Source organism: Moschus berezovskii, chromosome 6 (assembly GCF_049115385.1).
Source record: "Moschus berezovskii isolate FMDL1 chromosome 6, NW_MosBer_1.0, whole genome shotgun sequence".
Classification (NCBI taxonomy): domain Eukaryota; kingdom Metazoa; phylum Chordata; class Mammalia; order Artiodactyla; family Moschidae; genus Moschus; species Moschus berezovskii.
This window is the reverse complement of record NC_142465.1, coordinates 1,059,327-1,200,108: the sequence shown is the minus strand read 5'-3', so window position 1 is coordinate 1,200,108 and position 140,782 is coordinate 1,059,327.

The following is a 140,782-nucleotide window of genomic DNA, read 5'->3' as shown; positions in this document are numbered from 1 at the left end:
GAGATGCTGCATCGCCAAATTTCCTCATCTCGCATGGAGGGGATAATTTTGGGGTGCTTCTCGAGTTGCGACGGGGACCTCAGGAACTCGCTGGGGTTGCTTCAGGGAAGTCAGGTCCCCTGTGGTGTTGAAAGGGGAACTTCCGGTTTTCTCTCGAGCCCTTCAATGTGCACACGGGCTCCTCTAGAAGTGAGTCCGTAAAGTGTGTTTTCCTCTCCAAAGGGGACGGCTGTGTGAGGGAACTTTCTGAGTCGAATATATGGTGTCAAGTACCTTTTTGCTTTTCCAGAGGGAATGTGGGATTTCTCTTGAGATCCTGCATCGATCAATTTCCTCATCTCGCATGGAGGGGATAATTTTGGGGTGTTTCTCGAGTTCCGGCGGGAAGCTGGGGGTGCTTCTCGAGTTGCGACGGGGACTTCAGGAACTCGCTTGGGTTGCTTCAGGGAAGTCAGGTCCCCTTTGTTGTCGAAAGGGGAACTTCCGGTTTCCTCTCGAGCCCTTCAATGTGCACAGGAGCTCCTCTCGAATTGATTCCGTAAAGTGTGGTCTCCTCTCCAAAGCGGACGGCTGTGTGAGGGAACTTTCTGAGTCGAATAAAGGGTGTCAAGTACCTTTTTGCCTTTCCAGAGGGAATGTGGTATTTCTCCTGAGATGCTGCATCGCCAAATTTCCTCATCTCGCATGGCGGGATCATTTGGGGTGTTTCTCGAGTTGCGGCGGGAAGCAGGGGTTGCTTCTCGAGTTAAGACGGGGACCTCAGGAACTCCCTGGTGTTGCTTCAAGGAATTCAGGTCCCCTTTGGTGTTGGAAGGGGAACTTCCGGTTTCCTCTCGAGCCCTTCAATGTGCACAGGGGCTCCTCTCGAATTGAGTCCGTGAAGTGTGTTCTCCTCTCCAAAGGGGACAGTTGTGTGAGGGAACTTTGTGAGTCGAATAAAGGGTGTCAAGTACCTTGTTGCCTTTGAAGACGGAATGTGGTATTTCTCTTGAGATGTTGCATCGCAAAATTTCCTCATCTCGCATTGAGGGGATAATTTTGGGGTGTTTCTGGAGTTGCGGCAGGAAGCTGGGGGTGTTTCTCGAGATGGCTGGGGACCTCAGGAACTCGCAGGTGTTGTTTCAGGGAAGTCAGGTCCCCTTTGTTGTTGGAAGGGGAAATTCTGGGTTCCTCTCCAGCCCTTAAATATGCACAGGGGCTCATCTCGAATTGAGTCCATAAAGTGTGTTTTCCTCTAAAAGGCGACGGCTCTGTGAGGGACCTTTCTGAGTCGAATAAAGGGTGTCAAGTACCTTTATGCCTTTCAAGAGGGAATGTGGCATTTCTCTTGAGATGCTGCATTGGAAAATTTCCTCATCTCGCATTGAGGGGATACTTTTGGTTTGTTTTTCGAGTTGCGGCGGGAAGCTGGGGGTGCTTCCCGAGTTGCGACGGTGACCTCAGGAACTCGCTGTGGTTGCTTCAGGGAAGTCAGGTCCCCTTTGCTCTAGGAAGGGGAATTTCCGGGATCCTCTCGAGCCCTTAAATGTGCACAGGGGCTCATCCCTATTCGGTCCATAAAGACTGTTCTCCTCTAGAAATGGGACGGCTGTGTTAGGGAATTTTCTGAATCGAATAAAGGGTGTGAAGTACCTTTTTGCCTTTCAATCGGGAATGTGGTATTTATCTTGAGATGCTGCATCGCTAAATTTCCTCATCTCGCATTGAGGGAATAATTTTGGGGTGTGTTCGAGTAGGGCTGGATGCTGGGGGTGCTTCTCGAGTTGCGACGCGGACCTCAGGAACTCGCTGGGGTTGCGTCAGGGAAGTCAGGTCCCCTTTGGTGTTGGAAGGGGAACTCCGGGGTCCTCTGGAGCCCTTAAATGTGCACAGCGGCTCATCTCGAATTGAGTCCATAAAGTGTGTTCTCTCCAAAGGGGAGTGCTGAGTGAGGGAACTTTCTGAGTAGAGTAAAGGGTGTCAAGTACCTTTTTGCCTTTCAAGACAGAATGTGGTATTTTTTTGAGATGCTACATCGACAAATTTCCTCATCTCGCATGGAGGAGATAATTTTGGGGTGTTTTTCGAGTTTCGGCGGGATGCTGGTGGTGCTTCTCGAGTTGCGACGGGGACCTCAGGAACTCGCTGGGGTTGCTTCAGGAAAGTCAGGTCCCCTTTGGTGTTGGAAGGGTAACTTCCGGTTTCCTCTCGAGCCCTTCAATGTGCACAGGGGCTCCTCCCGAATTGAGTCCGTAAAGTGTGTTCTCCTCTCCAAAGGGGACGGCTGTGTGAGGGAACTTTCTGAGTCGAATAAAGGATGTCAAGTACCTTTTTGCCTTTCCAGACGGAATGTGGTATTTCTCTTGAGATGCTGCATCGCCAAATTTCCTCATCTCTCATGGAGGGGATAATTTTGGCGTGTTTATCGAGTTGCGGCGGGAAGCTGGGGGTGTTTCTCGAGTTGCGACGGGGACCTCAGGACCTCGCTGGGGTTGCTTCAGGGAAGTCAGATCCCCATTGGTGTTGGAAGGGGAACTTCCGGTTTCCTCTCGAGCCCTTCAATGTGCACAGCGGCTTGTCTCGTATTGTGTCCGTAAAGTGTGTTCTCCTCTCCAAAGGGGACTGCTGTGTGAGGGAACTTGCTGAGTCGAATAAAGGGTGTCAAGTAACTTTCTGCCTTTCCAGAGGGAATGTGGTATTTCTCTTGAGATGCTGCATCGCCAAATTTTCTCATCTCGCATGGAGGGGATAATTTTGGGGTGTTTCTCGAGTTGCGGGGGAAGCTGGGGATGCTTCTCGAGTTGCGACGGGGACATCAGGAACTCGCTGGGTTTGCTTCAGAGAAGTCAGGTGACCTTTGGTGTTGGAAGGGAAACTTCCGGTTTCCTGTCGAGCACTTTGATGTCCACAGGGGCTCATCTCGAATTGAGTCCATGACCTGTGTTCTTCTCTCCAAAGTGGAGGGCTGTGTGAGGGAATTTTCTAAGTCGAATAAAGGGTTTCAAGTACATTTTTGCCTTTCAAGAGGGAATGTGGTATTTCTCTTGAGATGCTGCGTCGCGAAATTTCCTCTTCTCACATGGAGGGGATAATTTTTTGGTGTTGCTTGAGTTGCGCCGGGAAGTTGGGGGTGCTTCTCGAGTTGCGACGGGGACCTCAGGAACTCGCTGGGGTTGCTTCAGGGAAGTCAGGTCCCCTTTGGTGTTGGAAGGGGAACTTCCGGTTTCCTCTCGAGCCCTTCAATGTGCACAGGGGCTCCTCTCGAATTGAGTCCGTAACGTGTGTTTTCCACTTCAAAGGGGACGGCTGTGTGAGGGAACTTTCTGAGTCGAATAAAGGGTGTCAACTGCCTTTTTGCCTTTCCAGAGGGAATGTGGTTTTTCTCTTGAGATGCTGCATCGCCAAATATCCTCATCTCGCATGGAGGGGATAATTTTGGTGTGTTTCTCGAGTTTCGGCGTGAAGCTGGGCTGCTTCTCGAGTTGCGACGTTGAACTCAGGACCTCGCTGGGGTGGCTACAGGGAAGTCAGGTCCCGTTTGGTGTTCGAAGGGGAACTTCCGGTTTCCTCTCGAGCCCTTCAATGTGCACAGGGGCTACTCCCGAATTGAGTCCGTAAAGTATGTTCTCCTCTCCAAAGGGGACGGCTGTATGAGGGAACTTTCTGAGTCGAATAAACAGTTTCAAGTAACTTTCTGCCTTTCAAGAGGGAATGTGGCATTTCTCTTGAGATGTTGCATCGCGAAATTTCCTCATCTCGCATGGAGGGGATAATTTTGGGGTGTTTGTCGAGATGCGGCGGGAAGCTGGGGGTGCTTCTCGAGTTTCGACGGGGACCTCAGGAACTCGCTCGGGTTGCTTCAGGGAAGTCAGGTCCCCTTTGTTGTTGGAAGGGGAACTTCCGGTTTCCTCTCGAGCCCTTTAATGTGCACAGCGCTCCTCCCGAATTGCGTCCCTAAAGTGTGTTCTCCTCTCCAAAGGGGACGGCTGTGTGAGACAACTTTCTGAGTCGAATAAAGGGTGTAAAGTACCTTTTTGCCTTCCCAGAGTGAATGTGGTATTTCTCTTGAGATGCTACATCGCCAAATTTCCTCATCTCTCATGGAGGGGATAATTTTTGGGTGTTTCTCGAGTTGCGGCGGGAAGCTGCGTGTGCTTCTCGAGTTGAGACGACGACCTCAGGAACTCGCTGGGGTTGCTTCAGGGAAGTCAGATCCCCTTTGGTGTTGGAAGGGGAACTTCCGGTTTCCTCTCGAGCCCTTCAATATGCACAGGGGCTCCTCTCGACTTGAGTCCATAAAGTGTGTTCTCCTCTCCAAAGGAGACGGCTGTGTGAGGGAACGTTTTGAGTCGAATAAAGGGTGTCAAGTAACTTTTTGCCTTTCCAGAGGGAATGTGGTATTTCTCTTGAGATGCTGAATCGCCAAATTTCCACATCTCTCACGGAGGGCCAAATTTTGGGGTGTTTCTCGACTTGCAGCGGGAAGCTGGGGGTGATTCTGGGTTGCGACAGGGAATTCAGGAACTCGCTGGGGTTGCTTCAGGGAAGTAAGGACCCCTTTGGTTTTGGAAGGGGAACTTCCGGTTTCCTCTCGAGCCCTTCAATGTGCACAGGGGCTCCTCTCGAATTGAGTCTGTAAAGTGTGTTCTCCTCTCCAAAGGGGATGGCTGTGTGAGGGAACTTTCTAAGTCGAATAAAGGGTGTCAAGTACCTTTTTGCCTTTCCAGAGGGAATGTGGTATTTCTCTTGATGTGCTGAATCGCCAAATTTCCACATCTCTCACGGAGGGGTAATTTTCGGGTGTTTTTCGCGTTGCAGCGGGAAGCTGGGGGTGCTTCTGGGTTGCGACAGGGAATTCAGGAACTCGCTGGGGTTGCTTCAGTGAAGTAAGGACACCTTTGGTGTTGGAAGGGGAACTTCCGGTTTCCTCTCGAGCCCTTCAATTAAAAAGTGGCTCCTCTCGAATTGAGTCCGTAAAGTGTGTTCTCCTCTCCAAGGGGAACGTCTGTGTGAGGGAAGTTTATGAGTCGAATAAAGGGTGTCAAGTACCTTTTTGCCTTTCCAGAGGGAATGTGGTGTTTATCTTGAGATGCTGCACCTCAAAATTTCCTCATCTCGCATGGAAGGGATAATTTTGGGGTGTTTCTCGAGTTGCGGCGCGAGGCTGGGGGTGCATCTCGAGTTGCGACGGGGACATCAGGAACTCGCTGGGGTTGCCTCAGGGAAGTCAGTTCCCCTTTGGTATAGGGACGGGAACTTCCGGTTTCCTCTCGAGCCCAAAATGTGCACAGGGGCTCCTGTCGAATTCAGTCCGTAAAGTGTGTTCTCCTCTCCAAAGGGGACGGCTGTGAGAGGGAACTTTCTGAGTCGAATAAATGGTGTCAAGTAGCTTTTTGCCTTTCCAGAGGGATTGTGGTATTTCTCTTGAGATGCTGCATCGCCAAATTTCCTCATCTCGCTTGGAGGGGAAAATTTTGGGGTGTTTCTCGAGTTGCGGCGGGAAGTTGGGGTTGCTTCCCGAGCTGCGACGGGGACCTCAGGAACTCGCTGTGGTTGCTTCAGGGAAGTCAGGTACCCTTTGGTGTTGGAAGGGGTAATTCCGGTTTACTCTCAAGCCCTTCAGTGTGCACAGGGGCTCCTCTCGAATTGAGTCCCTAAAGTGTGTTCTCCTCTCCAAAGGGGATGGCTGTGTGAGGGAACTTTCTGAGTGGAATAACGGGTGTCAAGTAACTTTTTGCCTTTCAAGAGGGAATGTGGTATTTCTCTTGAGATGCTGCTTCACAATATTTCCTCATCTCCCATGGGGGAATAATTTTGGGGTGTTTCTCGAGTTGCGGCGCGATACTGGGTGTGCTCCTCGAGTTGGACGGGGACCTCAGGAACTCGCTGGGGTTGCTTCAGGGAAGTCAGGTCCACTTTGGTGTTGGAAGGGGAACTTCCGGTTTCCTCTCGAGTCCTTCAATGTGCACAGGGGCTCATCTCCAATTGAGTCCCTGAAGTGTGTTCTCTTCTCCAAAGTAGACGGCTGTGTGAAGGAACTTTCCATGTCGAGTAAAGGATGTCAAGTAACTTTTTGCATTTCCAGAGGGAATGTGTTATTTCTCTTGAGATGCTGCATCGCAAAATTTCCTCATCTCGCATGGAGGGGATAATTTTGGGGTGTTTCTTGCGTTGCGGCGGGAAGCTGGTGGTGCTTTTCGAGTTGCGATGGGAACCTCAGGAACTCGCTGGGGTTGCTTCAGTGAAGTCAGGTCCACTTTGGTGTTGGAAGGGGAACTTCCGGTTTCTTCTCGAGCCCTTAAATGTGCACAGGGGCTCATCTCGAATTGAGTCCATAAAGTGTGTTCTCCTCTCCAAAGGGGACGGCTGTGTGAGGGAAGATTCTGAGTCGAATAAATGGTGTCAAGTACCTTTTTGCCTTTCCAGAGGGAATGTGGTATTTGCTTGAGATGCTGCATCGCAAAATTTCCTCATCTCGCATGGAGGGGATAATTTTGGGGTGCTTCTTGAGTTGCGACGGGGACCTCAGGAACTCCTTGGGGTTGCTTCAGGGAAGTCAGGTCCCCTTTGCTGTTGGAAGGGGATCTTTCGCGTTCCTCTCGAGCCATTAAATGTGCACAGGGGCTTATCTCGAATTGAGTCCATAAAGTGTGTTCTCCTCTAAAAGGGGACGGCTGTGTGAGGGAACTTTCTGAGTCGAATAAAGGGTGTCAAGTGCCTTTTTGCCTTTCAAGAAGGAATGTGGTATTTCTCTTGAGATGCTGCATCGCAAAATTTCGTTATCTCGCATTGAGGTGATAATTTTGGGGTGTTTCTCGAGTTGCAGCGGGAAGCTGGGGGTGCTTCTCGAGTTGCGACGGGGAGCTCAGGAACTCGCTGGGGTTGCTTCAGGGAAGTCAGGTCCCCTTTGCTATTGGAAGGGGAACTTCCGGGTTCCTCCTCAGCCCTTAAATATGCACAGGGGCTCATGTGGAATTGAGTCCATAAAGTGTGTTCTCCTCTAAAATGGGACGGCTGTGAGAGGGAACTTTCTGAGTCGAATAAAGGGTGTCAAGTACCTTTTTGCCTTTCAAGAGGGAATGTGGTATTTCACTTGTGATGCTGCATCGCAAAATTTCCTCATCTCGCATTGAGGGGATAATTTTGGGCTGTTTCTCGAGTTGCGGCAGGAAGCTGGGGGTGCTTCTCGAGTTGCGAGGGTGAAATCAGGAACTCCCTGGGGTTGCTTCAGGAAAGTCGGGTCCCCTTTGCTATTGGAAGGGGAACTTCCGGGTTCCTATCGAGCCCTTAAATGTGCACAAGAGCTCATCTCGAATTGAGTCCATAAAGTGTGTTGTCCTCTAAAAGGGGACGGCTGTGAAAGGGAACTTTCTGAGTAGAATAAAGGTTGTCCAGTACCTTTTTGTCTCTCAGGAGGAAATATGGTATTTCTCTTGAGATGCTGCATCGAAAAATTTCCTCATCTCGCATTGAGGGGATAATTTTGGGGTGTTTCTCGAGTTGCGGCGGGAAGCTGGGAGTGCTTTTCAAAGTGCGACGGGGACCTCAGGAACTCTCTGAGGTTGCTTCAGGGAAGTCAGGTCCCCTTTGCTGTTGGAAGGGGAACTTCCGGGTTCCTCTAGCCCTTCAATGTGCACAGGGGCTCATCTCGAATTCAGTCCATAAAGTTTGTTCTCCTCTAAAAGTGGACGGCTGTGTGAGGGAACTTTCTGAGTCGAATAAAGGGTGTCAATTACCTTTTTGCCTTTTCAGAGGGAATGTGGTATTTCTCTTGAGATGCTGCATCGGAAAATTTCCTCATCTCGCATTAATGGGATAATTTTGGGGTGTTTCTTGAGTTGCGTTGGGAAGCTGGGGGTGCTTCTCGGGTTGCGACGGGGACTCAGCAACTCGCTGGGGTTGCTTCAGGGAAGTCAGGTCCCCTTTGCTGTTGGAAGGGGAACTTCCGGGTTCCTCTCTAGCCGTTAAATGTGCACAGGGGCTCATCTCGAATTGAGTCAATGAAGTGTATACTCCTCTCAAATGGCACGGTTGTGTGAGCGAACTTTCTGAGTCGAATAAATAGTGTTAAGTAACTTTTTGCCTTTCAAGAGGAAATGTGGTATTTCTCTTGAGATGCTGCATCTAAAAATTTCCTCAACTCGCATTGAGGGGACAATTTTTGGGTGTTTCTCGAGTTGCGTGTAGAGCTTGGGGTGCTTCTCGAGTTGCGACGGGGACCTCAGGAACTCGCTGCGGTTGCTTCAGGGAAGTCAGGTCCCCTTTGCTGTTGGAAGGGGAACTTCCGGGTTACTCTCGAGCCCTTAAATGTGCACAGGGGCTCATCTCGAATTGAGTCCATAAAGTGTGTTCTCTCCAAAGGGGACGGCTGTGTGAGGGAACTTTCTGAGTCGAATACAGGGTGTCAAGTACCTTTTTGCCTTGCAAGAGGGAATGTGGTATTTCTCTTGAGATGCTGCATCGGAAAATTTCCTCATCTCTCATTAATGGGATAATTTTGGGGTGTTTCTTGAGTTGCGTTGGGAAGCTGGGGGTGCTTCTCGGGTTGCGACGGGGACTCAGGAACTCGCTGGGGTTGCTTCAGGGAAGTCAGGTCCCCTTTGCTGTTGGAAGGGGAACTTCCGGGTTCCTCTCTAGCCGTTAAATGTGCACAGGGGCTCATCTCGAATTGAGTCAATGAAGTGTATACTACTCTCAAATGGCACGGTTGTGTGAGTGAACTTTCTGAGTCGAATAAATAGTGTCAAGTAACTTTTTGCCTTTCAAGAGGAAATGTGGTATTTCTCTTGAGATGCTGCATCTAAAAATTTCCTCAAATCGCATTGAGGGGACAATTTTGGGGTGTTGCTCGAGTTGCGGGGAGAGCTTGGGGTGCTTCTCGAGTTGCAACGGGGACCTCAGGAACTCGCTGTGGTTGCTTCAGGGAAGTCAAGTCCCCTTTGCTATTGGAAGGGGAACTTCCGGGTTCCTCTCGAGCCCTTAAATGTGCACAGGGGCTCATCTCGATTTGATTCCATAAAGTGTGTTCTCTTCTAAAATGGGACGGCTGTGTGAGGGAACTTTCTGAGTTGAATAAATGGTGTCAAGTACATTTTTGCCTTTCAAGAGGGAATGTGGTATTTCTCTTGAGATGCTGCATCGGAAAATTTCCTAATCTCGCATTGAGGGGATAATTTTGGGGTGTTTCTCGAGTTGCGACGGGAAGCTGGGGGTGCTTCTCGAGTTGCGACGGGGACCTCAGAACCTCGCTGGGGTTGCTTCTGGGAAGTCAGGTCCCCTTTTCTGTTGGAAGGGGAACTTCCGGGTTCCTTTCCAACCCTTAAATATGCACCGGGGCTCATCTCGAATTGAGTCCATAAAGTGTGTTCTCTCCAAAGGGGACGGCGGTGTGAGGGAACTTTCTGAGTCGAATAAAGGGTGTCAAGTAACTTTTTGCCTTTCAAGAGGTAATGTGGTTTTTCTCTTGAGATGCTGCATCGCAAAATTTCCTCATCTCGCATCAAGGAGATAATTTTTGTGTGTTTCTCGAGTTTCGGCAGGAAGCTGGGGGTGCTTCTCCAGTTCCGACGGGGAACTCAGGAACTCGCTGGGGTTGCTTCAGGGAAGTCAGGTCCCCTTTGCTGTTGGAAGGGGAACCTCCGGGTTCCTCCTCGGCCCTTAAATTTGCACAGGGGCTCATCTCGAATTGAGTCCATAAAGTGTGTTCTCCTCTCAAAGGGGTCGGCTGTGTGAGGGAACTTTCTTAGTCTAACAATGGTTGTCAATTTACTTTTTGCCCTTCAAAAGGAAATGTGGTATTTCTCTTGAGATTCTGCATCGCAAAATTTCCTCATCTCGCATTGAGGGTATGATTTTGGGGTGTTTCTCGAGTTGCAGAGGGAAGATTTGTGTGTTTCTCGCGTTCTGACGGAGACATCAGGAACTCAATGTGTTGCTTCAGGGAAGTCAGATCACCTTTGGTGTTGGAAAGGAAACTTCCGGGTTCCTTCGATCCCTTAAATGTGAACAGGGGCTCATCTCGAATTGAGTCCATAAAATGTGTTCTACTCTCCAAACGGGATGGCTGTTTGAGGGAACTTTCTGAGTCGAATAAAGGGTGTCAATTACCTATTTGCCTTTCAGAGGTAATGTGGTATTTCTCTTGAGATTCTGCATCGCAAAAATTCCTCATCTCGAATTGAGGGAATAATTTTTGGGTGGTTCTCCAGTTGCGGTGGGAAACTGGTGGTGCTTCTCAAGTTACGACGGGGACCTGAGGAACTCGCTGGGGTTCCTTCAGGGAAGTCAGGTCCCCTTTGGTGTTGGAAGGGGAACTTCCGGTTTCCTCTCGAGCCCTTCAATGTGAACAGGGGCTCCTCTCGAATTGAGTCCATAAAGTGTGTTCTCCTCTCCATAGGGGACGGCTGTGTGAGGGAACTTACTGAGTCGAATACAGGGTGTCAAGTACCTTTTTGCCTTTCCAGAGGGAATGTGGTATTTCTCTTGAAATGCTGCATCGCAAAATTTCCTCTTCTCGCATGGAGGCGATAATTTTGGGGTGTTCCTCGAGTTGCGGCGGGAAGCTGGGGATGCTTCTCGAATTGCGACGGGGACCTCAGGAACTCGCTGGGGTTGCTTCAGGGAACTCAGGTCACCTTTGGTGTTGGAAGGGGAACTTCTGGTTTCCTCTCGAGCCCTTCAATGTGCATAGGGCTCCTCTCGAATTGAGTCCGTAAAGTGTGTTCTCTTCTCCAAAGGGGACGGCTGTGTGAGGGAACTTTCTGAGTCGAACAAAGGGTGTCAAGTACCTTTTTGCCTTTCCAGAGGGAATGTGGTATTTCTCTTAAGATGCTGCATCGCCAAATTTTCTCATCTCGCATGGAGGGGATAATTTTGGTGTGTTTCTCGAGATGCGGTGGGAAGTTGGGGGTGCTTCTCGAGTTGCGACGGGGAACTCCGGAACTCACTGTGGTTGCTTCAGGGAAGTCAGGTCCCCTTTGATGTTGGAAGGGGAACTTCCGGTTTCCTCTCGAGCCCTTCAATGTGCACAGGGGCTCCTCTCGAATTGAGTCCGTAAAGTGTGTTCTCCTCTCCAAAGTTGACGGCTGTGTGAGGGAACTTTCTGAGTCGAATAAAGAGTGTCAAGTACCTTTTTGTCTTTTCAGAGGGAATGTGGTATTTCTCTTGAGATGCTGCATCGCCAAATTTCCTTATCTCGCATGGAGGGGATAATTTTGGGGTGTTTCTCGAGTTGCGGCGGGAAGCTGGGGGTGCTTCTCGAGTTGCGACATGGCCCTCAGGTACTCGCAGGGGTTGCTTCAGGTAAGTCACGTCTCCTTTGGTGTTGGAAGGGGAACTTCCGGTTTCCTCTCGAGCCCTTCAATCTGCACAGGGGCTCCTCTCGAATTGAGTCCGTAAAGTGTGTTCTCCTCTCCAAAGGGGACGGTTGTGTCAGGGAACTTTCTGAGTCGAATAAAGGGTGTCAAGTCCCTTTCTGCCTTTCCAGAGGGAATGTGGTATTTCTCTTGAGATGCTGCATCACCAAATTTCCTCATCTGGCATGTACGGGATAATTTTGGGGTGTTTCTCGAGTTGCGGCGGGAAGTTGGGGGTGCTTCTCGAGTTGCACCGGGTAACTCAGGAACTCGCTGGGGTTGCTTCAGGGAAGTCAGGTCCCCCTTGTTGTTGGAAGGGGAATTTCCGGTTTCCTCTCCAGCCCTTCAATGTGAACAGGGGCTCCTCCCGAATTGAGTCCGTAAAGTTTGTTCTCCTCTCCAAAGGGGACGGCTGTGTGAGGGAACTTTCTGAGTCAAATACAGGGTGTCGAGTACCTTTTTGCCTTTCCAGAGGGAATGTGGTATTTCTCTTGAGATCCTGCATCGCAAAATTTCCTCATCTCGCATTGAGGGGATAATTTTGGGGTGTTTCTCGAGTTGCGGCGGGAGCTGTGGGTGCTTCTCGAGTTGCGACGGGGACCTCAGGAACTCGCTGGGGTTGCTTCACGGAAGTCAGGTCCCCTTTGGTGTTAGAAGGGGAATTTCCGGTTTCCTCTCGAACCCTTCAATGTGCACAGGGGCTCCTCTCGAATTGAGTCTGTAAAGTGTGTTCTCCTCTCCAAAGGGGAAGGCTGTGTGAGGGAACTTTCTGAGTCGAATAAAGGGTGTCAAGTACCTTTTTGCCTTTCCAGAAGGAATGTGGTATTTCACTTGAGATGCTGCATCACCAAATTTCCTCATCTCTCATGGAGGGGATAATTTTGGGGTGTTTCTCGAGTTGAGGCGGGAAGCTGGGGGTGCTTCTCGAGTTGCGTCGCGGACCTCATGAACTCGCTGGGGTTGCTCCAGGGAAGTCAGGTCCCCTTTGGTGCTGGAAGGGGAACTTCCGTTTTTCTCTCGAGCCCTTCAATGTGCACAGGGGCTCTTCTCGGATTGAGTCCGTAAAGTGTGTTCTCCTCTCCAAAGGGGACGGCTGTGTGAGGGAACTTTATGAGTCGAATAAAGGGTGTCAAGTACCTTTTTGTCTTTTCAGAGGGAGTGTGGTATTTCTCTTGAGATTTTGCCTCTCAAAGTTTCCTCATCTGGCATTGAGGGGATAATTTTGGGGTGTTTCTCGAGTTGCGGCGGGAAACTGGGGTGCTTCTCGAGTTGCAATCGTGACCCAGGAACTCGCTGAGGTTGCTTCAGTGAAGTCAGGTCCCCTTTGTTGTTGGAAGGGGAACTTCCGGTTTCCTCTCGAGCCCTTCAATGTGCACAGGGGCTCATCTCGAATTGAGCCCTTAAAATGTGATCTCCTCTCCAAAGGGAACGGCTGTGTGAGGGAAATTTCTGAGTCGAAGAAAGGGTGTCAAGTACCTTTTTGCCTTTCAAGAAGGAATGTGTATTTCTCTTGAGATGGTGCATCGCAAAATTTCCTCATCTCTCTTGGAGGGGAGAATTATGAAATGTTTCTCGAGTTGCGGCGGGAAGCTGGTGGTGCATCTTGAGTTGCGACGGGGACCTCAGGAACTCGCTGGGGTTGCTTCAGGGTAGTCAGGTCCCCTTTGTTATTGGAAGGGGAAATTCTGGGTTCCTCTCTAGCCCTTCAAAGTTCACAGGGGCACATCTCGAATTGAGTCCATAAAGTGTGTTCTCCTCTGCAAAGGGAATGGCGCTATGAGGGAACTTTCTGAGTCGAATAAAGGTCTCAATTATATTTTTGCCTTTCCAGAGGGAATGTGGTATTTCTCTTGACATGCTGCATCGCCGAATTTCCTCATCTCGCATGGAGGAGATAATTTTGGTGTGTTTCTCGAGTTGCGACGGGAAGATGGGGGTGCTTCCCGAGTTGCGACGGGGACCTCAGGAACTCGCTGGGGTTACTTCAGCGAATTCAGGTCCCCTTTGGTGTTGGAAGGGGAACTTCCGGTTTCCTCTCGAGCCCTTCAATGTGCACAGGGGTCATCTCGAATTGAGTCCATAAAGTGTGTTCTCTTCTCCAAAGGGGACGGCTGTGTGAGGTTACTTTCTGAGTCGAATAAAGGGTGTCAAGTACCTTTTTGCCTTTCAAGAGGAAATGTCGTATTTCTCTTGAGATGCTGCATCGCCAAATTTCCTCATCTCGCATTGAGTGGATAATTTTGGGGTGTTTCTCGAGTTGTGGCGGGAAGCTGGGGATGCTTCTCGAGTTGCGACGATGACCTCAGGAACTCGCTGGGGTTGCTTCAGGGTAGTCAGGTCCCCTTTGTTGTTGGAAGGGAAACTACCGGTTTACTCTAGAGCCCTTTATTGTGCACAGGGGCTCCTCTCGAATTGAGTCCATAAAGTGTGTTCTCCTCTCCAAAGGGGATGGCTGTGTGAGGGAACTATCTGAATCGAAGAAAGGGTGTCAAGTACCTTTTTGCCTTTCAAGAGGGAATGTGGTATTTCTCTTCAGATGCTACATCGCAAAAATTCCTCATCTTGCATGGAGGGGATAATTATGGGGTGTTTCTCGATTTGCGGCGGGAAGCTGGGGGTGCTTCTCGAGTTGTGACGGGGACCTCAGGAACTCGCTGGGGTTGGTTCAGGGAGTCAGGTCCCCTTTGGTATGAGAAGGGGAACTTCTGGTTTCCTCTCGAGCCCTTCAATGTTCACAGGGGCTCATCTCGAATTGAGTCCGTAAATTGTGTTCTCCTCTCCAAAGGGGATTGATGTATGAGGGAACTTTCTGAGTCGAATAAAGGGTGTCAAGTATCTTTTTGCCTTTCAAGAGGGAATCTGGTATTTCTCTTGGGATGCTGCATCGCCAAATTTCCTCATCTCGCATGGAGGGGATAATTTTGGGGTGTTTCTCGAGTTGTGGCCGGATGCTGGGGATGCTTCTCGAGTTGCGACGGGGACCTCAGGAAGTCGCTGTGGTTGATTCGGGGAAGTCAGGTCCCCTTTGGTGTTGGAAGGGGAACTTCCGGTTTCCTCTCGAGCCCTTCAATGTGCACGGGGGCTCATATCGAATTGAGTCTATAAAGTGTGTTCTCCTCTCCAAAGGGGACGGCTGTGTGAGGGAACTTTCTGAGTCTAATAAAGTGTGTCAAGTACATTTTTGCCTTCAAGAGGGAATGTGGTATTTCTCTTGAGATGCTGCATCGCCAAATTTCCTCATTTCGCATGGATTGGATAATTTTGGGGTGTTTCTATAGTTGCAGCGGGAAGCTGGGGGTGCATCTCGAGTTGCGACGGGGACCTCAGGAACTTGCTGGGGTTGCTTCAGGGAAGTCAGTTCCCCTTTGTTATTGGAAGGGGAACTTCTGGGTTCCTCTCGAGCCCTTCAAAGTTCACAGGGGCTCATCTCGAATTGACTCCATAAAGTGTGTTCTGCTCTCCAAAGGGGATGGCGCTGTGAGGGAACTTTCTTAGTGGAACAAAGGTGTAAAGTACATTTTTTCCCTTCAGGAGGGAATGTGGTATTTCTCTTGAGATGCTTCATCGCCAAATTTCCTCTTCTCGCATGGAGGGGATAATTTTGGGGTGTTTCTCGTGTTGCGGCGGGAAGCTGGGTGTGCTTCTCGAATTGTGACGGGGACCTCAGGAACTCGCTAGGGTTGCTTCAGGGAAGTCAGTTCCCCTTTGGTGTTGGAAGGGGAACTTCCGGTTTTCACTCGAGCCCTTCAATGTGCACAGGGGCTCATCACGAATTGAATCCACAAAGTGTGTTCTCCTCTCCAAAGGGGACGTCTGTGTGAGAGAACTTTCTGTGTCGAATAAAGTGTGTCAAGTACCTCTTTGCCTTTCAAGAGGGAATGTGGTATTTCTCTTGAGGTGCTGCATCGCAACATTTCCTCATCTCGCATGGAGTGGATCAATTTGGGGTGTTTCTCCAGTTTCGGCGGGAAGCTGGGGATGCTTCTCTAGTTTCGACGGGGACCTCAGGAACTCGCTGGGGTTGCTTCAGGGAAGTCAGGTCCCCTTTGGTGTTGGCAGGGTAATTTCTGGTTCCTCTAGAGCCCTTAAATGTGAACAGGGGCTCATCTCGAATTGAGTCCATAAAGTGTATTCTCCTCTAAAAGTGGACGGCTCTGTGAGGGAAATTTCCTCGTCGAATAAAGGGTGTCAATAACTTTTTGCCTTTCAAGAAGGAATGTGGTATTTCTCTTGAGATGCTGCATCGCAAAATTTCCTTATCTCGCATTGAGTGGATAAATTTGGGGTGTTTCTCGAGTTGCGTCGGGAAGCTGGGGGTGCCTCTCGAGTTGCGACTGGGACCTCAGGAACTCGCTGGGGTTGCTTCAGGGAAGTCAGGTCCCTTTGATGTTGGACGGGGAACTTCCGGTTTCCTCTCGAGCCCTTAAATGTCCACAGTGGCTCATCTCGAATTGAGTCCATAAAGTGTGTTCTCCTCTCCACAGGGTACGGCTGTCTGAGGGAATTTTCTCAGTCGAATAAAGGGTGTCAAGTCCCTTTCAGCCTTTCAAGAGTTAATATGGTATTTCTCTTGAGATGCTGCATCGCAAAATTTCCTCATCTCGCATTGAGGGGAAAATTTTGGGGTGTTTCTCTAGTTTCGGCGGGAGGCTGTGGGTGCTACTCGAGTTGCGACGGTGACCACAGGAACTCGCTGGGGTTGTTTCATGGAAGTCAACTTCCCTTTGGTGTTGGAAGGGGAACTTCCGGTGTTCTGGAGCCCTTACATGTGCGCAGGGGTTCATCTCGAATTGAGTCCATAAAGTGTGTTCTCCTCTCCAAAGGGGACGGCTGTGTGAGGGAACTTTCTGAGTCGAATAAAGTGTGTCAAGTACCTTTTTGTCTTTCAAGAGGGAATGTGGTATTCCTCTTGAGATTCTGCATCGCAAAATTTCCTCATCTCGCATTGAGGGGATAATTTTGGTGCGTTTCACGAGTTGCGCTGGGAAGCTGGGGGTGCTTCTCGAGTTGCGACGGGGACCTCAGGAACTCACTGGGGTTGCTTCAGGGAAGTCAGGTCCCCTTTGGTGTTGGAAGGGGAATTTCCGTTTTCCCCTCCAGCCCTTTAAAGTGCACAGGGGCTCATCTCCAATTGAGTCCATAAAGTGTGTTCTCCTCTCCAAAGGGAACGGCAGTGTGAGGGAACTTTCTGTGTCGAATAAAGGGAGTCAAGTACCTTTTTTCCTTTCAAGAGGGAATGTGGTTTTCTCTTGAGATGCTGCATCTCAAAATTTCCTAATCTCGCATTGAGGCGATGATTTTGGAGTGTTTCTCCAGCTGCGACGGGTAGCTGGGTGTGCATCTCGAGTTGCGACGGGGACCTCAGGAACTCGCTGGGGTTGGTTCAGGGAAGTCAGGTCCCCTTTGGTGTTGGAAGGGGAACTTCCCGTTTCCTCTTGAGTCCTTAAATGTGAACAAGGGCTCATCTCGAATTGAGTCCATAAACTGTCTTCTCCTCTCAAATTAGACGGTTGTGTGAGGGAACTTTCTGAGTCGAATAAAGGGTGTCAAGTACCCTTTTGCCCTTCAAGCGGGAATGTGGGATGTCTCTTGAGATTCTGCAGCGCGAAATTTCCTCATCTCGCATTGAGGTGTTTATTTTGTTGTGTTTCTCGAGTTGCGATGGGGACCTCAGGAACTTTCTCCAGTTACTTCAGGGAATCAGGCCCATTTTTCCTGGAAGGAGAACTTCCGGATTACTCTTGAGCCTTTTGATGGGAATAGGGCCTATTCTGGAGTTGAGTCCTTAAAGTGTATTATCCTCTCCACTGAGGACGAAGGTTAGGGATCATTCTGAGTCGGGTAAAGGGAGTCAAGTACCCTTTTGCCTTTCAAGCGGATATCTGGGATTTCACTTGAGGTTCTGCAGCGCAAAATTTCCTCATCTCACATTGTGGGGAAAATTTTGTGGTGTTTCTCCAGTTGCGATGGGGACCTCAGAAACTTACTCGAGTTACTTCAGGGAATCAGGTCCCATTTGTGCTGGAAGGGGAAATTCCGGAATACTTTTGAGCCCTTTAATGGGAATAGGGCCTCTTCTCCAGTTGAGTCCCTAAAGTGTGTTTTCTTCTCGAATGGGGACGGATATTATTGAACTTTCTGAGTGGGATAAAGTGTGTCAAGTACGCTTTTGCCTTTCAAGCGGGAATGTGGGATTTCTCTTGAGATTCTGCATCGCAAAAAAACCTCATCTCTCATTGAGGGGATAATTTTGTGGTGTTTCTCGAATTGTGGCGGGAAGCTGGGGGTACTTCTCGAGTTGCGGCGGGGACCTCAGGAACTCGCTCGGGTTGCTTCAGGGAAGTCAAGTCCCCTTTTGTGTTGGAAGGGGAACTTCCGGAATACTCTCGAGCCATTAAAAGGGAATATTGCCTCTTCTCCATTTGAGTCCATAAAATATTTTCTCCTCTCCACTGAGGATGGATGTTAGGGAACCTTCTGAGTCGCCTAAAAGGAGTCAAGTACCCTTCTGCCTTTCAAGCGTGAATGTGGGATTTCTGTTGAGATTCTGCAGCGCAAAATTTCCTCATCTCGCTTTGAGGGGATAATTTTGTGGTGTTTCTTGAGTTGCGGCGGGAAGCTGGGGGTACTTCTCGAGTTGCAGCGGGGACCTCAGGAACTCGCTCGGGTAGCTTCAGGGAAGTCAAGTCCTTTTTTGTGTTGGAAGGGGAACTTCCGGATTACTCTCGAGCTGTTAAATGGGAAAAATGCCTCTTCTCGATTTGAGTCCATAAAGTGTGTTTTCCTCTCCACTGAGGAAGGATGTTAATGAACATTCTGAGTCGCATAAACGGAGTCAGTACCCTTTTGCCTTTCAAGCCGGAATGTGGGATTTCTCTTCAGATTCTGCAGCGCAAAATTTCCTCATTTCGCAGTGAGGGAAATATTTTGTGGTGTTTCTCGAATTGCGGCGGGACGCTTGGGGTACTTCTTAAGGTTAGATGGGGACCTTAGGAACTCACTCGAGTTTCTTCAGGGAAGTCAGGTCCCCTTTTGTGCTGGAAGGGGAACTTCTGGACTAGTCTCGAGCCCTTTAATGGGAATAGGGCCTCTTCTGGAGTTGAGTCCATAAAGTGTGTTCTCCTCTTCAATGGGGAAGGATGTTAGGGAACTTTCTGAGTGACATAAAAGGAGTCAAGTACGCTTTTGCCTTTCAATTGGGAATGTGGGATTTCTCTTCAGATTCTGCAGCGCAATGTTTCCTCCTCTCTCATTGAGGGGATAATTTTGTGGTGTTTCCCGAATTTCGGCGGGAAGCTGAGGGTACTTCTCGGGTTTCAACGGGGACCTCAGGAACTCACTGGAGTTACTTTAGGGAAGTCAGGTCCCCTTTAGTGCTGGACGAGGAACTTCCGGATTACTCTCGAGGCTTTTAAGGGAATAGGGGCTCTTCTGGAGTTGAGTCCATAAATTGTGTATGCCTCTGCAATGGGGACGGATTTTAGGGAACATTCAGAGGAGCATAAAGTATGCCAAGTCCCTTTTGCCTTTCAAGCGTTTATATGGGATTTCTCTTGAGATTCTGAAACGCAAAATTACCTCATGTTGCATTGACGGGATAACATTGTGTTGTTTCTCGAGTTGTGGTTGGAAGTAGTGGGTACTTCTGGAGTTGAAACGGGAACCTCAGGAACTCTCTCGGGTTGCTCCAGGGAAGTCAAGTTCCCTTTTGTGTTGGAAGGGGAACTTCTTGATTACTCTTGAGCCTTTAAATGGGAATATTGCCTCTTCTCGATTTGAGTGCATGAAGAATGTACTCCTCTCCACTGAGGATGGATGTTAGGGAACATTCTGAGTCGCATAAAGGGAGTCAAGAACCCTTTTGCCTTTCAAGAGGGAATGTGATATTTCTCTTGAGATTCTGCAGAGCAATATTTCTTCATCTCGCATTGAGGGGATAATTTTGGGGTGTATGTCCAGTTGCGGCGGGAAGCTGTGGGTACCTCTCGAGTTGCGATGGGGACATCAGGAACTCGCTCGGGTTTCTTCAGGTATGGCAGGGCCCGTTTTCTGTTTGAAGGGGAACTTCCGGTTCACTATCGAGCCGTTAAGTGGGAATCGGTCCTCATCTCGAATTGAGTCCATAAAGTGTGTTCTCCGCTCCCATGGGCACTGCTGTGTGAGGGAACTTTCTGAATCGCATAAAGGGTGTTAACAGTCATTTTGCCTTTCAAGAGGGGATGTGGTATTTCTCTTGAGATTCTGCAGGGCAAAATATCCTCATCTCGCATGGAGGGGATAATTTTGTGGTGTTTCCTAGTTGTGGCTGGAGGCTAGGGTATTTCTCGAGTTTCGACGGGGACCTCAGGAACTCGCTGGGGTTGCTTCAGGGAAGTCAGGTCCCCTTTGGTGTTGGAAGGGGAACTTCCGGTTTCTTCTCGAGCCCTTCAATGTGCACAGGGGCTCCTCCCGAATTGAGTCCGTAAAGTGAGTTCTCCTCTCCAAAGGGGACGGCTGTGTGAGGGCACTTTCTGAGTCGAATAAAGGGTGTCAAGTACCTTTTTGCCTTTCCAGAGGGAATGTGGTATTTCTCTTGAGATGGTGCATCGCCAAATTTCCTCATCTCGCATGGAGGGGATAATTTTGGGGTGATTCTCGAGTTGCGGCGGGAAGTTGGGGGTGCTTCTCGAGTTGCGACGGGGACATCAGGAACTCGTTGGGGTTGCTTCAGGGAAGTCAGGTCCCCTTTGGTGTTGGAAGGGGACCTTCCGGTTTCCTCTCGAGCCCTTCAGTGTGCACAGGGGCTCCTCTCGAATTGAGTCCGTAAAGTGTGTTCTCCTCTCCAAACGGGACGGCAGTGTGAGGGAACTTTATGAGTCGAATAAAGCGTGTCAAGTAACTTTTTCCTTTCCAGAGGGAATGTGGTATTTCCCTTGAGATGCTGCATCGCCAAATTTCCTCATCTCGCATGGAGGGGATAATTTTGGGGTGTTTCTGGAGTTGCGGCGGAAAGCTGGGGGTGCTTCTCGAGTTGCGACAGGGATATCAGGAACTCGCTGGTGTTGCTTCAGGGAGTCAGGTCCCCTTTGTTGTTGGACGGGGAAATTCTGGGTTCCTCTGGAGCACTTAAATGTGCACAGGGGCTCATCTCAAATTTAGTCCATTAAGTGTGTTCTCCTCTCCAAAAAGGACGGCTGTGTGAGGGAACTTTCTGAGTCGAATAAAGGGTGTCAAGTAACTTTTTGCCTTTCCAGAAGGAATGTGGTATTTCTCTTGAGATGCTGCACGCAAAATTTCCTCATCTCGCATGGAGGGGATAATTTTCGTGTGTTTCTCGAGTTGCGGTGGGAAGCTGGGGGTGCTTCTCGAGTTGCGACGGGGACCTCAGGAACTCGCTGGGGTTTCTTCAGGGAAGTCAGGTCCCCTTTGGTGTTCGAAGGGGAACTTCCGGTTTCCTCTCGAGCCCTTCAGTGTGCACAGGGGCTCCTCTCGAATTGAGTTCGTAAAGTGTGTTCTCCTCTCCAAAGGGGACGGCTGTGTGAGGGTACTTTCTGAGTCGAATAAAGGGTGTCAAGTACCTTTTTGCCTTTCCAGAGGGAATGTGGTATTTCCCTTGGGATGGTGCATCGCCAAATTTCCTCATCTCGCATGGAGGGGATAATTTTGGGGTGTTTCTCGAGTTGCGGCGGCAAGCTGGGGGTGCTTCACGAGTTGCGACGGGGACCTCAGGAACTCGCTGGTGTTCTTCAAGGAAGTCAGTTCTCCTTTAGTGTTGGAAGGGGAAATTCCGGTGTCCTCTCGAGCCCTTCAATGTGCACAGGGGTCCTCTCGAATTGAGTCCGTAAAGGGTGTTCCCCTCGCCAAAGGCGACGGCTGTGTGAGAGAACTTTCTGAGTCGAATAAAGGGTGTCAAGTACCTTTTTGCCTTTCCAGAGGGAATGTGGTATTTCTCTTGAGATGCTGCATCGCCAAATTTCCTCATCTCGCATGGAGGGGATAATTTTGGGGTGTTTCTCGAGTTGCGGCGGGAAGCTGGGGGTGCTTCTCGAGTTGCGACGGGGACCTCAGGAACTCGCTGGGGTTGCTTCAGGGAAGTCAGGTCCCTTTTGGTGTTGGAAGGGGAACTTCCGGTTTCTTCTCGAGCCCTTCAATGTGCACAGGGTCTCCTCTCGAGTTGAGTCCGAAAAGTGTGTTCTCCTCTCCAAAGGGGACGGCTGTGTGAGGGAACTTTCTGAGTCGAATAAACGGTGTCAAGTAACTTTTTGCCTTTTCAGAGGGACTGTGGGATTTCTCTTGAGATGCTGCATCGCCAAATTTCCTCATCTCGCATGGAGGGGATAATTTTGGCTGTTTCCCGAGTAGCGGCGGGAAGCTGGGGGTGCTTCTCGAGTTGCGACGGGAACCTCAGGAACTCGCTGGGGTTGCTTCAGGGAAGTCAGGTCCCCTTTGGTGTTGGAAGGGCAACTTCCGGTTTCCCCTCGAGCCCTTCAGTGTGCACAGGGGCTCCTCTCGAATTGAGTCCGAAAAGTGTGCTCTCCTCTCAAAAGGGGACGGCTGTGTGAGGGAACTTTCTGAGTCGAATAAAGGGTATCAAGTAACTTTTTGCCTTTCCACAGGGAATGTGGTATTTCTCTTGAGATATTGCATTGTCAAATTTCCTCATCTCGAATGGAGGGGATCATTTTGGGGTGTTTCTCGAGTTGCGCCTTGAAGCTGCGGGTGCTTCTCGAGTTACGACGGGGACCTCAGAAACTCGCTGGGGTTGCTTCAGGGAAGTCAGGTCCCCTTTGGTGTTGGAAGGGGAACTTCCGGTTTCATCGCGAGCCCTTCAATGTGCACAGGGGCTCCTCTCGAATTGAGTCCGTAAAATGTGTTCTCCTCTCCTAAGGGGACGGCTGTGTGAGGGAACTTTCTGAGTCGAATGAAGGGTTTCAAGTACCTTTTTGCCTTTCCAGAGGGAATGTGGTATTTCTCTTGAGATGCTGCATCGCCAAATTTCCTCATCTCGCATGGAGGGGATAATTTTGGGGTGTTTCTCGAGTTGCGGCGGGAAGCCGGGGGTGCTTCTCGAGTTGCGACGGGGACCTCAGGAACTCTCTGGGGTTGCTTCAGGGAAGTCAGGTCCCCTTTGGTGTTGTTAGCGGAACTTCCGGTTTCCTCTCGAGCCCTTCAATGTGCACAGGGTCTCCTCTCGAATTGAGTCCCTAAAGTGTGTTCTTATCTCCAAAGGGGACGGCTTTGTGTGGGAACTTTCTGAGTCGTATAAAAGGTGTCAAGTACATTTTTGAATTTCAAGAGGGTTGTGGTATTTCTCTTGAGATGCTGCATCGCGAAATTTCCTCATCTGGCATGGAGGGGATAATTTTGGGGTGTTTCTCGCGTTGCGGCGGGAAGCTGGGGGTGCTTCTCTGGTTGCGACGTGGATCTCAGGAACTCGCTGGGGTTGCTTCAGGGAAGTCAGTTCCCCTTTGGTGTTGGAAGGGGAACTCCAGTTTCCTCTCGAGCCCTTAAATGTGCACAGGGGTCATCTCGAATTGAGTCCCTAAAGTGTTTTCTCCTCTCCAAAGGGGCCGGCTGTGTGAGGGAACTGTCTGAGTCGAATAAAGGGTGTCAAGTACATTTTTGACTCTCAAGAGGGAATGTGGTATCACCCTTAAGATGCTGCATCACAAACTTTCCTCATCTCGCATGGAGGGGATAACTTTGGGGTGTTTCTGGTCTTGCGGTGGGAAGCTGGGGGTGTTTCTCGAGTTGCGACGGGGACCTCAGGAAGTCGCTGGGGTTGCTTCAGGGAAGTCAGTTCCCTTTTGGTTTTGAAAAGGGAACTTCCGGTTTCCCCTGAGCCCTTCAATGTGCACAGGGGCTCCTCTCGAATTGAGTCCGTAAAGTGTTTTCTCCTCTCCAAAGGGGACGGCTGTGTGATGGAACTTTCTGAGTCGAATAAAGGGTGTCAAGTACCTTTTTGCCTTTCCAGAGGTAATGTGGTATTTCCCTTGAGATGCTGCATCGCCAAATTTCCTCATCTCGCATGGAGGGGATAATTTTGGGGTGTTTCTCGAGTTGCGGCGGGAAGCTGGGGGTGTTTCTCGAGTTGCGACGGGGACCTCAGGAACTCGCTGGTGTTCTTCAAGGAAGTCAGGTCCCCTTTAGTGTTGGAAGGGGAACTTCCGGTTTGCTCTCGAGCCCTTCAATGTGCACAGGGGTGCTCTCGAATTGAGTCCGTAAATGGTGTTCTCCTCTCCAAAGGCGACGGCTGTGTGAGGGAACTTTCTGAGTCGAATAAAGGGTGTCAAGTACCTTTTTGCCTTTCCAGAGGGAATGTGGTATTTCTCTTGAGATTCGGCATCGCCAATTTCCTCATCTCACATGGAGGGGATAATTTTGGGATGTTTCTCGAGTTTCTGCGGGAAGCTGGGGGTGCTTCTTGAGTTGCGACGGGGACCTAAGGAACTCGTTGGGGTTGCTTCAGGGAAGTCAGGACCCTTTGGTGTTGGAAGGGGAATTTCCGGTTTCCTCTCGGGCCCTTCAATGTGCACAGTGGCTACTCTCGAATTGAGTCCGTAAAGTGTGTTCTCCTCTCCAAATGGGACGGCTCTGTGAGCGAAGTTTCTGAGTCGAATAAAGGGTGTCAAGTACCCTTTCGCCTTTCCAGAGGGAATGTGGTATTTCTCTTGAGATGCTGCATCGCCAAATTTCTTCATCTCGCATGAAGGGGATAATTTTGGGGTGTTTCTCGAGTTGCGGCGGGAAGCTGGGGATGCTTCTTGAATTGCGACGGGGACCTCAGGAACTCGCTGGGGTTGCTTCAGGGAAGTCAGGTTCCCTTTGGTGTTGGAAGGGGAACTTCCGGTTTCATCTCGAGCCCTTCAATGTGCACAGGGGCTCCTCTCGAATTGAGTCCGTAAAGTGAGTTCTCCTCTCCAAAGTGGACAGCTGTGTGAGGGAACATTCTGAATCGCATTAAGAGTGTCAAGTACCTTTTTGCCTTTCCAGAGGGAATGTGGTATTTCTCTTGAGATGCTGCATCGCCAAATTTCCTCATCTCGCATGGAGGGGATAATTTTGGGGTGTTTCTCGAGTTGTGTCGGGAAGCTGGGGGTGCTTCTCGAGTTGCGACGGGGACTTCAGGAACTCGCTGGGGTTGCTTCAGGGAAGTCAGGTCCCCTTTGATGTTGGAAGGGAACTTCCGTTTTCCTCTCGAGCCCTTCAATGTGCACATGGGCTCCTCTCGAATTGAGTCCGTAAAGTGTATTCTCCTCTCCAAAGGGGACGACTGTGTGAGGGAACTTTCTGAATGGAATAAAGGGTGTCAAGTACCTTTTTGCCTTTCCATAGGGAATGAGGTATTTCTCTTGAGATGCTGCATCGCCAAATTTCCTCATCTCGCATGGAGGGGATAATTTTGGGGTGTTTCTCGAGTTGAGGCGGGAAGCTGGGGGTGCTTCTCGAGTTGCGACGGGAACCTCAAGAACTCGCTGGGGTTGCTTCAGGGAAGTCAGATCCCCTTTGCTGTTGGAAGGGGAACTTCCGGTTTCCTCTCGAGCCCTTCAATGTGCCCGGGGGTCCTCTCGAATTGAGTCCGTAACGGTGTTCTCCTCTCCAAAGGGGACGGCTGTGTGAGGGAACTTTCTGAGTCGAATAAATGGTGTCAAGTACCTTTTCTCTTTCCAGAGGGAATGTGGTATTTCTCTTGAGATGCTGCATCGAAAAATTTCCTAAATTCGCATGGAGGGGATAATTTTGGGGTGTTTCTCGAGTTGCGGCGGGAAGCTGTGGGTGCTTCTCGAGTTGCCACGGAGACCTCAGGAACTCGCTGGGGTAGCTTCAGTGAAGTCTGGTCCCCTTTGGTGTTGGAAGGGGAACTTCCGGTTTCATCTGGAGCCCTTCAATGTGCACAGGGGCTCCTCTCAAATTGAGTCCGAAAAGTGTGTTCTCCTCTCCAAAGGGGACGGCTGTGTGAGGGAACTTTCTGAGTCGAATAATGGGTGTCAAGTACCTTTTTACATTTCCAGAGGTAATGTGGTATTTCTCTTGAGATGCTGCATCGCCAAATTTCCTCATCTCGCATGGAGGGGATAATTTTGGTGTGTTTCTCGAGTTGTGGCGCGAAGCTGGCTGTGCTTCTCGAGTTGCGACGGGGACCTCAGGAACTCGCTGGGGTTGCTTCAGGGAAGTCAGGTCCCCTTTGGTGTTGGAAGGGGAACTTCCGTTTTCCTCTCGAACCCTTCAATGTGCACAGGGGCTTCTCTCGAATTGAGTCCGTAAAGTGTGTTCTCCTCTGCAAAGGGGACGGCTGTGTGAGGGAACTTTCTGAGTCGAAAAAAGGTTGTCAAGTACCTTTTTGCCATTCCAGATGGAATGTGGTATTTCTCTTGAGATGTTGCGTCGTAAAATTTCCTCCTCTCGCATGGAGGGGATAATTTTGGGGTGTTTCTCGAGTTGCGGCGGGAAGCTGGGGGTGCTTCTCGAGTTTTGGGGGGAAGCTGGGGGTGCTTCGCGAGTTGCGACGGGTACCTCAGGAACAAGCTGTGGTTGATTCAGGGAAGTCAGGTTCCCTTTGATGTTGGAAGGGGAACTTCCGGTTTCCTCTGGAACCCTTCAATGTGCACAGGGGCTCCTCTCGAATTGAGTCCGTAAAGTGTGTTCTCCTCCCCAATGGGGACGGCTGTGTGAGGGAACTTTCTGAGTCGAATAAAGTGTGTCAAGTACCTTTATGCCTAACCAGAGGGAATGTCGTGTTTCTCTTCAGTTCCTGCATCGCCAAATTTCCTCATCTCGCATGGAGGGGATAATTTAGGGGTGTTTCTCGAGTTGCGGCGGGAAGCTGGGGGTGCTTCTCGAGTTGCGACGGGGACCTCAGGAACTCGGTGGGGTTTCTTTAGGAAAGTCAGGTCCCCTTTGGTGTTGGAAGGGGAACTTCCGGTTTCCTCTCAAGCCCTTCAATGTGCACAGGGGCTCCTCTCGAATTGAGTCCGTAAAGAGTGTTATCCTCTCCAAAGGGGACGGCAGTGTGAGGGATCTTTCTGAGTCGAATAAAGGGTGTCAAGTACCTTTGTGCCTTTCCAGAGGGAATGTGGTATTTCTCTTGAGATGCTTCACTGCCAAATTTCCTCATCTCGCATGGAGGGTATAATTTTGGGGTAATTCTGGAGTTGCGGAGGGAAGTTGGGGGTGTTTCTCGAGTTGGGGCGGGCACCTCAGGAACTCGCTGTGGTTGCTTCAGGGAAGTCAGGTCTACTTTGGTGTTGGAAGGGGAACTTCCTGTTTCCTCTCAAGCCCTTCAATGTGCACAGGGGCTCCTCTCGAATTGAGTCCGTAAAGTGTGTTCTCCTCTCCAAAGCGGACGGCTGTGTGAGGGAACTTTCTGAGTCGAATAAAGGGTATCAAGTACCTTTTGGCCTTTCAAGAGGGAATGTGGTAATTCTCTCGAGATGCTGCATCGCCAAATTTCCTAATCTCGCATGGAGGGGATAATTTTGGGGTGTTTTTCGAGTTGCGGGGGAAGATGGGGGTGCTTCTCCTGCTTCGACGGGGACCTCAGGAAATCGCTGGGGTTGCTTCAGGGAAGTCAGGTCCCCTTTGATGTTGGAAGGGAACTTCCTGTTTCCTCTCGAGCCCTTCAATGTGCACAGGGGCTCCTCTCGAATGGAGTCCGTAAAGGGTGTTCTCCTCTCCAAAGGGGATGGCTGTGTGAGGGAACTTTCTGAGTCGAATAAAGGGTGTCAAATACCTTTTTGCCTTTCCAGAGGGAATGTGGTATTTCTCTTGAGATGCTGCATCGCCAAATTTCCTCATCTCGCATGGAGGGGATAATTTTGGGGTGTTTCTCGAGTTGTGTCGGGAAGCTGGATGTGCTTCTCGAGTTGCGACGGCGACCTCAGGAACTCGCTGGAGTTGCTTCAGGGAAGTCAGGTCCCCTTGGTGTTGGAAGGCGAACTTCCGGTTTCATCTCGAGCCCTTCAGTGTGCACAGGGGCTCCTCTCGAATTGAGTCCGAAAAGTGTGTTCTCCTCTCCAAAGGGGACGGCTGTGTGAGGGAACTTTCTGAGTCGAATAATGGGTGTCAAGTACCTTTTTACCTTTCCAGAGGTAATGTGGTATTTCTCTTGAGATGCTGCATCGCCAAATTTCCTCATCTCGCATGGAGGGGATAATTTTGGTGTGTTTCTCGAGTTGTGGCGCGAAGCTGGCTGTGCTTCTCGAGTTGCGACGGGGACCTCAGGAACTCGCTGGGGTTGCTTCAGGGAAGTCAGGTCCCCTTTGGTGTTGGAAGGGGAACTTCCGTTTTCCTCTCGAACCCTTCAATGTGCACAGGGGCTTCTCTCGAATTGAGTCCGTAAAGTGTGTTCTCCTCTGCAAAGGGGACGGCTGTGTGAGGGAACTTTCTGAGTCGAAAAAAGGGTGTCAAGTACCTTTTTGCCATTCCAGATGGAATGTGGTATTTCTCTTGAGATGCTGCATCGTAAAATTTCCTCCTCTCGCATGGAGGGGATAATTTTGGGGTGTTTCTCGAGTTGCGGCGGGAAGCTGGGGGTGCTTCTCGAGTTGCGGGGGGAAGCTGGGGGTGCTTCGCGAGTTGCGACGGGTACCTAAGGAACAAGCTGTGGTTGATTCAGGGAAGGCAGGTTCCCTTTGATGTTGGAAGGGGAACTTCCGGTTTCCTCTGGAACCCTTCAATGTGCACAGGGGCTCCTCTCGAATTGAGTCCGTAAAGTGTGTTCTCCTCCCCAATGGGGACGGCTGTGTGAGGGAACTTTCTGAGTCGAATAAAGTGTGTCAAGTACCTTTATGCCTAACCAGAGGGAATGTCGTGTTTCTCTTCAGTTCCTGCATCGCCAAATTTCCTCATCTCGCATGGAGGGGATAATTTAGGGGTGTTTCTCGAGTTGCGGCGGGAAGCTGGGGGTGCTTCTCGAGTTGCGACGGGGACCTCAGGAACTCGGTGGGGTTTCTTTAGGAAAGTCAGGTCCCCTTTGGTGTTGGAAGGGGAACTTCCGGTTTCCTCTCAAGCCCTTCAATGTGCACAGGGGCTCCTCTCGAATTGAGTCCGTAAAGAGTGTTATCCTCTCCAAAGGGGACGGCAGTGTGAGGGATCTTTCTGAGTCGAATAAAGGGTGTCAAGTACCTTTGTGCCTTTCCAGAGGGAATGTGGTATTTCTCTTGAGATGCTTCACTGCCAAATTTCCTCATCTCGCATGGAGGGTATAATTTTGGGGTAATTCTGGAGTTGCGGAGGGAAGTTGGGGGTGTTTCTCGAGTTGGGGCGGGCACCTCAGGAACTCGCTGTGGTTGCTTCAGGGAAGTCAGGTCTACTTTGGTGTTGGAAGGGGAACTTCCTGTTTCCTCTCAAGCCCTTCAATGTGCACAGGGGCTCCTCTCGAATTGAGTCCGTAAAGTGTGTTCTCCTCTCCAAAGCGGACGGCTGTGTGAGGGAACTTTCTGAGTCGAATAAAGGGTATCAAGTACCTTTTGGCCTTTCAAGAGGGAATGTGGTAATTCTCTCGAGATGCTGCATCGCCAAATTTCCTAATCTCGCATGGAGGGGATAATTTTGGGGTGTTTTTCGAGTTGCGGGGGAAGATGGGGGTGCTTCTCCTGCTTCGACGGGGACCTCAGGAAATCGCTGGGGTTGCTTCAGGGAAGTCAGGTCCCCTTTGATGTTGGAAGGGAACTTCCTGTTTCCTCTCGAGCCCTTCAATGTGCACAGGGGCTCCTCTCGAATGGAGTCCGTAAAGGGTGTTCTCCTCTCCAAAGGGGATGGCTGTGTGAGGGAACTTTCTGAGTCGAATAAAGGGTGTCAAATACCTTTTTGCCTTTCCAGAGGGAATGTGGTATTTCTCTTGAGATGCTGCATCGCCAAATTTCCTCATCTCGCATGGAGGGGATAATTTTGGGGTGTTTCTCGAGTTGTGTCGGGAAGCTGGATGTGCTTCTCGAGTTGCGACGGCGACCTCAGGAACTCGCTGGAGTTGCTTCAGGGAAGTCAGGTCCCCTTGGTGTTGGAAGGCGAACTTCCGGTTTCATCTCGAGCCCTTCAGTGTGCACAGGGGCTCCTCTCGAATTGAGTCCGAAAAGTGTGTTCTCCTCTCCAAAGGGGACGGCTGTGTGAGGGAACTTTCTGAGTCGAATAATGGGTGTCAAGTACCTTTTTACCTTTCCAGAGGTAATGTGGTATTTCTCTTGAGATGCTGCATCGCCAAATTTCCTCATCTCGCATGGAGGGGATAATTTTGGTGTGTTTCTCGAGTTGTGGCGCGAAGCTGGCTGTGCTTCTCGAGTTGCGACGGGGACCTCAGGAACTCGCTGGGGTTGCTTCAGGGAAGTCAGGTCCCCTTTGGTGTTGGAAGGGGAACTTCCGTTTTCCTCTCGAACCCTTCAATGTGCACAGGGGCTTCTCTCGAATTGAGTCCGTAAAGTGTGTTCTCCTCTGCAAAGGGGACGGCTGTGTGAGGGAACTTTCTGAGTCGAAAAAAGGGTGTCAAGTACCTTTTTGCCATTCCAGATGGAATGTGGTATTTCTCTTGAGATGCTGCATCGTAAAATTTCCTCCTCTCGCATGGAGGGGATAATTTTGGGGTGTTTCTCGAGTTGCGGCGGGAAGCTGGGGGTGCTTCTCGAGTTGCGGGGGGAAGCTGGGGGTGCTTCGCGAGTTGCGACGGGTACCTAAGGAACAAGCTGTGGTTGATTCAGGGAAGGCAGGTTCCCTTTGATGTTGGAAGGGGAACTTCCGGTTTCCTCTGGAACCCTTCAATGTGCACAGGGGCTCCTCTCGAATTGAGTCCGTAAAGTGTGTTCTCCTCCCCAATGGGGACGGCTGTGTGAGGGAACTTTCTGAGTCGAATAAAGTGTGTCAAGTACCTTTATGCCTAACCAGAGGGAATGTCGTGTTTCTCTTCAGTTCCTGCATCGCCAAATTTCCTCATCTCGCATGGAGGGGATAATTTTGGGGTGTTTCTCGAGTTGCGGCGGAAGCTGGGGGTGCTTCTCGAGTTGCGACGGGGACCTCAGGAACTCGGTGGGGTTTCTTTAGGAAAGTCAGGGCCCCTTTGGTGTTGGAAGGGGAACTTCCGGTTTCCTCTCAAGCCCTTCAATGTGCACAGGGGCTCCTCTCGAATTGAGTCCGTAAAGAGTGTTATCCTCTCCAAAGGGGACGGCAGTGTGAGGGATCTTTCTGAGTCGAATAAAGGGTGTCAAGTACCTTTGTGCCTTTCCAGAGGGAATGTGGTATTTCTCTTGAGATGCTTCACTGCCAAATTTCCTCATCTCGCATGGAGGGTATAATTTTGCGGTAATTCTCGAGTTGCGGAGGGAAGTTGGGTGTGTTTCTCGAGTTGGGGCGGGCACATCAGGAACTCGCTGTGGTTGCTTCAGGGAAGTCAGGTCTCCTTTGGTGTTGGAAGGGGAACTTCCTGTTTCCTCTCAAGCCCTTCAATGTGCACAGGGGCTCCTCTCGAATTGAGTCCGTAAAGTGTTTTCTCCTCTCCAAAGGGGACGGCTGTGTGAGGGAACTTTCTGAGTCGAATAAAGGTTGTCAAGTACCTTTTTGCCTTTCCAGAGGGAATGTGGTATTTCTCTTGAGATGCTGCTTGGCCAAATTTCCTCATCTCGCATGGAGGGTATAATTTTGGTGTGTTTCTCGAGTTGCAGCCGGAAGCTGGGTGTGCTTCTCGAGTTGAGACGGGGACCTCAGGAACTCGCTGGGGTTGCTTCAGGGAAGTCAGGTCCCCTTTGGTGTTGGACGGGGAACTTCCGGTTTGCTCTCGAGCCCTTCAACGTGCACAGGGGCTCCTCTCGAATTGAGTCCGTAAAGTGTGTTCTCCTCTCCAAAGGGGACGGCTGTGTGAGGGAAATTTCTGAGTTGAATAAAGGGTGTCAAGTACCTTTTTGCCTTTCCAGAGGGAATGTGGTATTTCTCTTGATATGCTGCATCGCCAAATTTCCTCATCTCGCATGGAGGAGATAATTTTGGGGTGTTTCTCGAATTGCGGCGGGAAGCTGGGGTGCTTCTCCAGTTACGACGGAGACCTCAGGAACTCGCTGGGGTTGCTTCAGGGAAGTCAGGTCCCCTTTGGTGTTGGAAGGGGAACTTCCTGTTTCCTCTCGAGCCCTTCAATGTGCACAGGGTCTCCTCTCGAATTGAGTCCTTAAATTGTGTTCTCCTCTCCAAAGAGGACGGCTGTGTGAGGTTACTTTCTGATTCGAATAAAGTGTGTCAAGTACCTTTTTGCCTTTCCGGAAGGAATGTGGTATTTCTCTTGAGATGCTGTATCGCCAAATTTCCTCATCTCGCATCGAGGGGATAATTTTGGTGTGTTTCTCGAGTTGCGGCGGGAAGCTGGGGGTCCTTCTCGAGTTGCGACGGGGACCTCAAGAACTCGCTGGGGTTGCTCCAGGGAAGTCAGGTCCCCTTTGTAGTTGGAAGAGGAACTTCCGGTGTCCTCTCGAGCTCTTCAATGTGCACAGGGGTTCCTCTCGATTTGAGTCCGTAAAGTGTGTTCTCCTCTCCAAAGAGGAAAGCTGTGAGAGGGAACATTCTGAGTCGAATAAAGGGTATCAAGTACCTTTTTGCCTTTCAAGAGGGAATGTGGTAATTCTCTCGAGATGCTGCATCGCCAAATTTCCTAATCTCGCATGGAGGGCATAATTTTGGGGTGTTTTTCGAGTTGCGGGGGAAGATCGGGGTGCTTCTCCTGCTTCGATGGGGACCTCAGGAACTCGCTGGGTTTGCTTCAGGGAAGTCAGGTCCCCTTTGATGTTGGAAGGGAACTTCCTGTTTCCTCTCGAGCCCTTCAATGTGCACAGGGGCTCCTCTCGAATGGAGTCCGTAAAGGGTGTTCTCCTCTCCAAAGGGGATGGCTGTGTGAGGGAACTTTCTGAGTCGAATAAAGGGTGTCAAATACCTTTTTGCCTTTCCAGAGGGAATGTGGTATTTCTCTTGAGATGCTGCATCGCCAAATTTCCTCATCTCGCATGTAGGGGATAATTTTGGTGTGTTTCTCGAGTTCCTGCAGCAAGCTGGGGGTGCTTCTCGAGTTGCGACGGGGACCTCAGGAACTCGCTGGGTTTGCTTCAGGGAAGTCAGGTCCCCTTTGTTGTTGGAAGGGGAACTTCCGGTTTCCTCTCTAGCCCTTCAATGTGCACAGGGGCTCCTCTCGAATTGAGTCCGTAAAGTGTGTTCTCCTCTAAAAGGCGATGGCTCTGTGATGGAACCTTCTGAGTTGAATAAAGGGTGTCAAGGACTTTTTGCCTTTCCAGAGGGAATGTGGTATTTCTCTTGAGATGCTGCATCGCCAAATTTCCTCATCTCGCATGGAGGGGATAATTTTGGGGTGTTTCTCGAGTTGCGGCGGGAATCTGGGTGTGCTTCTCGAGTTGCGACGGGGACCTCAGGAACTCGCTGGGGTTGCTTCAGGGAAATCAGGTCCTTTTTGTTGTTGGAAGGTGAACTTCCGGTTTCTTCTCCAACTCTTCAATGTGCACAGGGGCTCCTCTCGAATTGAGTCCATAAAGTGTGTTCTCCTCTCCAAAGGGGACGGCTGTGTGAGGGAACTTTCTGAGTCGAATAAAGGGTGTCAAGTACCTTTTTGCCTTTCCAGAGGGAATGTGGTATTTCTCTTGAGATGCTGCATCGCCAAATTTCCTCATCTCGCATGGAGGGGATAATTTTGGGGTGTTTCTCGAGTTGCGGCGGGAAGCTCAGGGTGCTTGTCGAGTTGCGACGCGGACCTTAGGATCTCGCTGGGTTTGCCTCAGATAAGTCAGTTCCCCTCTGGTTTTGGAAGGGGACTTCCGGTTTCCTCTCGAGCCCTTCAATGTGCACAGGGGCTTCTCTCGAATTGAGTCCGTAAAGTGTGTTCTCCTCTCCAAAGAGTACGGCTGTGTGAGGGAACTTCTGAGTCGAATAAAGGGTGTCAAGTACATTTTTGCCTTTCCAGAGGGAATGTGGTATTTCTCTTGAGATGCTGCATCGCCAAATTTCCTCATCTCGCATGGAGGGGATAATTTTGGGGTGTTTCTCGAGTTGCGGCGGGAAGCTGGGTGTTCTTCTCGAGTTGCGACGGACACCTCAGGAAATCGCTGGGGTTGCTTCAGTGAAATCATGTCCCCTTTTGTGTTGGAAGGTTAACTTCCGCTTTCCTCTCGAGCCCTTCAATGTGCACAGGGGCTCCTCTCGAATTGAGTCCGAAAAGTGTGTTCTCCTCTCCAAAGGGGACGGCTGTGTGAGGGAACTTTCTGAGCCGAATAAAGGGTGTCAAGTACCTTTTTGCCTTTCCAGAAGGAATGTGGTATTTCTCGTGAGATGCTGCATCGCCAATTTTAAGCATCTCGCATGGAGGGGATAATTTTGGGGTGTTTCTCGAGTTGCGGCGGGAATTTGTGGGTGCTTCTCGAGTTGCGACGGGCACCTCAGGAACTCGCTGGGGTTGCTTCAGGGAAGTCAGGTCCCCTTTGGTGTTGGAAGGGGAACTTCCGGTTTCCTCACGAGCCCTTCAATGTGCACAGGGGCTCCTCTCGAATTGAGTTTGTAAAGTGTGTTCTCCTCTCCAAAGGGGACGGCTATCTGAGAGAAGTTTCTGAGTCGTATAAAGGGTGTCAAGTAGCTTTTTGCCTTTCCAGAGGGAATGTGGTATTTCTCTTGACATGCTGCATTGGCAAATTTCCTCATCTCGCATGGAGGGGATAATTTTGGGGTGTTTCTCGAGTTGCGGCGGGAAGCTGGGGATGCTTCTCGAGTTGCGACGGGGACGTCAGGAACTCGCTGGGGTTGCTTCAGGGAAGTCAGATCCCCTTTGGTGTTGGAAGGGGAACTTCCGGGTTCCTCTGGAGCCCTTCAATGTGCACAGGGGCTCCTCTCGAATTGAGTCAGTAAAGTGTGTTCTCCTCTCCAAAGGGGACGGCTGTGTGAGGGAATTTTCTGAGTCGAATAAAGGGTGTCAAGTACCTTTTTGCCTTTCCAGATTAAATGTGTATTTCTCTTGAGATGCTTCATTGCAAAATTTCCTCATCTTGCTTGGAGGGAATAATTTTGGTGTGTTTCTCGAGTTGCGGCGGGAAGCTGGGGGTGCTTCTCCAGTTGCGACGGGGACCTCAGGAACTCGCTGCGGTTGCTTCAGGGAAGTCAGGTCCCCTTTGGTGTTGGAAGGGGAACTTCTGGTTTCTTCTCTAGCCCTTCAATGTGCACAGGCTCTCCTCTCGAATTGAGTCCGTCAAGTGTGTTCTCATCTCCAAAGGGGACGCCTGTGTGAGGGAACTTTCTGAGTCGAATACATTGTGTCAAGTACCTTTTTGCCTTTCCAGAGGGAATGTGGTATTTCTCGTGAGATGCTGCATCGCAAAATATCCTCATCTCGCATTTAGGGGATAATTTTGGGGTGATTCTCGAGTTGCGGCGGGAAGATGGAGGTGCTTCTCTAAGGCGACTGAGACTTCAGGAACTCGCTGTGGTTGAATCTGGGAAGTCAGGTCCCCTTTGTTGTTGGAAGGGGAACTTCCGGATTCCTTTCGAGCCCTTAAATATTCACTGGGGCTCATCTCGAATTGAGTCCATAAGTGTGTTCTCCTCTCCAAAGGAGACGGCTGTGTTAGGGAAATTTCTGTGTCGAATACAGGGTGTCAAGTACCTTTTTGTCTTTCCAGAGGGAATGTGGTATTTCTCTTGAGATGCTGCATCGCCAAATTTCCTCATCTCGCATGGAGGGGATAATTTTGGGGTGTTTCGCGAGTTGCGGCGGGAAGCTGGGGGTGCTTCTCAATTTGTGACGGGGACCTCCCGTATTCACTGGGGTTGCTTCAGGGAAGTCAGGTCCCCTTTTGTGTTGGAAAGGGCACTTCCTGTTTACTCTCCAGCCATTAAATGGGAATAGGGCTTCATCTCGAATTGAGTCCATAAAGTGTGTTCTCCTCTCCAATGGGGACGGCTGTGTGAGGGTACTTCCTGAGTCGCATAAAGGGTGTCAAGTACCTTTTTGCCTTTCAAGCGGGAATGTGGTATTTCTCTTGAGATTCTGCAGCGCACAATTTCCTCATCTCGCATTGAGGGGATAATTCTGTGGTGTTTGTCGAGTTGCGGCGGGATGCTGGGGGTGCTTCTCGAGTTGCAACGGGGACCTCAGGAAGTGGCTCGGGTTGCTTCAGGGAAGTCAGGTCCCCTTTTGTGTTGGAACGGGAACTTCCGGTTTACTTTCGAGCCGTTAATTGGGAATAGGGATTCATCTGGAGTTGAGTCCAAAAGGTGTTTTTTCCTCTCCAATGGGTAAGGCTCTGTGAGCGAACTTTCTGGGTCACATAAAGTGTGTCAAGTGACCTTTTGCCTTTCAAGCGGGTATGTGGGAATTCTCTTGAGATTTCGGAGCACAAAATTTCCTCATCTTGCATTGTGGGGATAATTTTGTTGTGTCTCGAGTTTCGGCTTGGATCTGGGGGTACTTCTCGAGTTGCAGCGTGGACCTCAGGAACTCGTTCGTGTTGCTTCAGGGAAGTCAGGTCCCCTTTTTTTGGAAGTGGAACTTCCAGATTACTCTCGAGCCCTTAAATGGGAATAGGTCCTCTTCTAGATTTGAGTCCATGAAGTGTGTTCTCCGCTCCAATAAGTACGGGTGTTAGGAAACTATCTGAATCGCATAAAGTGTGTCAAGTGCCCTTTTGCCTTTCAAGCGGGAATGTGGGATTTCTATTTAATTGTGCAGTGCAAAATTTCCTCATCTCACATTGAGCGGATAATTTTTTGGTGTTTCCCCTTTTGAGGCGGGAATTGGGGGTACTTCTCGAGTTGCGACGAGGACCTCAGGAACTCGCTTGTGTTGCTTCAGGGAAGTTAGTCACCCTTTTCTACTGGAACGGGAATTTCGGGATTACTCTCGAGCCGTTAAATGGGAATAGGGCCTCTTCCCTAGTTGAGTCCATAAATTGTGTTCTCCTCTCCAATGGGGATGGCTGTGTGAGGGAATTTTCTGAGTCGCATAAAGGTGTCAAATACAGTTTTGCCTTTCCAGCGGAACGTGGGATTTCTCTTGAATTATGCAGCGGAATATTTTCCTGATCTCGCATTGAGGGGATAATTTTGTGGTGTTTCTAGAGTTACAGCGGGAACCTGGTTGAACTTCTCAGGTAGCGAACAGGACCTCAGGAATTCTCTCTGGCTGCTTCAGGGAAGTCAGGAACCCTTTTATGTTGGAAGGGGAATTTCGGGATTACTGTTGAACCTTTAAATGGGAATAGGGCCTCTTCTCGAGTTAAGTCCGTAAAGTGTGTTCTCCTCTCCAATGGGGACGACTGTTTGAGGGAATTTTTTGAGTCTCACCCGGCTGTGCAAACGGGAGAAATACCAGCCCCACCCGCGCAGACACGAGAGATGCCGGCCCAGGCGGCTGAGACGCCAGAGACACGGGCCTTGCCGGCGCAGACGCGAGAGAGGCCTTCCCCACCCGCGCAGACGGGAGAGAACCCGGCCCCACCCGTGCAGACTCAAGAGACCCCGGCCCCGCCCGCTCAGACACGAGAGACCTCGGCCCCGCCCGCTCAGATGCTATTGTTGCTGGCGCCGCCCACGCAGACGGAAGAGAGGCCGGCCCCGCCTGCGCAGATGCGAGAGACCCTTGCCCCGCCCGCGCAGACGCGAGAGACCCCGGCCCCGCCCGCCCAGATGGGAGAGACCCCGGCCCCGCCCACCAGACTCGGGATATGCAGGCCCCGCCTGCCCAGACTGGAGAGAAGCCGGCCCTGGCGCAACCGACCATGCAGAGATGCACAGCGGTGAGGAGCTACCCCATGCCTGAGGCCAGGGCAGGCGGCTGAGAGGAGGTCCCCCACCTCCAATAGGCGGTGGCTGTGCCGGGGAGGGCCGAGAGGAGGTACTCACGTTCAAGGTCAGGAGGGGCGGCCTTGAGGACATACCCCTCATCCAAGGTAAGGTGCAGCAGCTGTGCTTTCTTGGAGCAGCTGTGAAGAGATATCCCACACCCAAGGTAAGAGAAACTCAAATCAGATGGTAGGTATTGCGAGGGGGCTTCAGATGGCAGACACACTGAAATCATAATCACAGGAATCTACTCGATCTGATCACATGGACCACAGCCGAATGTGGTCCACTGGAGAAGGGAATGGCAAACCACTTCAGTATATTTGCATTGAGAACCCCATGAACAGTATCAAAGGGCAAAATGACAGGATACTGAATGAGGAATTCCCCAGGTCTGTAGGTGCCCAGTATGTTACTGGAGATCAGTGGAGAAATAACTCTAGGAGGAATGAAGGGATGGAGCAAAAGCAAAACCAGTACCCAGTTGTGGATGTGACCGGTGATAGAAGCAAGGTCTGGTTCTGTAAAGAGCAATATTGCATAAGAACCTGGAATGTAAGGTCCAGGAATCAAGGCAAATTGTAAGTGGTCAAACAGGAGATGGCAAGAGTGAACATAGACATTCTAGGAATCAGTGAATTAAAATGGACTGGAATGTGTGAATTTAACTCAGATGACCATTATGTATATACTACTGTGGGCAGAAATCCCTTAGAAGAAATGGAGTAGCCATCATGGTCAACAAGAGACTCCGAAATGCAGTACTTGGATGCAATCTTAAAAACGACAGAATGATTTCTGTTCGTTTCCAAGGCAAACCATTCAACATTACAGTAATCCAGGCCTATGCCCCAACCACTCACGCTGAAGAAGCCGAAGTTGAACGGTTCTATGAAGACCTACAAGACCTTTTAGAACTAACACCCAAAAAGATGTCCTTTTCATTATAGGGGACTGGAATGCAAAAGTAGGAAGTCAAGAAACACCTGGAGTAACAGGCAAATTTGGCCTTGGAGCACGGAATGAAGCAGGGCCAAGTCTAATAGAGTTTTGTGACGAGAACGCACTGGTCATAGCAAACTCTCTCTTCCAACAACACAAGAGAAGACTCTACACGTGGACATCACCAGATGGTCAACACCGAAATCAGATTGATTATATTCTTTGCAGCCAAAGATGGAGAAGCTGTATACAGTTAGCAAAAACAAGACCAGGAGCTGACTGTGGCTCAGATCATGAACTCCTTATTGCCAAATTCAGACTTAAATTGAAGAAAGTAGGGAAAACCCCTAGACCATTCAGATATGACCTCAATCAAATCCCTTATGATTATATAGTGGAAGTGAGAAATAGATTTAAGGCACTAGATCTGATAGATAGAGTGCCTGATGAACTCTGGATGGAGGTTCGTGACATTGTACAGGAGACAGGGACCAAGAGCATCCCCATGGAAAAGAAATGCAAAAAAAGCAAAATGGCTGTCTGAGGTGGCCTTACAAATAGCTGTGAAAAGAATAGAAGTGAAAAGCAAAGGAGAAAGGGAAAGATATAAGCATTAGAATGCAGAGTTCCAAAGAATAGCAAGGAGAGATAAGAAAGCCTTCCTCAGTGATCAATGCAAAGAAATAGAGGAAAACAACAGAATAGGAAAAACAAGAGATCTCTTCAAGAACATTAGAGATCCCAAGGGAACATTTCATGCAAAGATGGGCTCGATAAAGGACAGAAATGGTATGGACCTAACGGAAGCAGAAGATATTAAGAAGAGGTGGCAAGAATACACAGAAGAACTGTACAAAAAAGATCTTCACGACCAGGATAGTCACGAAAATGTGATCACTGGCCTAGAGCCAGACATCTTGGAATGTGAATTCAAGTGTGCCTTAGAAAGCAACACTACGAACAAAGCTAGTGGAAGTGATGGAATTCCAGTTGAGCTATTTCAAATCTTGAAAGATGATGCTGTGAAAGTGCTGCACTCAATATGCCAACAAATTTGGAAAACTCAGCAGTGGCCACAGGACTGGAAAAGGTCAGTCTTCATTCTAATCCCAAAGAAAGGCAATGCCAAAGAATGCTCAGTCTACCGCACAATTGCACTCATCTCACACGCTAGTACAGTCATGCTCAAAATTCTCCAAGCCAGGCTTCAGCAATATGTGATCCGTGAACTCCCAGATGTTCAAGCAGGTTTTAGATAAGGCAGAGGCACCAGAGATCAAATGGCCAACATCCGCTGGATCATGGAGAAAGCGAGAGAGTTCCAGAAAAACATCTATTTCTTCTTTATTGACTATGCCAAAGCCTTTGACTGTGTGGATCACAATAAACTGTGGAAGATTCTGAAAGAGATGGGAATACGAGACCACCTGACCTGCCTCTTTAGAAACCTGTATGCAGGTCAGGAAGCAACAGTCAGAACTGTGCATGGAACAACAGACTGGTTCCAAATAGGAAAAGGAGTACGTCAAGGCTGTATATTGTAATCTTGCTTATTTAACTTATATGCAGAGTGCATCATGAGAAATGCTGGGCTGGAAGAAGAACAACTGGAATCAAGATTGCTGGGAGAAATATCAATAACCTCAGATATGCAGATGACACCACCTTTAGGGCAGAAAGTGAGGAGGAACTCAAAAGCCTCTCGATGAAAGTGAAAGAGGAGAGTGAAAAGGTTGGCTTGAAGCTCAACATTCAGAAAACAAAGGTGATGGAATCTGGTCCCAACACTTCACGGGAAATAGATGGAAAAACAGTGGAAAGAGTGTCACACTTTATTTTTGGGGGCTCCAAAATCACTGCAGATGCTGATTGAAGCCATGAAATTAAAAGGCGCTTACTCCTTGGAAGGAAAGTTATGATCAACCTTGATAGTATATTAAAAAGCAGAGACATCACTTTGCCAAAAAAGCTCCATCTAGTCAAAGCTATGGTTTTTCCCGTGGTCATGTATGGATGTGAGAGTTGGACTGTGAAGAAAGCTGATCGCCAAAGAACTGATACTTTCGAACTGTGGTATTGGAGAAGACTCTTGAGAGTCCCTTGGACTGCAAGAAGATCCAACCAGTCCATTCTAAGGGAGATTAATCGTCGGTGTTCATTGGAAGGACTGATGCTAAAGCTGAAACTGCAATACTTCGGCCACCTCATGCGATGAGTTGACTCACTGGAAAAGATTCTGATGCTAGGAGAGGTTGGGGGCTGGAGGAGAAGGGGACGACAGAGAATGAGATGGCTGGATAGCATCACCGACTCTGTGGACATGAGTTTGAGTGAACTCCGGGAGTTGGTGTAGGACAGGGAGGCCTAGCGTACTTGATTCATGGGGTCGCGGAGAGCGACCGACTGGACACGACTGAGCGACTGAACTGAACTGAACTGAATAAAGTGTGTCAAATACCCTTTTCCCTTTCAGGAGGGAATGTGGGATTTCTCTTGAAATTCTGCAGTGCAAAATTTCTTCATCTCGCATTGAGGGGATAATTTTGTGGTGTTTCTCGAATTGCGGCGGGAAACTGGGGGTATTCCTCGAGGTGCGAAGGGGACCTCAGGAACTCACTCGACTTACTTCAGGGAAGTCAGGTCCCCGATTGTGCTGGAAGGGGAACTTCCGGATTACTCTCGAGCCGTTAAATGGGAATATTGCCTCTTCTCGATTTGAGTCCTTAAAGTGTGTTCTCCTCTCCACTGAGGACGGATGTTAGGGACCATTCTGATTCGCCTAAAGGGAGTCAAGTTCCCTTTTGCTTTTAAGCGGGAATGTGGGATATCTCTTGAGATTCTGCAGTGCAAAATTTCCTCATCTCGCATGGAGGGGATAATTATGTGCTGTTACACGAATTGGGCTGGGAAGTTGGGGGTGATTCTCCAGTTGCGACGAGGACCTCCGGAACACACTCGGATTACTTCAGGGAAGTCAGGTCCCCTTTTGTGCTGGAAGGGAAACTGCCGGATTGTTCTCGAGACCTTTAATGGGAATAGGGCCTCCTCTCGATTTCAGTCCATAAATTGTGTTCTCCTCTCCAATGGGGACGGATGTCAGGGAAATTTCTGAGTGGCATAAAGTGTGTCAAGTAACCTTTTGCCTTTCAAGCGGGAATGTGGGATTTCTCTTGAGATTCTGCAGCGCAAAATTTCCTCATCTCGCATGGAGGGGATAATTTTTTGGTGTTTCACGAATTGGGTTGGGAACCTGGGGGTACTTCTGCAGTTCCGACGAGTACCTCTGGACCACACTCGAGTTACTTCAGAGAAGTCTGGTCCCATTTTGTGCTGGAAGGGGAACTTCCCTATTACTCTCGAACCCTTTAATGTGATTTGGGCCTCTTCTCGAATAGAGTCCATAAAGTGTGTTCTCCTCCCAATGGGGACTGCTGTGTGAGGGAACTTTCTGAGTCGAATAAACGGTGTCAAGTACCTTTTTGCCTTTCCACAGGGAATGTGGTATTTCTCTTGAGATGCTGCATCGCCAAATTTCCTCATCTCGCATGGAGGGGATAATTTTGTGGTGTTTCTCGAGTTGCGGCGGCAAGCTGGGGGTGCTTCTCGAGTTGAGACGGGGACCTCTGAAACTCGCTGGGGTTGCTTCAGGGAAGTCAGGTCCCCTTTGGTGTTGGAAGGGGAACTTCCGGTTTCCTCTCGAGCCCTTCAATGTGCACAGGGGCTCCTCTCGAATTGAGTCCATAAAGTGTGTTCTCCTCTCCAAAGGGGACGGCTGTGTGAGGGAACTTTATGAGTCGAATAAAGGGTGTCAAGTACCTTTTTGCCTTTCCAGAGGGAATGTGGTATTTCTCTTGAGATGCTGCATCGCAAAATTTCCACATCTCGCTTGGAGGGGATAATTTTGGGGTTTCTCGAGTTGCGGCGGGAAGCTGGGGGTGCTTCTCGAGTTGCGACGGGGACCTCAGGAACTCGCTGGGGTTGCTTCAGGGAAGTCAGGTCCCCTTTGGTGTTGGAAGGGGAACTTCCGGTTTCCTCTCGAGCCTTTCAATGTGCACAGGGGCTCCTCTCGAATTGAGTCCGTAAAGTGTGTTCTCCTCTCCAAAGGGGACGGCTGTGTGAGGGAACTTTCTGAGAGGAATAAAGGGTGTCAAGTACCTTTTTGCCTTTCCAGAGGGAATGTGCTATTTCTCTTGAGATGCTGCATCGCCAAATTTCCTCATCTCGCATGGAGGAGATAATTTTGGGGTGTTTCTCGAGTTGCGGCGGGAAGCTGGGGGTGCTTCTCGAGTTGCGACGGGGACCTCAGGAAATCGCGGGGGTTGCTTCAGGGAAGTCAGGTCCCCTTTGGTGTTGGAAGGGAAACTTCCGGTTTCCTCTCGAGCCCTTCAATGTACACAGGGGCTCCTCTCGAATTGAATCCGTAAAGTGTGTTCTCGTCTCCAAAGTGGACGGCTGTGTGAGGGAACTTTCTGAGTCGAATAAAGGGTGTCAAGTACCTTTTTGCCTTTCCAGAGGGAATGTTGTATTTCTCTTGAGATGCTGCATCGCCAAATTTCCTCATCTCGCATGGAGGGGATAATTTTGGGGTGTTTCTCGAGTTGCGGCGGGAAGCTGGGGGTGCCTCTCGAGTTGCGACGGGGACCTCAGGAACTCGCTGGGGTTGCTTCAGGGAAGTCAGGTCCCCTTTGGTGTTGGAAGGGGAACTTCCGGTTTCCTCTCGAGCCCTTCAGTGTGCACAGGGGCTCCTCTCGAATTGAGTCCGTAAAGTGTGTTCTCCTCTTCAAAGGGGACGGCTGTGTGAGGGAACTTTCTGAGTCGAATAAAGGGTGTCAAGTACCTTTTTGCCTTTCCAGAGGGAATGTGGTATTTCTCGTGAGATGCTGCATCGAAAAAATTTCTCATATCGCATGATGGGATTAATTTTGGGGTGTTTCTCGAGTTGCGGCGGGAAGCTGGGGGTGCATCTCGATTTCCGACGGGGACCTCAGGAACCTCTGGGGTTGCTTCAGGGAAGTCAGGTCCTCTTTGGTGTTGGAAGGGGAACTTCCGGTTTCCTCTCGAGTCCTTCAATGTGCACAGGGGCTCCTCTTGAATTGAGTCCGTAAAGTGTGTTCTCCTCTCCAAAGGGGACGGCTGTGTGAGGGAACTTTCTGACTCGAATAAAGGGTGCCAAGTACCTTTTTGCCTTTCCAGAGGGAATGTGGTATTTCTCTTGAGATGCTGCATCGCCTAATTTCCTCATCTCGCATGAACAGGATAATTTTGGGTTGTTTGTCGAGTTGGGGTGGGAAGTTGGGGGTGCTTATCGAGTTGCGACGGGGGCCTCAGGAACTCGCTGTGGTTGCTTCAGGGAAGTCAGTTCCCCTTTGGTGATGGAAGGGGAAATTACAGTTTCCTCTCGAGCCCTTCAATGTGCACAGGGGCTCTTCTCGAATTGAGTCCGTAAAGTTTGTTCTCCTCACGAAAGGGGACGGCTGTGTGAGGGAACTTTCTGAGTCCAATAAAGGGTGTCAAGTACCGTTTGCCTTTCCAGAGGGAATGTGGTATTTCTCTTGAGATGCTGCATCACCAAATTTCCTCATCTCGCATTGAGGGGATAGTTTTGGGGTGTTTCTCGAGTTGCGGCGGGAATCTGGGGGTGCTTCTCGAGTTGCGACGGGGACCTCAGGAACTCGCTGGGGTTGCTTCAGGGAAGTCAGGTCCCCTTTGGTGTTGGAAGGGGAACTTCCGGTTTCCTCTCGAGCCCTTCAATGTGCACAGGGGCTCCTCTCGAATTGAGTCCGTAAAGTGTGTTCTCCTCTCCAAAGGGGACGGCTGTGTGAGGGAACATTCTGAGTCTAATAAAGGGTTTCAAGTACCTTTTTGCCTTTCCAGAGGGAATGTGGTATTTCTCTTGAGATGCTGCATCGCCAAATTTCCTCATCTCGCATGGAGGGGAGAATTTTGGGGTGTTTCTCGAGTTGCGGCGGGAAGCTGGGGGTGCTTCTCGAGTTGCGACGGGGACCTCAGGAACTCGCTGGGGTTGCTTCAGGGAAGTAAGGTCCCCTTTGGTGTTGGAAGGGGAACTTCCGGTTTCCTCTCGAGCCCTTCAATGTGCACAGGGGCTCCTCTCGAATTGAGTCCGTAAAGTGTGTTCTCCTCTCCAAAGGGGACGGCTGTGTGAGGGAACTTTCTGAGTCGAATAAAGGGTTTAAAGAACCTTTTTGCCTTTCCAGAGGGAATGTGGTATTTCTCTTGAGATGCTGCATCGCCAAATTTCCTCATCTCGCATGGAGGGGAGAATTTTGGGGTGTTTCTCGAGTTGCGGCGGGAAGCTGGGGCTGATTCTCGAGTTGCGACGGGGACCTCAGAACTCGCTGGGGTTGCTTCAGGGAAGTCAGGTCCCCTTTGGTGTTGGAAGGGGAACTTCCGGTTTCCTCTCGAGCCCTTCAATGTGCACAGGGGCTCCTCTCGAATTGAGTCCATGAAGTGTGTTCTCCTCTCCAAAGGGTACGGCTGTCTGAGGGAACTTTCTGAGTCGAATAAAGGGTGTCAAGTACCTTTTTGCCTTTCCAGAGTGAATGTGGTATTTGTCTTGAGATGCTGCATCGCCAAATTTCCTCATCTCGTATGGAGGGGATAATTTTGGGGTGTTTCTCGAGTTGCGGCTGGAAGCTGGGGGTGCTTCTCGAGTTGCGACGGGGACCTCAGGAACTCGCTGGGGTTGCTTCAGGGAAGTCAGGTCCCCTTTGGTGTTGGAAGGGGAGCTTCCGGGTTCCTCTCGAGCCCTTCAATGTGCACAGGGGCTCCTCTCGAATTGAGTCCGTGAAGTGTGTTCTCCTCTCCAAAGGGGACGGCTGTGTGAGGTAACTTTCTGAGTCGAATAAAGGGTATGAAGTACCTTTTTGCCTTTCCCGAGGGAATGTGGTATTTCTCTTGAGACGTTGCATCGGAAAATTTCCTAATCTCACATGGAGAGGATAATTTTGGTGTGTTTCTCGAGTTGCGGCGTGAAGCTGGGGGTGCTTCTCGAGTTGCGACGGGGACCTCAGGAACTCGCTGGTGTTGCTTCAGGGAAGTAAGGTCCCCTTTGGTGTTGAAAGGGAAACTTCCGGTTTCCTTTCAATCCGTTCAATGTGCACAGGGACTAGTCTTGAATTGACTCCGTAAAGTTTGTTCTCCTCTCCAAAGGGGATGGCTGTGTGAGGGAACATTCTGAGTCGAATAAAGGGTGTGAAATAACTTTTTGCCTTTCCAGAGGGAATGTGGTATTTCCCTTGAGATGCTGCATCGCCAAATTTCCTCATCTCGCATGGAGGGGATAATTTTGGGGTGTTTCTCGAGTTGCGGCGGGAAGCTGGGGGTGCTTCTCGAGTGGCGACGGGGACCTCAGGAACTCGCTGGGGTTGCTTCAGGGAAGTCAGGTCCCCTTTGGTGTTGGAAGGGGAACTTCCTGTTTCCTCTCGAGCCCTTCAATGTGCACAGGGGCTCCTCCCGAATTGAGTCCGTAAAGTGTGTTCTCCTCTCCAAAGGGGACGGCTGTGTGAGGGAACTTTCTGAGTCGAATGAAGGGTTTCAAGTAACTTTTTGCCTTTCCAGAGGGAATGTGGTATTTCTCTTGATGCTGCATCGCCAAATTTCCTCATCTTGCATGCAGTGGATAATTTTGTGGTGTTTCTCGAGTTGCGGCGGGAAACTGGGGGTAGTTCTCAAGTTGCTATTCGTACATCAGGAACTCACTCGGGTTTCTTCAGTTAAGGCAGGTCCCCTTTTTGTTGGAAGGGGAACTTCCGATTTACTCTCGAGCAGTTAATTGTCAATAGTGCCTCATTTTGAATTGAGTACATAAAGTTCGTTCACCTCTCCAATGGGGACTGATGTTAGTGAAATTTCTGAGTCGCATAAAGTATGTCAAGTACCCTTTTGCATTTCAAGAGGGAATGTGGTATTTCTCTTGAGATTCTGCAGCGCACAATATCCTCATCTCGCATTGAGGAGATTATTTTCTGGTGTATGTCAAGTTGTGGCGGGAATTTTGGATTACTTCTCGTGTTTCTACGGGGACGTCAGGAATTTGTTCGAGTTGCTTCTGGAAAGTCAGGTCCCCTTTTGTGTTGGAAGGGGAACTTCCGGTTTAGTCTGGAGCCGTTAAATGGGAATAGGGCCTCATCTCGAATTGAGTCCATAAAGTGTGTTTTCCTCTCCTATGGGGAATGATATTAGTGAAATTTCTGAGTCGCATAAACGGTATCAAGTACTTTTTGCCTTTCAAGAGGCAATTGTGGTATTTCTCTTGAGATTCTGCAGCCCAAAGTTTCCTCTTCTCGCATTGAGGGGATAATTTTGTTGTGTTTCTCTAGTTGCGGCAGGAAACTTGGGGTACTTCTTGAGTTGCCTTGTGGACCTCAAGAACTTGCTTGGGTTTCTTCAGGTAAGGCAGGTCCCCTTTTGTGTTGTAAAGGGCACTTCCTGTTTACTCTCCAGCCATTAAATGGGAATAGGTCTTCATCTTGAATTGAGTCCATAAAATGTGTTCTCCTCTCCAATTTGGACGGCTGTGTGAGGGTACTTTCTGAGTCGCATAAAGGGTGTCAAGTACCCTTTTGCCTTTCAAGCGGGAATGTGGTATTTCTCTTGAGATTCTGCAGCGCACAATTTCCTCATCTCGCATTGAGGGAATAATTCTGTGGTGTTTGTCGAGTTGCGGCGGGATGTTGGGGGTGCTTCTCCAGTTGCAACGGGGACCTCAGGAAGTGTCTCGGGTTGCTTCAGGGAAGTCAGGTCCCCTTTTGTGTTGGAACGGGAACTTCCGGTTTACTTTCGAGCCGTTCATTGGGAATAGGGATTCATCTGGAGTTGAGTCCAAAAGGTGTTTTTTCCTCTCCAATGGCTACGGCTCTGTGAGCAAACTTTCTGGGTCACATAAAGTGTGTCAAGTGACCTTTTGCCTTTCAAGCGGGTATGTGGGACTTCTCTTGAGATTTCGGAGAGCAAAATTTCCTCATCTCGCATTGTGGGGATAATTTTGTTGTGTCTCGAGTTTCGGCTTGGATCTGGGGGTACTTCTCGAGTTGCAGCGTGGACCTCAGAAACTCGTTCGTGTTGCTTCAGGGAAGTCAGGTCCCCTTTTTTTGGAAGTGGAGCTTCCAGATTACTCTCGAGCCCTTAAATGGGAATAGGTGCTCTTGTAGATTTGAGTCCATGAAGTGTGTTCTCCGCTCCAATAGTTACGGGTGTTAGGAAACTATCTGAATCACATAAAGTGTGTCAAGTGCCCTTTTGCCTTTCAAGCGGGAATGTGGGATTTCTATTTAATTGTGCAGTGCAAAATTTCCTCATCTCACATTGAGCGGATAATTTCTTGGTGTTTCCCCTTTTGAGGCGGGAAGCTGGGGGTACTTCTCGAGTTGCGACGGGGACCTCAGGAACTCGCTTGTGTTGCTTCAGGGAAGTTAGTCACCCTTTTCTACTGGAACGGGAATTTCAGGATTACTCTCAAGCCTTTAAATGGGAATAGGGCCTCTTTCCAAGTTTAGTCCATAAATTGTGTTCTCCTCTCCAATGGGGATGGCTGTGTGAGGGAATTTTCTGAGTCGCATAAAGGGTGTCAAATACAATTTTGCCTTTCCAGCGGAACGTGGGATTTCTCTTGAATTGTGCAGCGGAATATTTTCCTGATCTCTCATTGAGGGGATAATTTTGTGGTGTTTCTAGAGTTGCAGCGGGAACCTGGTTGAACTTCTCAGGTAGCGAACAGGACCTCAGGAATTCTCTCTGGCTGCTTCAGGGAAGACAGGAACCCTTTTGTGTTGGACGGGGAATTTCGGGATTTCTGTTGAGCCTTTAAATGGGAATAGGGCCTCTTCTCGAGTTAAGTCCGTAAAGTCTGTTCTCCTCTCCAATGGGGACGACTGTTTGAGGGAATTTTTTGAGTCTCACCCGGCTGTGCCAACGGGAGAAATACCAGCCCCACCCGCGCAGACAGGAGAGATGCCTGCCCAGGCGGCTGAGACGCCAGAGACACGGGCCTTGCTGGCGCAGACGCGAGAGAGGTCTTCCCCACCCGCGCAGATGGGAGAGAACCCGGCCCCGCCCGCGCAGACTCCAGAGACCCCGGCCCCGCCCGTTCAGACGCGAGAGACCTCGGCCCCGTCTGCTCAGACGCTATTGTTGCTGGCGCCACCCACGCAGACGCAAGAGAAGCCAGCCCCCGCCTGCGCAGATGTGAGAGACCCTTGCCCTGCCCGCGCAGACGCGAGAGACCCCGGCCCCGCCCGCCCAGATGGGAGAGACCCCGGCCCCGCCCTCCAGACGCGGGATACGCAGGCCCCGCCCACGCAGACTCCAGAGAAGCCGGCCCTGGCACGAAGGACCATGCAGAGATGCGCAGCAGTGAGGAGCTACCCCATGCCTGAGGCCAGTGTAGGCGGCCGAGAGGAGGTACCCCACCTCCAATAGGCGGTGGCTGTGCGGGGGAGGGCCGAGAGGAGGTACTCACGTTCAAGGTCAGGAGGGGCGGCCTTGAGGACATATCCCTCATCCAAGGCAAGGTGCAGCAGCTGTGCTTTCTTGGAGCAGCTGTGAAGAGATATCCCACACCCAAGGTAAGAGAAACTCAAATCAGATGGTAGGTATTGCTAGGGGGCTTCAGATGGCAGACACACTGAAATCATAGTCACAGGAATCTACTCGATCTGATCACATGGACCAGAGCCGCAAAATGACAGGATACTGAATGAGGAATTCCCCAGGTCTGTAGGTGCTCAGTATGCTACTGGAGATCAGTGGAGAAATAACTCTAGAAGGAATGAAGGGATGGAGCAAAAGCAAAACCAGTACCCAGTTGTGGATGTGACCGGTGATAGAAGCAAGGTCTGGTGCTGTAAAGAGCAATATTGCATAGGAACCTGGAATGTAAGGTACAGGAATCAAGGGAAATTGAAAGTGGTCAAACAGGAGATGGCAAGAGTGAACATAGAGATTCTAGGAATCAGTGAATTAAAATGGACTGGAATGGGTGAATTTAACTCAGATGACCATTATATATATTCTACTGTGGGCAGAAATCCCTTAGAAGAAATGGAGTAGCCATCATGGTCAACAAGAGACTCCGAAATGCAGTACTTGGATGCAATCTTAAAAACGACAGAATGATTTCTGTTCGTTTCCAAGGCAAACCATTCAACATTACAGTAATCCAGGCCTATGCCCCAACCACTAACGCTGAAGAAGCCGAAGTTGAACGGTTCTATGAAGACCTACAAGACCTTTTAGAACTAACACCCAAAAAGATGTCCTTTTCATTCTAGGGGACTGGAATGCAAAAGGAGGAAGTCAAGAAACACCTGGAGTAACAGGCAAATTTGGCCTTGGAGCACGGAATGAAGCAGGGCCAAGTCTAATAGAGTTTTGTCAAGAGAACGCACTGGTCATAGCAGACTCCCTCTTCCAACAACACAAGAGAAGACTCTACACGTGGACATCACCAGATGGTCAACACCGAAATCAGATTGATTATATTCTTTGCAGCCAAAGATGGAGAAGCTGTATACAGTTAACAAAAACAAGACCAGGAGCTGACTGTGGCTCAGATCATGAACTCCTTATTGCCAAATTCAGACTTAAATTGAAGAAAGTAGGGAAAACCCCTAGACCATTCAGATATGACCTCAATCAAATCCCTTAGGGTTATACAGTGGAAGTGAGAAATAGATTTAAGGCACTAGATCTGATAGATAGAGTGCCTGATGAACTCTGGATGGAGGTTCGTGACATTGTACAGGAGACAGGGACCAAGACCATCCCCATGTAAAAGAAATGCAAAAAAAAGCAAAATGGCTGTCTGAGGTGGCCTTACAAATAGCTGTGAAAAGAAGAGAAGCGAAAAGCAAAGGAGAAAGGGAAAGATATAAGCCTTAGAATGCAGAGTTCCAAAGAATAGCAAGGAGAGATAAGAAAGCCTTCCTCAGTGATCAATGCAAAGAAATAGAGGAAAACAACAGAATAGGAAAAACAAGAGATCTCTTCAAGAACATTAGAGATTCCAAGGGAACATTTCATGCAAAGATGGGCTCGATAAAGGACAGAAATGTTATGGACCTAACAGAAGCAGAAGATATTAAGAAGAGGTGGCAAGAATACACAGAAGAACTGTACAAAAAAAGATCCTCAAGACCAAGATAGTCACGAAAATGTGATCACTGGCATAGAGCCAGATATCATGGAATGTGAATTCAAGTGTGCCTTAGAAAGCAACACTACGAACAAAGCTAGTGGAAGTGATGGAATTCCAGTTGAGCTATTTCAAACCTTGAAAGATGATGCTGTGAAAGTGCTTCACTCAATATGCCAACAAATTTGGAAAGCTCAGCAGTGGCCACAGGACTGGAAAAGGTCAGTCTTCATTCTAATCCCAAAGAAAGGCAATGCCAAAGAATGCTCAAGCTACCGCACAATTGCACTCATCTCACACGCTAGTACAGTCATGCTCAAAATTCTCCAAGCCAGGCTTCAGCAATATGTGATCCGTGAACTCCCAGATGTTCAAGCAGGTTTTCGAAAAGGCAGAGGCACCAGAGATCAAATTGCCAACATCCGCTGGATCATGGAGAAAGCGAGAGAGTTCCAGAAAAACATCTATTTCTGCTTCATTGACTATGCCAAAGCCTTTGACTGTGTGGATCACAATAAACTGTGGAAGATTCTGAAAGAGATGGGAATACCAGACCACCTGCCCTGCCTCTTGAGAAACCTGTATGCAGGTCAGGAAGCAGCAGTCAGAACTGTGCATGGAACAACAGACTGGTTCCAAATAGGAAAAGGAGTACGTCAAGGCTGTATATTGTAATCTTGCTTATTTAACTTATATGCAGAGTGCATCATGAGAAATGCTGGGCTGGAAGAAGAACAACTGGAATCAAGATTGCTGGGAGAAATATCAATAACCTCAGATATGCAGATGACACCACCTTTAGGGCAGAAAGTGAGGAGGAACTCAAAAGCCTCTTGATGAAAGTGAAAGAGGAGAGTGAAAAGGTTGGCTTGAAGCTCAACATTCAGAAAACAAAGGTGATGGAATCTGGTCCCAACACTTCACGGAAATAGATGGAAAAACAGTGGAAACAGTGTCACACTTTATTTTTGGAGGCTCCAAAATCACTGCAGATGCTGATTGAAGCCATGAAATTAAAAGGCGCTTACTCCTTGGAAGGAAAGTTATGATCAACCTTAATGGTATATTAAAAAGCAGAGACATCACTTTGCCAAAATTGCTCCATCTAGTCAAAGCTATGGCTTTTCCCGTGGTCATGTATGGATGTGAGAGTTGGACTGTGAAGAAAGCTGATCGCCGAAGAACAGATGCTTTCGAACTGTGGTATTGGAGAAGACTCTTGAGAGTCCCTTGGACTGCAAGAAGGTCCAACCACTCCATTCTAAGGGAGATCAATCGTGGGTGTTCATTGGAAGGACTGATGCTAAAGCTGAAATTGCAATACTTCGGCCACCTCATGCGATGAGTTGACTCACTGGAAATGATTCTGATGCTAGGAGAGGTTGGGGGCTGGAGGAGAAGGGGACGACAGAGAATGAGATGGCTGGATAGCATCACCGGCTCTCTGGCCATGAGTTTGAGTGAACACCGGGAGTTCGTGTAGGACAGGGAGGCCTAGCGTACAGTGATTCATGGGGTCGCGGAGAGTCGGACACGACTGAGCGACTGAACTGAACTGAACCGAATAAAGTGTGTCAAATACCCTTTTCCCTTTGAGGCGGGAATGTGGGATTTCTCTTGAAATTCTGCAGCGCAAAATTTCTTCATCTCGCATTGAGGGGATAATTTGGGGTGTTTGTCGAGTAGCGGCGGGAAGCTGGGGGTGCTTCTCGAGTTGCGACGGGGATCTCAGGAACTCGCTGGGGTTGCTTCAGGGAAGTCAGGTCCCCTTTGGTGTTGGAAGGGGAACTTCTGGTTTCCTCTCGAGTCCTTCAATGTGCACAAGGGCTCATCTCGAATTGAGTCCATAAAGTGTCTTCTCCTCTCCAAAGGGGACGGCTGTGTGAGGGAACTTTGTGAGTCGAATAAAGGGTGTCAAGTACCTTTTTGCCTTTCTAGAGGGAATGTGGTATTTCTCTTGAGATGCTGCATGGCAAAATTTCCTCATCTCGCATGGAACGGAAAATTTTGTGGTGTTTCTCGAGTTAAGGCTGAAAGCTAGGGAAGCTTCTCGAGTTGCGAAGGGGACCTCAGGAACTCGCTGCGGTTGCTTCAGGGCAGTCAGGTCCCCTTTTTTGTTGGAAGGGGAACTTCTGGGTTCCTCTCGAGCCCTTAAATGTGCACAGGGCTCATCTGTAATTGAGTCCATAAAATGTGTTCTCCTCTCCAAAGGGGACGGGTGTGTCAGGGAACTTTCTGAGTCGAATAAAGGGTTTCAAGTACCTTTTTGCCTTTCAAGAGTGAATGTGGTATTTCTCTTGAGATGCTGCATCGCAAAATTTTCTAATCTCCAGTGAGGGGATAATATTGGGGTGTTTCTCGAGTTGCGGCTGGAAGCTGGTGGGGCTTCTAGAGTTGCGACGGGGACCTCACGATCTCGTTGGACTTGCTTCTGGAAATTCAGGTCCCCATTGCTGTTGGAAGTGGAACTTCCGGGTTCCTCTCGAGCCCTTTAATGTGCACAGGGTCTCATCTCGAATTGAGTCCATAAAGTGTATACTCCTCTCAAATGGCACGGTTTTATGAGGGAACTTTCTGAGTCGAATAAAGGTTGTCAAGTACCTTTTTGCCTTTCAAGATGGAATGTGGTATTTCTCTTGAGATGCTGCATTGCATAATTACCTCATATCGCATTGAGGGGATAATTTTGGGGTGTTACTCGTGTTTCAGCGAGAAGTTGGGGTGCTCCTCGAGTTGCGACGGGGACCTCAGGAACTCGCTGGGGTTGCTTCAGGGAAGTCAGGTCCCATTTCGTGTTCGAAGGGGAACTTCCGGGTTCCTCTCGAGCCCTTAAATCTGCCCAGGGCCTCAATTCAATCTGAGTCCATAAAGTGTGTTCTCTGCCAAGGGGACGGCTGTGTGAGGGAACTTTTTGAGTCGAATAAAGGGTGTCAATTACCTTTTTGCCTTTCAAGAGGAAACGTGTTATTTCTCTTGAGATGCTGCATCACAAAATTTCCTCATCTCGCATTGAGGGGATAATTTTGGGGTGTTTCTCCAGTTGCGGCGGCAAGCTGGGGGTGCTCCTCGAGTTGCGACAGGAACCTCAGGAACTCGCTGGGGTTGCTTCAGGGAAGTCAGGTCCCCATTGCTGTTAGAAGGGGAACTTCCGGGTTCCCCTCGAGCCCTTTAATGTGCACAGGGGCTCATCTCGAATTGAGTCCATAAATTGTGTTCTCTCCAAAGGGGACGGCTGTGTGAGGGAACTTTTTGAGTCGAATAAAGCATGTCAAGTACCTTTCTGCATTTCAAGAGGGAATTTGGTATTTCTCTTGAGATGATGCATCGCAATATTTCCTCATCTCGCATTGAGGAGAAAATTTTGGGGTTTTTCTCGAGTTGCGGCGGGAAGCTGGGGGTGCTTCTCGAGTTGCGACGGGGACCTCAGGAAGTCGCCGGGATTGCTTCAGGGAAGTCAGGTCCCCTTTGCTGTTGGCAGGGGAACTTCGGGGTTCCTCCCAACCCTTTAATGTGCACAGGTGCTCATCTCGAAATGAGTTCATAAAGTGTGTTCTCCTCTAAAAGTGGACGGCTGTTTGAGGGAACTTTCTGAGTCGAATAAAGGGTGTCAGTTAACTTTTTGCCTTTCAAGAGGGAATGTGGTAATTCTCTTGAGATGCTGCATCACAAAATTTCCTCATCTCACATGGAGGAGATAATTTTGGGGTTTTTCTCGAGTTGTGGCTGAAAGCTTGGGGTGCGTCTCGAGTTGCGACGGGTACCTCAGGAACTCGCTGCGGTTGCTTCAGGGAAGTCAGACTCCCTTTGGTGTTGGAAAGGGAACTTCCGGTTTCCTCGCGAGCCCTTAAATGTGCACAGGGGCTCATCTCAAATGGAGTCCATAAAGTGTGTTCTCCTCTCCAAATTGGACGGCTGTGTGAGGGAACTTTCTGAATCGAATAAACGGTGTCAAGTACCTTTTTGCGTTTCAAGAGTGAATTAGGTATTTCTCATGAGATGCTGCTTCGCAAAATTTCCTCATCTCTCATTGAGGGGATAATTTTGGGGTGTTTCTCGAGTTGCGGCGGGAAGCTGGGGGTGCTTCTCGAGTTGCGACGGGGACCTCAGGAACTCGCTGGGGTTGCTTCAGGGAAGTCAGTTCCCCTTTGCTGTTGGAAGGTGAACTTCCTGTTTCGTCTCGAGTCATTAAATGTGCACAGGGGCTCATCTCGAATGGAGCCCATAAATTGTGTTCTCCTCTCCAAAGGGGACGGCTGTGTGAGGGATCTTTCTGAGTCGAATAAAGGGTGTCAATTACCTTTTTGCCTTTCCAGAGCGAATGTGGTATTTCTCTTGAGATGCTTCATCGCAAAATTTCCTCATCTCGCATTAAGGGGAAAATTTTGGGGTGTTTCTCGAGTTGCGGCGGGAAGCTGGGGGTGCTTTTCGAGTTTTAACGGGGACCTCAGGAACTCGCTGGGGTTGCTTCAGGGAAGTCAGTTCCCCTTTGTTGTTGGAAGGGGAACTTCCGGTTTCCTCTTCAGCCCTTAAATGTGCACAGGGTCTCATCTCGAATGGAGTCCATAAAGTGTGTTCTCCTCCCCAAAGGGAACGGCTGTGTGAGGGAACTTTCTGAGTCGAATCAGTTCAGTTCAGTTCAGTCGCTCAGTCGTTTCCGACTCTCCGCGACCCCATGAATCACAGCACGCCAGGCCTCCCTGTCCATCACCAACTCCCGGAGTACACCCAAACTCATGTCCACAGATTCGGTGATGCCATCCAGCCATCTCATTCTCCGTCGTCCCCTTCTCCTCCCACCCCCAACCTTTCCCAGCATCAGAGTCTTTTCCAGTGAGTCAACTCGTCGCATGAGGTGGCCAAAGTATTGCAGTTTCAGCTTTCGCATCAGTCCCTCCAATGAACATCCAGGATTGATCTCCTCTAGAATGGACTGGTTGGATCTCCTTGCAGTATAAAGGACTCTCAAGAGTCTTCTCCATCACCACAGTTCAAAAGCATCGATACTTCGGCGGTCAGCCTTCTTCACAGTCCAACTCTCACATCCATACATGACCACGGGAAAAACCATTGCCTTGACTAGACGGACCTTGGCTGGCAAAGTAATGTCTCTGCTTTTTAATATACTATCAAGGTTGGTCATAACTTTCCTTCCAAGGAACAAGCGTCTTTTAATTTCATGGCTGCAATCAGCATCTGCAGTGATTTTGGAGCCCAAAAAAACAAAGTCTGACACTGTTTCCACTGTTTTTCCATCTATTTCCCATGAAGTGATGGGACCAGATGCCATGATCTTTGTTTTCTGAATGTTGAGCTTCAAGCCAACCTTTTCACTCTCCTCTTTCACTTTCATCAAGAGGCTTTTGAGTTCCTCTTCACTTTCTGCCATAAGGATAGTGTCATCTGCATATCTGAGGTTATTGATATTTCTCCCAGCAATCTTGATTCCAGCTTGTGCTTCTTCCAGCCCAGCGTTCCTCATGATGTACTCTGCATATAAGTTAAATAAGCAAGGTGACAATATACAACCTTGACGTACACCTTTTCCTATTTGGAACCAGTCTGTTGTTCCATGTCCAGTTCTAACAGTTGCTTCCTGACCTGCATACAGGTTTCTCAAGAGGCAGGTCAGGTGGTCTGGGATTCCCATCTCTTTCAGAATGTTCCACAGTTTATTGTGATCCACACAGTCAAAGGCTTTGGCATAGTCAATGAAGCAGAAATAGACGTTTTTCTGAAACTCTCTTGCTTTCTCCATGATCCAGCGGATGTTGGCAATTTGATCTCTGGTGCCTCTGCCTTTTCTAAAACCTGCTTGAACATCTGGGAGTTCACGGTTTACATACTGCTGAAGCCTGGCTTGGAGAATTTTGAGCATGACTTTACTAGCGTGTGAGATGAGTGCAATTGTGCGGTAGTTTTAGCATTGCCTTTCTTTGGGATTGGAATGAAGACTGACCTCTTCCAGTCCTGTGGCCACTGCTGAGTTTTCCAAATCTGCTGGCATATTGAGTGCAGCACTTTCACAGCATCATCTTTCAAGACTTGAAATAGCTCAACTGGAATTCCATCACCTCCACTAGCTTTGTTCGTAGTGATGCTTTCTAAGGCCCACTGGACTTCACATTCCAAGATGTCTGGCTCTAGGTCAGTGATCACGTTATCGTGACTATCTTGGTCGGGAAGATCTTTTTTGTACAGTTCTTCTGTGTATTCCTGCCACCTCTTCTTAATATCTTCTGCTTCTGTTAGGTCCATACCATTTCTGTCCTTTATCGAGCCCATCTTTGCATGAAATGTTCCCTTGGAATCTCTAATTTTCTTGAAGAGGTCTCTTGTTTTTCCTATTCTGTTGTTTTCCTCTATTTCTTTGCATTGATCACTGAGGAAGGCTTTCTTATCTCTCCTTGCTATTCTTTGGAACTCTGCATTCAGATGCTTATATCTTTCCTTTTCTCCTTTGCTTTTCGCCTCTCTTCTTTTCACAGCTATTTGTAAGGCCTGCTCAGACAGCCATTTCACTCTTTTGCATTTCTTTTCCATGGGGATGGTCTTGGTCCCTGTCTCCTGTACAATGTCACGAACCTCCGTCCAGAGGTCATCAGGCACTCTATCAATCAGATCTAGTCCCTTAAATCTATTTCTCACTTCCACTGTATAATCATAAGGGATTTGATTGAGGTCATATCTGAATGGTCTAGTGGTTTTCCCTACTTTCTTCAATTTAAGTCTGAACTTCGCAATAAGGAGTTCATGATCTGAGCCACAGTCAGCTCCTGGTCTTGTTTTCGCTAACTGTATACAGCTTCTCCATCTTTGGTTGCAAAGAATATAATCAATCTGATTTCGGTGTTGACCATCTGGTGATGTCCATGTGTAGAGTCTTCTCTTGTGTTGTTGGAAGAGGGTGTTTGCTATGACCAGTGCATTCTCTTGACAAAACTCTATTAGCCTTTGCCCTGCTTCATTCCGTGCTCCAAGGCCAAATTTGCCAGTTACTCCAGGTGTTTCTTCACTTCCTACTTTTGCATTCCAGTCCCCTAGAATGAAAAGGACAGCTTTTTTGGGTGTTAGTTCTAAAAGGTCTTGTAGGTCTTCATAGAACCGATTAACTTCAGCTTCTTCAGCATTACTCGTTGGGGCATAGGCCTGGATTACTGTAATATTGAATGGTTTGCCTTGGAAACGAACAGAATTCATCCTGTCATTTTTAAGATTGCATCCAAGTACTGCATTTCGGACTCTTTTGTTGACCATGATGGCTACTCCATTTCTTCTAAGGGATTCCTGCCCACAGTAGTAGATATAATGGTCGTCTGAGTTAAATTCACCCATTCCAGTCCATTTTAATTCACTGATTCCTAGAATGTCAACGTTCACTCTTGCCATCTCCTGTTTGACCACTTCCAATTTGCCTTGATTCATGGACCTAACATTCCAGGTTCCTATGCAATAGTGCTCTTTACAGCACCGAAACTTGCTTCTATCACTGGTCACATCCACAACTGGGTATTGGTTTTGCTTTTGCTCCATCCCTTTATTCCTTCTATAGTTATTTCTCCACTGAGCTCCAGTAGCATACTGGGCACCTACCGACCTGGGGAATTCCTCATTCAGTATCCTATCATTTTGCCCTTTGTTACTGTTCATGGGGTTCTCAAGGCAAGTATACTGAAGTGGTTTGCCATTCCCTTCTCCAGTGGACCACATTCGGCTGTGGTACATGTGATCAGATTGGCTAGTTTCCTATGATTATGATATCAGTCTGTCCGCCCTCTGGTGCCCCCTAGCAATACCTACCGTCTTATTTGGGTTTCTCTTACCTTGGTCGTGGAAAATCTCTTCACAGCCGCTCCAGCAAAGTGCAGCCGCTGTACCTTACCTTGGGTGAGGGGTATCTCCTCGAGGCCGCCCATCCTGACCTTGAACGCGGAGTGGCTCCTCTCGGCCCTCCTGCGCCCGCGAGCCACCGCCTGTTGGACGTGGGGTAGCTATTCTCGGCCGCCGGACCTGGCCTCAGGCATGGGGTAGCTCCTAACGGCCGCACCTCTTTGCGTGGTTCGTTGTGCAAGGGCCGGCGTCTCTAGCGTCGAGTCTGCGCCGAGGGGGCCGGCGTCTCTCGCGTCGCGTCTGCGCAGCCGGGGCCGGCGTCCCTCACGTTGCGTCTGCGCCGCGGGAGCCGGCGTCTCTCGCGTCGCGTCTGCGCCGCCGAGGCCGGCGTCTCTCGCGTCCTTTTTGCCTTTCAAGAGGGAATGTGGTATTTCTCTTGAGATGCTGCATCGCAAAATTTCCTCATCTCGCATTGAGGAGATAATTTTGGGGTGTTTTTCCAGTTGCGGCGGGAAGCTAGGGGTGCTTCTCGAGTTGCGACGGGGACCTCAGGAACTCGCTGGGGTTGCTTCAGCTAACTCAGGTCCCCTTTGTTGTTGGAAGGGGAACTTCCAGTTTCCTCTCGCGCCCTGAAATGTGCACAGGGGCTCATCTCGAGTCGAGTCCATAAAGTGTGTTCTCCTCTCCAAAGGGGACGGCTCTGTGAGGGAACTTTGTGCGTCGAATAAAGGTTGTCAAGTAACATTTGCCTTTCCAGAGGGAATGTGGTATTTCTCTTGAGATACTGCATCGCAATATTTCCTCATCTTGCATTCAGGGGATAATTTTGGGATGTTTCTCGAGTTGCAGCGGTAAGCTGGATGTGCCTCTCGAGTTGCGACGGGGACCTCAGGAACTCGTTGGGGTTGCTTCAGGGAAGTCAGGTCCCCTTTGGTGTTGGAAGGGGAACTTCCGGTTTCCTCTCGAGCCCTTAAATGTGCACAGGGGCTCATCTCTAATTGAGTCCATAAAGTGTGTTGTCCTCTCCAAAGGGGACGGCTGTGTGAGGGAACTTTCTGAGTCGAATAAAGGGTGTCAAGTACCTTTTTGCCTTTCCAGAGGGAATGTGGTATTTCTCTTGAGATGTTGCATCACAAAATTTGCTCATCTCACATGGTGGCGACAATTTTGGGGTTTTTCTCGAGTTGCAGCTGGAAGCTTGGGGTGCTTCTTGAGTTGCGACGGGGACCTCAGGAACTCGCTGGGGTTGCTTCAGGGAAGTCAGACTCCCTTTGGTGTTGGAAGGGGAACTTCCGGTTTCCTCGCGAGCCCTTAAATGTGCACAGGGGCTCATCTCGAATGGAGTCCATAAAGTGTGTTCTCCTCTCCAAAGGGGATGGCTGTGTGAGAGAACATTCTGTGTCGAATAAACGGTGTCAAGTACCTTTTTGCCTTTCCAGAGGGAATGTGGTATTTTTCTTGAGATGCTGCATCGCATAATGTCCTTATCTCGCATTGAGGGGATAATTTTGGGGTGTTTCTCGAGTTGCGGCGGGAAGCTGGGGGTGCTTCTCGAGTTGCGACGGGGACCTCAGGAACTCGCTGTGGTTGCTTCAGGGAAGTCAGGTCCCCTTTGATTTTGGAAGGGAACTTCGGATTTCCTCTCGAGCCTTTTAATGTGCAAAGGGTCTCATCACGGATTGAGTTCATAAAGTGAATTCTCCTCTCCAAAGGGGACGGCTGTGTGAGGGAACTTTCTGAGTCGAATAAAGGGTGTCAAGTACCATTTTGCCTTTCAAGAGGGAATGTGGTATTTCTCTTGAGATGCTGCATCGCAAAATTTCCTCATCTCGCATGGAGGGGATAATTTTGGGGTATTTCTCGAGTTGAGGCGGGAAGCTTGGGGTGCTTCACGAGAAGCGACGGGGACCTCAGGAACTCGCTGGGGTTGCTTCAGGGAAGTCAGGTCCCCTTTGGTGTTGGAAGGGGAAATTCCAGTTTCCTCTCGAGCCCTTCAATGTGCACAGGGGCTCCTCTCGAATTGAGTCCGTAAAGTGTGTTCTCCTGTCCAAAGGGGACGGCTGTGTGAGGGAACTTTCTGAGTCGAATAAAGGGTGTCAAGTACCCTTTTGCCTTTCAAGAGGGAATGTGGTAATTCTCTTGAGATGCTGCATCACAAAATTTCCTCATCTCACATGGAGGGGATAATTTTGGGGTTTTTCTCGAGTTGTGGCTGAAAGCTTGGGGTGCTTCTCGAGTTGCGACGGGGACCTCAGGAACTCGCTGCGGTTGCTTCAGGGAAGTCCGACTCCCTTTGGTGTTGGAAAGGGAACTTCCGGTTTCCTCTCGAGCCCTTCAATGTGCACAGGGGCTCCTCTCGAATTGAGTCCATAAAGTGTGTTCTCCTCTCCAAAGGGGACGGCTGTGTGAGGGAACTTTCTGAGTCGAATAAAGGATGTCAAGTACCTTTTTGCCTTTCCAGAGGGAATGTGGTATTTCTCTTGAGATGCTGCATCGCCAAATTTCCTCATCTCGCATGGAGGGGATAATTTTGGGTGTTTCTCGAGTTGCGGCGGTAAGATGGGGGTGCATCTCGAGTTGCTACGGGGACCTCAGGAACTCGCTGGGTTTGCTTCAGGGAAGTCAGGTCCCCTTTGGTGTTGGAAGGGGAACTTCCGGTTTCCTCTCGAGCCCTTCAATGTGCACAGGGGCTCCTTTCGTATTGAGTCCGTAAAGTGTGTTCTCCTCTCCAAAGGGGCTGGCTGTGTGAGGGAACTTACTGAGTCGAATAAAGGGTGTCAAGTACATTTTGCCTTTCCAGAGGGAATGTGGTATTTCTCTTGAGATGCTGCATCGCCAAATTTCCTCATCTCGCATGGAGGGGATAATTTTGGTGTGTTTCTCGAGTTGCGGCGGGAAGCTGGGGGTGCTTCTCGAGTTGCGACGGGGACCTCAGGAACTCGCTTGGATTGCTTCAGGGAAATCAGGTCCCCTTTGTTGTTGGAATGGGAACTTCCGGTTTCCCCTCGTGCCCTTCAATGTGCACAGGGGCTCCTTTCGAATTGAGTCCTCAAAGTGTGTTCTAATCTCCAAAGGGGACGGCTGTGTGAGGGAACTTTCTGAGTCGAATAAAGGGTGTCAAGTACATTTTTTCCTTTCCGGAGGGAATGTGGCATTTCTCTTGAGATGCTGCATCGCCAAATTTGATCATCTCGTATGGAGGGGATAATTTCGGGGTGTTTCTCGAGTTGCGGCGGGAACCTGGGGGTGGTTCTCGAGTTGCGACGGGGACCTCAGGAACTCGCTGGGGTTGTTTCAGGGAAATCAGGTCCCCCTTTGTGTCGGAAGGGGAACTTCCGGTTTCCTCTCGAGCCCTTCAATGTGCACAGGCGTTCCACTCGAATTGAGTCCGTAAAGTGTGTTCTCCTCTCCAAAGGGGACGGCTGTGTGAGGGAAATTTCTGAGCCGAATACAGGGTGTTAAGTACCTTTTTGCCTTTCCAGAGGGAATGTGGTATTGCTCGTGAGATGCTATATCGCCAAATTTCCTCATCTCGCATGGAGGGGATAATTTTGGGGTGTTTCTCGAGTTGCGGTGGGAAGCTGGGGGTGCTTCTCGAGTTGCGACGGGGACCTCAGGAACTCGCTGGGGTTGCTTCAGGGAAGTCAGGTGCCCTTTGGTGTTGGAAGGGGAACTACCGGTTTCCTCTCGAGCCCTTCAATGTGCACAGGGGCTCCTCTCGAATTGAGTCCGTAAATTGTGTTCTCCTCTCCAAAAGGGACGGCTGTGGGAGGGAACTTTCTGAGTCGAATAAAGGGTGTCAAGTACATTTTTGCCTTTCCAGATGGAATGTCGTATTTCTCTTGAGATGCTGCATCGCCAAATTTCCTCATCTCGCATGGAGGGGATAATTTTGGGGTGTTTCACGAGTTGTGGCGGGAAGCTGGTGGTGCTTCTTGAGTTGCGACGGGGACCTCAGGAACTCGCTGGGGTTGTTTCAGGGAAGTCAGCTCCCCTTTGGTGTTGGAAGGGGAACTTCCGGTTTCCTCTCGAGGCCTTCAATGTGCACAGGGGCTCCCCTCGAATTGAGTCCGTAAAGTGTGTTCTCGTCTCCAAAGGGGTCGGCTGTGTGAGGGAACATTCTGAATCAAATGAAGGGTGTCAAGTACCTTGTTGCCTTTCTAGAGGGAATGTGGTATTTCTCTTGAGATGCTATATCGCAAAATTTCCTCACCTCTCATGGAGGGGATAATTTTGGTGTGTTTCACGAGTTGCGGTGGGAAGCTGGGGGTGCGTCTCGAGTCGCGACGGCGACCTCTGGAACTCGCTGGGGTTGCTTCAGGGAAGTCTGGTCCCCTTTGGTGTTGGAAGGGGAACAACTTCCGGATTTCTCTCGAGCCCTTCAATGTGCACAGGGGCTCCTCTCGAATTGAGTCCGTAAAGTGTGTTCTCCTCTCCAAAGGGGCTGGCTGTGTGAGGGAACTTACTGAGTCGAAAAAACGGTGTCAAGTACATTTTGCGTTTCCAGAGGGAATGTGGTATTTCTCTTGAGATGCTGCATCGCCAAATTTCCTCATCTCGCATGGAGGGGATAATTTTCGTGTGTTTCTCGAGTTGCGGCGGGAAGCTGGGGGTGCTTCTCGAGTTGCGACTGGGACCTCAGGAACTCGCTGCGATTGCTTCAGGGAAATCAGGTCCCCTTTGTTGTTGGAATGGGAACTTCCGGTTTCCCCTCGTGCCCTTCAATGTGCACAGGGGCTCCTCTCGAATTGAGTCCGTAAATTGTGTTCTAATCTCCAAAGGGGACGGCTGTGAGGGAACTTTCTGAGTCGAATAAAGGGTGTCAAGTACATTTTTGCCTTTCCGGAGGGAATGTGGCATTTCTCTTGAGATGCTGCATCGCCAAATTTCCTCATCTCGCATGGAGGGGATAATTTTGGGCTGTTTCTCGAGTTGCGACGGGAAGCTGAGTGTGCTTCTCGAATTGCGACCGGGACCTCAGGAACTCGCTGGGGTTGCTTCAGGGAAGTCAGGTCCCCTTTGGTTTTGGAAGGGGAACTTCCGGTTTCCTCTCGAGCCCTTCAATGTCCACAGGGGCTCCTCTCGAATTGAGTCCATAAAGTGTGTTCTCCTCTCCAAAGGGGACAGCTGTGTGAGGGAACTTTCTGAGTCGAATAAAGGGTGTCAAGTACCTTTTTGCCTTTCCAGATTGAATGTGACATTTCTCTTGAGATGCTGCATCGCCAAATTTCCTCATCTCGCATGGAGGGGATAATTTTGGGGTGTTTCTCGAGTTGCGGCGGGAAGCTGGGGGTGCTTATCGAGTTGCGATGGGAACCTCAGGAACTCGCTGTGGTTGCTTCAGTGAAGTCAGCTCCCCTTTGGTGTTGGAAGGGGAACTTCCGGTTTCCTCTCGAGGCCTTCAATGTGCACAGGGGCTCCCCTCGAATTGAGTCCGTAAAGTGTGTTCTCCTCTCCAAAGGGGTCGGCTGTGTGAGGGAACTTTCTGAATCAAATGTAGGGTGTCAAGTACCTTGTTGCCTTTCCAGAGGGAATGTGGTATTTCTCTTGAGATGCTGCATCGCAAAATTTCCTCACCTCGCATGGAGGGGATAATTTTGGTGTGTTTCTCGAGTTGCGGTGGGAAGCTGGGGGTGCGTCTCGAGTCGCGACGGGGACCTCTGGAACTCGCTGGGGTTGCTTCAGGGAAGTCTGGTCCCCTTTGGTGTTGGAAGGGGAACAACTTCCGGATTTCTCTCGAGCCCTTCAATGTGCACAGGGGCTCCTCTCGAATTGAGTCCTTAAAGTGTGTTCTCCTCTCCAAAGGGGACGGCTGTGTGAGGGAACTTTCTGAGTCGAATAAAGGGTGTCAAGTACCTTTTTGCCTTTCAAGCGGGAATGTGGTTTTTCTCTTGAGATGCTGCATCGCCAAATTTCCTCATCTCGCATGGAGGGGATTATTTTGGGATGTATCTCGAGTTGCGGCGGGAAGCTGGGGGTGCTTATCGAGTTGCGATGGGAACCTCAGGAACTCGCTGTGTTTGCTTCAGTGAAGTCAGCTCCCCTTTCGTGTTGGAAGGGGAACTTCCGGTTTCCTCTCGAACCCGTCAAATGCACAGGGGCTCCTCTCCAATTGAGACCGTAAAGTGTGTTCTCCTCTCCAAAGGTGTCGGCTGTGTGAGGGAACTTTCTGAGTCGAATGAAGGGTGTCAAGTACCTTGTTGCCTTCCAGAGGGAATTTGGTATTTCTCTTGAGATGCTGCATAGCCAAATTTCCTCATCTCGCAAGGAGGGGATAATTTTGGGGTGTTTCTCGAGTTACGGTGGGAAGCTGGGTTTGCGTCACGAGTTGCGACGGGGACCTCAGGAACTCGCTGGGGTTGCATCAGGGAAGTCAGGTCCCCTTTGTTGTTGGAAGGGGAAATTCCGGTTTCCTCTCGAGCCCTTCAATGTGCACAGGGGCTCCTCTCGAATTGAGTCCGTAAAGTGTGTTCTCCTCTCCAAATGGGACGGCTGTGTGAGGGAACTTTCTGAGTCGAATAAAGGGTGTCAAGAACCTTTTTGCCTTTTCAGAGGGAATGTGGTATTTCTCTTGAGATGCTGCATCGCCAAATTTGATCATCTCGTATGGAGGGGATAATTTCGGGGTGTTTCTCGAGTTGCGGCGGGAAGCTGGGGGTGGTTCTCGAGTTGCGACGGGGACCTCAGGAACTCGCTGGGGTTGTTTCAGGGAAATCAGGTCCCCCTTTGTGTCGGAAGGGGAACTTCCGGTTTCCTCTCGAGCCCTTCTATGTGCACAGGGGTTCCACTCGAATTGAGTCCGTAAAGTGTGTTCTCCTCTCCAAAGGGGACGGCTGTGTGAGGGAACTTTCTGAGTCGAATACAGGGTGTTAAGTACCTTTTTGCCTTTCCAGAGGGAATGTGGTATTGCTCGTGAAATGCTACATCGCCAAATTTCCTCATCTCGCATGGAGGGGATAATTTTGGGGTGTTTCTCGAGTTGCGGTGGGAAGCTGGGGGTGCTTTTTGAGTTGCGACGGGGACCTCAGGAATTCGCTGGGGTTGCTTCAGGTAAGTCAGGTGCCCTTTGGTGTTGGAAGGGGAACTTCCGGTTTCCTCTCGAGCCATTCAATGTGCACAGGGGCTCCCCTCTAATTGAGTCCGTAAATTGTGTTCTCCTCTCCAAAGGGGACAGCTGTGTGAGGGAACTTTCTGTGTCGAATAAAGGGTGTCAAGTACCTTTTTGCCTTTCCAGAGGCAATGTGGTATTTCTCTTGAGATGCTGCATGGCCAAATTTCCTCATCTCGCATGGAGGGGAGAATTTTGGGTTGTTTCTCGAGTTGCGGCGGGAAGCTGGGGGTGCTTCTCGAGTTTCGACGGGGACCTCAGGAACTCGCTGTGGTTGCTTCAGGGAAGTCAGGTCCCCTTTGCTTTTGGAAGTGAAACTTCCGGTTTCCTCTCGAGCCCTTCAATGTGCACAGGGGCTAAGCTCTAATTGAGTCCGAAAAGTGTGTTCTCCTCTCCAAAGGGGACGGCTGTGTGAGGGAACTTTCTGAGTCGAATAAAGGGTGTCAAGTACCTTTTTGCCTTTCCAGAGGTAAAGTGGTATTTCTCTTGAGATGCTGCATCGCCAACTTTCCTCATCTCGAATGGAGGGGAGAATTTTGGGGATGTTTCTCGAGTTGCGGCCGGAAGCTGGGGGTGCTTCTCGAGATGCGACGGGGACCTCAGGAACTCGCTGGGGTGGCTTCAGGGAAGTAGGTTCCCCTTTCGTGTTGGAAGGGGAAATTCCTGTTTCCTCTCGAGCCCTTCAATGTGCACCGGGGCTCCTCTCGAATTGAGTCCGTAAAGTTTGTTCTCCTCTCCAAAGGGGACGGCTGTGTGAGGGAACTTTCTGAGTCGAATAAAGGGTGTCAAGTACCTTTATGCCTTTCCAGAGGGAATGTGGTATTTCTCGTGAGATGCTGCATCGCCACATTTCCTCATCTCGCATGGAGGGAAGATTTTTGGGGTGTTTCTCGAGTTGCGGCCTGAAGCTGGGGGTGCTTCTCGAGTTGCGACGGGGACCTCAGGAACTCGCTGGGGTTGCTTCAGGGAAGTCAGGTCCCCTTTGCTTTTGGAAGTGAAACTTCCGGTTTCCTCTCAAGCCCTTCAATGTGCACAGGGGCTAAGCTCTAATTGAGTCCGAAAAGTGTGTTCTCCTCTCCAAAGCGGACGGCTGTGTGAGGGAACTTTCTGAGTCGAATCAGTTCAGTTCAGTTCAGTTCAGTCGCTCAGTTGTGTCCGACTCTCCGCGACCCCGAGAATCACAGCACGCCAGGCCTCCCTGTCCATCACCAACTCCCGGAGTACACTCAAACTCATGTCCACAGAGTCGGTGATGCCATCCAGCCATCTCATTCTCCGTCGTCCCCTTCTCCTCCCGCCCCCAACCTTTCCCAGCATCAGAGTCTTTTCCAGTGAGTCAACTCGTCTCATGAGGTGGCCAAAGTATTGGAGTTTCAGCTTTAGCATCAGTCCCTCCAATGAACATCCAGGATTGATCTCCTTTAGTATGGACTGGTTGGATCTCCTTGCTGTATAAGGGATTCTCAAGAGTCTTCTCCAACACCACAGTTCAAAAGCATCGATTCTTCGGCGATCAGCTTTCTTCACAGTCCAACTCTCACATCCATACATGACCACGGGAAAAACCATTGCCTTGACTAGACGGACCTTGGTCGGCAAAGTAATGTCTCTGCTTTTTAATATACTATCAAGGTTGGTCATAATTTTCCTGCCAAGGAGCAAGCGTCTTTTAATTTCATGGCTGCAATCAGCATCTGCAGTGATTTTGGAGCCCAAAAAAACAAAGTCTGACACTGTTTCCATTGTTTTTCCATCTATTTCCCATGAAGTGATGGGACCAGATGCCATGATCTTTGTTTTCTGAATGTTGAGCTTCAAGCCAACCTTTTCACTCTCCTCTTTCACTTTCATCAAGAGGCTTTTGAGTTCCTCTTCACTTTCTGCCATAAGGGTAGTGTCATCTGCATATCTAGGGTTATTGATATTTCTCCCAGCAATCTTGATTCCAGCTTGTGCTTCTTCCAGCCCAGCGTTCCTCATGATGTAGTCTGCATATAAGTTAAATAAGCAAGGTGACAATATACAACCTTGACGTACACCTTTTCCTATTTGGAACCAGTCTGTTGTTCCATGACCGGTTCTAACTGTTGCCTCCTGACCTGCATACAGGTTTCTCAAGAGGCAGGTCAGGTGGTCTGGGATTCCCATCTCTTTCAGAATGTTCCACAGTTTATTGTGATCCACACAGTCAAAGGCTTTGGCATCGTCAATGAAGCAGAAATAGATGTTTTTCTGGAACTCTCTTGCTTTCTCCATGATCCAGCGGATGTTGGCAATTTGATCTCTGGTGCCTCTGCCTTTTCTAAAACCTGCTTGAACATCTGGGAGTTCACGGTTTACATACTGCTGAAGCCTGGCTTGGAGAATTTTGAGCATGACTTTACTAGCGTGTGAGATGAGTGCAATTGTGCGGTAGTTTGAGCATTCTTTGGCATTGCCTTTCTTTGGGATTGGAATGAAGACTGACCTCTTCCAGTCCTGTGGCCACTGCTGAGTTTTCCAAATCTGCTGGCATATTGAGTGCAGCACTTTCACAGCATCATCTTTCAAGACTTGAAATAGCTCAACTGGAATTCCATCACCTCCACTAGCTTTGTTCGTAGTGATGCTTTCTAAGGCCCACTGGACTTCACATTCCAAGATGTCTGGCTCTAGGTCAGTGATCACGTTATCGTGACTATCTTGGTCGGGAAGATCTTTTTTGTACAGTTCTTCTGTGTATTCCTGCCACCTCTTCTTAATATCTTCTGCTTCTGTTAGGTCCATACCATTTCTGTCCTTTATCGAGCCCATCTTTGCATGAAATGTTCCCTTGGAATCTCTAATTTTCTTGAAGAGGTCTCTTGTTTTTCCTATTCTGTTGTTTTCCTCTATTTCTTTGCATTGATCACTGAGGAAGGCTTTCTTATCTCTCCTTGCTATTCTTTGGAACTCTGCATTCAGATGCTTATATCTTTCCTTTTCTCCTTTGCTTTTCGCCTCTCTTCTTTTTACAGCTATTTGTAAGGCCTCCTCAGACAGCCATTTCGCTCTTTTGCATTTCTTTTCCATGGGGATGGTCTTGGTCCCTGTCTCCTCTACAATGTCACGAACCTCCGTCCAGAGTTCATCAGGCACTCCATCAATCAGATCTAGTCCCTTAAATCTATTTCTCACTTCCACTGCATAATCATAAGGGATTTGATTGAGGTCATATCTGAATGGTCTAGTGGTTTTCCCTACTTTCTTCAATTTAAGTCTGAACTTCGCAATAAGGAGTTCATGATCTGAGCCACAGTCAGCTCCTGGTCTTGTTTTCGCTATCTGTATACAGCTTCTCCATCTTTGGTTGCAAAGAATATAATCAATCTGATTTCGGTGTTGACCATCTGGTTATGTCCATGTGTAGAGTCTTCTCTTGTGTTGTTGGAAGAGGGTGTTTGCTATGACCAGTGCATTCTCTTGACAAAACTCTATTAGCCTTTGCCCTGCTTCATTCCGTGCTGCAAGGCCAAATTTGCCAGTTACTCCAGGTGTTTCTTGACTTCCTACTTTTGCATTCCAGTCCCCTAGAATGAAAAGGACATCTTTTTTGGGTGTTAGTTCTAAAAGGTCTTGTAGGTCTTCATAGAACCGATTAACTTCGGCTTCTTCAGCAGTACTGGTTGGGGCATAGGCCTGGATTACTGTAATATTGAATGGTTTGCCTTGTAAACGAACAGAAATCATCCTGTCATTTTTAAGATTGCATCCAAGTACTGCATTTCGGACTCTTTTGTTGACCATGATGGCTACTCCATTTCTTCTAAGGGATTCCTGCCCACAGTAGTAGATATAATGGTCATCCGAGTTAAATTCACCCATTCCAGTCCATTTTAATTCACTGATTCCTAGAATGTCGACGTTCACTCTTGCCATCTCCTGTTTGACCACATCCAATTTGCCTTGATTCATGGACCTAACATTCCAGGTTCCTATGCAATATTGCTCTTTACAGCACCGGACCTTGTTTCCATCATTGGTCACATCCACAACTGGGTATTGGTTTTGCTTTTGCTCCATCCCTTTATTCCTTCTAGAGTTATTTCTCCACTGAGCTCCAGTAGCATACTGGGCACCTACCGACCTGGGGAATTCCTCATTCAGTATCCTATCATTTTGCCCTTTGTTACTGTTCATGGGGTTCTCAAGGCAAGTATACTGAAGTGGTTTGCCATTCCCTTCTCCAGGGGACCACATTCGGCTGTGGTCCATGTGATTAGATCAGCTAGTTTCCTGTGATTATGATTTCAGTTTGTCTGCCCTCTGGTGCCCCCTAGCAATACCTACCGTCTTATTTGGGTTTCTCTTACCTTTGTCGTGGAAAATCTCTTCACAGCCGCTCCAGCAAAGTGCAGCTGCTGTACCTTACCTTGGACGAGGGGTATCTCCTCAAGGCCACCCGTCCTGACCTTGAACGCGGAGTAGCTCCTCTCGGCCCTCCTGCGCCCGCGCAGCCACCGCCTGTTGGACGTGGGGTAGCTCCTCTCGGCCGCCGGCCCTGGCCTCAGGCGTGGGGTAGCTCCTCACGGACGCACCTCTTTGCGTGGTTCGTTGCGCCGGGGCCGGCGTCTCTCGCGTCGCGTCTGCGCCGCCGGGGCCAGCGTCTCTCGCGTCGCGTCTGCGCCGCCGGGGCCGGCGTCTCTCGCGTCACGTCTGCGCCGCCGGGGCCGGCGTCTCTCGCGTCAATAAACACCTCTGTGTATGACCTTTCATCACTGTTAGTGAGTCCAAGCTCCCTGAGTCGCTCAGGCAAACAATGAGACTGTATTCAGACTCGGAGGACGACAGAGGAAAGTCTCAAACTCTGAGTCGAATAAAGGGTGTCAAGTACCTTTTGCCCTTTCCAGAGGGAATGTGGTATTTCTCTTGAGATGTTGCATCGCCAAATTTCCTCATCTCGTATGGAGGGGAGAATTTTGGGGTGTTTCTCGACTTGCGGCGGGAAGCTGGGGGTGCTTCTCGAGTTGCGACGGAGACCTCAGGAACTCGCTGGGGTTGATTCAGGTAAGTCAGGTCCCCTTTGGTGATGGAAGGGGAACTTCCGGTTTCCTCTCGAGCCCTTCAATGTGCAAAGGGGCTCCTCTCGAATTAAGTCCGTAAAGTGTGTTCTCCTCTCCAAAGGGGACGGCTGTGTGAGGGAAATTTCTGAGTCGAATAAAGGGTGTCAAGTAACTTTTGGCCTTTCCAGAGGGAATGTGGTATTTCTCTTCAGATGCTGCATCGCGAAATTTCCTCATCTCGCATGGAGGGGATAATTTTGGGGTGTTTCTCGAGTTGCGGCGGGAAGCTGGGAGTGCTTCTCGAGTTGCGACGGGGACCTCAGGAACTCGCTGGGGTTGCTTCAGGGAAGTCAGGTCCCCTTTGGTGTTGGAAGGGGAACTTCCGGTTTCCTCTCGAGCCATTCAATGTGCACAGGGGCTCCTCTCGAATTGAGTCCTTAAAGTGTGTTCTCCTCTCCAAAGTGGACGGCTGTGTGAGGGAACTTCCTGAGTCGAATATAGGGTGTCAAGTACCTTTTTGCCTTTCCAGAGGGAATGTGGTATTTCTCGTGAGATGCTGCATCGCCAAATTTCCTCATCTCGCATGGAGTGGATAATTTTGGGGTGATTCTCGAGTTGCGGCGGGAAGATGGGGGTGCTTCTCGAGTTGCGACGGGGACCTCAGTAACTCGCTGGGCTTCCTTCAGGGAAGACAGCTCCCCTTTGTTGTTGGAAGGGGAACTTCCGGTTTCCTCTCTAGCCCTTCAATGTGCACAGGGGCTCCTCTCGAATTGAGTCCCTAAAGTGTGTCCTCCTCTCCAACGGGGACGGCTGTGTGAGGGAACTTTCTGAGTCGAATAAAGGGTGTCAAGTACATTTTGCCTTTCCAGAGGGAATGCGGTATTTCTCTTGAGATGCTGCATCGCCAAATTTCCTTATCTCGCATGGAGGGGATAATTTTGGGGTGTTTCTCGACTTGCGGCGGGAAGCTGGGGGTGCTTCTCGAGTTGCGACGGGGACCTCAGGAACTCGCTGTGGTTGCTTCAGGGAAGTCAGGTCCCCTTTGGTGTTGGAAGGGGAACTTCTGGTTACCTCTCGAGCCCTTCAATGTGCACAGGGGCTCCTCTTGAATTGAGTCCGTAAAGTGTGTTCTCCTCTTCAAAGGGGATAGCTGTGTGAGGGAACTTTCTGAGTCGAATAAAGGGTGTCAAGTACCTTTTTGCCTTTCCAGAGGCAATGTGGTATTTCTCTTGAGATGCTGCATCGCCAAATTTCCTCTTCTCGCATGGAGGGGCTAATTTTTGGGTGTTTCTCGAATTGCGACGGGAAGCTGGTGGTGCTTCTCGAGTTGCGACGGGGACCTCAGGAACTCGGGGGGTTGCTTCAGGGATGTCAGTTCCCCTTTGGTGTTGGAAGGGGAACATCCGGGTTCCTCTCGAGCCCTTCAATGTGCACAGGGGCTCCCCTCGAATGGAGTCCGTAAAATGTGTTCTCCTCTCCAAAGGGGACGGCTGTGTGAGGGAACTTTCTGAGTCGAATAAAGGGTGTCAAGTACCTTTTTGCCTTTCCAGAGGGAATTTCGTATTTCTCGTGAGATGATGCATCGCCAAATTTCCTCATCTCGCAATGAGGGGAGAATTTTGGGGTGTTTCTCGAGTTGCGGCGGGAAGCTGGGGGTGCTTCTCGAGTTGCGACGGGGACCTCAGGAACTCGCTGGGCTTCCTTCAGGGAAGAGAGTTCCCCTTTGGTGTTGGAAGGGGAACTTCCGGATTCCTCTCGAGCACTTCAATGTGCACAGGGGCTCCTCTCGAATGGTGTCCGTAAAGTGTGTTCTCCTCTCCCAAGGGAACGGCTGTGTGAGGGAACTTTCTGAGTCGAATAAAGGGTGTCAAGTACCTTTTTGCCTTTCCAGAGGGAATGTGGTATTTCTCGTGAGATGCTGCATCGCCAAATTTCCTCTTCTCGCATAGAGGGGATAATTTTGGGGTGTTTCTCGAGTTGCGGCAGGAAGCTGGGGGTGCTTCTCGAGTTGCGACTTCGAACTCAGGAAGTTGCTGGGGTTGCTTTCGGGAAGTCAGGTCCTCTTTGGTGTTGGAAGTTGAACTTCTGGTTTCCTCTCGAGCCCTTCAATGTGCACAGGGCCTCCTCTCGAATAGAGTCCGTAAAGTGTGTTCTCCTCTCCCAAGGGAACGGCTGTGTGAGGGAACTTTCTGACTGGAATAAAGGATGTCAAGTAACTTTCTGCCTTTCCAGAGGGAATGTGGTATTTCTCCTGAGATGCTGCATCGCCACATTTCCTCATCTCGCATGGAGGGGATAATTTTGGGGTGTTTCTGGACTTGCGGCGGGAAGCTGGGGGTGCTTCTCGAGTTGCCACGGGGACCTCAGGAACTCGCTGGGGTTGCTTCAGGGAAGTCAGGTCCCCTTTGGTGTTGGAAGGGGAACTTCCGGTTTCCTCTCGAGCCCTTCAATGTGCACAGGGGCTCCTCTCGAATTGAGTCCGTAAACTGTGCTCTCCTCTCCAAAGGGGACGGCTGTGTGAGGGAACTTTCTGAGTCGAATAAAGGGTGTCAAGTACCTTTTTGCCTTTCCAGAGGGAATGTGGTATTTCTCTTGAGATGCTGCATCGCCAAATTTCCTCATCTCGCATGGAGGGGATAATTTTGGTGTGTTTCTGGAGTTGCGGCGGGAAGCTAGGGGTGCTTCTCGAGTTGCGACGGGGACCTCAGGAACTCGCTGGGGTTGCTTCAGGGAAGTCAGGTCCCCTTTGGTGTTGGAAGGGGAACTTCCGGTTTCCTCTCGAGCCCTTCAATGTGCACAGGGGCTCCTCTCGAATTGAGTCCGTAAAGTGTGTTCTCCTCTCCAAAGGGGATGGCTGTGTCAGGGAACTTTCTGAGTCTAATAAAGGGTGTCAAGTACCTTTTTGCCTTTCCAGAGTGAATGTGGTATATCTCTTGAGATCCTGCATCGCCAAATTTCCTCATCTCGCATTGAGGGCATAAATTTGGGGGGTTTCTCGAGTTGCGGCGGGAAGCTGGGGGTGCTTCTCGAGTTGCGACGGGGACCTCAGGAACTCCCTGGGGTTGCTTCATGGAATTCAGGTCCCCTTCGGTGTTGGAAGGGCAACTTCCGGTTTCCTCTGGATCCCTTCAATGTGCACAGCGGCTCCTCTCGAATTGAGTCCGTAAAGTGTGTTCTCCTCTCCAAAGGGGACGGCTGTGTGAGGGAACTTTCTGAGTCGAATAAAGGGTGTCAAGTACTTTTTGCCTTTCCAGAGGGAATGTGGTATTTCTCTTGAGATGCTGCATCGCCAAATTTCATCTCGCATGGAGGGGATAATTTCGGGGTGATTCACGAGTTGCGGCGGGAAGCTGGGGGTGCTTCTCGAGTTGCGAAGGGGACCTCAGGAACTCGCTGGGGTTGCTTCAGGGAAGTCAGTCCCCTTTGGTGTTGGAAGGGGAACTTCCGGTTTCCTCTCGAGCCCTTCAATGTGCACAGGCTTCGTCTCTAATTGAGTCCTTAAAGTGTGTTCTCCTCTCCAAAGGGGACGGCTGTGTGAGGGAACTTTCTGAGTCGAATAAAGGGTGTCACGTATCTTTTTGCCTTTCCAGAGGGAATGTGGTATTTCTCTTGAATGCTGAAGCGCCAAATTTCCTTATCTCGTACGGAGGGGATAATTTTGGTGTGTTTCTCGAGTTGCGGCGGGAAGCTGGGGGTGCTTCTCGAGTTGCGACGGGGACCTCAGGAACTCGCTGGGGTTGCTTCAGGGAAGTCAGGTCCCCTTTAGTGTTGGAAGGGGAATTTCCGGTTTCCTCTCGAGCCCTTCAATGTGCACAGGGGCTCCTCTCGTATTGAGTCCGTAAAGTGTGATCTCCTCTCCAAAGGGGACGGCTGTGTGAGGGAACTTTCTGGGTCGAATAAAGGGTGTCAAGTACCTTTTTGCCTTTCCAGAGGGAATGTGTTATTTCTCTTGAGATGCTGCATCGCCAAATTTCCTCATCTCGCATGGAGGGGATAATTTTGGGGTGTTTCTCGAGTAGCGGCGGGAAGCTGGGGGTGCTTCTCGAGTTGCGACGGGGACCTCAGGAACTCGCTGGGGTTGCTTCAGGGAAGTCAGGTCCCCTTTGGTGTTGGAAGGGGAACTTCCGGTTTCCTCTCGAGCCCTTCAATGTGCACAGGGGCTCCTCTCGAATTGAGTCCGTTAAGTGTGTTCTCCTGTCCAAAGGGGACGGCTGTGTGAGGGAACTTTCTGAGTCGAATAAAGGGTGTCAAGTACCTTTTTGCCTTTCCAGAGGGAATGTGGTATTTCTCTTGAGATGCTGCATCTCCAAATTTCCTCATCTCGCATGGAGGGGATAATTTTGGGGTATTTCTGGAGTTGCGGCGGGAAGCTGGGGGTGCTTCTCGAGTTGCGACGGGGACCTCTGGAAATCGCTGGGGTTGTTTCAGGGAAGTCAGGTCCCCTTTGGTGTTGGAAGGGGAACTTCCGGTTTCCTCTCGAGCCCTTCAATGTGCACAGGGGCTCCTCTCGAATTGAGTCCGTAAAGTGTGTTCTCCTGTCCAAAGGGGACGTCTGTTTGAGGGAACTTTCGGAGTCGAATAAAGGGTGTCAAGTACCTTTTTGCCTTTCCAGAGGGAATGTGGTATTTCTTTTGAGATGCTGCATCGCCAAATTTCCTCATCTCGCAGGGAGGGGATAATTTTGGGGTGTTTCTCGAGTTGCGGCGGGAAGCTGGGAGTGCTTCTCGAGTTGGAATGGGACCTCAGGAACTCGCTGGGGTTGCTTCAGGGAAGTCAGGTCCCCTTTGGTGTTGGAAGGGAAACTTCCGGTTTCCCTCGCGCTTTTCAATGTGCACAGTGGCTCCTCTCGAATTGAGTCCGTAAAGTGTGTTCTCCTCTCCAAAGGGGACGGCTGTGTGAGGGAACTTTCTGAGTCGAATAAAGGGTGTCAAGTACCTTTTTGCCTTTCCAGAGGGAATGTGGTATTTCTCTTGAGATGCTGCATCGACAAATTTCCTCATCTCGCATGGAGGGGATAATTTTGGTGTGTTTCTGGAGTTGCGGCGGGAAGCGGGGGATGCTTCTCGGGTTGCGACGGGGACCTCAGGATCTCGATGGGGTTGCTTCAGGGAAGTCAGGTCCCCTTTGGTGTTGGAAGGGGAACTTCCGGTTTCCTCTCGAGCCCTTCAATGTGCACAGGGGCTCCTCTCGAATTGAGTCCGTAAAGTGTGTTCTCCTCTCAAAGGGGACGGCTGTGTGAGGGAACTTTCTGAGTCGAATAAAGGGTGTCAAGTACCTTTTTGCCTTTCCAGAGGGAATGTGGTATTTCTCTTGAGATGCTGCATCGCCAAATTTCCTCATCTCGCATGGAGGGGATAATTTTGGTGTATTTCTCGAGTAGCGGCGGGAAGCTGGGTGTGCTTCTCGAGTTGCGACGGGGATCTCAGGAACTCGCTGGGGTTGCTTCAGGGAAGTCAGGTCCCCTTTGGTGTTGGAAGGGGAACTTCCGGTTTCCTCTCGAGCCCTTCAATGTGCACAGGGGCTCCTCTCGAATTGAGTCCGTAAAGTGTGTTCTCCTGTCCAAAGGGGACGGCTGTGTGAGGGAACTTTCTGAGTCGAATAAAGGGTGTCAAGTACCTTTTTGCCTTTCCAGAGCGAATGTGGTATTTCTCTTGAGATGCTGCATCGCCAAATTTCCTCATCTCGCATGGAGGGGATAATTTTGGGGTGTTTCTCGAGTTGCGGCGGGAAGCTGGGAGTGCTTCTCGAGTTGGAATGGGACCTCAGGAACTCGCTGGGGTTGCTTCAGGGAAGTCAGGTCCCCTTTGGTGTTGGAAGGGGAACTTCCGGTTTCCCTTGTGCCCTTCAATGTGCACAGGGGCTCCTCTCCAATTGAGTCCGTAAAGTGTGTACTCCTCTCAAAGGGGACGGCTGTGTGAGGGAACTTTCCTAGTCGAATAAAGGGTGTCAAGTACCTTTTTGCCTTTACAGAGTGAATGTGGTATTTCTCTTGAGATGCTGCATCTTCAAATTTCCTCATCTCGCATGGAGGGGATAATTTTGGGATGTTTCTCGAGTTGCGGCGGGAAGCTGGGGGTGTTTCTCGAGTTGCGACAGGGACCTCAGGAACTCGCTGGGGTTTCTTCAGGGAAGTCAGGTCCCCTTTGGTGTTGGAAGGGGAACTTCCGGTTTCCCTCGCGCCCTTCAATGTGCACAGGGGCTCCTCTCGAATTGAGTCCGTAAAGTGTTTTCTCCTCTCCAAAGGGGACGGCTGTGTGAGGGAACTTTCTGAGTCGAATAAAGGGTGTCAAGTACCTTTTTGCCTTTCCAGAGGGAATGTGGTATTTCTCTTGAGATGCTGCATCGCCAAATTTCCTCATCTCGCATGGAGGGGATAATTTTGGTGTGTTTCTGGAGTTGCGGCGGGAAGCTGGGGGTGCTTCTCGAATTGCGACAGGGACGTCAGGAACTCGCTGGGGTTGCTTCAGGGAAGTCAGGTCCCCTTTGGTGTTGGAAGGGGAACTTCCGGTTTCCTCTCGAGCCCTTCAATGTGCACAGGGGCTCCTCTCGAATTGAGTCCGTAAAGTGTGTTCTCTTCTCAAAGGGGACGGCTGTGTGAGGGAACTTTCTGAGTCGAATAAAGGGTGTCAAGTACCTTTTTGCCTTTCCAGAGGGAATGTGGTATTTCTCTTGAGATGCTGCATCGCCAAATTTCCTCATCTCGCATGCAGGGGATAATTTTGGGGTGTTTCTCGAGTTGGGACGGGAAGCTGGGGGTGCTTCTCGAGTTGCGACGGGAACCTCAGGAATTCGCTGGGGTTGCTTCAGGGAAGTCAGGTCCCCTTTGTTGGTGGAAGGGGACCTTCCGGTTTCCTCTCGAGCCCTTCAATGTGCACAGGGGCTCCTCTCGAATTGAGTCCGTAAAGTGTGTTCTCCTCTCAAAGGGGACGGCTGTGTGAGGGAACTTTCTGAGTCGAATAAAGGGTGTCAAGTACCTTTTTGCCTTTCCAGAGGGAATGTGGTATTTCTCTTGAGATGCTGCATCGCCAAATTTCCTCATCTCGCATGGAGGGGATAATTTTGGTGTGTTTCTGGAGTTGCGTCGGGAAGCTGGGGGTACTTCTCGAGTTGCGACGGGGACCTCAGGAACTCGCTGGGGTTGCTTCAGGGAAGTCAGGTCCCCTTTGGTGTTGGAAGGGGAAGTTCCGGTTTCCTCTCGAGCCCTTCAATGTGCACAGGGGCTCTTCTCGAATTGAGTCCGTAAAGTGTGTTCTCCTGTCCAAAGGGGACGTCTGTTTGAGGGAACTTTCTGAGTCGAATAAAGGGTGTCAAGTACCTTTTTGCCTTTCCAGAGCGAATGTGGTATTTCTCTTGAGATGCTGCATCGCCAAATTTCCTCATCTCGCATGGAGGGGATAATTTTGGGGTGTTTCTCGAGTTGCGGCGGGAAGCTGGGAGTGCTTCTCGAGTTGGAATGGGACCTCAGGAACTCGCTGGGGTTGCTTCAGGGAAGTCAGGTCCCCTTTGGTGTTGGAAGGGGAAATTCCGGTTTCCCTTGCGCCCTTCAATGTGCACAGGGGCTCCTCTCGAATTGAGTCCGTAAAGTGTGTACTCCTCTCAAAGGGGACGGCTGTGTGAGGGAACTTTCCTAGTCGAATAAAGGGTGTCAAGTACCTTTTTGCCTTTACAGAGTGAATGTGGTATTTCTCTTGAGATGCTGCATCTTCAAATTTCCTCATCTCGCATGGAGGGGATAATTTTGGGATGTTTCTCGAGTTGCGGCGGGAAGCTGGGGGTGTTTCTCGAGTTGCGACAGGGACCTCAGGAACTCGCTGGGGTTTCTTCAGGGAAGTCAGGTCCCCTTTGGTGTTGGAAGGGGAACTTCCGGTTTCCCTCGCGCCCTTCAATGTGCACAGGGGCTCCTCTCGAATTGAGTCCGTAAAGTGTTTTCTCCTCTCCAAAGGGGACGGCTGTGTGAGGGAACTTTCTGAGTCGAATAAAGGGTGTCAAGTACGTTTTTGCCTTTCCAGAGGGAATGTGGTATTTCTCTTGAGATGCTGCATCGCCAAATTTCCTCATCTCGCATGGAGGGGATAATTTTGGGGTGTTTCTCGAGTTGCGACGGGAAGCTGGGGGTGCTTCTCGAGTTGCGACGGGGACCTCAGGAACTCGCTGGGGTTGCTTCAGGGAAGTCAGGTCCCCTTTGGTGTTGGAAGGGGAACTTCCGGTTTCCTCTCGAGCCCTTCAATGTGCACAGGGGCTCCTCTCGAATTGAGTCCGTTAAGTGTGTTCTCCTCTCCAAAGGGGACGGCTGTGTGAGGGAACTTTCTGAGTCGAATAAAGGGTGTCAAGTACCTTTTTGCCTTTCCAGAGGGAATGTGGTATTTCTCTTGAGATGCTGCATCGCCAAATTTCCTCATCTCGCATGGAGGGGATAATTTTGGTGTGTTTCTCGAGTTGCGGCGGGAAGCAGGGGGTGCTTCTCGAGTTGCTACAGGGACCTCAGGAACTCGCTGGGGTTGCTTCAGGGAAGTCAGGTCCCCTTTGGTGTTGGAAGGGGAACTTCCGGTTTCCTCTCGAGCCCTTCAATGTGCACAGGGGCTCCTCTCGAATTGAGTCCGCAAAGTGTGTTCTCCTCTCAAAGGGGACGGCTGTGTGAGGGAACTTTATGAGTCGAATAAAGGGTGTCAAGTACCTTTTTGCCTTTCCAGAGTGAATGTGGTATTTCTCTTGAGATGCTGCATCGCCAAATTTCCTCATCTCGCACGGAGGGGATAATTTTGGTGTGTTTCTGGAGTTGCGGTGGGAAGCTGGGGGTGCTTCTCGAGTTGCGACGGGGACCTCTGGAACTCACTGCGGTTGCTTCAGGGAAGTCAGGTCCCCTTTGGTGTTGGAAGGGGAACTTCCGGTTTCCTCTCGAGCCCTTCAATGTGCACAGGGGCTCCTCTCGAATTGAGTCCGCAAAGTGTGTTCTCCTCTCAAAGGGGACGGCTGTGTGAGGGAACTTTCTGAGTCGAATAAAGGGTGTCAAGTACCTTTTTGCCTTTCCAGAGGGAATGTGGTATTTCTCTTGAGATGCTGCATCGCCAAATTTCCTCATCTCGCATGGAGGGGATAATTTTGGGGTGTTTCTGGAGTTGCGGCGGGAAGCTGGGGGTGCTTCTCGAGTTGCGACGGGGACCTCTGGAACTCGCTGGGGTTGCTTCAGGGAAGTCAGGTCCCCTTTGGTGTTGGAAGGGGAACTTCCGGTTTCCTCTCGAGCCCTTCAATGTGCACAGGGGCTCCTCTCGAATTGAGTCCGTAAAGTGTGTTCTCCTGTCTAAAGGGGACGTCTGTTTGAGGGAACTTTCTGAGTCGAATAAAGGGAGTCAAGTACCTTTTTGCCTTTCCAGAGGGAATGTGGTATTTCTCTTGAGATGCTGCATCGCCAAATTTCCTCATCTCGCATGGAGGGGATAATTTTGGGGTGTTTCTCGAGTTGCGGCGGGAAGCTGGGAGTGCTTCTCGAGTTGGGACTGGGACCTCAGGAACTCGCTGGGGTTGCTTCAGGGAAGTCAGGTCCCCTTTGGTGTTGGAAGGGGAACTTCCGGTTTCCCTCGCGCCTTTCAATGTGCACAGGGGCTCCTCTCGAATTGAGTCCGTAAAGTGTGTTCTCCTCTCCAAAGGGGACGGCTGTGTGAGGGAACTTTCTGAGTCGAATAAAGGGTGTCAAGTACCTTTTTGCCTTTCCAGAGGGAATGTGGTATTTCTCTTGAGATGCTGCATCGCCAAATTTCCTCATCTCGCATGGAGGGGATAATTTTGGTGTGTTTCTCGAGTTGCGGCGGGAAGCAGGGGGTGCTTCTCGAGTTGCTACAGGGACCTCAGGAACTCGCTGGGGTTGCTTCAGGGAAGTCAGGTCCCCTTTGGTGTTGTAAGGGGAACTTCCGGTTTCCTCTCGAGCCCTTCAATGTGCACAGGGGCTCCTCTCGAATTGAGTCCGTAAAGTGTGTTCTCCTCTCCAAAGGGGACGGCTGTGTGACGGAACTTTCTGAGTCGAATAAAGGGTGTCAAGTACGTTTTTGCCTTTCCAGAGGGAATGTGCTATTTCTCTTGAGATGCTGCATCGCCAAATTTCCTCATCTCGCATGGAGGGGAAATTTTGGTGTGTTTCTCGAGTTGCGTCGGGAAGCTGGGGGTGCTTCTCGAGTTGCGATGGGGACCTCAGTTACTCGCTGGGGTTGCTTCAGGGAAGTCAGATCCCCTTTGGTGTTGGAAGGGGAACTTCCGGTTTCCTCTCGAGCCCTTCAATGTGCACAGGGGCTCCTCTCGAATTGAGTCCGTAAAGTGTGTTTTCCTCTCAAAGGGGACGGCTGTGTGAGGGAACTTTCTGAGTCGAATAAAGGGTGTCAAGTACCTTTTTGCCTTTCCAGAGGGAATGTGGTATTTCTCTTGAGATGCTGCATCGCCAAATTTCCTCATCTCGCATGGAGGGGATAATTTTGGTGTGTTTCTCGAGTTGCGGCGGGAAGCTGGGAGTGCTAATCGAGTTGCGACGGGGACCTCCGGAACTCGCTGCGGTTGCTTCAGGGAAGTCAGGTCCCCTTTGGTGTTGGAAGGGGAACTTCCGGTTTCCTCTCGAGCCCTTCAATGTGCACAGGGGCTCCTCTCAAATTGAGTCCGTAAAGTGTGTTCTCCTCTCCAAAGGGGACGGCTGTGTGAGGGAACTTTCTGAGTCGAATAAAGGGTGTCAAGTACCTTTTTGCCTTTCCAGAGGGAATGTGGTATTTCTCTTGAGATGCTGCATCGCCAAATTTCCTCATCTCGCATGGAGGGGATAATTTTGGGGTGTCTCACGAGTTGCGGCGGGAAGCTGGGGGTGCTTCTCGAGTTGCGACAGGGACCTCAGGAACTCGCTGGGGTTGCTTCAGGGAAGTCAGGTCCCCTTTGTTGTTGGAAGGGGAACTTCCAGTTTCCTCTCGAGCCCTTCAATGTGCACAGGGGCTCCTCTCGAATTGACTCCGAAAAGTGTGTTCTCCTCTCAAAGGGGACGGCTGTGTGAGGGAACTTTCTGAGTCGAATAAAGGGTGTCAAGTACCTTTTTGCCTTTCCAGAGGGAATGTGGTATTCCTCTTGAGATGCTGCATCGCTAAATTTCCTCATCTCGCATGGAGGGGATAGTTTTGGGGTGTTTCTGGAGTTGCGGCGGGAAGCTGGGAGTGCTTCTCGAGTTGGGACTGGGACCTCATGAACTCGCTGGGATTGCTTCACGGAAGTCAGGCCCCCTTTGGTGTTGGAAGGGGAACTTCCTTTTCCCTCGCGCCCGTCAATGTGCACAGGGGCTCCTCTCGAATTGAGTCCGTAAAGTGTGTTCTCCTCTCCAAAGGGGACGGCTGTGTGAGGGAACTTTCTGAGTCGAATAAAGGGTGTCAAGTACCATTTTGCCTTTCCAGAGGGAATGTGGTATTTCTCTTGAGATGCTGCATCGCCAAATTTCCTCATCTCGCCTGGAGGGGATAATTTTGGGATGTTTCTCGAGTTGCGGCGGGAAGCTGGGAGTGCTAATCGAGTTGCGACGGGGACCTCCGGAACTCGCTGGGGTTGCTTCAGGGAAGTCAGGTCCCCTTTGATGTTGGAAGGGGAACTTCCGGTTTCCTCTCGAGCCCTTCAATGTGCACAGGGGCTCCTCTCGAATTGAGTCCGTAAAGTGTGTTCTCCTCTCCAAAGGGTACGGCTGTGTGAGGGAACTTTCTGAGTCGAAAAAAGGGTGTCAAGTACCTTTTTGCCTTTCCAGAGTGAATGTGGCATTTCTCGTGAGATGCTGCATCGCCAAATTTCCTCATCTCGCATGGAGGGGATAATTTTGGGGTGTTTCTCGAGTTGCGCCGGGAAGCTGGGAGTGCTTCTCGAGTTGGGACTGGGACCTCAGGAACTCGCTGGGGTTGCTTCAGTGAAGTCAGGTCCCCTTTGGTGTTGGAAGGGGAACTTCCGGTTTCCTCTCGAGCCCTTCAATGTGCACAGGGGCTCCTCTTGAATTGAGTCCGTAAAGTGTGTTCTCCTCTCAAAGGGGACGGCTGTGTGAGGGAACTTTCTGAGTCGAATAAAGGGTGTCAAGTACCTTTTTGCCTTTCCAGAGGGAATGTGCTATTTCTCTTGAGATGCTGCATCGCCAAATTTCCTCAACTCGCATGGAGGGGATAATTTTGGGGTGTTTCTCGAGATGCGGCGGGAAGCTGGGGTGCTTCTCGAGTTGCGACGGGGACCTCAGGAACTCGCTAGGGTTGCTCAGGGAAGTCAGGTCCCCTTTGTTGTTGGAAGGGGAACTTCCGGTTTCCTCTCGAGCCCTTCAATGTGCACAGGGGCTCCTATCGAATTGAGTCCGTAAAGTGTGTTCTCCTCTCCAAAGGGGACGGCTGTGTGAGGGAAATTTCTGAGTCGAATAAAGCGTGTCAAGTGCCTTTTTGCCTTTCTAGAGGGTATGTGGTATTTCTCTTGAGATACTGCATCTCCAAATTTCCTCATCTCGCATGGAGGGGATAATTTTGGGGTGTTTCTCGAGTTGCGGCGGGAACCTGGGGGTGCTTCTGGAGTTGCGACGGGGACCTCAGGAACTCGCTGGGGTTGCTTCAGAGAAGTCAGGTGCCCTTTGGTGTTGGAAGGGGAACTTCCGGTTTCCTCTCGAGCCCTTCAATGTGCACAGGGGCTCCTCTCGAATTGAGTCCGTAAAGTGTGTTCTCCACTCCAAAGGGGACGGCTGTGTGAGGGAACTTTCTGAGTCGAATAAAGGGTGTCAAGTACCTTTTTGCCTTTCCAGAGGGAATGTGGCATTTCTCTTGAGATGCTGCATCGCCAAATTTCCTCATCTCGCATGGAGGGGATAATTTTGGGGTGTTTCTCGAGTTGCGGCCGGAAGCTGGCGATGCTTCTCGAGTTGCGACGGGGACCTCATGAACTCGCTGAGGTTGCTTCAGGGAAGTCAGGTCCCCTTTGGTGTTGGAAGGGGAACTTCCGGTTTCCTCTCGAGCCCTTCAATGTGCACAGGGGCTCCTCTCGAATTGAGTCCGTAAAGTGTGTTCTCCTCTCCAAAGGGGACGGCTGTGTGACGGAAATTTCTGAGTCGAATAAAGGGTGTCAAGTACCTTTTTGCCTTTCCAGAGGGAATGTGGTATTTCTCTTGAGATGCTGCATCGCCAAATTTCCTCATCTCGCATGGAGGGGATAATTTTGGGGTGTTTCTCGAGTTGCAGCGGGAAGCTGGGGGTGCTTCTCGAGTTGCGATGGGGACCTCAGGAACTCGCTGGGGTTGCTTCAGGGAAGTCAGGTCACCTTTTGTGTTGGAAGGGGAACTTCCGGTTTACTCTCGAGCCTTTCAATGTGTACAGGGGCTCCTCTCGAATTGATTCCGTAAAGTGTGTTCTGCTCTCCAAAGGGGATGGCTGTGTGAGGCAACTTTCTGAGTCGAATAAAGGGTGTCAAGTACCTTTTTGCCTTTCCAGAGGGAATGTGGTATTTCTCTTGAGATGCTGCATCGCCAAATTTCCTCATCTCGCATGGACGGGATAATTTTGGGGTTTTTCTCGAGTAGCGGCGGGAAGCTGGGGGTGCTTCTCGAGTTGCGACGGGGGCCTCATGAACTCGCTGGGGTTGCTTCAGGGAAGTCAGGTCCCCTTTGGTGTTGGAAGGGGAACTTCCGGTTTCCTCTCGAGCCCTTCAATGTGCACAGGGGCTCCTCTCGAATTGAGTCCGTAAAGTGTGTTCTCCTCTCCAAAGTGGACGGCTGTGTGAGGGAACTTTCTGAGTCGAATAAAGGGTGTCAAGTACCTTTTTGCCTTTCCAGAGGGAATGTGGAATTTCTCATGAGATGCTGCATCGCCAAATTTCCTCATCTCGCATGGAGGGGATAATTTTGGGGTGTTTCTCAAGTTGAGGCGGGAAGCTGGGGGTGCTTCTCGAGTTGCGTCGGGACCTCAGGAACACGCTGGGGTTGCTTCAGGGAAGTCAGGTCCCCTTTGCTGTTGGAAGGGGAACTTCCGGTTTCCTCTCGAGCCCTTCAATGTGCACAGGGGCTCCTCTCGAATTGAGTCCGTAAAGTGTGTTCTCTTCTCAAAGGGGACGGCTGTGTGAGGGAACTTTCTGAGTCGAATAAAGGGTGTCAAGTATCTTTTTGCCTTTCCAGAGGGAATGTGGTATTTCTCTTGAGATGCTGCATCGCCAAATTTCCTCATCTCGCATGGAGGGGATAATTTTGGGGTGTTTCTCGAGTTGCGGCGGGAAGCTGGGGGTGCTTCTCGAGTTGCGACGGGGACCTCAGGAACTCGCTGGGGTTGCTTCAGGGAAGTCAGGTCCCCTTTGGTGTTGGAAGGGGAACTTCCGGTTTCCTCTCGAGCCCTTCAATGTGCACAGGGGCTCCTCTCGAATTCAGTCTGTAAAGTGTGTTCTCCTCTCCAAAGGGGACGGCATTGTGAGGGAACTTTCTGAGTCGAATAAAGGGTGTCAAGTACCTTTTTGCCTTTCCAGAGGGAATGTGGTATTTCTCTTGAGATGCTGCATCGCCAAATTTCCTCATCTCGCATGGAGGGCATAATTTTGGGGTGTTTCTCGAGTTGCGGCGGGAAGCTGGGGTTGCTTCTCGAGTTGCGACAGGGACCTCAGGAACTCGCTGGGGTTGCTTCAGGGAAGTCAGTTCCCCTTTGGTGTTGGAAGGGGAACTTCCGGTTTCCTCTCGAGCCCTTCAATGTGCACAGGGGCTCCTCTCGAATTGAGTCCGTAAAGTGTGTTCTCCTCTCCAAAGTGGACGGCTGTGTGAGGGAACTTTCTGAGTCGAATAAAGGGTGTCAAGTACCTTTTTGCCTTTCCAGAGGGAATGTGGAATTTCTCATGAGATGCTGCATCGCCAAATTTCCTCATCTCGCATGGAGGGGATAATTTTGGGGTGTTTCTCAAGTTGAGGCGGGAAGCTGGGGGTGCTTCTCGAGTTGCGTCGGGACCTCAGGAACACGCTGGGGTTGCTTCAGGGAAGTCAGGTCCCCTTTGCTGTTGGAAGGGGAACTTCCGGTTTCCTCTCGAGCCCTTCAATGTGCACAGGGGCTCCTCTCGAATTGAGTCCGTAAAGTGTGTTCTCTTCTCAAAGGGGACGGCTGTGTGAGGGAACTTTCTGAGTCGAATAAAGGGTGTCAAGTATCTTTTTGCCTTTCCAGAGGGAATGTGGTATTTCTCTTGAGATGCTGCATCGCCAAATTTCCTCATCTCGCATGGAGGGGATAATTTTGGGGTGTTTCTCGAGTTGCGGCGGGAAGCTGGGGGTGCTTCTCGAGTTGCGACGGGGACCTCAGGAACTCGCTGGGGTTGCTTCAGGGAAGTCAGGTCCCCTTTGGTGTTGGAAGGGGAACTTCCGGTTTCCTCTCGAGCCCTTCAATGTGCACAGGGGCTCCTCTCGAATTCAGTCTGTAAAGTGTGTTCTCCTCTCCAAAGGGGACGGCTTTGTGAGGGAACTTTCTGAGTCGAATAAAGGGTGTCAAGTACCTTTTTGCCTTTCCAGAGGGAATGTGGAATTTCTCATGAGATGCTGCATCGCCAAATTTCCTCATCTCGCATGGAGGGGATAATTTTGGGGTGTTTCTCGAGTTGAGGCGGGAAGCTGGGGGTGCTTCTCGAGTTGCGTCGGGGACCTCAGGAACACGCTGGGGTTGCTTATGGGAAGTCAGGTCCCCTTTGGTGTTGGAAGGGGAACTTCCGGTTTCCTCTCGAGCCCTTCAATGTGCACAGGGGCTCCTCTCGAATTGAGTCCGTAAAGTGTGTTCTCCTCTCCAAAGGGGACGGCTGTGTGAGGGAACTTTCTGAGTCGAATAAAGGGTGTCAAGTACCTTTTTGCCTTTCCAGAGGGAATGTGGTATTTCTCTTGAGATGCTGCATGGCCAAATTTCCTCATCTCGCATGGAGGGGATAATTTTGGGGTGTTTCTCGAGTTGCGGCGGGAAGCTGGGGGTGCTTCTCGAGTTGCGACGGGGACCTCAGGAACTCGCTGGGGTTGCTTCAGGGAAGTCAGGTCCCCTTTGGTGTTGGAAGGGGAACTTCCAGTTTCCTCTCGAGCCCTTCAATGTGCACAGGGGCTCCTCTCGAATTGAGTCCGTAAAGTGTGTTCTCCTCTAAAAGGGGACGGCTGTGTGAGGGAACTTTGTGAGTCGATTAAAGGGTGTCAAGTACCTTTTTGCCTTTGCAGAGGGAATGTGGTATTTCTGTTGAGATGCTGCATCGCCAAATTTCCTCATCTCGCATGGAGGGGATAATTTTGGTGTGTTTCTGGAGTTGTGTCTGGAAGCTGGGGGTGCTACTTGAGTTGCGACGGGGACCTCAGGAACTCGCTGGGGTTGCTTCAGGGAAGTCAGGTCCCCTTTGGTGTTGGAAGGGGAACTTCCGGTTTACTCTCGAGCCCTTCAATGTGCACAGGGGCTCCACTCGAATTGAGTCCGTAAAGTGTGTTCTCCTCTCCAAAGGGGACGGCTGTGTGAGGGAACTTTCTGAGTCGAATAAAGGGTGTCAAGTACCTTTTTTCCTTTCCAGAGGGAATGTGGTATTTCTTTTGAGATGCTGCATCGCCAAATTTCCTCATCTCGCATGGAGGGGATAATTTTGGGGTGTTTCTCGAGTTGCGGCGGGAAGCTGGGGGTGCTTCTCGAGTTGCGAGGGGGACCTCAGGAACTCGCTGGGGTTGCTTCAGGGAAGTCAGGTCCCCTTTGGTGTTGGAAGGGGAACTTCCGGTTTCCTCTCGAGCCCTTCAATGTGCACAGGGGCTCCTCTCGAATTGAGTCCGTAAAGTGTGTTCTCCTCTCCAAAGGGGACGGCTGTGTGAGGGAACTTTCTGAGTCGAATAAAGGGTGTCAAGTACCTTTTTGCCTTTCCAGAGGGAATGTGGTATTTCTCTTGAGATGCTGCATCGCCAAATTTCCTCATTTCGCATGTAGGGGATAATTTTGGGGTGTTTCTCGAGTTGCGGCGGGAAGCTGGGGGTGCTTCTCGAGTTGCGACGGGGACCTCAGGAACTCGCTGGGGTTGCTTCAGGGAAGTCAGGTCCCCTTTGGTGTTGGAAGGGGAACTTCCGGTTTCCTCTCGAGCCCTTCAATGTGCACAGGGGCTCCCCTCGAATTGAGTCCGTAAAGTGTGTTCTCCTCTCCAAAGGGGACGGCTGTGTGAGGGAACTTTCTGAGTCGAATAAAGGGTGTCAAGTACCTTTTTGCCTTTCCAGAGGGAATGTGGTATTTCTCTTGAGATGCTGCATCGCCAAATTTCCTCATCTCGCATGGAGGGGATAATTTTGGGGTGTTTCTCGAGTTGCGGCGGGAAGCTGGGGGTGCTTCTCGAGTTGCGACGGGGATCTCAGGAACTCGCTGGGGTTGCTTCTGGGAAGTCAGGTCCCCTTTGGTGTTGGAAGGGGAACTTCCGGTTTCCTCTCGAGCCCATCAATGTGCACAGGGTCTCCTCTCGAATTGAGTCCGTAAAGTGTGTTCTCCTCTCCAAAGGGGACGGCTGTGTGAGGGATCTTTCTGAGTCGAATAAAGGGTGTCAAGTACCTTTTTGCCTTTCCAGAGGGAATGTGGTATTTCTCTTGAGATGCTGCATCGCCAAATTTCCTCATCTCGCATGGAGGGGATAATTTTGGGGTGTTTCTCGAGTTGCGGTTCGAAGCTGTGGGTGCTTCTCGAGTTGCGACGGGGACCTCAGGAACTCGCTGGGGTTGCTTCAGGGAAGTCAGGTCCCCTTTGGTTTTGGAAGGGGAACTTCCGGTTTCCTCTCGAGCCCTTCAATGTGCACAGGGGCTCCTCACGAATTGAGTCCGTAAAGTGTGTTCTCCTCTCCAAAGGGGACGGCTGTGTGAGGGAACTTTCTGAGTCGAATAAAGGGTGTCAAGTACCTTTTTGTCTTTCCAGAGGGAATGTGGTATTTCCCTTGAGATGCTGCATCGCCAAATTTCCTCATCTCGCATGGAGGGGATAAAGTTGGCGTGTTTCTCGAGTTGCGGCGGGAAGCTGGGGGTGCTTCTCGAGTTGCGATGGGGACCTCAGGAACTCGCTGGGATTGCTTCAGGGAAGTCAGGTCCCCTTTGGTGTTGGAAGGGGAACTTCCGGTTTCCTCTCGAGCCCTTCAATGTGCACAAGGGCTCCTCTCGAATTGAGTCCGTAAAGTGTGTTCTCCTCTCCAAAGGGGACGGCTGTGTGAGGGAACTTTCTGAGTCGAATAAAGGGTGTCAAGTACCTTTTTGCCTTTCCAGAGGGAATGTGCTATTTCTCTTGAGATGCTGCATCGCCAAATTTCCTCATCTCGCATGGAGGGGATAATTTTGGTGTGTTTCTCGAGTTGCGGCGGGAAGCTGTTGGTGCTTCTTGAGTTGCTACGGGGACCTCAGGAACTCGCTGGGGTTGCTTCAGGGAAGTCAGGTCCCCTTTGTTGTTGGAAGGGGAACTTCCGGTTTCCTCTCGAACCCTTCAATGTGCACAGGGGCTCCTCTCGAATTGAGTCCGTAAAGTGTGTTCTCTTCTCCAAATGGGACGGCTGTGTGAGGGAACTTTCTGAGTCGAATAAAGGGTGTCAAGTACCTTTTTGCCATTCCAGAGGGAATGTGGTATTTCTCTTGAGATGCTGCATCGCCAAATTTCCTCATCTCGCATGGAGGGGATAATTTTGGGGTGTTTCTCGAGTTGCGGCGGGAAGCTGGGGGTGCTTCTCGAGTTGCGACGGGGACCTCAGGAACTCGCTGGGGTTGCTTCAGGGAAGTCAGGTCCCCTTTGGTGTTGAAAGGGGAACTTCCGGTTTCCTCTCGAGCCCTTCAATGTGCACAGGGACTCCTCTCGAATTGAGTCCGTAAAGTGTGTTCTCCTCTCCAAAGGGGACGGCTGTGTGAGGGAACTTTCTGAGTCGAATAAATGGTTTCAAGTACCTTTTTGCCTTTCCAGATGGAATGTGGTATTTCTCTTGAGATGCTGCATAGCCAAATTTCCTCATCTCGCAAGGAGGGGATAATTTTGGGGTGTTTCTCGAGTTTTGCCGGGAAGCTGGGGGTGCTTCTGGAGTTGCGACGGGGACCTCAGGAACTCGCTGGGGTTGCTTCAGGGAAGTCAGGTCCCCTTTGGTGTTGGAAGGGGAACTTCCGGTTTCCTTTCGAGCCCTTCAATGTGCACAGGGGCTCCTTTCGAATTGAGTCCGTAAAGTGTGTTCTCCTCTCCAAAGGGGACGGCTGTGTGAGGGAACTTTCTGAGTCGAATAAAGGGTGTCAAGTAACTTTTTCCTTTCCAGAGGGAATGTGGTATTTCTCTTGAGATGCTGCATCGCCAAATTTCCTCATCTCGCATGGAGGGGATAATTTTGGGGTGTTTCTCTAGTTGCGGCGGGAAGCTGTTGGTGCTTCTCGAGTTTCGACGGGGACCTCAGGAACTCGCTTGGGTAGCTTCAGGGAAGTCAGGTCCCCTTTGGTGTTGGAAGGGGAACTTCCGGTTTCCTCTCGAGCCCTTCCATGTGCACAGGGGCTCCTCTCGAATTGAGTCCGTAAAGTGTGTTCTCCTCTCCAAAGGGGACTGCTGCGTGAGGGAACTTTCTGAGTCGAATAAAGGGTGTCAAGTACCTTTTTGCCTTTCCAGAGGGAATGTGGTATTTCTCTTGAGATACTGCATCGCCAAATTTCCCCATCTCGCATGGAGGAGATAATTTTGGGGTGTCTGGAGTTGCGGCGGGAACCTGGGAGTGCTTCTCGAGTTGCGATGGGGACCTCAGGAACTCGCTGGGGTTGCTTCAGGGAAGTCAGGTCCCCTTTGGTGTTGGAAGGGGAACTTCCGGTTTCCTCTCGAGCCCTTCAATGTCCACAGGGGCTCCTCTCGGATTGAGTCCGTAAAGTGTGTTCTCCTCTCCAAAGGGGACGGCTGTGTGAGGGAACTTTATGAGTCGAATAAAGGGTGTCAAGTACCTTTTTGCCTTTCCAGAGGGAATGTGGTATTTCTCTTGAGATGCTGCATCGCCAAATTTCCTCATCCCCCATGGAGGGGATAATTTTGGTGTGTTTCTCGAGTTGCGGCGGGAAGTTGGGGGTGCTTCTCGAGTTGCGACGGGGACCTCAGGAACTCGCTGGGGTTGCTTCAGGGAAGTCAGGTCCCCTTTGGTGTTGGAAGGGGAAATTCCGGTTTCCTCTCGAGCCCTTCAATGTGCACAGGGGCTCCTCTCGAATTGAGTCCGTAAAGTGTGTTCTCCTCTCCAAAGGGGACGGCTGTGTGAGGGAACTTTCTGAGTCGAATAAAGGGTGTCAAGTACGTTTTTGCCTTTCCAGAGGGAATGTGGTATTTCTCTTGAGATGCTGCATCGCCAAATTTCCTCATCTCGCATGGAGGGGATAATTTTGGGGTGTTTCTCGAGTTGCGGCGGGAAGCTGGGGGTGCTTCTCGAGTTGCGACGGGGACCTCAGGAACTCGCTGGGGTTGCTTCAGGGAAGTCAGTTCCCCTTTGGTGTTCGAAGGGGAACTTCCGGTTTCCTCTCGAGCCCTTCAATGTGCACAGGGGCTCCTCTCGAATTGAGTCCGGAAAGTGTGTTCTCCTCTCCAAAGGGGACGGCTGTGTGAGGGAACTTTCTGAGTCGAATAAATGGTTTCAAGTACCTTTTTGCCTTTCCAGAGGGAACGTGCTATTTCTCTTGAGATGCTGCATCGCCAAATTTCCTCATCTCGCATGGAGGGGATAATTTTGGGGTGTTTCTCGAGTTGCGGCGGGAAGCTGGGGGTGCTTCTCGAGTTGCGACGGGGACCTCAGGAACTCGCTGGGGTTGCTTCAGGGAAGTCAGTTCCCCTTTGGTGTTCGAAGGGGAACTTCCGGTTTCCTCTCGAGCCCTTCGCCCTTCAATGTGCACAGGGGCTCCTCTCGAATTGAGTCTGGAAAGTGTGTTCTCCTCTCCAAAGGGGACGGCTGTGTGAGGGAACTTTCTGAGTCGAATAAATGGTTTCAAGTACCTTTTTGCCTTTCCAGAGGGAACGTGCTATTGCTCTTGAGATGCTGCATCGCCAAATTTCCTCATCTCGCATGGAGGGGATAATTTTGGGGTGTTTCTCGAGTTGCGGTGGGAAGCTGGGGGTGCTTCTCGAGTTGCGACGGGGACCTCAGGAACTCGCTGGGGTTGCTTCAGGGATGTCAGGTCCCCTTTGGTTTTGGAAGGGGAACTTCCGGTTCCTCTCGAGCCCTTCAGTGTGCACAGGAGCTCCTCTCGAATTGAGTCCTTAAAGTGTGTTCTCCTCTCCATAGGGGACGGCTGTGTGAGGGAACTTTCTGAGTCGATTAAAGGGTGTCAAGTACCTTTTTGCCTTTCCAGAGGGAATGTGGTATTTCTTTTGAGATGCTGCATCGCCAAATTTCCTCATCTCGCATGGAGGGGATAATGTTGGGGTGTTTCTCGAGTTCCGGCGGGAAGCTGTTGGTGTTTCTTGAGTTGCGACGGGGACCTCAGGAACTCGCTGGGGTTGCTTCAGGGATATCAGGTCCCCTTTGGTGTTGGAAGGGGAACTTCCGGTTTCCTCTCGAGCCCTTCAACGTGCACAGGGGCTCCTCTCGAATTGAGTCCGTAAAGTGTGTTCTCCTCTCCAAAGGGGACGGCTGTGTCAGGGAACTTTCTGAGTCGAATAAAGGGTGTCAAGTACCTTTTTGCCTTTCCAGAGGGATTGTGGTATTTCTCCTGAGATGCTGCATCGCCAAATTTCCTCATCTCGCATGAAGGGGATAATTTTGGGGTGTTTCTCGAGTTGCGGTGGGAAGCTGGGGGTGCTTCTCGAGTTGTGACGGGGACCTCAGGAACACGCTGGGGTTGCTTCAGGGAAGTCAGGTCCCCTTTGGTGTTGGAAGTGGAACTTCCGGTTTCCTCTCGAGCCCTTCAATGTGCACAGGGGCTCCTCTCGAATTGAGTCCGTAAAGTGTGTTCTCCTCTCCAAAGGGGACGGCTGTGTGAGGGAACTTTCTGAGTCGAATAAAGGGTGTCAAGTACGTTTTTGCCTTTCCAGAGGGAATGTGGTATTTCTCTTGAGATTCTGCATCGCCAAATTTCCTCATCTCGCATGGAGGGGAAATTTTGGGGTTTTTCTCGAGTTTTGGCGGGAAGCTGGGGGTGCTTCTCGAGTTGCGACGGGGACCTCAGGAAATCGCTGGGGTTCCTTCAGGGAAGTCATTTCCCCTTTGGTGTTGGAAGAGGAACTTCCGGTTTCCTCTCTAGCCCTTCAATGTGCACAGGGGCTCCTCTCGAATTGAGTCCGTAAAGTGTGTTCTCCTCTCCAAAGGGGACAGCTGTGTGAGGGAACATTCTGAGTCGAATAAAGGGTGTCAAGTACGTTTTTGCCTTTCCAGAGGGAATGTGGTATTTCTCTTGAGATGCTGCATCGCCAAATTTCCTCATCTCGCATGGAGGGGATAATTTTGAGGTGTTTCTCGAGTTGCGGCGGGAAGCTGGGGGTGCTTATCGAGTTGCGACGGGGACCTCAGGAACTCGCTGGGGTTGCTTCAGGGAAGTCAGGTCCCCTTTGGTGTTGGAAGGGGAACTTCCGGTTTCCTCTCGAGCCCTTCAATGTGCACAGGGGCTCCTCTCGAATTGAGTCCGTAAAGTGTGTTCTCCTCTCCAAAGGGGACGGCTGTGTGAGGGAACTTTCTGAGTCGAATAAAGGGTGTCAAGTACCTTTTTGCCTTTCCAGAGGGAATGTGGTATTTTTCTTGAGATAATGCATCGCCAAATTTCCTCATCTCGCATGGAGGGGATAATTTTGGGGTGTTTCTGGAGTTGCGGCGGGAAGCTGGGGGTGCTTCTCGAGTTGCGACGGGGACCTCAGGAACTCGTTGGGGTTGCTTCAGGGAAGTCAGGTCCCCTTTGGTGTTGGAAGGGGAACTTCCGGTTTCCTCTCGAGACGTTCAATGTGAACAGGGGCTCCTCTCGAATTGAGTCCGTAAAGTGTGTTCTCCTGTCCAAAGGGGACGGCTGTGTGAGGGAACTTTCTGAGTCGAATAAAAGGTGTCAAGAACCTTTTTACCTTTCCAGAGGGAATGTGGTATTTCTCTTGAGATTCTGCATCGCCAAATTTCCTCATCTCGCATGGAGGGGATAATTTTTGTGTTTTTCTCGAGTTGCGGCGGGAAGCTGGGGGTGCTTCTCGAGTTGCGACGGGGACCTCAGGAACTCGCCGGGGTTCCTTCAGGGAAGTCATTTCCCCTTTGGTTTTGGAAGAGGAACTTCCGGTTTCCTCTCTAGCCCTTCAATGTGCACAGGGGCTCCTCTCGAATTGTGTCCGTAAATTGTGTTCTCCTCTCCAAAGGGGACGGCTGTGTGAGGGAACTTTCTGAGTCGAATAAAGGGTGTCAAGTACCTTTTTGCCTTTCCAGAGGGAATGTGGTATTTCTCTTGAGATGCTGCATCGCCAAATTTCCTCATCTCGCATGGAGGGGATAATTTTGGGGTGTTTCTCGAGTTGCGGCGGCAAGCTGGGGGTGCTCCTCGAGTTGCGACAGGGATCTCAGGAACTCGCTGGGGTTGCTTCAGGGAAGTCAGGTCCCCTTTGGTGTTGGAAGGGGAACTTCCAGTTTCCTCTCGAGCCCTTCAATGTGCACAGGGGCTCCTCTCGAATTGAGTCCGTAAAGTGTGTTCTCCTCTCCAAAGGGGACGGCTGTGTGAGGGAACTTTCTGAGTCGAATAAAGGGTGTCAAGTACCTTTTTGCCTTTCCAGAGGGAATGTGGTATTTCTCTTGAGTTGCTGCATCGCCAAATTTCCTCATCTCGCATGGAGGGGATAATTTTGGGGTGTTTCTCGAGTTGCGGCGGGAAGCTGGGGTGCTTCTCGAGTTGCGACGGGGACCTCAGGAACTCGCTGGGGTTGCTTCAGGGAAGTCAGGATCCCTTAGGTGTTGGAAGGGGAACTTCCGGTTTCCTCTCGAGCCCTTCAATGTGCACAGGGGCTCCTCTCGAATTGAGTCCGTAAAGTGTGTTCTCCTCTCCAAAGGGGACGGCTGTGTGAGGGAACTTTCTGAGTCGAATAAAGGGTGTCAAGTACCTTTTTGCCTTTCCAGAGGGAATGTGGTATTTCTCTTGAGATGCTGCATCGCCAAATTTCCTCATCTCGAATGGAGGGGATAATTTTCGGGTTTTTCTCGAGTTGCGGCGGGAAGCCGAGGGTGCTTCTCCAGTTGCGACGGGGACCTCAGGAACTCGCTGGGGTTGCTTCAGGGAAGTCAGGTCCCCTTTGGTGTTGGAAGGGGAACTTCCGGTTTCCTCTCGAGCCCTTAAATGTGCACAGGGGCTCCTCTCGAATTGAGTCCGTAAAGTGTGTTCTCCTCTCCAAAGGGGACGGCTGTGTGAGGGAACTTTCTGAGTCGAATAAAGGTTGTCAAGTACCTTTTTGCCTTTCCAGAGGGAATGTGGCATTTCTCGTGAGATGCTGCATCGCCAAATTTCCTCATCTCGCATGGAGGGGATAATTTTGGAGTGTTTCTCGAGTTGCGGAGGGAAGCTGGGGGTGCTACTTTAGTTGCGACAGGGACCTCAGCAACTCGCTGGGGTTGCTTCAGGGAACTCAGGTCCCCTTTGGTGTTGGAAGGGGAACTTCCGGTTTCCTCTCGAGCCCTTCAATGTGCACAGGGGCTCCTCTCGAGTTGAGTCCGTAAAATGTGTTCTCCTCTCCAAATGGGACGGCGCTGTGAGGGAACTTTCTGAGTCGAATAAAAGGTGTCAAGTACCTTTTTGCCTTTCCAGAGGGAATGTGGTATTTCTCGTGAGATGCTGCATCGCCAAATTTCCTCTTGTCGCATGGAGGGGATAATTTTGGAGTGTTTCTCGAGTTGCGGCGGGAAGCTGGGGGTTCTACTCTAGCTGCGACGGGGACCTCAGGAACTCGCTGTGGTTGCTTCAGGGAAGTCAGGTCCCCTTTGTTGTTGGAAGGGGAACTTCCGGTTTCCTCTCGATCCCGTCAATGTGCACAGGGGCTCCTCTCGAATTGAGTTCGTAAAGTGTGTTCTCCTCTCCAAAGGGGACGGCACTGTGAGGGAACTTTCTGAGTCGAATAAAAGGTGTCAAGTACCTTTTTGCCTTTCAAGAGGGAATGTGGTATTTCTCTTGAGATGCTGCATCACCAAATTTCCTCATCTCGCCTGGAGGGGAGAATTTTGGGGTGTTTCTCGAGTTGCGGCGGGAAGTTGGGGGTGCTTCTCGAGTTGTGACGGGGACCTCAGGAACGCGCTGGGGATTTTTCATGGAAGTCAGGTCCCCTTTGGTGTTGGAAGGGGAAATTCCGGTTTCCTCTCGAGCCCTTCAATGTGCACAGGGGCTCCTCTCGAATTGAGTCCGTAAAGTGTGTTCTCCTCTCCAAAGGGGACGGCTGTGTGAGGGAACTTTCTGAGTCGAATAAAGGGTGTCAAGTACGTTTTTGCCTTTCCAGAGGGAATGTGGTATTTCTCTTGAGATGCTGCATCGCCAAATTTCCTCATCTCGCATGGAGGGGATAATTTTGGGGTGTTTCTCGAGTTGCGGCGGGAAGCTGGGGGTGCTTCTCGAGTTGCGACGGGGACCTCAGGAACTCGCTGGGGTTGCTTCAGGGAAGTCAGTTCCCCTTTGGTGTTCGAAGGGGAACTTCCGGTTTCCTCTCGAGCCCTTCAATGTGCACAGGGGCTCCTCTCGAATTGAGTCCGGAAAGTGTGTTCTCCTCTCCAAAGGGGACGGCTGTGTGAGGGAACTTTCTGAGTCGAATAAATGGTTTCAAGTACCTTTTTGCCTTTCCAGAGGGAACGTGCTATTTCTCTTGAGATGCTGCATCGCCAAATTTCCTCATCTCGCATGGAGGGGATAATTTTGGGGTGTTTCTCGAGTTGCGGCGGGAAGCTGGGGGTGCTTCTCGAGTTGCGACGGGGACCTCAGGAACTCGCTGGGGTTGCTTCAGGGAAGTCAGTTCCCCTTTGGTGTTCGAAGGGGAACTTCCGGTTTCCTCTCGAGCCCTTCGCCCTTCAATGTGCACAGGGGCTCCTCTCGAATTGAGTCTGGAAAGTGTGTTCTCCTCTCCAAAGGGGACGGCTGTGTGAGGGAACTTTCTGAGTCGAATAAATGGTTTCAAGTACCTTTTTGCCTTTCCAGAGGGAACGTGCTATTGCTCTTGAGATGCTGCATCGCCAAATTTCCTCATCTCGCATGGAGGGGATAATTTTGGGGTGTTTCTCGAGTTGCGGTGGGAAGCTGGGGGTGCTTCTCGAGTTGCGACGGGGACCTCAGGAACTCGCTGGGGTTGCTTCAGGGATGTCAGGTCCCCTTTGGTTTTGGAAGGGGAACTTCCGGTTCCTCTCGAGCCCTTCAGTGTGCACAGGAGCTCCTCTCGAATTGAGTCCTTAAAGTGTGTTCTCCTCTCCATAGGGGACGGCTGTGTGAGGGAACTTTCTGAGTCGATTAAAGGGTGTCAAGTACCTTTTTGCCTTTCCAGAGGGAATGTGGTATTTCTTTTGAGATGCTGCATCGCCAAATTTCCTCATCTCGCATGGAGGGGATAATGTTGGGGTGTTTCTCGAGTTCCGGCGGGAAGCTGTTGGTGTTTCTTGAGTTGCGACGGGGACCTCAGGAACTCGCTGGGGTTGCTTCAGGGATATCAGGTCCCCTTTGGTGTTGGAAGGGGAACTTCCGGTTTCCTCTCGAGCCCTTCAACGTGCACAGGGGCTCCTCTCGAATTGAGTCCGTAAAGTGTGTTCTCCTCTCCAAAGGGGACGGCTGTGTCAGGGAACTTTCTGAGTCGAATAAAGGGTGTCAAGTACCTTTTTGCCTTTCCAGAGGGATTGTGGTATTTCTCCTGAGATGCTGCATCGCCAAATTTCCTCATCTCGCATGAAGGGGATAATTTTGGGGTGTTTCTCGAGTTGCGGTGGGAAGCTGGGGGTGCTTCTCGAGTTGTGACGGGGACCTCAGGAACACGCTGGGGTTGCTTCAGGGAAGTCAGGTCCCCTTTGGTGTTGGAAGTGGAACTTCCGGTTTCCTCTCGAGCCCTTCAATGTGCACAGGGGCTCCTCTCGAATTGAGTCCGTAAAGTGTGTTCTCCTCTCCAAAGGGGACGGCTGTGTGAGGGAACTTTCTGAGTCGAATAAAGGGTGTCAAGTACGTTTTTGCCTTTCCAGAGGGAATGTGGTATTTCTCTTGAGATTCTGCATCGCCAAATTTCCTCATCTCGCATGGAGGGGAAATTTTGGGGTTTTTCTCGAGTTTTGGCGGGAAGCTGGGGGTGCTTCTCGAGTTGCGACGGGGACCTCAGGAAATCGCTGGGGTTCCTTCAGGGAAGTCATTTCCCCTTTGGTGTTGGAAGAGGAACTTCCGGTTTCCTCTCTAGCCCTTCAATGTGCACAGGGGCTCCTCTCGAATTGAGTCCGTAAAGTGTGTTCTCCTCTCCAAAGGGGACAGCTGTGTGAGGGAACATTCTGAGTCGAATAAAGGGTGTCAAGTACGTTTTTGCCTTTCCAGAGGGAATGTGGTATTTCTCTTGAGATGCTGCATCGCCAAATTTCCTCATCTCGCATGGAGGGGATAATTTTGAGGTGTTTCTCGAGTTGCGGCGGGAAGCTGGGGGTGCTTATCGAGTTGCGACGGGGACCTCAGGAACTCGCTGGGGTTGCTTCAGGGAAGTCAGGTCCCCTTTGGTGTTGGAAGGGGAACTTCCGGTTTCCTCTCGAGCCCTTCAATGTGCACAGGGGCTCCTCTCGAATTGAGTCCGTAAAGTGTGTTCTCCTCTCCAAAGGGGACGGCTGTGTGAGGGAACTTTCTGAGTCGAATAAAGGGTGTCAAGTACCTTTTTGCCTTTCCAGAGGGAATGTGGTATTTTTCTTGAGATAATGCATCGCCAAATTTCCTCATCTCGCATGGAGGGGATAATTTTGGGGTGTTTCTGGAGTTGCGGCGGGAAGCTGGGGGTGCTTCTCGAGTTGCGACGGGGACCTCAGGAACTCGTTGGGGTTGCTTCAGGGAAGTCAGGTCCCCTTTGGTGTTGGAAGGGGAACTTCCGGTTTCCTCTCGAGACGTTCAATGTGAACAGGGGCTCCTCTCGAATTGAGTCCGTAAAGTGTGTTCTCCTGTCCAAAGGGGACGGCTGTGTGAGGGAACTTTCTGAGTCGAATAAAAGGTGTCAAGAACCTTTTTACCTTTCCAGAGGGAATGTGGTATTTCTCTTGAGATTCTGCATCGCCAAATTTCCTCATCTCGCATGGAGGGGATAATTTTTGTGTTTTTCTCGAGTTGCGGCGGGAAGCTGGGGGTGCTTCTCGAGTTGCGACGGGGACCTCAGGAACTCGCCGGGGTTCCTTCAGGGAAGTCATTTCCCCTTTGGTTTTGGAAGAGGAACTTCCGGTTTCCTCTCTAGCCCTTCAATGTGCACAGGGGCTCCTCTCGAATTGTGTCCGTAAATTGTGTTCTCCTCTCCAAAGGGGACGGCTGTGTGAGGGAACTTTCTGAGTCGAATAAAGGGTGTCAAGTACCTTTTTGCCTTTCCAGAGGGAATGTGGTATTTCTCTTGAGATGCTGCATCGCCAAATTTCCTCATCTCGCATGGAGGGGATAATTTTGGGGTGTTTCTCGAGTTGCGGCGGCAAGCTGGGGGTGCTCCTCGAGTTGCGACAGGGATCTCAGGAACTCGCTGGGGTTGCTTCAGGGAAGTCAGGTCCCCTTTGGTGTTGGAAGGGGAACTTCCAGTTTCCTCTCGAGCCCTTCAATGTGCACAGGGGCTCCTCTCGAATTGAGTCCGTAAAGTGTGTTCTCCTCTCCAAAGGGGACGGCTGTGTGAGGGAACTTTCTGAGTCGAATAAAGGGTGTCAAGTACCTTTTTGCCTTTCCAGAGGGAATGTGGTATTTCTCTTGAGATGCTGCATCGCCAAATTTCCTCATCTCGCATGGAGGGGATAATTTTGGGGTGTTTCTCGAGTTGCGGCGGGAAGCTGGGGTGCTTCTCGAGTTGCGACGGGGACCTCAGGAACTCGCTGGGGTTGCTTCAGGGAAGTCAGGATCCCTTAGGTGTTGGAAGGGGAACTTCCGGTTTCCTCTCGAGCCCTTCAATGTGCACAGGGGCTCCTCTCGAATTGAGTCCGTAAAGTGTGTTCTCCTCTCCAAAGGGGACGGCTGTGTGAGGGAACTTTCTGAGTCGAATAAAGGGTGTCAAGTACCTTTTTGCCTTTCCAGAGGGAATGTGGTATTTCTCTTGAGATGCTGCATCGCCAAATTTCCTCATCTCGAATGGAGGGGATAATTTTCGGGTTTTTCTCGAGTTGCGGCGGGAAGCCGAGGGTGCTTCTCCAGTTGCGACGGGGACCTCAGGAACTCGCTGGGGTTGCTTCAGGGAAGTCAGGTCCCCTTTGGTGTTGGAAGGGGAACTTCCGGTTTCCTCTCGAGCCCTTAAATGTGCACAGGGGCTCCTCTCGAATTGAGTCCGTAAAGTGTGTTCTCCTCTCCAAAGGGGACGGCTGTGTGAGGGAACTTTCTGAGTCGAATAAAGGTTGTCAAGTACCTTTTTGCCTTTCCAGAGGGAATGTGGCATTTCTCGTGAGATGCTGCATCGCCAAATTTCCTCATCTCGCATGGAGGGGATAATTTTGGAGTGTTTCTCGAGTTGCGGAGGGAAGCTGGGGGTGCTACTTTAGTTGCGACAGGGACCTCAGCAACTCGCTGGGGTTGCTTCAGGGAACTCAGGTCCCCTTTGGTGTTGGAAGGGGAACTTCCGGTTTCCTCTCGAGCCCTTCAATGTGCACAGGGGCTCCTCTCGAGTTGAGTCCGTAAAATGTGTTCTCCTCTCCAAATGGGACGGCGCTGTGAGGGAACTTTCTGAGTCGAATAAAAGGTGTCAAGTACCTTTTTGCCTTTCCAGAGGGAATGTGGTATTTCTCGTGAGATGCTGCATCGCCAAATTTCCTCTTGTCGCATGGAGGGGATAATTTTGGAGTGTTTCTCGAGTTGCGGCGGGAAGCTGGGGGTTCTACTCTAGCTGCGACGGGGACCTCAGGAACTCGCTGTGGTTGCTTCAGGGAAGTCAGGTCCCCTTTGTTGTTGGAAGGGGAACTTCCGGTTTCCTCTCGATCCCGTCAATGTGCACAGGGGCTCCTCTCGAATTGAGTTCGTAAAGTGTGTTCTCCTCTCCAAAGGGGACGGCACTGTGAGGGAACTTTCTGAGTCGAATAAAAGGTGTCAAGTACCTTTTTGCCTTTCAAGAGGGAATGTGGTATTTCTCTTGAGATGCTGCATCACCAAATTTCCTCATCTCGCCTGGAGGGGAGAATTTTGGGGTGTTTCTCGAGTTGCGGCGGGAAGTTGGGGGTGCTTCTCGAGTTGTGACGGGGACCTCAGGAACGCGCTGGGGATTTTTCATGGAAGTCAGGTCCCCTTTGGTGTTGGAAGGGGAACTTCCGGTTTCCTTTCGAGCCCTTCAGTGTGCACAGGGGCTCTTCTCGCATTGAATCCATAAAGTGTGTTCTCCTCTCCAAATGGGACGGCTGTGGGATGGAACTTTCTGAGTCGAATAAAGGGTCTCAAGTACCTTTTTGCCTTTCCAGAGGGAATGTGGCATTTCCCTTGAGAAGCTGCATCGCCAAATTTCCTCATCTCGCATGGAGGGGATAATTTTGGGGTGTTTCTCGGGTTGCGGCTGGAAGGTGGTGGTGCATCTCGAGTTGCGACGGTTACCTCAGGAACTCGCTGGGGTTGCTTCAGGGAACTCAGGTCCCCTCTTGTGTTGGAAGGGGAACTTCCAGTTTCCTCTCGAGCCCTTCAATGTGCACAGGGGCTCCTCTCGAACTGAGTCCGTAAAATGATTTCTCCTCTCCAAAGGGGACGGCTGTGTGAGGGAACTTTCTGAGTCGAATAAAGGGTGTCAAGTACCTTTTTGCCTTTCTGAGGCAATGTGGCATTTCTCTTGAGTGCTGCATCGCCAAATTTCCTCATCTCGCATGGAGGGGATAATTTTGGGGTGTTTCTCGAGTTGAGGCGGGAAGCTGGGGGTGCTTCTCGAGTTGCGACGGGGACCTCAGGAACTCGCTGGGGTTGCTTCAGGGAAATCAGGTCCCCTTTGTTGTTGGAAGGGGAACTTTCGGTTTCCTCTCGAGCCATTCAGTGTGCACAGGGTCTCCTCCCGAATTGAGTCCGTAAAGTGTGTTCTCCTCTCCAAAGGGGACGACTGTGTGAGGGAACTTTCTGAGTCGAATAAAGGGTGTCAAGTACCTTTTTGCTTTCCAGAGGCAATGTGGTATTTCTCTTGAGATGCTGCATCGCCAAATTTCCTCATTGTGCATGGAGTGGACAATTTTGGGGTATTTCTCGAGTTTCAGCGGGAAGATGGAGGTGCTTCTCGAGTTGCGCCGGGGACCTCAGGAACTCGCGAGGGTTGCTTCAGGGAAGTCAGGTCCCCTTTGGTGTTGAAAGGGGAACTTCCGGTTTCCTCTCGAGCCCTTCAATGTGCACAGGGGCTCCTCTCGAATTGAGTCCGTAATGTGTGTTCTCCTCTCCAAAGGGGACGGCTGTGTGAGAGAACTTTCTGAGTCGAATAAAGGGTGTCAAGTACCTTTTTGCCTTTCTAGAGGAAATGTGGTATTTCTCTTGAGATGCTGCATCGCCAAATTTCCTCATCTCGCATGGAGGGGATTACTTTGGGGTGTTTCTCGAGTTGCGGGGGAAGCTGGGGCTGCTTCTCGAGTTGCGACGGGGACCTCAGGAACTCGCTGGGGTACCTTCAGGGAAGTCAGTTCCCCTTTGGTGTTGGAAGTGCAAATTCCAGTTTCCTCTCGAGCCCTTAATTGTGCACAGGGGCTTTTCTCGAATTGAGTCCATAAAGTGTGTCCTCCTCTGCAAATGGGACGGCTGTGTGAGGGAACTTACTGAGTGGAATAAAGGGTGTCAAGTACCGTTTTTCCTTTCAAGAGGGAATGTGTTATTTCCCTTGAGATTCTGCATCGCAAAATTTCCTCATCTCGCATGGAGGGGATAATTTTATGGTGTTTCTCGAGTTGCGGATGGAAACTGGCGGTGCTTCTCGAGTCGGGACGGGGAGCTCGGGAACTCGCTGGGGTTGCTTCAGGGTAGTCAGGTCCCCTTTGATGTTGGAAGGGGAACTTTCGGTTTCCTCTCGAGCCCTTCAATGTGCACAGGGGCTCATCTCGAATTGAGTGCATAAAGTGTGTTCTCGTCTCCAAAAGGGACTGCTGCGTTAGGAAACTTTCTTAGTCGATTAAAGACTGCAAGTACCTTTTTGCCTTTTAAGAGTGAATGTGGTATTTCTCTTGAGATGCTGCATCGGAAAATTTCCTCATCTCGCATGGAGGGAATAATTTTGGGGTGCTTCACGAGTTTCGACGGGGACCTCATGAACTCGCTCAGGTTGCTTCATGGAAGTCAGGTCCCCTTTGGTGTTGGAAGGGGAACTTCCGTTTTCCTCTCGAGCCCTTAAATGTGCATAGGGGCTCATCTCGAATTGAGTCCATAAAATGTGTTCTCCTCTCCAAAGGGGTCGGCTGTGTGAGGGAACTTTCTGAGTCGAATAAAGGGTGTCAAGTACCTTTTTGACTTTTAAGAGGGAAAGTGGTATTTCTCTTGAGATCGTGCATCTCCAAATTTCCTCATCTCGCATGGAGGGGATAATTTTGGGGTGTTTCTCGAATTGCGGCGGGAAGATGGGGGTGCTTCTCGATTTGCAACGGCGAGCTCAGGAACACCCTGTGGTTGCTTCAGGGAAGTCAGGTCCCCTTTGGTGTTGGAAGGGGAACTTCCGGTTTCCTCTCGAGGGCTTCAGTGTGCACAGGGGCTCATCTCGAATTGAGTCCATAAAGTGTGTTCTCGTCTCCAAAGGGGACGGCTGTGTGAGGGAACATTCGGAGTGGAATAAATGGTGTCAAGTACCTTTTTGCCTTTCAAGAGGGAATGTGGTATTTCTCTTGAGATGCTGCTTCTCAAAATCTCCTCATCTCTCATTGAGTGGATAATTTTGGGGTGTTTCTCGAGTTGAGGCTGGAAGCTGGGGGTGCTTCTCGAGTTGCGACGGGGACCTCAGGAACTCGCTGGGGTTGCTTCAGGGAAGTCAGGTCCCCTTTGATGTTGGAATTGGAACTTCCGGTTTCCTCTCGAGCCATTAAATGTGCATAGGGTCTCATCTGGAATTGAGTCCATAAAGTGTGTTGTCGCTCCAAAGGGGATGGCTGTTTTGGGGAACTTTCTGAGTCGAATAAAGGGTGTCAAGTACCTTTTTGACTTTCAAGAGGGAATGTGGTATTTCTCTTGAGATGCTGCATCGCCAAATTTCCTCATCTCGCATAGAGGGGATAATTTTGGGGTGTTTCTGAAGTTGCAGCGGGTAGCTGGGAGTGCTTCTCGAGTTGCGATGGGGAACTCAGGAACTCGATGGGGTTGCCTCAGGGAAGTCAGGTCACCTTTGTTGTTGGAAGAGGAACTTTCGGTTTCCTCTCGAGCCCTTCAATGTGCAAAGGGGCTCATCTCGAATTGAGTCCATAAAGTGTGTTCTCTTCTCCAAAGGGGATGGCTGTGTGAGGGAACTTTCTGAGTCGAATAAACGGTGTCAAGTAGCTTTTTAACTTTCAAGAGTGAATGAGGTATTTCTCTTGAGATGCTGCATCGCAAAATTTCCTCATCTCGCATGGACGGGATAATTTTGGGGTGTTTCTCGAGTTGCGGCGATAAGTTGGGGGTGCTTCTCGATTTGTGACATCGAGCTCAGGAACACCCTGGGGTTGTTTCAGGGAAGTCAGGTCCCCTTTGGTGTTGGAAGGGGAACTTCCGGTTTCCTCTCGAGCCCTTCAATGTTCACAGGGGCTCATCTCGAATTGAGTCCGTAGAGTGTGTTCTCCTCTCCAAATGGTATGGCTGTGTGAGGGAACTTTCTGAGTCGAATAAAGGGTGTCAAGTACCTTTTTGCCTTTCAAGAGGGAATGTGGTATTTCTCTTGAGATGCTGCATCGCAAAATTTACTCATCTCGCATGGAGGGGATAATTTTGGGTTAGTTCTCGAGTTGCGGCGGTAGCCGGGGGTGCTTCTCGAGTTGCGACGGGGAACTCAGTAACTCGATGGGGTTGCCTCAGGGAAGTCAGGTCCCCTTTGGTTTTGGAAGGGGAACTTCCGGTTTCCTCTCGAGCCCTTCAATGTGCACAGGGGCTCATCTCGAATTGAGTCCATAACGTGTGTTCTCCTCTCCAAAGGGGACGGCTGTGTGAAGGAACTTTCTGAGTCGAATAAATGGTGTTAAGTACCTTTTTGACTTTCAAGAGGGAATGTGGTATTTCTCTTGAGATGCTGCATCGCAAAATTTCCTCATCTCGCATGGAGGGGATCATTTTGGGGTATTTCTCGAGTTGCCTCGGGAAGCTGGGGGTGCTTCTCGAGTTGCGACGGGGACCTGAGGAACTCGCTGCGGTTGCTTCAGGGTAGTGAGGTCCCCTTTGGTGTTGGAAGGGGAACTTCCGGGTTCCTCTGGAGCCCTTAAATGTGTACAGGGTTCATCTCGAATTGAGTCCATAAATTGTGTTCTCCTCTCCAAAGGGGACGGCTGTGTGAGGGAACTTTCTGAGTCAAATAAAGGGTGTCAAGTACCTTTTTGCCTTTCAAGTGGGAATGTGGCATTTCTCTTGACATGCTGCATCGCAAAATTTCCTCATCTCGCATTGAGGGAATAATTTTGGGGTGTTTCTCGAGTTGCGGCGGGAAGCTGGGGGTGCTTCTCGAGTTGCGACGGGGATCTTAGGAACTCGCTGGGGTTGCTTCAGGGAAGTCAGGTCCCCTTTGGTGTCGGAAGGGGAACTTCCGGGTTCCTCTCGAGACCTTAAATCTGCACATCGGCTCATCTCTAATTGAGTCCATAAAGTGTGTTCTATCCAAAGGGGAAGGCTGTGCGAGGGAACTTTCTGAGTCGAATAAAGGGTGTCAAGTAACTTTTTGCTTTTCAAGAGGGAATGTAGTATTTCTCTTGAGATGCTGCATCGGAAAATTTCCTCATCTCGCATGGAGGGGATAATACTGGGGTGTTTCTCGAGTTGCGGCGCAAGCTGGGGGTGCTTCTCTAGTTGCGGCGGGTACCTCAGGAACTCGATGGGTTGCTTTAGGGGAGTCAGGTCCCCTTTGCTGTTGGAAGGGGAACTTCCGGTTTCCTCTACATCTCTTAAATATGCACAGCGGCTCATCTCTAATTGAGTCCATAAAGTGTGTTTTCTCCAAAGTGGACGGTTGTGTGAGGGAAATTTCTGAGTCGAATAAAGTGTGTCAAGTACCTTTTTGCCTTTCAAGAGGCAATGTGTATTTCTCTTGAGATACTGCATCGCAAAATTTCATCTCGCATTGAGGTAAGGATATTGGTGTGTTTATCGAGTTGCGGCGGGAAGCTGGGGGTGCTTTAAGAGTTGCGACGGGGACCTCAGGAACTCGCTGGGGTTGCTTCAGTTAAGTCAGGTCCCCTTTGGTGTTGGAAGGGGAACTTCCGGGTTCCTCTGGAGCCCTTAAATGTGCACAGGGGCTCATCTCGAATTGAGTCCATAAAGTGTGTTCTCCTATAAAAGGGGACGGCTGTGTGAGTGAACTCTCTGAGTCGAATAAATGGTGTCAAGTACCTTTTTGCCTTTCAAGAAGGAATGTGGAATTTCTCTTGAGATGCTGCATCGCAAAATTTCCTCATCTCGCATGGAGGGATAATTTTGGGCTGTTTCTCAAGTTGCGGCGGGAAGCTGGGGGTGCTTGTCAAGTTGCGACTTGGACCTCATGTACTCGCTGTGGTTGCTTCAGGCAAGTCAGGTCCCCTTTGGTGTTGGAAGGGGAACTTCCGGATTCCTGTCGAGCCCTCAATTGTGCACAGGGGCTCATCTCGAATTGAGTCCATAAAGTGTGTTCTCCTCTGCAAATGAGACGGCTGTGTGAGGGAACTTTCTGAGTCGAATAAAGGGTGTCAGGTACCTTTTTGCCTTTCAAGAGGGAATGCTGTGTTTCTCTTGAGATGCTGCATCGCCAAATTTCCTCATCTTGCATGGAGGGGATAATTTTGGGGTGTTTCTCGAGTTGCGGCAGGATGCTGGGGGTGCTTCTCGAATTGCGACCGAGACCTCAGGAACTCGCTGGTGTTGCTTCAGGGAAGCAGGTCCCCTTTGGTGTTGGAAGGGGAACTTCCGGTTTCCTCTCGAGCCTTCAATGTGAACAAGGACTCATCTCGAATTGAGTCCATAAAGTGTGTTCTCCTCTCCAAAGGGGACGGCTGTGTGAGGGAACTTTCTGAGTCGATTAAAGGGTGTCAAGTACCTTTCTGCCGTTCAAGAGGGAATGTGATATTTCTCTTGAGGTGCTGCATCGCAAAGTTTCCTCATCTCGCACGGAGGGGATAATTTTGGGTTCTTTCTCGAGTTGCGGCGGGAAGCTGGAGATGCTTCTCGAGTTGCGACGGGGACCTCAGGAACTCGCTGGGGTTGCTTCAGGGAAGTCAGGTCCCCTTTGGTATTGGAAGGTGACCTTCCGGATTCCTCTCGAGCCCTTCAATGTGCACAGGGTCTCCTCTCGAATTTAGTCCATAAAGTGTGTTCTCTTCTCCAAAGGGGACGGGTGTGTTTGAAATTTCTGATTCGAATAAAGGGTGTCAAGTACCTTTTTGCCTTTCCAGAGGGAATGTGGTATTTCTCTTGATATGCAGCATCGCAAAATTTCCTCATCTCGCATTGAGGGAATAATTTTCGAGTGTTTCTCGAGTTGCCGCGGGAAGCTGGGGGTTCTTCTCGTGTTGCGACGGGGACCTCAGAAACTCGCTGGGGTTGCTTCAGGGAAGTCACGTCCCCATTGGTGTTGGAAGGGGAACATATGGTTTCCTCTCGAGCCCTTAAAAGTTCACAGGGGCTCATCTCGAATTGAGTCCATAAAGTGTATTCTCCACTCCAAATGGGAAGGCTGTGTGAGGGAAGTTTCTGAGTCGAATAAAGGGTGTCAAGTACCTCTTTGCCTTTCCAGAGGGAATGTGGTATTTCTCTTGAGATGCTGCATCACCAAATTTCCTCATCTCGCATGGAGGGATAATTTTGGGGTGTTTCTCGAGTTGCGGCGGGAAGCTGGGGGTGCTTCTCGAGTTGCGACCGGAACCTCATGTACTCGCTGTGGTTGCTGCAGGGAAGTCAGGTCCCCTTTGGTGTTGGAAGGGGAACTTCCGTTTTCCTCTCGAGCCCTCAAATGTGCACAGGGGCTCATCTCGAATTGAGTCCATAAATTGTGTTCTCCTCTCCAAAGGGGACGGCTGTGTGAGGGAACTTTCTGAGTCGAATAAAGATTGTCAAGTACCTTTTTGGCTTCCAAGAGGGATTGTGGTATTTCTCTTGAGATGCTGCATCGGCAAATTTCCTCATCTCGCGTGGAGAGGATAATTTTGGGGTGTTTCTCGAGTTGCGGCGGGAAGCTGGGGGTGCTCTCGAGTTGCGACGGGGACCTCAGGAACTCGCTGGGGTTGCTTCAGGGAAGTCAGTTCCCCATTGGTGTTGGAAGCGGAACATCCGGGTTCCTCTGGAGCCCTTAAATGTGCACAGGGGCTCATCTCGAATTGAGTCCATAAAGTGTGTTCTCCTCTCCAAAGGGGACGGCTGTGTGAGGGAACTTTCTGAGTCGAATAAAGAGTGTCAAGTACCTTTTTGGCTTCCAAGAGGGATTGTGGTATTTCTCTTGAGATGCTGCATCGGCAAATTTCCTCATCTCGCATGGAGAGGATAATTTTGGGGTGTTTTTCGAGTTGCGGCGCAAGCTGGGGGTCCTTCTCGAGTTGCGACGGGAACCTCAAGAACTCGCTCAGGTTGCTTCAGGAAAGTCAGGTCCTCTTTGGTGTTGGAACGGGAACTTCAGGTGTTCTCTCGAGCCCTTAAATGTGCACAGGGGCTCATCTCGAATTGAGTCCATAAAGGGTGTTCTCCTCTCCAAAGGGGACGGCTGCGTGAGGGAAATTTCTGAGTCGAATGTAGGGTGTCAAGTCCCTTTTTGCCTTTCAAGAGGGAATGTGGTATTTCTCTTCAGATGCTGCATCGCCAAATTTCTATATCTCGCATGGAGTGGCTAATTTTGGGGTGTTTCACAGGTTGCAGCGGGAAGCTGGGGGTGCTTCTCGAGTTGCGATGGGGACCTCAGGAACTCGCTGGGGTTGCATCAGGGAAGTCAGGTCCCCTTTGGTGTTGGAAGGGGAACTTCCGGTTTTGTCTCGATCCCTTAAATGTGCACTCGGGCTCATCTCGAATTGTGTCCATAAAGTGTGTTCTCCTCTCCAAGGGGACAGCTGTGTGAGGGATCTTTCTGAGTCTAATGAAGGGTGTCAAGTACCTTTTTGCCTTTCCAGAGGGAATGTGGTATTTCTCTTGAGATGCTGCATCGCAAAATTTCCTCATCTCGCATTGAGGGGTTAATTTTGAGGTGTTTCTCGAGTTGCGGCGGGAAGCTGGGAGTGCTTCTCAAGTTGCGACCGGGACCTCAGGAACTCGCTGGGGTTGCTTCAGGGAAGTCAGTTCCCCTTATGTGTTGGACGGGGAACTTCCACTTTTCTCTCGAGCCCTTAAATTTGAACATGGGCTCATCTTAAATTGAGTCCATAAAGTGTGTTCTCCTCTCCAAAGGGGACGGCTGTGTGAGGGAACTTTCTGAGTCGAATAAAGGGTGTCAAGGACATTTTTGCCTTTCAAGAGGGAATGTGGTATTTCTCTTTTGATTCTGCATTGCAAATTTTCCTCATCTCGCATTGAGGGAATAATATTGTGATGTTTCTCGAGTACGGCGTGAAGCTCGGGATACTTCTCGAGTTATGACGGGCACCTCAAGAACTCGCTCGGTTTGCTTCAGGGAAGTCAGTTCCCCTTTCGTGTTGGAAGGGTCACTTCCGGTTACTCTCGAGCCCTTAAATGGATGACGGGTATCTCCCGTGTTGGGGTCACCCGGCACCACACCCTACTCGCACGCGGCTCACGTGTCAGCACTGTCTGGGTCGCCTGGGACCACCCTCTGGCCGAGTGTCAACCTTTCGTGATCGCCTGTCACCAACACCAGCCTGCATATCAGCACCATCGGGGTCGCCTGGCACCATGTCCAGGCCGTGTGTCAGCCTAGTTGGTGTCACCAGGCATGACACTCGGGACACCATCAGCCCCTTCTGGGTTGCCGGCACCACACCCACGTGACGTGTCAACCCTGTCAGAGTCGCCCGGTACCATCCCCAGGTCACATGTTAACCCCTCAGGGTCTCCTGGCACCACCCTTGGGCCTCGTGTCAGCCCTGTTGGAGTCACCTGGCACCACCACCGAGCCGCATGCCAGCCCCACCTGGGTCGTCCGGCACTGCCCCCTGTCAGCGAGTCAGCCACGTTGGGGGTCACCCGGCACCACAACTGGGCCGTGAGACATCGCAGTTGGAATCATACGGCACCACCCCCGGGCCGAGTGTCAGTGCTGCCAGGGTTTCCCAGCACCCATCCTGGGCCGCATTTCAGCATCATTGTAGTCACCCAGTGCCAACCAAAAGGCATGTCTCAACCCCATCGGGGTCACCAAGCACCACCCCTGGGCCCCGTATCTGTGCCATCAGGGTCGCCCGGCACCACCTCCGGGCCGAGTGTCAACCTTTTCAGGGCGGCCAGGCAACATCCCCTGGCCGCATATCAGCATCCTCAGAGTCGCCCGGCGATGCCCCCGGGGCCATGATTCAGCGCCGTAGGGGTTGCATGGCAATGCTCCCAGCACACGTGTCACCACCGTCAGAGTAGCTCAGCACCACCCGCGGGCCGCATATCAGCACCGTCAAAGTCACCCAGCACCACCCCCAGGGCGCATGTCAACCTTGTCAGGGTCGTCCGGCACCATCCCCAGGTTGCGTGTCAACCCCTCAGGGTCTCCAATAACTACCCCCGGGCAGCGTGCCAGCCCAGTCGGAGTCGCCCAGCACCACTGCCGAGCCACGTGCCAGCTCTATCTGGGTCGCCTGGCACTGACCCTGTCCGTGAGTCAGCCCCATCTGGGTCGCCCGGCAGCACAACTGGGCCGTGAGTCATTGACACTGGAGTCGCCCGGCAGTGCCCCCGGGCTGCATGTCAGCTACGTCGGAGTCGCCCAGAACCACCCTCAGGGCACTTGTCAGCGTTGTCAGAGTTGCCTGGCACCACCCCTTGGCCGCATGTCAACCCTGTCAGAGTCACCATGCACCACCCCCAGGTCGTGTGTCAACCCCATCGAGGTCACCTGGCACCAACCCCGGGTCGCATGTGAACCCTATCAGGGTCAACCAGCGCCGCACCCGTGCCACGTGTGAGCACTGTCAGGATCGCCCAGCCACACCACAGGGCTGCATTTCAGCATCGTCAGAATTGCGTGTAGTGTCCCCGGCCCGCATGTCAGCACTGTCTGGGTCACCCGGGATCACCTTTGGGGCGCGTGTCAACTGACCTTGTGGTCGCCTGGCACTGACCCCAGCCCACAGGTCAGCACCATCAGGATTGCCCGGCACCACCCCCGCGTTGCGTGGCCATGCCATTGGAGTCACCCGGCACCACCCCAGGGCCACATGTCAGCCCCATCAGGGTCTCCAGGGACCACACTCGGGGCACGTGTCAGTGCCATCCGGGTCTCTTGACACTGCCCCCGGACCACATGTCAGCACTCTCTTTGTCGCCTGGGACCACCCCCAGAGCACGTGTCAGCCCTTCATGGTCGCCTGGCACTGACCCCGGCCCACATGTCAGCACCATAAGGATCGCCCAGCACCACCGCCAGGCTGCGTGTCAACCCCATCAGAGTCACCCTGCACCACCCCCAGGTCGTGTGTCAGCCCCATTGGAGTCTCCCGGCACCACCCCCAGGTCGCATGTCAACCCCTCAGGATCTCCCAGCACCACCCCCGGGCCGCATGTCAGTCCAGTTGGAGTCGCCCGGCAACACCGCCGAGCCACGTGCCAGCCCCGACTGGGTCGCCTGGCACTGGCCCCTGTCCACAAGTCAACCGCATCGGGTTCACCCGGCGACGCTCCTGGGCCACATTTGAGCGCTGTTGGAATCGCCCGGCCATGACCCCAGGCTGCATTTCAGTGTCGTCAGAAAGGCCCAGCAGCGCCCCCGGCCCACATGTCAGCACTGTCTGGGTTGCCCAGGACCAGCCCCGGGGCGCATGTCAGCCCTTCGTGGTCGCCTGGCACTGACCCCGGCCCACATGTCAGCACCGTTGGGATCGCCCAGCACCACCCCCGGGACGCGTGACACCACCGTCAGAGTCACTTGGCACCACCCCCGGCCCACGTGTCATCACTGTCAAAAACGCCTGGCACCACCCCCGAGCCACGTGTTAGTGTTGTGGGAGTCTCCCAGCACCAATCCCAGGTCGCCTGTCAACCCCATCGGGTTCACCCGGCACCACCCCGTGACGCATGTCAACCCCATCATGGTCACCCGGCACCGCCCACGGGCCACATGTCAGTGCCATCGGGGTCACCCGGCAGCGCCCTTGGGCCGCATGTCAGCCCTGTCGGGTACGCCCAACACTGCCTCTGGGCCGTATGTCAGCCCCATCGGAGCTGCCCAGCACCATCCCCAGCCCGCATGTCCACCCCTTCGGGGTCACCAGGCACCGCCCTGGCCACGTGTCAGCCCCGTTGGGGTCCCCAGGCACTGCCCCATCCACGTGTCTAGCCCATTGGGGTCTCCCAGCACCACCCACAGGCCGCATGTCAGCATTGTCAGTGTCACCTGGCTCTGCCTCCGGGCCACATTTCAGTGTCATCTGGGTCTCTTGTCACCACCACCGGACCGGGTGTCAGCCCCATCGGAGTCGCCCGGCACCACCAGCGGGCTGCATGGCCCCCTCATCGGAGTCACCCAGCACCACCCGCAGGTCACGTGTCAACCCTGTCAGGGTCGCCCGGCACCAACTCCAGTTCAAGTGTGAACCCCGTTGGGGTCGTCCGGCTCCACCCCCGGGCCACGTATCAGCACCATCAGGGTTTCTGGGCACCACACCCGGGCCGCATGTCAGGGTCGTAGGAGTCTCTCGGCACCGCCCCCGAGCCATGTCTCAACCCCGTCAGTGTTGCCCAGCGCCACTCCGGGGCTGCGTGTCAGTGATGTCAGGGTTGCCCGGCACCAGCCCCTTGCCACGTGTCAACCCCTTTGGGGTCACCTGACACCACCCCTGGGCCGAGTTTCAGCGCCATTGGAGTCGCCCGGCTCCACCCCTGGGCCGCATGTCAACCCCATTGTGGTCGCCTAGCACCACCCCTAGGTCGTGTGTCAACTCCGTTGAGGTTGCCCGGAACCACCCCCGGGCCGTGTGTCAGCCCCATCAGAGTCGCCTGGCACCACCCCCCGGCCGCGTGTCAGCATTGTTGATGTCGCCTGGAACCACCCCCTGACCGCGTGTCAGCCCCATCAGTGTCACTTGACACCACGCCCAGGCCGCATTTCAGTGTGGTCAGAATCGCCAGGCAGGGCACCCGGCCCACATGTCTGCCCCATCGGGTTTGCCCGGCACCACCCCCGGGCCATGTGTCAACCCCATCGGAGTCGCCCAGCACCACCCCCAGCCCACATGTCAGCACTGTCTAGGTCACCCGGGACCACCCCAGGGCCTCGTGTCAGCCCTTCGTGGTCACCCAGCACCGACCCTGGCCTGCATGTCAGCAGCACCGTCAGGGTCATCTGGCACCACCCCTGGGACGCGTGGCCACCCTGTTGGGGTCTCCTGGCACTGCCCCCAGGCCGCGATCCAGCCCCGTCCAGGTCGCCAGGCACCACACTCAGGCTGCATATTAGCCCCGTCAGGGTCACCCGGCACCACCCCGGGGCCACACGTCACCCCCGTCAGGGTTGCCCAGTACTGCCCCCAGGCCACGTTGTCAGCATTGTCGGAGCCACCCGGTACCACCCCAGGCCACGTGTCAACCCCATCGGGGTCACCAGGCACCACCCATGGGCCAAGTGTCTGCACCTTTGGAGTCACCCGGTGCCACCTCCTGCTGCCTGTCAGAGCCAACAGGGTTCCCCGGCACCACACTGCAGGCCACGAATCAGCGCCATGGATTCACCCTGCATCACCCCCGGGCCTCAAGTCAGCATCGTCAGAGTCGCCCAGCTCCACCTCCGGGTAGTGTGTAAACCCTGTCGCGGTCGCCTGGCACCACCTCTGGGCCGCATGTCGGCATCGTCGGAGTCACCCGGCACCATCCCGTGACACATGTCAACCGTATCAGAGTCACCTGGCACCGCAAATGGGCCACATGTAAGCCCCATCGGGGTCACCAGTCACCACCCCGTTGCGTGTCAGCATCGTGAAAACCACCCGGTATCACCCCCTAGCCTCATGTCAGTCCCATTGGGGTCACGCGGCACCGCACACGGGCCGTGTGCCAGCCCCATCAGGGTCGCCTGGCACTGCCCCCAGCCTGCGTGTCAGCCCTGTTGGGGTCTCCAGGCACTGCCCTGGCCACGTGTCAGCATCATGAGAACCACCCGGCACCACCCCCGAGTCTCATGTCGGCCCCATTGGAGTCGCCTGGCACCACTGGTAGGCTGCATGCCAGCCGCATAAGAGTCACCCGGCACCACCCGCAGGTCATGTGTCAACCCTGTCAGGGTCACCCGGCACCAAAACCAGTTCTAGTGTGAACCCCATCGGAGTCATCCGGCATCACCCCCAGGCCACGTGTCAGCACCGTCAGGGTATCCCGGCACCACTCCCAGGCTGCATGTCAGCATCGTAGGAGTATTCTGGTGCCATCCCCAAGCCACATCTAAACCCTGTTAGTGTCAACCGGCGCCACCCCCAGGCTGCATGTCAACACCTTCGGGGCCACCCAGCACCATCCCTGGGCCACGTGTCAGTGTCCTTGGAGTCACCCGGCACCACCCCTGGGCCGAGTGTCATCAGCGTTGGAGTCTCCCGGCACGACCCCCGGGCTGCGTGTCAGCCCCATCGGAGTCGCCCAGCACCACCACCTATCCACGTGCCAGGCCTGTCTGGGTGGCCCGGCACTGCCCCTTGTCCGCAAGTCAGTGCCATCAGAGTCGCCAGGCACCGCACCACGGGAAACGTGTCAGCGCTGTTAGAGTCAACCGGCACTTCCCCCGGGCCACGTGTCAGCATTGTCGGTGTCTTCCAGAACCATCCCCGGGCTGCGTGTCAACCCCGTCAGGGTCACCCGGCACCAACCCCAGGTCGCGTGTCAACCCCGTCGGGGTCACCTGGCATCACCTGCAGGTCGTGTGTAAACCCTGTCGGGGTCTCCCGGCACCAACACTGGGTCGCATGTGAACCCCTTCGGTGTCTCCCGGCACCGCTCTCGAGCTGTGTGTCAGTGCCGTCAGGGTCTCCTGGCACTGCTCCCGGGCCTCATGTCAGCATTGTCGGAGTCTCCTGGTGTCATAACCGAGCCGTATCTTAACCACGTTGGGGTCGCCCAGTGCCACCCCTGGGCCACATGTCAGCACCTTCAGGGTCGCCCGGCACCACCACCGGGCTGCGAGTCAACCCCTTCGTGGCCACCCAGCACCATCCCTGGGCCACGTGTCAGCATCCTCAGAGTCGCCTGGTGCTGCCCCCAGGCCACGTGTCAGTGCCATAAGGGTCACTCGGCACTGCCCCCAGCGTGCGTATCACCACGGTCTGAGTTGCCCGGCACCACCCCCAGGCCGCATGTCAGCACCATCCAAGTCAGGAGACACCACCCCCAGGACGGGTGTCAACCACGTCGGGATCGCCCGGCACCACCCCCAAGTCGCATGTCAGCCCCATTGGGGTCATCCGACACCACCCCTGGGCCATGTTTCAGTCCCGTCGGGGTCTCCCGTCAACGCCCCCGGCCCACATGTCGGCACTGGCTGGGATGCCCAGGACCACCCCCGGGCAGCGGGTCAACTCTTTATGGAAGCCTGGCACCGACCCTATCCTGCAGTTCAGCACTATCGGGTTCGCCTGGCCTCCCCCCAGGGTAGTATGGCCACCCCATTGGGGTCGCCCAGCACCACCCCCGGGCCATGTGTCAGCCCCGTAGGGGTTGCCCAACACCAACACTGGGCAACGTGTCAGCCCTGTCGGGGTCTCCCGGCACCACCCCCAGGCCGCGTTTCAGCGTGGTTGGAGTCGCCCGGCAACACCACCAGGTCCCGTGTCAACTCCGTTGGGGTTGGCCGGCACCACTCCCAGTCTGCGAGTCAGCCCCGTCTGGGTCGCCCAGCACCACCCCCAGGCCGCATTTCAGCATTGTCGGAGGCGCCTGGCAACACCCCCAGTTCACATATCAACCCTGTCGCGGTAGCCCGGCACCACCCCCGGGGCCATGTCAGCCCCATCGGAGTTGCCCAGCATCATGGCCGGGCTGCGTGCCAGCCAAGTCTGGGTCACACGGCACCGCTCCATCTGCAAGTAATCCCTGTCGGGGTGCCCCAGCACCACGACCAGGCCACGACTTATCGACATTGGACTCACCCGGCACAACCCCCGGGCCGCGTGTCAGATCCGTCAGAGTCACGTGGAACCGTCCCCATGCCATGTGTCAGCGTCGTCAGAATCGACCAGCAGAGCCCCTGGCCTTCATGTCAGCCCCATCGGAGTCACCCGAAACCACCCACAGGCCACGTGTCAGCCCCATCGGGGTCGCCCAGCGCTGCTCCCAGCTGGCATGTCAGCATTGTCTGGGTCGCCCGGGACGTGTGTCACCACCATCAGAGTCGCCCGGCACAACCCCCGGGCCGCCGGTTAGTGCCATGGGAGTCGCTTGGCACCACCCCAGGGCCGCATGTCAGCGTTGTTGGAATCACCCAGCACCACACCCGGGGCCATGTCAGCCACATCAGAGACGCTCGGCACCACCGCTGGGCCACGTTCCAGCCCCTTTGGGGTCGCCCAGCACTGCCTCAGGTCTGTGAGTCACCACCTTTGGGGTCACCCAGCATCGCCCCCGGGGCGCATGTGAGCATCGACAGAATGGCCTGGCACCACCACAAAGCCATGTGTCAGCCCCGTCGGGATCTCTCGACACGAAACCCTAGGCCATATGTCAAGCCCGTAGGGTCACCCGGTACAGTGCGCGGGAAGCGTGTCAGCGCAGTCGTGTAATCACATGTTATCATCTGTTATCACATGTAATCACATGTTATCGTGTGTTATCACGTGTTATCGTATGTAGTCACATGTTATCATATGTTATCACATGCTATTGTATGTTATCACATGCTATCGTATGTTGTCACATGTTTCCGTATATTATCGCATGTAATCACATGTTATCGTATGTTATCACATGTTATCGTATGTTATCACATGCTATCGTGTGTTTTCACATGTTATCGTATACTATCGCATGTAATAGCATGTTATCGTGTGTTATCGCATGTGATCACATGTTATCATATGTAATCGCATGTAATCACGTGTTACTGTGTGTGATCACGTGTTATCATATGCAATCACATGCTATCATATGTTATCGTATGTTATCACATGTTACTGTATGTAATCACGTATTATCCTATGTTATCACTGTTATCGTTGGTGATCGCATGTAATCGTGTGTAATCTCATGTTACCGTATGTAATCACATGTAACCACATGTTATCGTATGTTATCACATGCTATCGTATGTTGTCACATGTTTCCGTATATTATCGCATGTAAACGCAAGTTATGCTATGTAATCACATGTTATCATGTTTTCGCATGCTATCGTGTGTTTTCACATGTTATCGTATGTTATCGCATGTGATCACATGTTATCATATGTAATCGCATGTAATCACATGTTACTGTGTGTAATCACGTGTTACTGTGTGTAATCACGTGTTATCACATGGAATCACGTTATCATATGTTATCGTATGTTATCACATGTTATTGTATGTAATCAGATATTATCCTATGTTATCACGTGTTATCGTTGGTGATCGCATGTTTTCGTGTGTAATCCCATGCTACCGTATGTAATCACATGTAAACACATGTTATCGTGTGTTATCACGTATTATAGTATGTTATCGCATGTTAAACTGGGTAATCACGTGTTATCATTTGTAATCATATTTATCGTGTGTAATCGCATGCAATCATATGTTATCGTTTATAATCACATGTTATCACATGTAATCACATGTTTTCTATCGCATGTTATTGTGTGTGATCGCATGTGATCCTATGTTAATGTATATGATCACAGGTATTCACGTTATCGTATGTTATCACACGTTATTGTGTTTAATCTCGTATTATCGTTTGTTATCACGTGTCATCATTTGTGACAACATGTTTTTGTATGTAATCACATGTTACAGTATGTAATCACATGTTAACATATGGTATCACATGTAAGCACATGTTACCGTATGTTATCGCATGAAATCACATGTTATCCTGTGTTATTGTATGTTATCACATGTTATCACATATTAATGTGTCATTGTATGTTATAGTTTGTCATCTTATATCATTGCATGCTATCGCATGTCGTCTCATATTACGTATGTTATCACATGTTACGGTGTGTAATCACGTGTTATCATTTTTATCATATGTAATCACATGTTATCGTGTGTTATCACGTGTTTTCGTATGTTATTACATGTTATCTCATATAATCATGTTATCGTACTTTATCATATATCATCACGTGTTATTGTATGTTATCACCTGTAATCACATGTTATTGTAGGTTATCACATGTTATCGTGTGTTACCACGTGTTATCGTAAGTTATCGCATGCAATCATATTTTATCATATGTAATCACGTGTTATTTTGTTATCGTGTGTTATCGTATGTTATCACCTGTAATCATATGTTATCATATGTAGTCGCATGTTATCGTATGTTATAACATGTTATCTTATGTAAACAAATGTTATCATTTGGTGTATGTTATCACATGTTATCGTGATTTATTGTATGTTATAACATATTATCGTGTGTAATCGAATGTGAGATCGTATTAAATCGTACATTATCGCATGTTATCGAATGTTATCACATGTTATCGTGTGTAATCAGATGTTATCATTTGTTATTATATATTATCGTGTGTTATCGTATGTTATCACATGGAATCGTACGTTATCGTATGTTATCACTTGTTATCGTATGTTCTCACCTGTAACCACATGTTATCCTATGTAGTCGCATGTTATCGTATGTTATCACCTGTAATCACATGTTATCTTGTGTTACAACGAGTTCTCATGTTATCTTGTGTTATCCCATGAAATCATATGTTATCGTGTGTAATCGCGTGTCATCGTATGTTATCACGTGCAATCACATGTTATCGTTCGTAATCACAAGTTATCGTAAGTTACCACATGTAATCACATGTTATCTATCGCATGTTATCGTATGTAATCTCATGTGATCCTATATTATCGTATATGATCACATGTATTCACATGTTATCGTATGTTATCATATGTTATTGTGTTTAATCGCGTATTATCGTTGGTTATCACGTGTTGTCATTTGTAATCACATGTTTTCGTGTGTAATCACGTTACCGTATATAATCACATGCTATCTAATAATATCAAATGTAATCACATGTTATCGTGTGTTATCGTATGAAATCACATGTTATTGTGTGGTTTTCTTTGTTATCACATGTTATCACATATTAACATGTATGTTATCGTTTGTCATCTTTTATAATCGCATGTTATAACATGTTACCGTGTGTAATCGCGTGTTATCATTTGTTATGACATGTAATCGCATGTAATCATATGTTATCGTACGTTATCGTATGTCATCACGTTGTATTGTATATTATCACCTCTAATCACATGGTATTGTATGTTACCACATGTTTTCGTATGTTTGCACGTGTTTTCATATATCATCAAGTGTTATCGTATGTTATCGCATGAAATCACCTGTTGTCGTGTCTTATTGTATGTTATCACATGTTATCACATATTAACATGTATGTTATCGTTTGTCATCTTATATGATCGCATGTTATCGCATATTATCGTGTGATATCACGTGTTATCTTGTGTTATCGTATGTTATCAACTGTAATCACGTTATCATATATAGTCTCATGTTATTTTATGTTATCACGTGTAATCACATGTTATCATGTGTTACGACTTTTCATATGTTATCATGGTTATCCAATGCACTCATATGTTATCGTATGTAATCGCCTGTCATCGTATGTTATCACGTGCAATCAAATGTTATCGTTCGTCATTACATGTTATCGTATGTTACCACATGTAAACCCATGTTATGTATCGCATGTTTTCGCATGTGATCGCATGTTATCCTATATTATCATATATGATCACATGTATTCATATGATATCGTATGTTATCACATGTTATTGTGTTTAGTCGCGTAATATCGTTTGTTATCACGTCTTATTTGTGAGCACATGTTTCCTTGTGTAATCACATGTTACCGTATGCAATCACATGTTACCATGTGATATCCTATGTAATCACATGTTATCGTATGTTATCGCATGAAATCACATGTTATCCTGTGTTATTGTATATTATGCCATGTTATCACATATTAACATGTATGTTCTCATTTGTCATCTTATATTATCACATGTTATCGTATGTTATTGCATATTATCGTATGTTATCACATGTTACCGTGTGTAATCACGTGTTATCATTTGTTATCGCATGTAATTATATGTTATCGTATGTTATCATATTTCATCACGTGTTATTGTATGTTACCACCTGTAATCACATGTTATCCTATGTTACCACATGTTATCGTGTTTTAGCACGTGTTTTTATATGTCGTCATGTGTTATCGTATGTTATCGCGTGAAATCACATGTTATCGTGTGTTATTGTATTTTATCACATGTTATTACATATTAACATGTATGTTATCGTTTGTCATCTTATATTATCGCATGTTATCACATATTATCGTAAGTAATCACATGTTATCGTGTTTTATCACGTGTTTTCCCATGCAATCATATCTTATCAAATCATATCTTATCGTATGTTATCTTATGTTATCGTATTTAATCGCGTGTTATCGTATGTTATCACATGTTATCATATTCTTATGTTATTGTATGTTATCACAGGCAATCACATGTAATTACATGTTTATCGTGTGTGATCACATGTTCTCGTATATAATCACATTTTATCATGTGTAGTCGCATGCTATTGTATGTAATCACATGTTATCTTATTTTATCGCCTGTTATCACATGTTATCCTATGTAATCACATGTAACCATATGTAATCGCATGTTGCCATTTGTCATTACATGTTATCGCATGTTATCACATGTTATCGTGTGTAATCACGTTATCGTTTGTTATCATGTAATCTAATCACATATTTTCGTGTTTTATCACGATTTATCATATGTTGTCGCATGTAATTATATGTTATGTTGTCGTTTGTAATCACATGTAATCGTATGTAATCACATGTTATCGTATGTGATAATATCTTATGGTGTGTGATCCCATGTTATCCTGTATGATCCCGTGTTATCCTATGCTATCACATGTAATCGTGTGTAATCGCATGTTATCCTGTGTAACCGCATGTTATCGTATGTCATCTTATATTATCGCATCTAATAGTATGTTATCGCATGTTATCACGTGTTATCCTGTGTAATCTCGTTATCATATGTAATCACATGTTATCTTACGTTATCACGTGTAATCACATATCGTATGTCATCACATGTTATCACGTGTAATTACATGTTATCATTTGTAATCGCATGTTATCTTATGTTACCACATGTAATCTCATATTATCGCATGTGATCACGTTTTATCGTGTGTAATTAAATGTTATCGTATATAATCACATGTTATCGTGTGTAATCACCTTCTATCGTTTGTAATCACATGTTATCATGTTATCACATGTTATCATGTGTAATAACTTGTTATCCTTTTTTATCACGTGTTATCGTTTGTGATCGCATGTTATCGTCTGTAATTCCATGTTACCTTATGTAATCACATGTAACCACGTGTTATCACGTGCTATCGTGTGTTATTGCATGTTATCTTTTGTTATCACATTTGTCGTGTGTTATCACGTCTTTTTGTATGTTATTGTATGTTATCGCATGCAATCATATGTTATTGTATGTAATCACGTGTTATCGTATGTTATCACCTGTAATCCCATGTTATCATATGTAGTCGCATGTTATCGTATGTTATAACATGTTATCTTATGTAATCACACGTTATCGTTTGGCATCTTATGTTATCACATATTATCACATGTTATCGTGTTGTATTGTATGTTATCACATATTATATTGTGTAGTGGAATGTGATTGCATCTCATTGTATATTATCGCATGTTATCGCATGTAATCATGTTATCGCATGTAATCACGTGTTACCTCATGTAATCACATGTTATCGTGTGTTATCACGTGTTTTCGTGTGTTATCACGTGTTTTCTTGTGTTTTCACGTGTTTTCGTGTGTTATCGTATGCAATCATATGTTATCGTATGTAATCACATGTTATCGTATGTAATCACGTCTAATCGCATGTGATCACGTGTTATCATATGTTATCACGATGTAATCACATATTACGATATGCTATCTTATGTTATCTTATGTTATCGCATGTAATCACATGTTATGGTGTGTTTCACAAGTACTCACATGTTTCCGTATGTTATGATATGTTATCACATGTAATCGTATGTAATAACATGTTATCGTGTGTTTCATATGTTACCACATGTAGTCGCATGTGATCAATGTTATCAGATGTTGTCATATGTTATCACATGTCATCGTATGTTATCACATGTCATCGTGTGTTTCGCATGTTTTTTAAGAGAACTATCTTATTGATTTATTAATGAAAAATACTTCACAAAAACAATATGTTTGGCCCTAAAATAGTTCAGCTGACTCTGAGGGTTTACAGCGGCGACTGAGCAAGTGGCAGTAATGGCTGTGCTGCTGAGGACAGGAAGGTATATTAGTTTGCCTGACTCCCATCTGTTCTGAAGAGTAAATGTTATGTTGGCAGCCTCACGTTCTAGCCGCTGATTTGGGGGCTGAGGGAAGGCCGACAGTCTGGGCAGGTGTGCTAAACTCAATGATGTGGTCAGGACCAAGACCTGTGGGCTACATGTCCAGACCTCCAAGGATGAGGGATGGAGAAGACAGAAGGTCGGATAATAGGGATAGGTGGATAAAACAAAGCACAGAAGTTGGTAATATAACAGGGAACAGAATATGCGGGCTTAGAGTATTCAAGAATAAAATGGTGACCCTAAGATCCTAAGGAATGGCTAGTGTCCAGAGTAACATGGATTCATCTTTAAAGTGGATCAAATAAAACCCTAAACAGCAGCTGCTTCCTTTTGCTAGGTGAATGGAAATTGGAGTTTCCAAATATTCCCTCAAAGAGCCAGGTCTCCTTAGGGCTTCCTGGAACCCCTGGGAGAAATTGCCAGCTCTGTGTTGACATAAGACTTGCACAACCTTGGCAAGGATGCAGGGTACCACCTCTGCTGCAGTACAGTTTAACAGAGAAAGCTGTGGCTCCAGGAGAGGAAAGGGGTGACCCTTACCACCTGCTGTGCTGCAGGGCTCTAGCCCTGACCTGTTCTCTGCCAGGGGCATCTGATAGGACAAACAGAAGCTCCTCTCTCCCTGTCCTCCTGTGCCTAGACGGCAGGGCATAACTGCTTTGCCTCCAGTCATCATCTGGGGGCATATCTACTCTTCGAGGACAAGGGGCTCAAAACCCTGGAACAGGACCTGAATTCCAAGCTGACCTCAAGTGTACACAAAGACTGCTTGATGGTGGTGGCACAGACACAGGATGAACAACAAGAGGGTGGGAGGCTGAATGGAAAAGATCACCCCAGGACTCAGCATGGGGAACCTGAAGGCCCTGGTGTCTTTCTGGTAGTGTGGCAGTGTGGGTTAGCTGAGGCTTGCACCCTGGAGTAGTCAGGAATCTGGCCCCAGTATGCTGGTTGGCCTCTGATCATGGTCCCTGGGATGCATCTATTCTGGAATGAAGGGGGAGACTCTGGTAGTTCAAAGTCCTTCCTGTGTACTTGACCCCTTCGGTAGTTTAACCCCTGTCACACATAGCCAGAAACTGCTGGACACGCCTCGAAGTTCCTGGGGATCTATGGGGCTCTCCTGCCATGCTGGGCATCAAGACATCTGGTGTTATCCTAAATTATCACATGTTATCGTGTGTTATCACGTTATAACGTGTTATTACATGTTATCGTCTGTTATCACATGTAATCGTCTGTTATCACATGTTATCGTCTGTTACCACATATTATCAGGTGTTATCACATGTTATCGTATGATTCACATGTTTTCATATTTTATCACTTGTTATCATGTTATCACATGTTATCACTTTACTGTGAGTTTCGCATGATATCGTATGTTTCACATGTTATCGTATGTTACGTATGTTATATGTTATCGCATGTTCTCATATGTTATCGTATATTTTCATATGCTATTGTAGGTTATTATATGTTGAAATATGTTATTATTATCCCATATTGTTGTATGTTATCACATGCTATCATATGTTATCATATGTTAGCACATGCTTTCATATGTTATGGCATGTTATCGTGTGTTATCACATGCTATCATATGTTATGGCGTGTTATCGTGTTTTATCACATGTTATGATATGTTATGGAGTGTTATCGTATGCTATTGTGTGTTATCATATGTTATTGCATGTTGTCACATGTTATCCTGTTTTATTGTATGTCATGTTATCACATTTTTATATGTTCTCTATGTTATTACATGTATGTTATTGGATTTAACGTATGTTAGCGCATACTATTGCATGTTGTCACATATTATTGTATGTTATCCTATGTTGTTGCATGTTGTCATGTGTTATCATGAATCATCGCATGCTATTGTATCTTATCAAAAGTTTCTCCATTTTATTACATGTTATCGTGTGTTCTTGTATGTTATGGTGTGTTATTGTATGTCATCCTGTTTTATCGTGTATTATCGTTTGTTACCATATGTTATCATATGTCACTGTATGTTATTACATGTTATTGTTTGTTATCGCATGTTATTGCATGTTATCTCATGTTAATATGTGTTATCAACTGTTATCATATGATGTCATGTTATTGTATGTTATCATATATTGTATGTTATTGTATAAATTGTATTATCGTATATTATCACCTATCATATTTTAACATATGTCATCCCATTTCTTTGATCTTCTTGAGGGCGGTAGGGATACTGAAACTGTGAGGAATCATCTCAGCTGATAAGCAGTAGCATTCTGAGTGTGATCACGCATCCCCTGATTGTAGGCCACATTGTGCCTGCTTCTCTTTGTGCGTTGCTTAAACAGTGCTGTCAAGCAACATATGCACCATGTACACAAAAGCTCTTCACATATATCTGACAGAGTTCTCAGTGCTCTACTCAAGACCTGTTAAGTTTGGAGACAACAGAGCTCACCTCTATCCAAGTAGCCCTGCGGCTTAGATTGCATTAAAAGTAAATACCACAGGTAAGCCTAGGAAGGGGCAGAGTTATGTCTGACACACTTCCTCAGCCTGATCCTTCAAGGGAACGTACGCTGTGAGCTAGGAAAGCGTTTTAAGTCTCAAAAAGTGAAAGGGACATTCAGGCCTCGGACCCGGAAATATGGGTGCTTTGAGCAAATCTCAGCATCTCCCAGTGTCAAAGCGAACTCCTCTTTGCCAAACAGAGCTTTCCAACGCAGGCCTATAGGCTGCCTCTGCATCTGCGAAGGAAGCTCTCTAATCCCGCTTCCTGTGAAATCTGCTTCAACCTGAGTGAAAAGCCCTTGGAGAGGTCTTTCCTCAGGGGCAGTTTCTCCTGTGCCTGGGGAAGAGGGAAGGGCACCACAGTCCCAAGGAAAGGACAGACACACTCCACATGTCTTTGCTTTCCCTGAGGGGGGCAGGGAGCCAAAAATTGTGAGCTAGCTTCTCAGCTGATACGCAGGCGCATTCTGGATGTGATCCTGCATCCCGTGCCTCGACCCCATGGTGCCTGTTTCTATCTGTGTGTCGCTTAAACAGTGCGGCCAAGCAACATCCTCACCATATACACAAAAGCGCTTCCCTTCCATCTGACACAGTCCTCAATATTCTACTCTAGAAATCATAAGTTTGGAGACAACCGAGCCGACCCTCCTTTCCAAGGAGTCCTGAGGCTTAGATTGCATTGAATGGCAATACCACAGGGAAGCCTAGGAAAGGGCTGAGTCATGTCAGACACACTTCCTCAGCTTGCTCCTTTAAGGGAAGCAACGCTGTGAGCTAGGAAAACCTTTTCAAGCTCGGAAAGTGTACGAGAGATGCAGGCCTCGGACCCGGAAATATCGGTGCTTTGAGCAAATCTCAGCATCTCAGAGTGTCAAAGCGAACTCCTTTCTGCCGAATAGAGATTTCCAATGCAGGTGGGTCGGCTGCCTCTGCATTTGCGAAGGAAGCTCTCTAATCCCGGTTCCTGCGAAATCTGCTTCTCAGCCTGAGTGAATCTCAGTGGGTACGGTCTTTCCTCTGGGGCAGTTTCTCCTGTGCCTGGGGCTGCCGGAAGGGCACCACACTCACAGGGAAAGGCCAAACACACCCCACATGTCTTTGCTCCTGTTGAGAGCTGCAGGCAACCTCAAACTCTCAGGAAGCTTCTCGGCTGAGACGCAGAAGCACTCTGGCTGGGATCAAGCATCCCTGCCTGGAGGCCCATGATGCCTGTTTCTCCCTGGGCGTTGCTTCAACAGAGCGGCCAGGCAACATCTTCCCCATCTACCCTTCTGCTCTTCCCTTCCATCTGACAGAGTTCTCACTGCTCTACTCTACATCTAGGACGTTTGTAGACAACCGGGCTCCTCCTCCTGTGCAAGGAGTCCTGGGGCCTAGTTTGAGTGGAAAGGCAAAACCACAGGCAAGCACAGGAAAGTGCTGACTCATCTTTGACACACTACTGAAGCCTGATCCTTCGTGGGTAGCAAGACTGTGAGCGAGGAAAGTCTTTGGAAGCTCTGTAAGTGAAAGCGAGATGTAGGCCCCAACCCAGCAATATTGGTGCTTTAAGCAGATCTCACAGCCTCCCAGTGCCAAAGCGAGCTCCTTTCTGCCAAATACAGCTTTGAAAACACAGGCCACTCTGCTGCCTCTGCATCCACGAAGGAAGCTCTCTAGACCCGGTTCCTGCGAAATCTGCTTCGGGCTGATTGAAAAGCCCTTGGAGAGGTCTTTGCTCAGGGGCAGTTTCTCCCGTGCCTGTGAAGAGGGAATGGCAACACATTTCCAAGGAAAGGATAGACACACTCCACAAGTCCTTGCTCTTCTGGAGGGCCACAGGGAGCCTCAAACTGTGAGGTAGCTTCTCAGCTGAGACGCAGGGGCATTCTGGCTGTGATCCCGCAGCCCCTGCCTGGAGGCCCACGGTGCCTGTTTCTCTCTGGGCGTTGCTTCAACAGTGTGGAAAAGCAACATCTTCACCATGGACACAACAGCATTTCCCTTCCCTCTGACAGACTTCTCAGAGCTCTACTCTAGACCTCTGAAGTTTGGAGAGAACCGAGCCCAGCCTCCTTTCCAAAGAGTCCTGCACCTTAGATTGCATTGAAAGGAAATAGCACAGGGAAGCCTAGGAAGGGCCTGAGTCATGTCAGACACACTTACTCAGCCTTTTCCTTTAAGGGAAGCAACGCTCTGAGCTAGAAAAGCCTTCTCAAGCTCGGAAAGTGCAAAAAGATGCAGGCCACTGACACAAAAATCTCGATGCTTGGAGTAAATCTCAGCGTCTCCCAGTGGCAAAGCCAACGCCTCTGCCAAATACAGCTTTGCAGACGCAGGCCATTGGCTGCCTCTGCATTGGCGAAGGAAGGTCTCTCATCCCGCTTCCTGAGAAATCTGCTTCTCAGCCTGAGTGAATCTCAGTGGGAAAGGTCTTTCCTCTGCGGCAGTTTTTGCGGTGCCTGGGGCTGCTGGAAGAGCACCACACTCAGAGGGAATGACCAAACACACCCCACATGACTTTGCTCCTTTTGAGACCTGCAGGCAACCTCAAACTCTCAGGAAGCTTCTCGGCTGAGACGCAGAAACACTCTGGCTTGGATCTCGCCTCCCCTGCCTGGAGGCCCATGGTGCCTGTTTCTCCCTGGGCGTTGCTGCAACAGAGCGGCCAGGCAACATCTTCCCCATGTACACTTCTGCTCTTCCCTTCCTTCTGACAGAGTTCTCCCTGCTCTACTCTAGCCCTAGGAAGTTTGGAGACAACCGGGCTCCTCCTCCTGTGCAAGGAGTCCTGGGGCCTAGTTTGAGTGGAAAGGCAAAACCACAGGCAAGCCCAGAAAGTGATGAGTCATGTCTGACACACTCCCTCAGCCTGCTCCTACATGGCTAGCAAGGCTGTGAGCTAAGAAAGGCTTTGGAATCTCAGAAAGTGTAAGCGAGATGCAGGCCCCAACCCAGCAATATCGGTGCTTGGAACAGATCTCACAGCCTCCCAGTGCCAATGTGAGCTCCTCTCTGCCAAATACAGCTTTGCAAAGGCAGGCCGCTCTGCTGCCTATGCATCCAGGAAGGAATCACTCTAGGTCTGCTTCCTGCGAAATCTGCTTCAGCCTGAGGGAAAAGCCCTTGGAGAGGTCTTTGTTCCGGGGCAGTTTCTACTGTGCCTGGGAAGAGGGATGGACACCACAGTCCCAAGGAAAGGCCAGACACACTCCACACGTCTTTGCTCTTCTAAAGGGCGGCAGGGAGCCTCCAACTGGGAGGTAGCTTCTCAGCTGAGACACAGGGGCATTCTGGCTGTGATCCCGCATCACCTGCCAGGAGGCCCACGGTGCCTGTTACCCTCTGGGCGTTGCTTCAACAATGTGGCCAAGCAACATCTTCACCATGGACACAACAGCGCTTCCCTTCAATCTGACACACTTCTCAGTGCTCTACTCTAGACCTCTGAAGTTTGGAGACAACCGAGCCCAGCCTCTTTTCCAAGGAGTCCTGCGCCTTCAATTGCACTGAAAGGCAATAGCACAGGGAAGCCTAGGAAGTGGATGAGTCATGTCGGACACACTTCTTCAGCCTGCTCCTTTAAGGGAAGCAACGCTATGACCTAGGAAAGCCTTCTCAAGCTCGGAAAGTTCAAGAGAGATGCAGGCCGCGTACCCGGAAATCTCGGTGCTTGGAGCCAATCTCAGCGTCTCCCAGTGGCAAACCGAACGCCTCTCTGCCAAATCCAGCTTTGCAGACGCAGGCCGCTAGGCTGCCTCTGCATTGGCGAAGGAAGCTCTCTAATCCCGCTTCCTGCGAAATCTGCTTCTCAGCCTGAGTGAATCTCAGTGGGAACTGTCTTTCCTCTGGGGCAGTTGCTCCTGTGCCTGGGGCTGCCGCAAGGGCACCACCCTCACAGGGAAAGGCCAAACACACCCCACATGTCTTTGCTCCTCTGGAGAGCTGCAGGCCACCTCAAACTCTCAGGAAGCTTCTCGACTGAGACGCAGAAGCACTCCGGCTGGGATCTCGCATCCCCTGCCTGGAGTCCCATGGTGCCTGTTTCTCTCTGTGCGTTGCTTCAACAGAGCGGCCAGGCAACATCTGCCCCATCTACCCTTCTGCTCTTCCCTTCCAGCTGACAGAGTTCTCATGGTTCTCCTCTAGACCTAGGAAGTTTGGAAACAACCGAGCTCCTCCTCCTGTGCAAGTAGTCCTGGGGCCTAGTTTGAGTGCAAAGGCAAAACCACAGGCAAGCCCAGGAAAGTGCTGATTCCTGTCTGACACACTCCCTCTGCCTGCTCCTTCATGGGTAGCAAGGCTGTGAGCTAGGAAAGTCTTTGGAAGCTCAGAAAGTGGAACGGAGTTGCAGGACACAACTCAGAAATATCGGTGCTTTGAGCAGATCTCACAGCCTCCCAGTGCCAAAGCAAGCTCCTCTCTGCCAAATCCCGCTTTGCAAACGCAGGCCGCTCTGCTGCCTATGCATCCACGAAGGAAGCTCTCTAGGCCCGCTTCCTGCGAAATCTGCTTCAGCCTGAGGGAAAAGCCCTTGGAGAGGTCTTTGCTCAGGGGCAGTTTCTCTTGTGCCTGGGGAAGAGGGAGGGGCACCACAGTCCCAAAGAAAGTCCAGACAAACTCCATATGTCTTTGCTCTTCCGGGGTATACAGGGAGCCTCAAACTTGGGGGTAGCATCTCAGCTGAGACTCAGGAGCATTCTGGCTGTGATCCCACATCCCCTGCCTGGAGGCCCATGGTGCCTGTTTCTCTCTGGGCGTTGCTTCAACAGTGCGGCCAAGCAACATCTTCACCGTAGACACTACAGCGCTTTCCTTCCATCTAACAGACTTCTCAGTGCTCTACTCTAGACCTCTGAATTTTGGAGCCAACCGAGCCCACCCTCCTTTCCAAGGAGTCCTGCAACTTAGAATGCACTGAAAGGCAATAGCACAGGGAAGCCTAGGAAGGGGCTGAGTCATGCCGGACACACTTCCTTAGGCTGCTCCTTTAAGAGAAGCAATGCGGTGAGCTAGGAAAGCCTTTTCAAGCTCGAAAAGTGGAAGAGAGATGCAGGTCCCGGACCCGGAAATCTCGATGTTTGGAGCGAATCTCAGCATCTCCCAGTAGCAAAGCGAACGCCTCTCTGCCAAATACAGCTTTGCAGACGTAGGACTGTAGGCTGCCTCTGCATCGGTTAAGGAAGCTCTATAATCACGGTTCCTGCGATATCTGCTTGTCAGCCTGTGTGGATATCAGTGGGAATGGTCTTTCCTCTGGGGCAGTTTCTCCTGTGCCTGGGGCTGCCGGAAAGGCACCACACTCACAGGGAAAGGCCAAACACACCCCACATGTCTCTGCTCTTCTTGAGAGCTTCAGGGAACCTCAATCTCTCAGGAATCTTCTCGGCTGAGACGAGAAGCGCTCTGGCTGTGATCTTGCATCCCGTGCTGGGAGTCCCATGGTACCTGTCTCTCTGTGCGTTGCTTCAACATATTGGCAAGGCCAAAACTTCGTCATCTACACTTCTGCTCTTCCCTTCCATCGGACAGAGTTCTCACTGCTCTACTCTAGCCCTAGGAAGTTTGGAGACAACCGGGCTCTTCCTCCTGTGCAAGGAGTCCTGGGGCCCAGTTGGAGTGGAAAGGCAAAACCACAGGCAAGCCCAGGAGAGTGCTGAGTCATGTCTGACACACTCCCTCAGCCTGCTCCTTCATGGCTAGCGAGGCTGTGAGCTAGCAAAGTCTTTGGAAGCTCAGCAAGTGGAAGCGAGATGCAGGCCCCAACCCAGCAATCCCGGTGCTTGGAGCAGGCCTCCCAGCCTCCCAGTGCCAAAGCGAGCTCCTCTCTGCCAAATGCAGCTTTGCACACGCAGGCCGCTCTGCTGCCTCTGCATCCACGAAGGAAGCTCTCTAGGCCCGCTTCCTGCGAAATCTGCTTCAGCCTGAGGGAAAGGCCCTTGGAGAGGTCTTTGCTCAGGGGCAGTTTCTCCTGTGCCTGGGGAAGAGGGAAGGGCACCACCCTACCAAGGAAAGGCCAGACACACTCCACATGTCTTTGCTCTTCTGGAGGGCGGCATGGAGCCTCCACCTGGGAGGTAGCTTCTCAGCTGAGACGCAGGGGCATTCTGGCTGTGATCCCGCAGCCCCTGCCTGGAGGCCCACGGTGCCTGTTTCTCTCTGGGCATTGCTTCCACAGTGCGGCCAAGCAACATCTTCACCATGGGCACAACAGCGCTTCCCTTCCATCTGACAGACTTCTCAGTGCTCTGCCCTAGACCTCTGAAGTGGGGAGACAACCGAGCCCAGCCTCCTTTCCAAGGAGTCCTGCGCCTTCGATTGCACTGAAAGGCAATAGCACGGGGAAGCCTAGGAAGGGGCTGAGTCATGTCGGACACACTTCCTCAGCCTGCTCCTTTCAGGGAGGCAACGCTGGGAGCTAGGAAAGCCTTCTCAAGCTCGGAAAGTGCATGAGAGATGCAGGCCGCGCACTCGGAAATCTCGGTGCTTGGAGCAAATCTCAGCGTCTCCCAGGGGCAAAGCGAACGCCTCTCTGCCAAATCCAGCTTTGCAGACGCAGGCCGCTAGGCTGCCTCTGCATTGGCAAAGGAAGCTCCCTCCTCCCGCATCCTGCGAAATCTGCTTCTCAGCCTGAGCGAATCTCAGTGGGAACGGTCTTTCCTCTGGGGCCGTTGCTCCTGTGCCTGGGGCTGCCGCAAGGGCACCACCCTCACAGGGAAAGGCCAAACACACCCCACATGTCTTTGCTCCTCTGGAGAGCAGCAGGCAGCCTCAAACTCTCAGAAAGCTTCTCGGCTGAGACGCAGAAGCACTCTGGCTGGGATCTCGCATCCCCTGCCTGGAGGCCCATGGTGCCTGTTTCTCCCTGTGCGTTGCTTCAGCAGAGCGGCCAGGCAACATCTCCCCATCTACCCTTCTGCTCTTCCCTTCCAGCTGACAGCGTTCTCCCTGCTCTACTCTAGTCCTAGGAAGTTTGGAGACAACCGGGCTCCTCCTCCTGTGCAAGGAGTCCTGGGGCCCAGTTGGAGTGGAAAGGCAAAACCACAGGCAAGCCCAGGAGAGTGCTGAGTCATGTCTGACACACTCCCTCAGCCTGCTCCTTCATGGCTAGCGAGGCTGTGAGCTAGCAAAGTCTTTGGAAGCTCAGCAAGTGGAAGCGAGATGCAGGCCCCAACCCAGCAATCCCGGTGCTTGGAGCAGGCCTCCCAGCCTCCCAGGGCCAAAGCGAGCTCCTCTCTGCCAAATGCAGCTTTGCACACGCAGGCCGCTCTGCTGCCTCTGCATCCACGAAGGAAGCTCTCTAGGCCCGCTTCCTGCGAAATCTGCTTCCGCCTGAGGGAAAAGCCCTTGGAGAGGTCTTTGCTCAGGGGCAGTTTCTCCTGTGCCTGGGGAAGAGGGAAGGGCACCACACTCCCAAGGAAAGGCCAGACACACTCCACACGTCTTTGCTCTTCTGGAGGGCGGCATGGAGCCTCCACCTGGGAGGTAGCTTCTCAGCTGAGACGCAGGGGCATTCTGGCTGTGATCCCGCAGCCCCTGCCTGGAGGCCCACGGTGCCTGTTTCTCTCTGGGCGTTGCTTCCACAGTGCGGCCAAGCACCATCTTCACCATGGGCACAACAGCGCTTCCCTTCCATCTGACAGACTTCTCAGTGCTCTGCCCTAGACCTCTGAAGTGGGGAGACAACCGAGCCCAGCCTCCTTTGCAAGGAGTCCTGCGCCTTCGATTGCACTGAAAGGCAATAGCACGGGGAAGCCGAGGAAGGGGCTGAGTCATGTCGGACACACTTCCTCAGCCTGCTCCTTTCAGGGAAGCAACGCTGGGAGCTAGGAAAGCCTTCTCAAGCTCGGAAAGTGCCAGAGAGATGCAGGCCGCGCACCCGGAAATCTCGGTGCTTGGAGCCAATCTCAGCGTCTCCCAGGGGCAAAGCGAACGCCTCTCTGCCAAATCCAGCTTTGCAGATGCAGGACGCTAGGCTGCCTCTGCATTGGCGAAAGAAGCTCCCTCCTCCCGCTTCCTGCGAAATCTGCTTCTCAGCCTGAGCGAATCTCAGTGGGAACGGTCTTTCCTCTGGGGCCATTGCTCCTGTGCCTGGGGCTGCCGCAAGGGCACCACCCTCCCAGGGAAAGGCCAAACACACCCCACATGTCTTTGCTCCTCTGGAGAGCAGCAGGCAGCCTCAAACTCTCAGGAAGCTTCTCGGCTGAGACGCAGAAGCACTCTGGCTGGGATCTCGCATCCCCTGCCTGGAGGCCCATGCTGCCTGTTTCTCCCTGTGCGTTGCTTCACCAGAGCGGCCAGGCAACATCTGCCCCATCTACCCTTCTGCTCTTCCCTTCCAGCTGACAGCGTTCTCCCTGCTCTACTCTAGCCCTAGGAAGTTTGGAGACAACCGGGCTCCTCCTCCTGTGCAAGGAGTCCTGGGGCCCAGTTGGAGTGGAAAGGCAAAACCACAGGCAAGCCCAGGAGAATGCTGAGTCATGTCTGACACACTCCCTCAGCCTGCTCCTTCATGGCTAGCGAGGCTGTGAGCTAGGAAAGACTTCGGAAGCTCAGCAAGTGGAAGCGAGATGCAGTCCCCAACCCAGCAATCCCGGTGCTTGCAGCAGGCCTCCCAGGCTCCCAGGGCCAAAGCGAGCTCCTCTCTGCCAAATGCAGCTTTGCACACGCAGGCCGCTCTGCTGCCTCTGCAACCACGAAGGAAGCTCTCTAGGCCCGCTTCCTGCCAAATCTGCTTCCGCCTGAGGGAAAAGCCCTTGGAGAGGTCTTTGCTCAGAGGCAGTTTCTCCTGTGCCTGGGGAAGAGGGAAGGGCACCACACTCCCAAGGAAAGGCCAGACACACTCCACACGTCTTTGCTCTTCTGGAGGGCGGCATGGAGCCTCCACCTGGGAGGTAGCTTCTCAGCTGAGACGCAGGGGCATTCTGGCTGTGATCCCGCAGCCCCTGCCTGGAGGACTACGGTGCCTGTTTCTCTCTGGGCGTTGCTTCCACAGTGCGGCCAAGCACCATCTTCACCATGGGCACAACAGCGCTTCCCTTCCATCTGGCAGACTTCTCAGTGCTCTGCCCGAGACCTCTGAAGTGGGGAGACAACCGAGCCCAGCCTCCTTTGCAAGGAGTCCTGCGCCTTCGGTTGCACTGAAAGGCAATAGCACGGGGAAGCCTAGGAAGGGGCTGTGTCATGTCGGACACATTTCCTCATCATGCTCCTTTCACGGAAGCAACGCTGGGAGCTAGGAAAGCCTTCTCAAGCGCGGAAAGTGCAAGAGAGATGCAGGCCGCGCACCCGGAAATCTAGGTGCTTGCAGCCAAAATCAGCGTCTCCCAGGGGCAAAGCGAAGGCCTCTCTGCCAAATCCAGCTTTGCAGAAGCAGGCCGCTAGGCTTCCTCTGCATTGGCGAAGGAAGCTCTCTCCTCCCGCTTCCTGCGAAATCTGCTTCGCAGCCTGAGCGAATCTCAGTGGGAACGGTCTTTCCTCTGGGGCCGTTGCTCCTGTGCCTGGGGCTGCCGCAAGGGCACCACCCTCACAGGGAAAGGCCAAACACACCCCACATGTCTTTGCTCCTCTGGAGAGCTGCAGGCAGCCTCAAACTCTCAGGAATCTTCTCGGCTGAGACGCAGAAGCACTCTGGCTGGGATCTCGCATCCCCTGCCTGGAGGCCCATGGTGCCTGTTTCTCCCTGTGCGTTGCTTCACCAGAGCGGCCAGGCAACATCTGCCCCATCTACCCTTCTGCTCTTCCCTTCCAGCTGACAGCGTTCTCCCTGCTCTACTCTAGCCCTAGGAAGTTTGGAGACAACCGGGCTCCTCCTCCTGTGCAAGGAGTCCTGGGGCCCAGTTGGAGTGGAAAGGAAAACCACAGGCAAGCCCAGGAGAGTGCTGAGTCATGTCTGACACACTCCCTCAGCCTGCTCCTTCATGGCTAGCGAGGCTGTGAGCTAGGAAAGTCTTTGGAAGCTCAGCAAGTGGAAGCGAGATGCAGGCCCCAACCCAGCAATCCCGGTGCTTGGAACAGGCCTCCCAGCCTCCCAGTGCCAAAGCGAGCTCCTCTCTGCCAAATGCAGCTTTGCAAACGTAGGCCGCTCTGCTGCCTCTGCATCCACGAAGGAAGCTCTCTAGGCCCGCTTCCTGTGAAATCTGCTTCTGCCTGAGGGAAAAGCCCTTGGAGAGGTCTTTGCTCAGGGGCAGTTTCTCCTGTGCCTGGGGAAGAGGAAAGGGCACCACACTCCCAAGGAAAGGCCAGACACACTCCACACGTCTTTGCTCTTCTGGAGGGCGGCATGGAGCCTCCACCTGGGAGGTAGCTTCTCAGCTGAGACGCAGGGGCATTCTGGCTGTGATCCCGCAGCCCCTGCCTGGAGGCCCACGGTGCCTGTTTCTCTCTGGGTTTTGCTTCCACCGTGCGGCCAAGCACCATCTTCACCACGGGCACAACAGCGCTTCCCATCCATCTGACAGACTTTCAGGGCTCTGCCCTATACCTCTGAAGTGGGGAGACAACCGAGCCCAGCCTCCTTTCCAAGGAGTCCTGCGCCTTCGATTGCACTGAAAGGCAACAGCACGGGGAAGATTAGGAAGGGGCTGAGTCATGTCGGACACACTTCCTCAGCCTGCTCCTGTCAGGGAAGCAACGCTATGAGCTAGGAAAGCCTCCTCAAGCTCGGACAATGCAAGAGAGATGCAGGCCGCGCACCCGGAAATCTCGGTGCTTGGAGCCAATCTCAGCGTCTCCCAGGGGCAAAGCGAACGCGTCACTGCCAAATCCAGCTTTTCAGACGCAGGCAGGTAGGCTGCCTCTGCACTGGCGAAGGAAGCTCTCTCCTACCGCTTCCTGCGAAATCTGCTTCTCAGCCTGAGCGAATCTCAGTGGGAACGGTCTTTCCTCTGGGGCCGCTGCTCCTGTGCCTGGGGCTGCCGCAAGGGCACCACCCTCACAGGGAAAGGCCAAACACACCCCACATGTCTTTGCTCCTCTGGAGAGCTGCAGGCAGCCTCAAACTCTCAGGAAGCTTCTCGGCTGAGACGCAGAAGCACTCTGGCTGGGATCTCGCATCCCCTGCCTGGAGGCCCATGGTGCCTGTTTCTCCCTGTGCGTTGCTTCACCAGAGCGGCCAGGCAACATCTGCCCCATCTACCCTTCTGCTCTTCCCTTCCAGCTGACAGCGTTCTCCCTGCTCTACTCTAGCCCTAGGAAGTTTGGAGACAACCGGGCTCCTCCTCCTGTGCAAGGAGTCCCGGGGCCCAGTTGGAGTGGAAAGGCAAAACCACAGGCAAGCCCAGGAGAGTGCTGAGTCATGTCGGACACACTCCCTCAGCCTGCTCCTTCATGACTAGCGAGGCTGTGAGCTAGGAAATTCTTTGGAAGCTCAGCAAGTGGAAGCGAGATGCAGGCCCCAACCCAGCAATCCCGGTGCTTGCAGCAGGCCTCCCAGCCTCCCAGGGCCAAAGCGAGCTCCTCTCTGCCAAATGCAGCTTTGCACACGCAGGCCGCTCTGCTGCCTCTGCATCCACGAAGGAAGCTCTCTAGGCCCGCTTCCTGCGAAATCTGCTTCCGCCTGAGGGAAAAGCCCTTGGAGAGGTCTTTGCTCAGGGGCAGTTTCTCCTGTGCCTGGGGAAGAGGGAAGGGCACCACACTCCCAAGGAAAGGCCAGACACACTCCACACGTCTTTGCTCTTCTGGAGGGCAGCATGGAGCCTCCACCTGGGAGGTAGCTTCTCAGCTGAGACGCAGGGGCATTCTGGCTGTGATCCCGCAGCCCCTGCCTGGAGGCCCAGGGTGCCTGTTTCTCTCTGGGCGTTGCTTCCACCATGCGGCCAAGCACCATCTTCACCACGGGCACAACAGCGCTTCCCTTCCATCTGACAGATTTCTCAGTGCTCTGCCCTAGACCTCTGAAATGGGGAGACAACCGAGCCCAGCCTCCTTTCCAAGGAGTCCTGTGCCTTCGATTGCACTGAAAGGCAATAGCACGGGGAAGCCTAGGAAGGGGCTGAGTCATGTCGGACACACTTCCTCAGCCTGCTCCTTTCAGGGAAGCAACGCTGGGAGCTAGGAAAGCCTTCTCAAGCTAAGAAAGTGCAAGAGAGATGCAGGCCGCGCACCCGGAAATTTCGGAGCTTGGAGCCAACCTCAGCGTCTCCCAGGGGCAAAGCGAACGCCTCTCTGCCAAATCCAGCTTTACAGACGCAGGCCGCTAGGCTGCCTCTGCACTGGCGAAGGAAGCTCTCTCCTCCCGCTTCCTGCGAAATCTGCTTCTCAGCCTGAGCGAATCTCAGTGGGAACGATCTTTCCTCTGGGGCCGTTGCTCCTGTGCCTGGGGCTGCCGCAAGGGCACCACCCTCACAGGGAAAGGCCAAACACACCCCACATGTCTTTGCTCCTCTGGAGAGCTGCAGGCAGCCTCAAACTCTCAGGAAGCTTCTCGGCTGAAACGCAGAAGCACTCTGGCTGGGATCTCGCATCCCCTGCCTGGAGGCCCATGGTGCCTGTTTCTCCCTGTGCGTTGCTTCACCAGAGCGGCCAGGCAACATCTGCCCCATCTACCCTTCTGCTCTTCCCTTCCAGCTGACAGCGTTCTCCCTGCTCTACTCTAGCGCTAGGAAGTTTGGAGACAACCGGGCTCCTCCTCCTGTGCAAGGAGTCCTGGGGCCCAGTTGGAGTGGAAAGGCAAAACCACAGGCAAGCACAGGAGAGTGCTGCGTCATGTCTGACACACTCCCTCAGCCCGCTCCTTCATGGCTAGCGAGGCTGTGAGCTAGGAAAGTCTTGGGAAGCTCAGCAAGTGGAAGCGAGATGCAGGCCCCAACCCAGCAGTCCCGGTGCTTGGAGCAGGCCTCCCAGCCTCCCAGTGCCAAAGCGAGCTCCTCTCTGCCAAATGCAGCTTTGCACACGCAGGCCGCTCTGCTGCCTCTGCATCCACGAAGGAAGCTCTCTAGGCCCGCTTCCTGCCAAATCTGCTTCCGCCTGAGGGAAAAGCCCTTGGAGAGGTCTTTGCTCAGGGGCCGTTTCTCCTGTGCCTGGGGAAGAGGGAAGGGCACCACACTCCCAAGGAAAGGCCAGAGACACTCCACACGTCTTTGCTCTTCTGGAGCGCGGCATGGAGCCTCCACCTGGGAGGTAGCTTCTCAGCTGAGACGCAGGGGCATTCTGGCTGTGATCCCGCAGCCCCTGCCTGGAGGCCCACGGTGCCTGTTTCTTTCTGGGCGTTGCTTCCAAAGTGCGGCCAAGCACCATCTTCACCACGGGCACAACAGCGCTTCCCTTCCATCTGACAGACTTCTCAGTGCTCTGCCCTAGACCTCTGAAGTGGGGAGACAACCGAGCCCAGCCTCCTTTCCAAGGAGTCCTGCGCCTTCGATTGCACTGAAAGGCAATAACACGGGGAAGCCTAGGAAGGGGCTGAGTCATGTCGGACACACTTCCTCAGCCTGCTCCTTTCAGGGAAGCAACGCTGGGAACTAGGAAAGCCTTCTCAAGCTAGGAAAGTGCAAGAGAGATGCAGGCCGCGCACCCGGAAATCTCGGTGCTTGGAGCCACTCTCAGCGTCTCCCAGGGGCAAAGCGAAAGCCTCTCTGCCAAATCCAGCTTTGCAGACGCAGGCCGCTAGGCTGCCTCTGCACTGGCGAAGGAAGATCTCTCCTCCCGCTTCCTGCGAAATCTGCTTCTCAGCCTGAGCGAATCTCAGTGGGAACGGTCTTTCCTCTGGGGCCGTTGCTCCTGTGCCTGGGGCTGCCGCAAGGGCACCACCCTCACAGGGAAAGGCCAAACACACCCCACATGTCTTTGCTCCTCTGGAGAGCTGCAGGCAGCCTCAAACTCTCAGGAAGCTTCTCGGCTGAGACGCAGAAGCACTCTGGCTGGGATCTCGCATCCACTGCATGTAGGCCAATGGTGCCTGTTTCTCCGTGTGCGTTGCTTCACCAGAGCGCCCAGGCAACATCTGCCCCATCTACCCTTCTGCTCTTCCCTTCCAGCTGACAGCGTTCTCCCTGCTCTACTCTAGCCCTAGGAAGTTTGGAGACAACCGGGCTCTTCCTCCTGTGCAAGGAGTCCTGGGGCCCAGTTGGAGTGGAAAGGCAAAACCACAGGCAAGCACAGGAGAGTGCTGAGTCATGTCTGACACACTCCCTCAGCCCGCTCCTTCATGGCTAGCGAGGCTGTGAGCTAGGAAAGTCTTTGGAAGCTCAGCAAGTGGAAGCGAGATGCAGGCCCCAACCCAGCAATCCCGGTGCTTGGAGCAGGCCTCCCAGCCTCCCAGGGCCAAAGCGAGCTCCTCTCTGCCAAATGCAGCTTTGCACACGCAGGCCGCTCTGCTGCCTCTGCATCCACGAAGGAAGCTCTCTAGGCCCGCTTCCTGCGAAATCTGCTTCCGCCTGAGGGAAAAGCCCTTGGAGAGGTCTTTGCTCAGGGGCAGTTTCTCCTGTGCCTGGGGAAGAGGGAAGGGCACCTCACTCCCAAGGAAAGGCCAGACACACTCCACACGTCTTTGCTCTTCTGGAGGGCGGCATGGAGCCTCCACCTGGGAGGTAGCTTCTCAGCTGAGACGCAGGGGCATTCTGGCTGTGATCCCGCAGCCCCTGCCTGGAGGCCCACGGTGCCTGTTTCTCTCTGGGCGTTGCTTCCAGAGTGCGGCCAAGCAACATCTTCACCACGGGCACAACAGCGCTTCCCTTCCATCTGACAGACTTCTCAGTGCTCTGCCCTAGACCTCTGAAGTGGGGAGACAACCGAGCCCAGCCTCCTTTCCAAGGAGTCCTGCGCCTTCGATTGCACTGAAAGGCAATAGCACGGGGAAGCCTAGGAAGGGGCTGAGTCATGTCGGACACACTTCCTCAGCCTGTTCCTTTCAGGGAAGCAACGCTGTTAGCTAGGAAAGCCTTCTCAAGCTCGGAAAGTGCAAGAGAGATGCAGGCCGCGCACCCGGAAATCTCGGTACTTGGAGCCCATCTCAGCATCTCCCAGGGTCAAAGCGAACGCCTCTCTGCCAAATCCAGCTTTGCAGACGCAGGCCGCTAGGCTGCCTCTGCACTGGCGAAGGAAGCTCTCTCTTCCCGCTTCCTGCGAAATCTGCTTCTCAGCCTGAGCTAATCTCAGTGGGAACGGTCTTTCCTCTGGGGCCGTTGCTCCTGTGCCTGGGGCTGCCGCAAGGGCACCACCCTCACAGGGAAAGGCCAAACCCACCCCACATGTCTTTGCTCCTCTGGAGAGCTGCAGGCAGCCTCAAACTCTCAGGAAGCTTCTCGGCTGAGACGCAGAAGCACTCTGGCTGGGATCTCGCATCCCCTGCCTGGAGGCCCATGGTGCCTGTTTCTCCCTGTGCGTTGCTTCACCAGAGCGGCCAGGCAACATCTGCCCCATCTACCCTTCTGCTCTACCCTTCCAGCTGACAGCGTTCTCCCTGCTCTACTCTAGCCCTAGGAAGTTTGGAGACAACCGGGCTCCTCCTCCTGTGCAAGGAGTCCTGGGGCCCAGTTGGAGTGGAAAGGCAAAACCACAGGCAAGCCCAGGAGAGTGCTGAGTCATGTCTGACACACTCCCTCAGCCTGCTCCTTCATGGCTAGCGAGGCTGTGAGCTAGGAAAGTCTTTGGAAGCTCAGCAAGTGGAAGCGAGATGCAGGCCCCAACTCAGCAATCCCGGTGCTTGGAGCAGGCCTCTCAGCCTCCCAGGGCCAAAGCGAGCTCCTCTCTGCCAAATGCAGCTTTGCACACGCAGGCCGCTCTGCTGCCTCTGCATCCACGAAGGAAGCTCTCTAGGCCCGCTTCCTGCGAAATCTGCTTCCGCGTGAGGGAAAAGCCCTTGGAGAGGTCTTTGCTCAGGGGCCGTTTCTCCTGTGTCTGGGGAAGAGGGAAGGGCACCACACTCCCAAGGAAAGGCCAGACACACTCCACACGTCTTTGCTCTTCTGGAGGGCGGCATGGAGCCTCCACCTGGGAGGTAGCTTCTCAGCTGAGACGCAGGGGCATTCTGGCTGTGATCCCGCAGCCCCTGCCTAGAGGCCCACGGTGCCTGTTTCTCTCTGGGCGTTGCTTCCACCGTGCGGCCAAGCACCATCTTCACCACGGGCACAAAAGGGCTTCCCTTCCATCTGGCAGACTTCTCCGTGCTCTGCCCTAGACCTCTGAAGTGGGGAGACAACCGAGCCCAGCCTCCTTTC